This window comes from Procambarus clarkii, chromosome 10 (assembly GCF_040958095.1).
Source record: "Procambarus clarkii isolate CNS0578487 chromosome 10, FALCON_Pclarkii_2.0, whole genome shotgun sequence".
NCBI lineage: Eukaryota > Metazoa > Arthropoda > Malacostraca > Decapoda > Cambaridae > Procambarus > Procambarus clarkii.
In genome coordinates, this window is record NC_091159.1 from 53,222,912 (window position 1) to 53,325,411 (window position 102,500).

The 102,500-nt window shown below is 41.5% G+C and overlaps 2 protein-coding genes and 1 pseudogene across 3 annotated transcripts; 1 reads left to right on the plus strand and 2 right to left on the minus strand.

The window, feature by feature from the left end:
- The first annotated feature begins 24,454 nt into the window (after positions 1-24,454).
- LOC138363093 (inactive selenide, water dikinase-like protein) lies at positions 24,455-36,014 on the plus strand. 2 transcript variants are annotated; one of them, XM_069322060.1, is made up of 8 exons: positions 24,456-24,868; positions 27,691-27,795; positions 29,154-29,302; positions 29,826-29,938; positions 30,342-30,532; positions 30,943-31,133; positions 34,672-34,874; positions 35,875-36,014. In XM_069322060.1, coding segments are annotated over exons 1-8 (1,245 nt in total). In that variant the 5' UTR covers positions 24,456-24,576; the 3' UTR covers positions 35,876-36,014. The 2 variants fall into 2 exon arrangements, with proteins under 2 accessions (XP_069178160.1, XP_069178161.1); XM_069322059.1 differs by lacking the exon at positions 35,875-36,014 and having other exon boundaries at positions 24,455-24,868; positions 34,672-35,701.
- A 6,696-nt stretch (positions 36,015-42,710) lies between these two features.
- Chc (clathrin heavy chain) lies at positions 42,711-81,881 on the minus strand. The gene is made up of 26 exons (XM_045769662.2): positions 81,676-81,881; positions 71,733-71,940; positions 70,530-70,580; positions 70,238-70,336; positions 69,761-69,975; positions 69,426-69,605; positions 65,562-65,735; positions 63,670-63,819; positions 61,280-62,212; positions 60,976-61,152; positions 59,381-59,569; positions 59,057-59,182; positions 57,731-57,902; positions 57,135-57,337; positions 56,758-56,903; positions 55,353-55,536; positions 54,851-55,043; positions 54,471-54,628; positions 53,674-53,819; positions 47,383-47,509; positions 46,569-46,736; positions 46,097-46,246; positions 45,841-45,972; positions 45,360-45,641; positions 44,786-45,089; positions 42,711-44,477 (listed from the first exon to the last, which is right to left on the minus strand). Exons 1-26 carry the CDS (start codon positions 81,715-81,717, stop codon positions 44,353-44,355), a joined length of 5,034 nt encoding a protein of 1,677 aa, XP_045625618.1. The 5' UTR covers positions 81,718-81,881; the 3' UTR covers positions 42,711-44,352.
- A 17,385-nt stretch (positions 81,882-99,266) lies between these two features.
- Positions 99,267-99,986, minus strand: LOC123773627 (inosine-5'-monophosphate dehydrogenase 2 pseudogene; annotated as a pseudogene).
- Positions 99,987-102,500: the final 2,514 nt, after the last annotated feature.

Sequence of the window (102,500 nt, forward strand, 5' to 3'; positions counted from 1 at the left end):
AGGGTTAGAAGACAGGAATTACCCCCCCCCCCAGGTTAGAGGACAGGAAGTACCCCAGGGTTAGAGGACAGGAACTACCCCCCCCCCAGGGTTAGAAGACAGGAATTACCCCCCCCAGGTTAGAGGACAGGAACTACCCCCCCCCCAGGGTTAGAGGACAGGAACTACCCCCAGGGTTAAAGGACAGGAAAACCCCCAGGGTTAGAGGACAGGAACTACCCCCAGGGTTAGAGGACAGGAACTACCCCCCCCCCAGGGTTAGAGGACAGGAACTACTCCTCCCCCAGGGTTAGAGGACAGGAACTACCCCCCCCCAACTCCCAGGGTTAGAGGACGGGACGGGAACTACCCCCCCCCCTGGGTTAGAGGACAGGAACTACTCCTCCCCAGGGTTAGAGGACAGGAACTACCCCCCCCCCCCACTCCCAGGGTTAGAGGACGGGAACTACCCCCCCCCCCTGGGTTAGAGGACAGGAACTACTCCTCCCCCAGGGTTAGAGGACAGGAACTACCCCCCCCCCACTCCCAGGGTTAGAGGACGGGAACTACCCCCCCCCCCCCCCAGGGTTAGAGGACAAGAACTGACGAGAGAGTCCCGGATGAACGAAACAAAGAACAAGTACAGATAATAAGTAACAACAACAACAACACTGAAATAAAGAACCCAACACACACACACAACACACACACACACACACACACACACACACACACACACACATACACACGAAGTGAAATGAAAATGAAGGTTCGGGTCCGCCCTGAGCCGTTATCTTGCTTGCCACGACGAGACAAGGTGTCCAGGACGGACCAGCAGTCTCCTCACTTCATCCCCACACGTGTTGTTGGGTTACTGCTCTAAAGATCACGTGAGTATACTACACACGAGGCAGAGAACGGGACGAAATGAACAACACTGACTGAAACAGAAATAGACAGAGAGAGGCAGATTGGAAAGTATCCCCACAAGGGAAGACGGTTATGGGGGACGGAGCCCAGAGTTAGCATCACTATCCTGCACTTGGAAGGGATACGAGGGCTAGGAGCTGGGATACGAGGGCTAGGAGCTGGGATACGAGGGCTTGGAGCTGGGATACGAGGGCTAGGAGCTGGGATACGAGGGCTAGGAGCTGGGATACGAGGGCTTGGAGCTGGGATACGAGGGCTAGGAGCTGGGATACGAGGGCTAAGGGCTGGGATACGAGGGCTTGGAGCTGGGATACGAGGGCTAGGAGCTGGGATACGAGGGCTTGGAGCTGGGATACGAGGGCTAGGAGCTGGGATACGAGGGCTAGGAGCTGGGATACGAGGGCTAGGAGCTGGGATACGAGGGCTAGGAGCTGGGATACGAGGGCTAGGAGCTGGGATACGAGGGCTAGGAGCTGGGATACGAGGGCTAGGAGCTGGGATACGAGGGCTAGGAGCTGGGATACGAGGGCTAGGAGCTGGGATACGAGGGCTAGGAGCTGGGATACGAGGGCTAGGAGCTGGGATACGAGGGCTAGGAGCTGGGATACGAGGGCTAGGAGCTGGGATACGAGGGCTAGGAGCTGGGATACGATTGCTAGGAGCTGGGATACGAGTGCTAGGAGCTGGGATACGAGGGCTAGGAGCTGGGGTACGAGGGCTAGGAGCTGGGATACGAGGGCTAGGAGCTGGGATACGAGGGCTAGGAGCTGGGATACGAGGGCTAGGAGCTGGGATACGAGGGCTTGGAGCTGGGATACGAGGGCTAGGAGCTGGGATACGAGGGCTAGGAGCTGGGATACGAGGGCTAGGAGCTGGGATACGAGGGCTAGGAGCTGGGATACGAGGGCTAGGAGCTGGGATACGAGGGCTAGGAGCTGGGATACGAGGGCTAGGAGCTGGGATACGAGGGCTAGGAGCTGGGATACGAGGGCTAGGAGCTGGGATGCGAGGGCTAGGAGCTGGGATACGAGGGCTAGGAGCTGGGATACGAGGGCTAGGAGCTGGGATACGAGGGCTAGGAGCTGGGACACGAGGGCTAGGAGCTGGGATACGAGGGCTAGGAGCTGGGATACGATTGCTAGGAGCTGGGATACGAGTGCTAGGAGCTGGGATACGAGGGCTAGGAGCTGGGATACGAGGGCTAGGAGCTGGGGTACGAGGGCTAGGAGCTGGGATACGAGGGCTAGGAGCTGGGATACGAGGGCTAGGAGCTGGGATACGAGGGCTAGGAGCTGGGATACGAGGGCTTGGAGCTGGGATACGAGGGCTAGGAGCTGGGATACGAGGGCTAGGAGCTGGAATACGAGGGCTAGGAGCTGGGATACGAGGGCTAGGAGCTGGGATACGAGGGCTAGGAGCTGGGATACGAGGGCTAGGAGCTGGGATACGAGGGCTAGGAGCTGGGATACGAGGGCTTGGAGCTGGGATACGAGGGCTAGGAGCTGGGATACGAGGGCTAGGAGCTGGGATACGAGGGCTAGGAGTTGGGATACGAGGACTAGGAGCTGGGATACGAGTGCTAGGAGCTGGGATACGAGTGCTAGGAGCTGGGATACGAGTGCTATTAGCTGGGATACGAGGGCTAGGAGCTGGGATACGAGGGCTAGGAGCTGGGATACGAGGGCTAGGAGCTGGGATACGAGGGCTTGGAGCTGGGATACGAGGGCTAGGAGCTGGGATACGAGGGCTAGGAGCTGAAATACGAGGGCTAGGAGCTGGGATACGAGTGCTAGGAGCTGGGATACGAGTGCTAGGAGCTGGGATACGAGGGCTAGGAGCTGGGATACGAGTGCTAGGAGCTGGGATACGAGTGCTAGGAGCTGGGATACGAGGGCTTGGAGCTGGGATACGAGGGCTAGGAGCTGGGATACGAGGGCTAGGAGCTGAAATACGAGGGCTAGGAGCTGGGATACGAGGGCTAGGAGCTGGGATACGAGGGCTAGGAGCTGGGATACGAGTGCTAGGAGCTGGGATACGAGTGCTAGGAGCTGGGATACGAGGGCTAGGAGCTGGGATACGAGGGCTAGGAGCTGGGATACGAGGGCTAGGAGCTGGGATACGAGGGCTAGGAGCTGGGATACGAGGGCTAGGAGCTGGGATACGAGGGCTTGGAGCTGGGATACGAGGGCTAGGAGCTGGGATACGAGTGCTAGGAGCTGGGATACGAGTGCTAGGAGCTGGGATACGAGTGCTAGGAGCTGGGATACGAGGGCTAGGAGCTGGGATACGAGGGCTAGGAGCTGGGATACGAGGGCTAGGAGCTGGGATACGAGGGCTAGGAGCTGGGATACGAGGGCTTGGAGCTGGGATACGAGGGCTAGGAGCTGGGATACGAGGGTTAGGAGCTGAAATACGAGGGCTAGAAGCTGGGATACGAGGACTAGGAGCTGGGATACGAGGGCTAAGAGCTGGGATACGAGGGCTTGGAGCTGGGATACGAGGGCTAGGAGCTGGGATACGAGGGCTAGGAGCTGGGATACGAGGGCTAGGAGCTGGGATACGAGGGCTTGGAGCTGGGATACGAGGGCTAGGAGCTGGGATACGAGGGCTAGGAGCTGGGATACGAGGGCTAGGAGCTGGGATACGAGGGCTAGGAGCTGGGATACGAGGGCTAGGAGCTGGGATACGAGGGCTAGGAGCTGGGATACGAGGGCTAGGAGCTGGGATACGAAGGCTAGGAGCTGGGATACGAGGACGGGAGGGGGGGGAGGGTTAAGTTACGGTTCCCGGCCACTGGCACCCTCGGGGATCGAACGCCGACCTTAACAAGAAGCGAGGGCCGTCGCTGTACCAACCAATCCAACAGGAGGATGTAGTGTTATTACAAGGCAACGGCCATAAGCCAGGGGAGAGAAGGTATTTAATAAATCACCACACAAGAGAGGGATAGAACCCGAGACTCCAGCAAGGACCCGTCGACACGGCATGTCAGAACACATGTGCCACACCTGACAGTGCCACACGGAGACACGATGCCACACCTGACACAGTGCCACAAGGAGATACGATGCCACACCTGACAGTGTCACACAGGGATACGATGCCACACCTGACAGTGTCACACAGGGATACGATGCCACACCTGACAGTGTCACACAGGGATACGATGCCACACCTGACAGTGTCACACAGGGATACGATGCCACGCCTGACAGTGCCACACGGAGATACGATGCCACACCCGACAGTGCCACAAGGAGATACGATGCCACACCTGACAGTGTCACAAGGAGATACGATGCCACACCTGACAGTGCCACAAGGAGACACGATGTCACACCTGACACAGTGCCACAAGGAGACACGATGCCACACCTGACACAGTGCCACAAGGAGATACGATGCCACACCTGACACAGTGCCACAAGGAGACACGATGCCACACCTGACACTGTGCCACAAGGAGATATGATGCCACACCTGACACAGTGCCACAAGGAGACACGATACCACACCTGACATAATGCCACAAGGAGACACGATGCCACACCTGACACAGTGCCACAAGGAGATATATATCCCCAGACTAGCGTCTTTTAATGTGTCATTAGCAAATGACGAATTCCCAGCAACGTGAACTATATATCTGTTGGGCCTAAGCAAGAAATCCTTCAGACTACTCTGTTAAACGTATGTCAGACCAATCCTGGAGAATGCAGCATCAGCATGGATCTAACACTCATTAAGACAAGTACATAACCAAGGTCCAAAAATATGCCACAAGAATAAAAAATAAAACAAAGCTATGAGGAATGAATATATGAACATCTATCGATATCGAAAGAGATAGAGGCAAGAGATATGATCCCAACATGCAAAATACTGAGCAGGAATATGGAAAAAAAAGAGGCGGGTAAAATGTAAGGGAGTTCTGAGAAGTTTGGGAGGACGGGGTAGTTGTGGTGTGACGGAGAAAATGGTAGTTGTGACGTCACACAGAAGAGGGGGTAGTTGTGACGTCACACAGAAGAGGGGGTAGTTGTGACGTCACACAGAAGAGGGGGGTAGTTGTGACGTCACACAGAAGGGCAAAGTCAGATTTTCAGCACAGTAGGAGATGGTACGAGGGGGAGGTAAAAGTTGCTTGATGAGAAATGGAATTAGCGTGTGTACTCACCTATATGTGCTTGCAGGATCGAGCATTGACTCTTGGATCCCGCCTAAATGTGTGTGTGTGGTGTGTGTGTGTGTGTGTGTGTGTGTGTGTGTGTGTGTGTGTGTGTGTGTGTGTGTGTGTGTGTGTGTGTGTACTCACCTAGTTGTTGTGTTTGCGGGGGTTGAGCTCTGGCTCTTTGGTCCCGCCTCTCAACCGTCAATCAACAGGTGTACAGATTCCTGAGCCTATCGGGCTCTGTCATATCTACACTTGAAACTGTGTATGGAGTCAGCCTCCACCACATCACCCCCTAATGCATTCCATTTGTCAACCACTCTGACACTAAAAAAGTTCTTTCTAATATCTCTGTGGCTCATTTGGGCACTCAGTTTCCACCTGTGTCCCCTTGTGCGTGTTCCCCTTGTGTTAAATAGACTGTCTTTATCTACCCTATCAATCCCCTTCAGAATCTTGAATGTGGTGATCATGTCCCCCTAACTCTTCTGTCTTCCAGCGAAGTGAGGTTTAATTCCCGTAGTCTCTCCTCGTAGCTCATACCTCTCAGCTCGGGTACTAGTCTGGTGGCAAACCTTTGAACCTTTTCCAGTTTAGTCTTATCCTTGACTAGATATGGACTCCATGCTGGGGCTGCATACTCCAGGATTGGCCTGACATATGTGGTATACAAAGTTCTGAATGATTCTTTACACAAGTTCTGAATGCCGTTCGTATGTTGGCCAGCCTGGCATATGCCGCTGATGTTATCCGCTGATATGTGCCTGCAGGAGACAGGTCTGGCGTGATATCAACCCCCAAGTCTTTTTCCTTCTCTGACTCCTGAAGAATTTCCTCTCCCAGATGATACCTTGTATCTGGCCTCCTGCTCCCTACACCTATCTTCATTACATTACATTTGGTTGGGTTAAACTCTAACAACCATTTGTTCGACCATTCCTTCAGCTTGTCTAGGTCTTCTTGAAGCCTCAAACAGTCCTCTTCTGTTTTAATCCTTCTCATAATTTTGGCATCGTCCGCAAACATTGAGAGAAATGAATCGATACCCTCCGGGAGATCATTTACATATATCAGAAACAAGATAGGACCGAGTACAGAGCCCTGTGGGACTCCACTGGTGACTTCACGCCAATCGGAGGTCTCACCCCTCACCGTAACTCTCTGCTTCCTATTGCTTAGATACTCCCTTATCCACTGGAGCACCTTACAGCTACACCTGCCTGTCTCTCCAGCTTATGTACCAGCCTCTTATGCGGTACTGTGTCAAAGGCTTTCCGACAATCCAAGAAAATGCAGTCCGCCCAGCCCTCTCTTTCTTGCTTAATCTGTGTCACCTGATCGTAGAATTCTATCAAGCCTGTAAGGCAAGATTTACCCTCCCTGAATCCATGTTGGCGATTTGTCACGAAGTCCCTTCTCTCCAGATGTGTTACCAGGTTTTTTCTCACGATCTTCTCCATCACCTTGCATGGTATACAAGTCAAGGACACTGGCCTGTAGTTCAGTGCCTCTTGTCTGTCGCCCTTTTTGTATATTGGGACCACATTCGCCGTCTTCCATATTTCTGGTAGGTCTCCCGTCTCTAGTGATTTACTATACACTATGGAGAGTGGCAAGCAAAGTGCCTCTGCACACTCTTTCAGTACCCATGGTGAGATCCCATCTGGACCAACCGCCTTTCTAACATCCAGATCCAGCAGGTGTCTCTTGACCTCCTCTCTCGTAATTTCGAACTCCTCCAAGGCCGCCTGGTTTACCTCCCTTTCTCCTAGCACAGTGACCTCACCCTGTTCTATTGTGAAGACCTCCTGGAACCTCTTGTTGAGTTCCTCACACACCTCTCTGTCATTCTCTGTATACCTATCCTCGCCTGTTCTAAGTTTCAATACCTGTTCTTTCACTGTTGTTTTCCTTCTGATGTGACTGTGGAGTAGCTTTGGTTCGGTCTTGGCTTTGTTTGCTATATCATTTTCAAAAATTTTCTCTGCTTCTCTTCTCACCCTGACGTACTCATTCCTGGTTCTCTGGTATCTCTCCCTGCTTGCTGGTGTTCTGTTATTCCGGAAGTTCCTCCACGCCTTCTTGTTCAGTTTCTTCGCTTCCATACATGCCCTATTATACCATGGATTCTTTTGTTGCTTCTCGGATTTTTCCCTTTGGGCCGGGATGAACCTGTTTACTGCCTCCTGACACTTTTGGGTAACATAGTCCATCATACCCTGTACAGACTTGTCTCTGAGGTCTGTGTCCCAAGGTATTTCACTTAGGAAACTTCTCCTCTGTTCATAATTCCCCTTTCGGTATGCCAGCCTTTTGATTCCTAGTTCTTTTTGGGGGGAGATAAGTCCTAGCTCTACAGGTACTCAAAGTTCAATACACTGTGGTCACTCATTCCCAAGGGCGCTTCCATCTTAACTTCCCTTATATCCCATTCATTTAGGGTAAATATCAAATCAAGCATTGCTGGTTCATCTTCTCCTCTCATTCTTGTTGGCTCTTTGGTATGCTGGCTTAGAAAGTTTCTTGTTGCCACGTCCAGCAGCTTAGCTCTCCATGTTTCTGGTCCTCCATGCGGGTCTCTGTTCTTCCAATCTATCTTCCCATGGTTGAAGTCTCCCATAATTAGTAGTCCAGATCCATTCCTGCTAGCAACAGAAGCTGCTCTTTCTATTATGTTAATGGTGGCCATGTTGTTTCTATCATATTCCTGTCTAGGTCTTCTGTCATTTGGTGGTGGATTATATATGACTGCGACTATAATTTTTTTTCCCTCCATTTGTTACAGTACCTGCTATGTAGTCACTGAAACCTTCACAGCCCTGAATATCCATCTCCTCAAAATCCCAGCCTTTTCTTACCAGCAGAGCTACACCACCCCCACCTCTTCCTTCCCTCTCTTTCCGCATAACATAATAGTCCTGTGGAAACACTGCATTTGTTATTGTTTTCGTGATCTTTGTTTCTGTGAGGGCTATTATGTCTGGGTTTTCCTCTAGTACCAGTTCTCCAAGCTCATTTGCTTTATTTGTAATTCCATCTATGTTAGTGTACATCGCTTTGAGGCTCACTTTCTTCTGTCCCTTCTCAAATCGCCTCCTTGGTGAGTGTTCTGCTGGAGGTGGAGGCTGTTCCATGGGTGTGAGGACCTGTGAGTTGGGTAACAGGATCTCAGAGGATACTGGAATGAGGGGCGGGGGATCCAGTGAAGGGGGAGGGACAGGGAGGGTATGGGGTGAAAGGGGAGGGAGGACGGGAAGGAAAGGGGGGGAGGGAGGCCTCGGGAGGAGGGGAGGGGTAGAAGGGTGGGGATTGGGTGTGGGGGGAGGGAGATTTGGCTGAACTTTTGAGTGGGGGCAGGGAGGGTTTGGGGTAGGGGGGTTTTCTATGCAGAGGAGGGAGGCGGGGTTGTCCTCCCTTCTGGTGTTACTGGGTAGCTGGTTGTGGGTTCCCCCCTCGCCTCTGGGGGTATTGTGTTGGGAGCTGTGACTTCCTGGTTTTCCCCTCTCGCCCTGCGCCTCTTCCTTGCTTCTGCCGCCACGGCTCTCTCCTCCCTTGTCATGTCTCGCTGGAGGAATACATTTTTTAATGTGTGTGTGTGTGTGTGTGTGTGTGTGTGTGTGTGTGTGTGTGTGTGTGTGTGTGTGTGTGTGTGTGTGTGTGTGTGTGTGTGTGTCTGGGTGTTTAAAGAGTATCGATCAGCGTGTAGCCAATGGTGACATGGAAAACATGTACCGTGGTCCGCAGTTATTTCTGGCAGGTGGCGAGGCTTGGGGTCATCCCCGGAGCTGGTCAAGGTGCCAGCCAGGGGACCATCGCCGCCTCGTCGCCGCCCATTTCACACACGCGCCACACAACAGGTGACCTTGAATTATGGGTGTCTTAGCGACCATATGGATGCTTCCCAGGACCGTGCGGGGGCCCCCGAGGGCAGCACGAGGGCCTCCTAGGGCCGCGCGGGTACCGCCTAGGGCCGCTTTTCTAGTTTGAGTAGGAATCTTTCATGCGGAACCGTATCAAATCCCTTCTGACAGTCAAGGAATATGCAGTCTGCCCCATCACTTTTTCTTTTAGTTCTGCCATCTTGTTATAGAACTCCAGCAAGTTTGTCAAGGAAGATTTTCCTTTGCTAAAACTATGCTGGTGCCTTGAGATAAAATTCGTCAGTTCTACATGTTCTACTCGGCTGGTATGGATCAGTCTCTCTAGCAACTTGCAGGGGTTACTTGTTAGTGATACAGGTCTGCAATTTAACTGTTTGTGTCTTCCCCCTTTCTTGTAGGCTGGTACCCATGAGCCATTTTCCAGTTGTTAAGAAGTTCTCTCGTTTCTAGAGAGGAATTAAATATTATGTCAAGTGGGCTGCACTATGCTTCAGCTGCCTCTTTTAGTACCCATGGCGATATTTTGTCTAGTCCCACGGCTTTTGTCACATCCAGTTCCTGCAGTTGCTTCTTTACTTTTGGTGACTAACTTCAGTGATGCTTTCCAGTGGAATTTCCCGTTCAGTTTGGGCTCTAAGCACTAGTGGCAAATCAGGCTCCAGCTTGGATACGTCCTGAAAGCATTAAGTTCCTTACATACCTCCTTATCCTTTTCAGGGTGTCCTTCCTCACTTTTGTCAAGTTTGACAACCTGCCCATTCACAGTCATCTTCCTCCTGATATGACTAGAGCGTATCGGACGTTTTGGATCGGACTTAGCCTTGCCCGAAACTCTGTGCGTATTAATGGCTTTAGGCATAGTATGTACTAGCTCTATCTAGAAAACTAACATTATGTTTGTATCTCACCTTGTATGCATGTACTTTTACCTGAATAAACATTGTATTTATTTTTGTTTGGAATGTCATTCTCGTACTACTGCTCTGCCACGCTCCTAGTTTCTGTATACTAGTTTGTGGCCTCTTTGTATACACTCTGTTTTCCTTCTGCTGTGTTCTCTATACTTCTTCCATGTTCTTTGGCTTTTTCTCTTTGCTTTGATGAACCACGGGCTAATGCTGTTCTTGCTTGCATTAAATCTTAGTGGTGGTATAACTCTTTCTTTAGCTTTTTTTTTTAGCTTTTCAGTAACGTAGTCCATCATGTCCTGTGCTGCTTTTTCTCAGTTCTCTTCCCCATTGTGGCCGTCCCGGGAATTCTTTGGCCTGGTATTGTCTTCTCGTGTATGGTGGCCTTACAGTCTGCCCCTTGTTACATCTTTCTATGGACTCCATTGTCACTATATATTCAAACATTATAACATGGACCTGGTCCAATGTACCCGGGGGCCGCGCGCACGTTTCATCCCCGGGGCCGCGCGCACGTTTCACCCCCGGGGCCGCGAGCACGTTTCACCCCCGGGGCCGCGCGCATGTTTCACCCCCGGGGCCGCGCGCACGTTTCACCCCCGGGGCCGCGCGCACGTTTCACCCCCGGGGGCCGCGCGCACGTTTCACCCCCGGGGCCGCGCGCATGTTTCACCCCCGGGGCCGCGCGCACGTTTCACCCCAGGGGCCGCGCGCATGTTTCACCCCCCGGGGCCGCGCGCACGTTTCACCCCCGGGGCCGCGCGCATGTTTCACCCCCGGGGCCGAGCGCATGTTTCCATCCCCGGGGGCCGCGCGCATGTTTCACCCCCGGGGCCGCGCGCATGTTTCACCCCCGGGGGCCGCGCGCACGTTTCACCCCCGGGGGCCACGCGCATGTTTCACCCCCGGGGCCGCGCGCACGTTTCTCCCCCCCCCGACGCCGAGCGCACGTTTCACCCCCGGGGGCCGCGCGCACGTTTCACCCCCGGGGGCCGCGCGCACGTTTCACCCCCGGGGCCGCGCGCACGTTTCACCCCCGGGTCCGAGCGCACGTTTCACCCCCGGGGCCGAGCGCACGTTTCACCCCCGGGGCCGAGCGCACGTTTCACCCCCGGGGGCCGCGCGCACGTTTCACCCCCGGGGGCCGCGCGCACGTTTCACCCCCGGGGCCGCGCGCATGTTTCACCCCCGGGGCCAAGCGCACGTTTCACCCCCGGGGCCGAGCGCACGTTTCACCCCCGGGGCCGAGCGCACGTTTCACCCCCGGGGGCCGCGCGCACGTTTCACCCCCGGGGGCCGCGCGCACGTTTCACCCCCGGGGCCGCGCGCATGTTTCACCCCCGGGGGCTGCGCGCATGTTTCACCCCCGGGGCCGCGCGCATGTTTCACCCCCGGGGGCCGCGCGCATGTTTCACCCCCGGGGGCTGCGCGCATGTTTCACCCCCGGGGCCGCGCGCATGTTTCACCCCCGGGGCCGAGCGCACGTTTCACCCCCGGGGGCCACGCGCACGTTTCACCCCCGGGGCCGAGCGCATGTTTCACCCCCGGGGCCGCGCGCACGTTTCACCCCCGGGGCCGCGCGCATGTTTCACCCCCGGGGCCGCGCGCATGTTTCACCCCCGGGGCCGCGCGCATGTTTCACCCCCGGGGGCCACGCGCACGTTTCCCCCTGGGACTGTAAGTGTATCTTCAAGGAATGCCTTTACATTTCCCGTAATCACTCGTACGGAGAATTGTGGTGATGACTTGGGGGGGTTCTGGTGATGACCGGTGGGGGGGGGTTGTGGTGATGACTTGGGGTGGGGGTTGTAGTGATGACGGGAGGGGGGGGGGAGGAGTTGTGGCAGTGTTGCCCCCTAACAATGCCTCAACAAGGGCCTTGCAACCCAGACGACCCTCTCTCCCACTCTCACACTCTCTCTCACTCTCTCCCACTCCCACTCTCCTCAGATTTGGCTCAACCCGTCCTCCATACAGCACGTCGCATTTTGACCAAAACTTTACCTAAAACTGTCGTACTAGAAAAAAAATGGTCGCGGCTCGCGAAACTGACATACGACAGTCCCGTTTTCTGTACGACAGTTTCTTGACGCTGGGAACCTTGGCGAGAAGGGCCAACCATGCTAAACAGTCATGTAACCCGGGATTCGACTCAATCCTCTAGGATTCCCGAGGCATATTGCGGGCGGTGAGTCACAATAACGTGGCTGAAGATTTGACGCACATCAAATGACGAGACGTAGGTTATTCCTAGAAGGTAAGAGTACAGCGAAAAGGTAAGAATAGGATGAATGCGTGTAATAATGGGATAGCTAAGAATAAGAGGAAGGTTAAGGAAAAAGGAGACGGGGGGGGGGGGGTAGAAATACCCTAAGCTACTCTATCCCTTTGAGATGTATTTCTTTCTTATCTCAATAAACATACTTGAACTTGAATAAGGAAAAAGGAAGGTTGGGAAGGATAGGCTTAATTAAGTAAGGTCACGTTTGTTAAGAAGGTTGGAGCATTTGAGTATGTACTGTGAAAGGGAAGAGTCAACAGCAACAAAGCCAGGACTAAGGTTCATGTTGGGTCTCAGAGACGAGTCGACAAGACGGCGTCTGTGAAGAGAGGCAGGAAAGATTAATTTAGAAGAAGACCAATCATTAGGTATGATTAGACTCCCAAAAATGACAGAAGAGAGCGCTGTTTGTGTCTGCAGACTTAACATTTCTTTTGTGTTAAGTCTGTCATTTAGTGTACGACCAGTTTCCCCAAAGTATTGGAGAGGACAAGACGAACAGGAAATAGAGTAGACACCAGCAGCATGGAAGCAGGAGAAGTCTGAACCACATTACTACCAAGGGTATTAGTCAGATTTTTTTAGTTTATATATGAAGGGAAGGCAGATGAAAGATGGTGAAGTATGCCTGGCCAGGATGGAGCCAGAGCAAACTCTGGTGGAGGTCCGTAGCGATTCTGACGTTGGAAACAGGTTTGGGATGAAAGAAATTTCGTTTACCTTGAGGGAGGGAGATAGTTATCAGGGAAAAGCGCCAAGCCATTACGACTATATAGCACTTGGAAGGGGTCAAGATAAGGATTTGAGATGGGACCGGGGAGAAGGAATGGTGCCCAACCACTTGGACGGTCAGGGATTGACAGCCGACCTGCATGAAACGTGACCGTCGCTCTACCGTCCACTCCAAGCGGTTGGGTTTGTTTAGCTTGAGAATAGACACAGTTGATAAAATGTAAGGGGTAACCAAGGCGAGAGAAAGATTTGTAGATAAATGAAATTTCAGAGTCCAGAAACTGAGGGTCGCTGATGTGAAGAGCGCGGAGGAAGAGAGAGACGAGGACACTTTTCTTAACAGAAGGAGGATGGTAGGAGGAGAAGTGAATGTACATGCCACTATGCAGAGGTTTGTGGTAGACAGAGAACGAGAACCCGGACACAGAGCTGTGAACATCAAGAAAAGGAAGGAGAAAATTAGATTCACAGTCAACTTTGAAATTGATAGAAGAAGCCAGATTGTTAAGAGAGGAGAGGAAAGGCTGGAAAAGACTAAAGGTCATGAAGCCATAAAGCAAAAATGTCATCAACATAGCGAAGCCAGAGAGAGGGACGAGTATTAATAGTGTAAATAAGAACGGTTTGGAAGTATTCCCTATGGAGAGTGGCAAGAACAGGGGGGAGAGAGAGAGAGAGAGAGAGGCGTCTTCCGATACCAACTCAGGATATTAAGCACTGACTGTGGTTCTACCCTCACCGCTTCTCTTCGAATGCACAAATAAATCACATTAATGTTATATATAATAGAAATGTCATGTCAAGAGAAATATGAGAAATTGTCTTGTCAAGATACGTATAGCGCAGCAGTCTGCTCACAACCGAACGGCCCCGGGTTCGATTCCCAGGCAGAACGAGACGTTTTTGGCACGCTTCCTTACCAACCCAGTTGTTGTGGTATTTCATCCTGGCGAAAGTTTAGTAATTTGCCAGGAGTAAACGGGATGAACCTAACAGGTTTCGTGTCCCTCGACCATGGGAGACCAGTATTAGAAATAACGTACCGATGCCAGTAGAATATGACACAGTACCGCGTAAATCAAGAGTCAGAACACATTAAACAATCGGGGAAAAACTCACGTGAGACACAGGTGGAGAAGTTGTACCAGCATCCTTTCTTGCGGATGGTCTCACTGTTGTCGTACTCGTAGTTGTCGACGGCGGTGGTGGGGGCGGCCCCGACGGGCCCAGTGGGTCCGGGGGCGCCGTCTCGCCCATCAAAACCTCCCCAGGCCTGCCGGTTAGACGCGTTGGTCCCTGGCCGCTCCAGTTCGCTGGCCGGATTGCTCATCTTGGCTCACACGGAGGTGCTGCTGCTGCTTCTGTGTACGAAGAAAAGCTCGGTTCAACACAAACTAAAACTCATATAAACTAACCAAACCTTATTTGCCTTACACTACCTTAACTAAACGTTATCAAGTGTATTACCTTAGAGAATAAAACAAGAAGAATGTACGACAGAGGACACGGTCGACCGATCAAGTGTGTATACGTCAACACTGTGAAGCAATAATTACCCCGGGGCGGCCATAGCCTCGCCACCCTGCGTGCGCCTCCTGTAAATTTCATCAACAAGGTCAGCTGAGACATTCTCCGCACGACTCTGCTCAGCTGTTGAGGCTAACCTCCGCTGACACCACCCAAATAACCCCAACCCAACAGCCCCTCAACCTAACGACCCCTCCCTACACCCACCCCATCAAACCCCACCCCGCCTCGTGTGTTACCGTGGTTAAGGCACTTGGCGACACCAGAGGTTGGATACGAGTAACATTCCACACAACACTTACCATGTTGACATTATGGGAATATTAGAACATTTGGTTACTTTTTTGTATTGAAAAATGTTAAATGGAGTTCGCCGAATTGTCAGGATTTGTTAACAAATTGCAACCAACTTATTAGCGATAATTTGTTAAGACTCCTTGGGGGACTAATGGTTCACAATTTAATGAATCAACTGATTGTATTCGGACTCTTTTGGAACAGTGCTTCGCTTAAATCTTCGCTTCGCATCAAACGTTCGAATCGCATCTCTCTAAATACAGCCCGTCCTTAAAACAAAGACCAAAGTCCATTCCATGCACCCGTCAAACCCCCTGTTTAAGAATAAAAAACGGTTTACCCTCGATTCACAACTGATGACGTTCGAACACTTCCGGAACAAGTGCTTCACTGACGACTTTTGTTCGAACCACAACGCTGTAAATGTCTCACCCACGTACTACAAATACAAATAATCGCTAACGGAATCTAAACACCTAACCTAACCAATACCTAAATATGCACAGTATGCTATTATATAACAATATTAATTTATATTTGAGAAGATTCCTATTTTGAATGAAGAGCATTTTAAAAATTGACGAATGCGTTTTTTGGGGTCGACGCTGGATGGAATGGACTTGGTCTGAGGACGAGTGGTGTGACTGTTAATTGTTTTATTCGCCTATAGAGGGACCTGATCCCCGCCAAACACACGCCGAAACTACGACGTTGGTACAACGTTCGAACAAGTTTTAACACCTCCTAACCAGTTATAACAACCAATATAGCAAATTGTAACAACGTTCTAATACGTCATAAACACGTTAAGCCAAGATGTAACAACTTTATTACAAGTTGTAACAAGAGGAAAATAGAGACAGTTCCGGTTTGTGTTTCCAGGGGGGTCCGTTCTCGCCCCAATCTGCTTCGTTTTATCTTTTCTTTGTGGGATGTGACTTGATCATGTTTCTAGTGTTACGACGCCTATTTTCCCGAGACACTATTTAGATTATCTAGCTGTTATCTTATTATTTGCATTATCTAGCTGTTCTTCCCCAAGTTATTTCTTTGGTCTCGGTTAAATAGTTACCAAATCCGCCTAGAACGCTATGCATGTTAGTGGCTTCGCAAGAGCGTTAAACTTAATCCCCACCGTATGTACTATCATACCCCATTGTACCTACTTGTATATTAATATAAATGAATCTGCTTATTACTAAAATTGATTTTGCTGAATTCTCTTTGATTTGAAACTGGCAGCGCAGGTTTCATGCTTTTCTGAACTTCTATTAGTGATCCCAGTAACAGGTATATATAATCATTATTTTACGGACCAATTCAAGTTCAAGTATGTTTATTGAGATAAGCAAGAAATACATCTCAAAGGGATAGAGTAGCTTAGGCTATTTCTACCCCCCAGCGGACCAATTTATCACTGTGAAAATAGGATGTAGGGTGTTTCCTTTTACAGTTAGCTATAAGATTTGCCTTAAACCAGCAAATAGATCACACACCGTAAGAGGCTGTTCATTCAGACGGCTTCCTGGGATTCTGGCCGAAATAACGGTATCTGTAAGGCTTCCATTTTAGGCACCGTAAGTTGAAATTCGCTAAGCAAGATGATGTTCGAGGCTGAGTTTGTGAGATCTTCCAAGCAGTATTTTATTTTCATTAGTTTGTCTCTAAACTGCTGAGGCTTTGAAAAGGACAATAACCATACATAGGATTTATATTTTGATTATCAGCACCTCCACCATGCATCCTGGGGTAGGCTCAGCAATTCGACCCTGGTGGGGAGGGGGGGACCTCGATATATGCGTAACATGTATATATTCACTGGCTGCCTGTCCCGCGACATAATGAATTAATAAAGTCTCAGGACAGACCTCATTATCACACCAATAACTGTTGATACGTGTTCAGACTTCACCTTATCTATGCTTACTCTGCTGTTGATCTGCTAACTGTGCCTTAAACCTACTCAAAACGCGTAATTTATTAAATTCTGGTTTTCAGGGTGATTGTATTAATGTCTTATTAATTAATGCTTCATGACAGTTAAATAACCACACTCACTATATCTTAGTTACAGCAATAACGGGAATAAGCGACATTTATCACGGCATGTAAATATATTTTTGAACTTTAAACGCACGGAGAATGTCAGTCAGTTCAAAATAGTTAGAAAAATTAACAATGGAGAGACCTTTGACAACCCGCTGGCTTCCTCTCAACGTCGAGGCCCTCAGGTAAATTCAATTAAACCACAAATGCTTTCATTTTCTAATGTGGGTCTGTTTTTATTTCATTAGGTCCATTCGACCGTCCATCGCACCACTGACAATAGTTGGGCAGAAAAACCAATGGATTTAAGGGAGCCGTGCACGACTATAGTAATGAAGGCAGCTGTGCACGAAAAATATTCAAGGCAATTGGGAACGAAAGATAATCAAGGCCGCAGGGCACGAAAAATAATCAGGCAGCCGGGCACGAAAAGTAATCAAGGCAGACGGGCACGAAAAGTAATCAAGGCAGATGGGCACGAAAAGTAATCATGGCAGCCGGGGCACGAAAAGTAATCAAGGCAGACGGGCACGAAAAGTAATCAAGGCAGACGGGCACGAATAGTAATCAAGGCCGACGGGCACGAAAAGTAATCATGGCAGCCGGGGCACGAAAAGTAATCAAAACAGTTGGACACGAAAAGTAATCCCAACATTATTCGTTCAGTAATCACGACAAACAGGATTGGTTCAGTAATCAAGGCAGCCTGGTGGGAAAGTATGCTCGCCTATTGATTTAGCGTGTGGCTATATAGTTGCCATGGAACTTAAAAATTAAACTTGACAGTAAGGAGTAGAAACAAACATGGCGACTTGAGGGCACAATATATAATTGTATTTACAGTAGGCTTTAGTCACACACAATTTTCCACGAGGGAAAAATATTATACTCTTGCTGAAATATATCGTTGAGGGGGGTTATATGTTGCAACATTACCTCCCACGCTTTCAAACAATTAAACACATTATTATTATTATTATCTACTTACACGTTAGTTAATTATCAAAGAAAACTGCTAAGCCAGTATGACTATACAGCAAATGAACTTGTAATGGACAATTTGTGTAATAATTTTTTTTAAAAAGACCATATATATATATATATATATATATATATATGTCGTACCTAATAGCCAGAACGCACTTCTCAGCCTACTATTCACGGCCCGATTTGCCTAATAAGCCAAGTTTTCATGAATTAATGTTTTTTCGTCTACCTAACCTACCTAACCTAACCTAACCTAGCTTTTTTTGGCTACCTAACCTAACCTTACCTATAAATATAGGTTAGGTTAGGTTAGGTAGGGTTGGTTAGGTTCGGTCATATATCTACGTTAATTTTAACTCCAATAAAAAGAAATTGACCTCATACATAGAGAAAAGGGTTGCTTTATCATTTCATAAGAAAAAAATTATAGTAAATATATTAATTCAGGAAAACTTGGCTTATTAGGCAAATCGGGCCTTGAATAGTAGGCTGAGAAGTGAGTTCTGGCTACTAGGTACGACATATATATATATATATATATATATATATATATATATATATATATATATATATATATATATATATATATGTCGTACCTAGTAGCCAGAACGCACTTCTCAGCCTACTATGCAAGGCCCGATTTGCCTAATAAGCCAAGTTTTCCTGAATTAATATATTTTCTCTATTTTTTTTCTTATGAAATGATAAAGCTACCCATTCCATTATGTATGAGGTCATTTTTTTTTTATTGGAGTTAAAATTAACGTAGATATATGACCGAACCTAACCAACCCTACCTAACCTATCTGTATAGGTTAGGTTAGGTTAGGTGGCCGAAAAAGTTAGGTTAGGTAAGGTAGGTTAGGTAGTCGAAAAAACATTAATTCATGAAAACTTGGCTTATTAGGCAAATCGGGCCTTGCATAGTAGGCTGAGAAGTGCGTTCTGGCTACTAGGTACGATATATATATATATATATATATATATATATATATATATATATATATATATATATATATATATATATATATATATATATATATATATATAATCGAAAGCAAATTTAACAAACCCGCTAACATATGCCGGTGCTAGCTCAGTTACACTTGGCATTTGTCGATTAGCTTCACTACGTAGTATGTACAAGTTAATTGCTATGTTTCAATTTCAATTACCAAAATTGAAACAAAACTTAGGCTATTTACTACGACCAAACCATTAACCTCAAGTAATAAGTAATCAAGGACTGAGGCAATATTCCAGTCAGAAACCTGAAATATTCAACAAATTTGCTCCTTTGCAATAGAAAAAAAGGGAGATCTTAGGCTACACTGTTCAAACGCAATAGAAAATCACATCATTTCTGCCTACCAAGCCTAGTGCCTTCTTTTTAGAACTACAAACTTACTCCATTGAATGTTTATTCAACATATTACACATTTACAAAAGCTACAGCCAAACGGAACTTGGAACTAATCAATACCTATTCACAAAAATGTACAAACCCGACCAAACTAACCTTGCCCCCGCTGCCATAGCACCGAGGTAAACACAGGTGTCTCCTGGCCACCCCTAGCCACCTTATCTGCGTCTAGATAACAGCCACCAGTCTCTCATATCTTAAGTAGGTTAGCAAGAGCTTGAGGTTATTGATAAACATTGAAAAGTTATCGGAAGGCACGTTTTCCAACCGGTTTTGTCCTCTCCTGCTTAATATCTGTTGACGTCAGGGGGACACGGGTGGCCCGCGCCTCCCAGTCTTAGGTCCTCCCAGCTGCAATCAACTCTAAATTACGCATTCCCTATTTTTAGTATACTATGCAACCGAAAATGCCCTTTTGTTGAATTAATATTCATGAATATTATAACTGTACAACAAGTAATTTATCAAAAGAAGGCGCCAAGCCGGGGACCAATGTAGCACCAATAACTGTATTTTTCCTAGATAATTCCTAGATAATTTTATAATTCCTAGAAAAGATTAGATGTTTTGGTTCTGTTGGCAATGGTAAGCATTAGAGGGGTGCGATTCGAGTCCCTGTCCTCAGGCTAGACTCGTCCAACCGGCGGTCGACCCCAATGTCGCATTCATTAATTTTAACGTACACAGTATTCAAATATTTATTTTCTCAAATATAAGGTAATATTAGTTGAGGTAATATTACCTTATATTAAAAAACACCAGGTAATAATACCCGAGGAAGGTGTTTTTCATTTATTTAATAAGGTGTTTAGCGACTAGATTAATGAACATTTATTTGGATACAGTTTGAGGACGGGCTGACGGTAAGGAGTGGAATTCGCTCCAGCTGACAGCAAAGTCACGAGGATACAAAAATAGTTTTATCAAATATTTTGTTATCGTCATTGTTAGAATGACTTGCTCTTTCAACTGATTGTACTATAAATATCATTTAATAAGTTACTTAATAATTTGCCGATTTCGCTACTTAAGTTTGCCCATATTGGACAAATAAACATTTAATAAAGATAAAACGTAATTTATAATACTGTACACATACATTCAAGTAAAGAAATATACAATTGACTTTTTTTTGCACCTTCGTGAAACGGCAAATAAAGCACATCTCCAAGACGACACTACTGAACAAGACGATGGAGTGCTCAAATACAAACTTAAATGGTCAATACAGTGTCAGGTCACGTACCTGACCATAATATTGGATTAAAAAATAAATAGCAGATGCAAAACTAAAATCTAGACTAAGGGCGAACTGTCAGAGCTGGTATATGGAATATTTACACTAACTAAACAAACCAAAGCTGTTAATAGACTAAATCTTGAAGCATGTATGAAAAACTCCAACTATTCAGAAAAGTTGAAACATTGCTAAAAACCTAACAAATCCTAGGTAAAATAAATGGAGTTTAGTTCCTTGATTCCAATATGCATCTATACTACTTCCAATACCGTTCTCAGGACTGGTATGTGCTGAATAATAAAAGAACGTATACATCAACTAAACAAAAATAAATGCGAGAAGTGTGAGGAATACATTATCCGACATTGGCCATCATTCAGAATGGAAAAAAGCCCCCATACCATCATGTGGCGCAGTTGTCACCACAGAGGTCACAGCCACAAGATTCCAGCTTCGATTCCCACTGCAGAAAGAAACGCCAAAGCATGTTTCTTTTAACTTGATACCGATATTCTAGCAGTAAAAAGATACCTAGATGTTTGGCAGCTATTCTGAGTTGCATCCTGGGGAAGGTTAGCATGGCCTAGGGGAAACGGGGGGGGGGGGGGAAGTTTTCTAAAAGCCTAACAGGCTACCTGCTCGCGACATTGGGAAACAAACTCTTCGAACATACACACAATAAAATCACGAAAGCCACAAATACAAATAGTTGTGAATTAACAACCCTTAAAGAATGCATGGTAGCACAGTAGGCTTCGTTCTCGACTCAAAATCAGGGATCCCGGGTTTGAATCCCGGCTGGACGGAAATGGTTGTGCACGTTTCCTTTTACCTAATGCCTTTGTTCACTTAGTAGTAAATAGGTACCCTAAAGTTAGGCAACTATTATAATGTTGCATCTTGGGGAGGGTCAGTAGATCAACCTTGGGAGAGGACCTACATACGGGCCTAAAGTGTGTGTGTTGTGATATATTTTATATATATATATATATATATATATATATATATATATATATATATATATATATATATATATATATATATATATATATACATATATATATATATATATATATATATATATATATATATATATATATATATATATATATATATATACATATATATATATATATATATATATATATATATATATATATATATATATATATATATATATATATATATATATATGCCCGACAATACAAATTATATTTAATTACATTATTTACCCTGATGGACAGTAACATCCAACTATTCGATGTATATGATTATATCTCTACAACTCGGGTTGGGGGTCTGTCCATGTTAATGCTTCACCCTTCTGCCCACTTTAAGTGTTTAAGGGTTACATGGGTGGTTGGGGTGGAGGAGAGAGAGAGAAGCTGATAAGCTGGTAACAAATCTGAACGACCAGAAGCTAGTTCCTTAGAGGCACTGTGTGTAACACAGCACACAGCAAAACTGAATAAGCAACAGTAAATTATTGTATCTTAATAAGATCGAAATCATTTAGGCAATCCATGAATAGTATACCTTGCTAGAAAGTAATGCTTGTATGATATAAATGGATTTTAAAATGTTTCATTCGTTCTGTCGGAGATAGGAACCCTGTGTTTATAATATAAGTACATACATATTAGGCATATAAACATACACTTTAGGTTTATATCGAGATTTAATTACTGGCCCTCCCCAGGATGCAATACCCAATAGTTGCCTAACTTCCGGGTACCTATTCACTATTAGGTGAACAGAGGCATAAAATTAAAGAAAACGTACACAATCACTTTTGTCACAAGTGTCACATATGTTTTATTATTATGTCTAGTTACATTAAGCAGCATTATATCTAAAGCTAGTTCAAAAATTATAATATGCAAGAAAGTACATGATACAGTGGTCTTTCATGCGCCTAGTGGCCTCAACAAGGATAAGAAGCTGGCGTCTTGTCATATGTTCCACATTACATGTATTACGACTTTTACATGGACACACAGACTAATCAACTTGAGAATGGTCCAGGACGGACCGAAACGTCGTCGTCCCTTCACCTTCTAGTGTGTGGTCTGGTCAAACTACTTCACCCACGTTATTGTGACTCATCGCCTGCATACAGACTGATGACTAGGTTGCAAAGTTTATTAACATTACAGTAAGTCTGTTTATAATAGTAGATAGTTCAGCTTAATTAACATTAAATCCCATACTCATGCCGCGGACTGTGGCAAAAGTGTCACGGAATAACACAAAGGGTTCAGGCACAGTCTCCAGGTTTAAAAAGAAACCAGTTACCTTTAAGCTAAGCAATTTGCATTTGTGTTCACTATTTACATTTGATTTTTATTTGCATATGCTCCCCACGTCCCCCACACTCGTGTGTGGTGCACGGCTGGCGGTAGAAGGGTGCCAGGCACACCATGGGCAGACGTGGGAAAACTTGAGCTTGAAGCCTTTATCTACCTCAAGACTCAGGTGTGTATATGCTCTATGTAATTCAAATCAAAGCACACCAATTAAGACAATGTTTTTCATAATGCCTAGTTTCGCCACAGAAAAAGGTACTAATTAAGCTACCGTGTTGAAACAATATGCTTACTAATGACAAACAACTAATCTCATTGTTACCATAATCACCACAATGATCAGAAGTTGATTCAAGCCTAGATAAGTTTATGAATACTAATTTAAATCGCCAGGATTCATTCTCGCGCTGTGTTCTATTTCTTGCCCCTTCAATTTGGGTAATAACACTTACTAGTGAGCAAAGGAGCCCGGCGTGGGCCGTGTGTGGAGGGAGTGTGGCGCCAGCTGTGGTGGTGAAGCCCGTGTGGTAGCCGCAAGTGAGTGCTAGAGCAACAGTGCCTGTCTGCTAGTGCCAGGCAGGGTGACACTTGGGAGGGACCTGCGCCCCACACTCCCCTACGAACAACGCGCTCTTTCACCTCACAACCATAAACATTGCGTCTCGAAGTCTTAATTGATCCTGACTTCTCCTTCGTCTTTCTTTTACATAACATACTTCTTCAAGCACCATTATCAATAAAAATTAATATTTTATTAAAACACACAAGTTTTTTTAAATTTTTGTAGGGTTTAGAGATACTATAAACATTATAATTGAAATTAATAAAAGAATGTTTTTCTTCCAAGGTTGAGACAGTTTGAGATACGTAACTATGACAACGGTAACGCGGGCCAGTATGTTGTGGTGGCGCGAAATTATGAAATGTTTAAGTCTTCTCTCATCCTTAACGCAACATTAGCAGCTTTGGATTACAGTTATTTAAATGTTTCAGATTTGAAGATTCTTTGATGTCTGTAAATTAAATATGTAACAAAATTATGGAGATGTTGAAAATAACTGTTTTAATTGCATAAGATAATGAACATATTGGTATAATAAACATGGATGAGGTAAATGTTCGACAGTCTATTTTTAAAGATTAAACTTGCAAAAAGATGAAAATGATAACAAATATTTTGAGTGCTGAATATCCTTAATCACTCTGTTCGTGTAAAAAATATATATATATAGAGCAGATATGTTTATTTGTTAAATATTACGCAAATTTGACAAACCACATAATCTGTTAAATTATTTGTTTTCTGGAGGCTCTCTGTTATCTAATCTTTCCCTTTGATCTTGTATCAAGTCTCTACAGTCAGTCATGTTTAATATACTAGTAAGGGAATTGTTATCCAACATTATCCATGAAGGAAGCGATTATCATCTTGTATAACTCAAGGTTCGACATCTTATCGCACCACCACTATTGTGTCGCTATACGAGCAATAAAAAGCGAAGTTGTCTAAGTAGAACCAAAGCAGGCAAGGTTGAATACGCAGCCTTGACGGCCAGAGTGATGATTATGCATGACATTGTGTTGTTGTGAGATATATGAGGCAGAGTAAGAGGTCTGGCTTCCCCATCCCTGCAGCGGCGGCTGTCCTCCCCGCTCCCCAGCCCAACACGAGCCGCTCCCCGCCGTGACGTCACACACCCAACCCACCAATCACCGCCCGCCATTGGGGTGCGCATCATCCGGGACCTGGCGGAATCCAGTGGTCGGGGAGTCGCCATTTTGAGGGTGTCGGAGAAACTGCAGGGGTACCGGCTCGTCTCCAGGCGACAGACTCGCTCATCTGCTCAAAGCCCTACAGTGCGACAGTGATGGAAGTGTATATCGAGCCGACACAAGTGCCGCAAGACGCCCTAGCGGCGGCAGCGCAGCTCGAGTTAGGGGCCACGCCGCAAACCCTCACCATTCGACGACCGTTCAATCCTGTAGCCCACGAGTTGGACGCTAACTTCCGACTGACACGATTCGCCGACCTGAAAGGATGAGGGTGCAAGGTCCCCCAGGAGGTGCTGACGCGCCTGCTGGAGGGGCTGCAGGACGATGGGACGGGCCACGAGCACGACCACACAGCACACTTCATGCACATGCCCATCACACACATTGGTGAGTGGCCCTCCACCCCGCCCCCCGCAACACTCCCGCCACACTTCAAATCTCCCGTCTTAAACAAATGTCAAACTGCGATTTACGGCCTCCAACACTTAGGTGTCCTTAATTATCACGTAATTAGCTCTTTATCGCCTTAGAACTTTCATTAGTGGTCCCCCCGGGCCAAGATGACACGCTCCCACACCCCGACACCCCGCCTATATTGACACCTTTCACCTGCAATATCTTAATGTTAGTAGTATTCCTACTCTGTATTTAATATAATTTCATTAAATTAGCATGTGTACCGACAGATGGTGTCAGGATAGGTCACATTGTCGTTGTTAGCGGAAAAGATGTTTCAACGGGGTTGAGCAGGTCTGCCAGCGGGCCCCGCACGTGGGCCACCATGCTCGGGCTCTCCCTCGGGGCCCCCGCACGTGGGCCACCATGCTCAGGCTCTCCCTCGGGGCCCCCGCACGTGGGCCACCATGCTCAGGCTCTCCCTCGGGGCCCCCGCACGTGGGCCACCATGCTCAGGCTCTCCCTCGGGGCCCCCGCACGTGGGCCACCATGCTCAGGCTCTCCCTCGGGGCCCCCGCACGTGGGCCACCATGCTCGGGCTCTCCCTCCGGGGCCCCGCACATGGGCCACCATGCTCAGGCTCTCCCTCGGGGCCCCCGCACGTGGGCCACAGAGCACTGCTCCTTTGGGGCCTACATGTACCACCATGCATGGCCCCTCTCTTGGAGCCCACCTTGCTCTACACTGGCTTTATTTGGTCGCAAGTGCCCACTGGCATTGTCTCCTCTCTGGGGTCACACCAGTGCCCACTGGCATTGGCCTCCCCTCCCCTTTTGGGGTCACACAGGTGCCCACAGGCATTGCCTCCCCCTCTGAGGTCACACTGGTGCCCACTGGCATTGCTACCAAAACCCTTCTGGGGTCAAACAGGTGCCAACAAGCATTGCCTCCTCTCTGTGGTCACACAGGTGCCTACTGGCATTGAAACCCATAACTTGGGTTAAGGGTTCCTCCCACATGGAGAACTAAACTATTCATCTGCAGTACCATGGTGGAATAAGAATTTTTTTTTTTTTTTTTTTTAAATGTGAAACTGGTTGCTTTAACCCCCTGCACTGCGCACCTGTTTTTAGCAAAAACTTCATAGTGCAATTGATAAGGACATAATTTTGTTTTTATAAATGTTCAGGTAAAGTTAATGTCAATGTTTCTAAATTCGACTATTCTCATTTCAAAACAGTGATGAAAACCTTAAAAATCATTAAAATATAGCCTAATTAAAAAAAAAGACAACTCAAAACAGCATTTGTCATACGGCGCAGTGCAGTGGTTAAAGAGTATAGTTGTACTAATGCTATATACTGTGTGTGCGCGCATATTGTATAATATATAATTTTTTTATAAATATATTTTCTACCACAGATGTGGCCACACGTTTACAATGCTAAGCAGCATATATACAGTACATTTTCTTCTGTCCTCCATGGACAGGGTGAGAGATCTGTTAAACATATAGTTCAGGGATATATTGAATAATCAACCACAGAAGGTGATTGTAGTGTTTTTAAAATGCTAATCTAACTTACATACATAAATACAGATTTGTCTGCCCTGCATAAAGTGTTTGATGTTTTTTATAGTCATTAATGTGCATTTACAAAGGTGAAATGCAATTTTGACTAGCATCCATATATCCTGTATACACATGCATACATATACTGTATATACATATTTGTCTCTTACTCTGACAAGGTAAGATTGCTGCTGTAAAAACTAGTGTGTTATTAATTAAGCACTTAACCACCGAAGGTGATTAAGATGCTTTTACAAGCTCAGGTTTACATTACATACATTGTATAATTGATACATTATATGGTCAATCTTGGGTACAAGTCCAATATATCAAATGTTTCAGTATTCTTATAGTATTTACAGAGTTCAGCATACCTCAGCCCAGGAGAGCAAAAGTCAGTCAATATAGGACATTCTACAATATAATGTTCAAGGCAGTGCATGTTTTCATTTTCACAACGTTGACACGTTGTGTATTCGACATTTGGGTTTTGAGAGAGCTGCTAGATACGTCTATATCCCAGGTGTATTCTGGCCACTATAACATCATATTGCCGAGTTCTTGCCCTATTAGTCCCATATGTGAATGTCTCACGATATTTATTGTAATGCTACAACTTTCAGGTCTTTGTGAATTGTTAGGTCAATAAGATTTTCATTGGATATTTAAGTATTCTCTTTGTCACTGCTAATGAAACGCCCCTTATCAATTTCTACTACTGGTTTTCTACAGGCTGTCTTTGCAAGCATATAAACAGTGTCATGCTTTGAGATGCCAATATGTGATGATATCCAAAGAAGTTTACTTTCAAATCTGTTTTCTTTAGCAGCTAAAATATTCATTCGAATATCACTGACTATTTTCTGGATGTTACTACTATGCGTGTTCAGTGTCCAGAGTGCACTCTGCAAGTCACTGTATTATTGTCTTAAAAATTCAGTGGCAAGTTATATTCCAATAAGTTCGGTTTGAGTTGTACTAGCCCAATCATTGACGTGCCTCACTGCTGATTCTATTTGATGTTGGATAGGTCTAGTATGGAAGATTTAATGAAAATAGTCATAATTAATGGAAAGTAATTTTGAGTACTTTATCATGAAATTTTTCCTGCTACTTAGGTTTTTTTTTTTCCTGACTCTCAACCCCATGGAATATAAAAATATATTCTTGTAGATATAGTGCATATGATATAACTGTTGGTCATTCCTGCCTCAACATTATTATTTTTGTGTGTTTCTAGGAATTGGTATGGATGCCAGCGTAACTCCTCTTCGTCACGGTGGTCTCTCCCTTGTGCAAACCACAGATTTCTTCTATCCTTTGGTTGATGATCCTTATATGATGGGCAAGTATATATACTGGTAGTTTGTTTTATACAGTTTAAAATCTTAGTTATTTCCGGATAATAATTTCCGGATAGTTATTTCTTAGTTATACCGGATAAGCCAGATATCCAGATGAACAGAATTCTTAAAAGAGAAGTCCAAAAATTACCATATTCACAATTTTTTGTACCACAAACATCATTTCAAATTTCTACACTTTACAAATAAAAAATGTAATTTAAAAGAGAAACACTAGCTTGCCTTGTTGTAGTTTATCTTCTTGTCTGATACTGTCAATCTTGAAATGTGAAGCTCTTGAAAATTTACATAATCTAACTTCTGGTTATGCGGATTTCTGTCTGAATATGAAGTTTGGCAGAAAATGATCTGACTGCGATTTTGGCTGGGTAATCAAAATGTTCAGTTTAGAGGAATTCGGATAAGGGAGCCCATACAGTGTGTGTGTGTGTGTGTGTGTGTATATATATATATATATATATACCTGTATAATTTTTTTTTTATTGGGGCATGGCAGCAATTCTTCTAGGGTTCCTTTAGTATATTTTTGCTTTTTCTTCCTTGTTAGTTCTTCCTTCTTCGCTTCTGTCCAACTTCGAAATTCTTTGTTTCCTGCTGTTGACTGTGTGTTTACTCGGATCGTCCATGTGTTTCTTTTGATCAAGCTGCCTTCCTCCTACCCCTGCTTCCAGTTTCTCATTGGCTGGGTGTATAGAACTTTCTCTGCATCTCTCGTCAATATTCTGCTACTAAAGGCCCCAAGATGGTTAAAAGCTCTTGTAAAATTATGTAATACACATGGCTACCCTGTACGTATTTTACAATGAATATATATATATATACAGTATATATAATTTATGTATTTATTCATTCCCAAGTAGGCAGCCAGAATCCACATAGAGTAGTCAGGGTTGAATCCCATGTTCTCCCTTTGCATTAAATAGCAAATTTTACCAATTTGAATCTTGCTAAATTAAAAGAAAATTCCTCACTCAAATTCATCTAGCAAATTAAATGTTAGAATGGAAGATGAAGGTAGTATGGGAAGATGGTAATAGTGGATGTGGAAAGAAAAAAAAGTAGGTGCTACCAGGTACTCCTAGTAACAAGTCCAACATTCTGTAAATGTAGTTCAAAGATGAGAACTACGCTCATTGAGTCCCATCTTCCCAGCACTTTGTCGTGTGTGTGTGTAAAATATAATATACAGCATTACTTTCAGTATTACTATAAACTTTCTAGCACTTTTAATTAAAAAATGTAAATGAATAGTTTTATGGAGTAATAAATACTCTCAACCTTTAAGAAGCTTAGTATTTATTGTGTTTTGTTATAATATGATTTATTTGATACTTTTTAGGAAAAATTTCCTGCGCTAATGTGTTAAGTGACCTGTTTGCTATGGGAGTGACAGACTGTGACAATATGCTAATGTTGTTGGGAGTCTCAACCAAGATGACTGAAAAAGAAAGAGATGTTGTTATTCCTCTCATGATGAGAGGCTTTAAGGTAAGACTTTTACATTACATTTACATGTAGCTGACCAATACCAAAACCACATGAAAATGGTATAGGATGATTGAAAGTCTATATCTCTTCCCGTTCTTTTAGATAACATCAGCTGTTGTAAATTCACTAATAACATTGATAAAATAAAATTGAATGATGCTATTTAGATAAGATTCTGAATCTGGAAATTTTCTGGACTGTGTTGATAATAATCTGTAGACTATAAATATATAAAATGATAGGCATTAACCAGACCAGACTTTTTTGTATGATCTCCCACTTAATTGCTCTCTTTGGACTATCTGACAGTCCAATTGGGTCAGATAACCAGGAGACATTGTTTGAACATTTCAGTTTTCTAAAAATGTTGGTTACATGGATCACTATATTGCTTTACTATGCTTTTAAATAAATTTGATATAAATAGGAGTTTCTTTGAGTTTCTCTAGAGTTTATATTGTTACTGCCTCAAGAATTGAGTATTACTCGGTTTATTTAGTTAATGCACACTTTTGTTTACCAGGATGCTGCATTAGAAGCAAACACCTCTGTAACGGGTGGTCAAACTGTGATGAATCCTTGGTGTACTATAGGTGGTGTTGCTACAACCGTCTGTCAACCCAACGAATTTATTGTGTAAGTCTGTACATTGTTACAAGCTTGTTTATTATATCTGGAAGACAATACTGTACTGTATGTGATAATCATGTTATGAACTTACCCGAGCCTTTGTCTTAAACCGTTTATATTTTGAACAAAAATGTTTCTCCCACATTTAGTGTTGTCTTCGTATGATTGCTAATTTGTCAAAGGCCCTCTGAAAATTTTCTGCTATACAATTTATACACGTGCCAAGAACTTTTGAAGATAAGTTTTAATTTAACTTGATACTTGTACCAGTTTAGGGAGTAAGTAATCTCTGGAGAGCATACAGATCTCCATCCCAGGATGTAGAGTGTGTTTGTATTGTTACTATACTTTTTTTTTCTCAATGTGGCCCTTAAAGTATAGGTTTAGTACATTGTTTTTATTCTCTCAGGCCAGATTGTGCTGTAGTCGGCGATGTCCTGGTACTCACCAAACCTCTTGGAACTCAAGTTGCTGTCAATGCACACCAGTGGTTGGACCAGCCAGAGAGATGGAACCGCATCAAGTTGGTTGTGTCAGAAGAGGATGTCCGCAAAGCTTACCAAAGAGCCATGGATTCAATGGCTCGCCTTAATAGAACTGGTACAAGTGTTTTATTTATAAATGCATTGCTTAGAGTATGTTTCAGTAACAGTGAGTTTATATATTTATGGCAGTGTCGCACACAATTTCTGATGAAATATTAAGAATGTACAAGGAATGGGGAAAGGTCATGCAACCAGAAATTAACTTGATTTGTTGTAAAAATATTTCTAGCTCCACCCCAATGCATAATGCCATGATTAAAATTTTTATAATGTTCTAAAATTAATGTATTTTAGATATGTGTTGGTAAATAATAACTACATTGTATATACAATTTTGTTTAACAGCACATTACAAAAATAACCTTTCCAACAGTCTGGCTTACTGCCATTTTCTTACTTCGAATATAGGACATTAAAGTTATTGAAATAGAACACTATTTCTAACCATTACTTTCTCCATTTCAGCTGCTAGGTTAATGCACAAATACAATGCTCATGGTGCTACAGATGTAACAGGATTTGGTCTGCTGGGTCATGCACAAAACTTGGCTAAGAATCAGAAAAATGAAGTCTCGTTTGTTATCCACAATCTCCCAATCATAGCCAAGATGGCTGCTGTTGCTAAAGCATGTGGCAACATGTTTCATCTGTTGCAGGTATTGTGTAAGATATTTTTTTTGATACTTCAGTGACCAATTGATTTACTGGCTCAAGGTCTTAGGATGCATATATTGTCATGCAGTACTTTCATAGTGGTGTGGGAAACAGTCATAGAAAGGATAGTAAACTATGAAAATTAAATCGTCTTCACTTCCACTGACCATTATATTTCCACACTGCAAGATCACAGATCATCACACAACCCATCCTCTTAAAAATAGTCGCTTTTCGCTCATATGCGCGCTGTGGCTAAAAATAAATGTAATTTGAAATGAAATCGGCTCACATAAGTGATGTACTGTCCCATTTTCTGTCCGAGTCCTCCGGCTTACTCGGAAAAGTTAGGAGAGGAAAGTTTCAATTAACGGGTTGCATGACTTTTGAAACTTTAGGAGAATTTCTTGCCCTCCTAACCTACCAGAGGACCCTTAAGTTTTTCCAGTAATATTATTCAATAGTGTGTGTGTGTGTAGTGTGATATATTTATATAATAAAATGTGTGAACCATCGCGATACTCAAAATTATGGTGTGCAAATTAGTGATTCAGTTATGTTCATAAAACAACAGTTTTGCTGTTATTACACTATATACACAGGTTATATACAAGTATCTGCATGTTTTGGTCACCATAACAAAGCACTAAGTTGGTATGGTGAGCCATAAAGCAACGAGGAGTGGCCGCGACACACCAGTCAGCCAGCCACTGGCTGCCACTCCCTTCCTCACCTCGCTCGCCAACATTCTCCTCCCCACCATGCTGTTTTTGCTTTTATTCACTATATACAGACATTATATACAAGTGCCTACATGTTTTGTTCACCATACCTGTACATCTAAGCTGGTATGGTGAGTTCAGGCAATAAGACGTAGCTACACACAGTCAGCTGGTGGCTGAATCCCTCACTGGTTCAAGGCTAGATGCACTAATATTTCTCCTCCCACAATACTGTTTGTGGTGGTATTACACTATATACATACATTATTTATATATAAGTATCTACACATTTTATTCACCATAACTGTACAAATAAGATGGTATGGTGCTCAAAGACCATAGTAGCCACCAGTACACATGACATGTCATGCAGACGACGCACCTCCCTCACCAAAATGGCTTCTCCCTACTTCTATTGTTGTTATTACACTCTATATACACACGTTATATATAAGTATCTACATTTGAGTTCATAGCGAACCACTAAGCTGGTGATAAGTCCAGTCAATAAAAGGTGGCCACACAGTCAGAAGATGATGCCATCTCCCTCCCTAAACATTACTCCTCCAACCATAGAGCACAATGCTAAATATCACCACAATCCTGCTATTATCAGAATCTTCGTAATTTTTATCAGTCAGGGGTCTTCTCTAATACTATCACCACCAAATTATAGCAGGTTCATATATATTGTTACTTTTTAGGCAATGCTGTGTTCACAAGCTGAACAGCAGTGCTGTTAGCTCATGCTGTGTGTGCCAGCCTTGGTTTCTCACTCAGCACCGAGGCTCTCTCATCCGGATATGTTACCCACAATTTTTTTTCAAGATTGCATCTGTTTACTATTGGCCTTGACTGGACTATAGCTGCCCCTATCCCTCATGGGGCATTTAAAATCGTGCACTAGACCCTCAATCGTATATGTGTGTGTTACGCTGTTTAAGGGTTAAGTGATATTTAAAAAAAAAAAAAAAATTTTATTAATCATGTGCATTTCATCTAATTTCAGAACAACTGTTTTATTGCTGCTTTTTATTCGAACATGCATAATATTTTGTTACTATGTCCATTTCCTTGGTTCTGGTTGTTAAAATTATCACCTTCTTTATTAGCACAACTTTTAAATTGTGTTCTTAACACTTTCGTTGCTTAGAGACAGATGATGTCCACAAATAACTCTGCGGATGTTCCTTAGGGGAGCCGAGCGGACAGCACGCGGGACTTGTGATCCTGGGTTCGATCCCAGGCGCCGGCGAGAAACAATGGGTAGAGTTTGTCACCCTATGCCCCTGTTACCTAGCAGTTAAATAGGTACCTGGGTGTTAGTCAGCTGTCACGGGCTGCTTCCTGGGGGTGGAGGACCGGGCCGCGGGGACACTAAAAAAAAAAAAAAAAAAAAAAAAAAAAAAAAAAAAAAAAAAAAAAAAAAAAAACGAAATCATCTCAAGATAGGGACGTAGGTGATGTCCAAAATTTAAATATTTGTTAAAATTTAAGTTTTTATCCGATCTTTATGGGACTGGTTTTAAAATTTGTGCAAACGTTTTCCCATTCTATTGCAAACTGAGGTGAACATTAACGTGAGAAACGTGAAAGAGTAAATATATTTGTGAGCAGGTGTTGCGGATGTGCCAATGGGTGCTCGCTCACGGATAATGCTTGGCTGACTTTCGGCTTTGCTGCAAGTGGGGCGCGCTGGGCTTTTGGACCATATATGCATATATCTCTGTAGGGAATTCTATTGCGTACAAATTGATACCCAAATGGGTCATAGCACGAGAATTGACGTGACAAAAGTGTGTACACATTTTATTGCTCTTGCTCGCTCATGGTCAACACTCGGCCGATTTCTGAGTTTGGCGCGGGTGGCATGCCGGGCTTTTGGATCTTGTATGCATGTACTCCTGTAGGGAATTCTATTGCGAACATTTTGATATCAAAATGAATGACATACAACTAAAATTGAGGTGATAAAACTTGAGAGTATGCACATTTCAGTGTTGCCACGCTCTCGCGGGAAATGCCCGGGCTACTTTGAGGTAGTCTGGGGCGTACACTCCCTGAACGTAAGTGTTAAGGTTGTAGTAGCTAATGTCTTCACTCTTAGTACTTAAGATGTCACTACCTACCAAATCGAGATATGAACACTTTTGCGTTCTGGGCGTGTGTGCCCCATACTACTCCAAGGTGGCCCGGGTGTTTCCCGCAAGAGTGAGGCAACACTGAAATGTGTGTACTCTTTTCACTTCTGTCACCTCAATTCTCATGCTGTCTTTCATTTTGGTATCAAAATGTTCGTAATAGAATTCCCAACAGATATATGCATACAAGGTCCAAAAGCCCAGCGTGCCCCACCCACAGCAAAGTCGAAAGTTGGTCAAGCGTTACCTGTGAGTGAGCACCCATTGGCACACCCGCAACACCTGCTCACAAATGTATTTACTCTTTTTCAAGTTTCTCACTTCAATCTTCACCTCTGTTTGCAGTAGAATGGGAAGACGTTGGCGCACATTTTAAAACCAGTCCCATAAAGATCGGATAAAAACTTTAATTTTAACAAATATTTTAATTTTGGACATAATCTCTGTCCCTAAGGAACGAAAGTGTTAACATTAAAACATAAACAGTGCTCTTAATCCATCATAAACGCACATTCTAGCTACTAAAGTAATCCTGACTCGATCGAGTCACAGCCATTTTATTTCGTTAAAGGAATACTAGCTATGTAAATAAGTTACCCAAGTTGTGTATAAACTGAATGTCAATGGAGGTATTGTCTTTAAATAAATTCTGAACATTTAATTTATTTTCTAATCAGGGGCTGAGTGCTGAAACGTCTGGAGGTCTTTTGATCTGCTTGCCTCGTGAACAGGCTGCTGCATATTGTAAAGACATTGAGAAACAAGAAGGCTACCAAGCATGGATTATTGGTATTGTAGAAAAAGGAAATCGTACTGCTCGCATCATTGACAAGCCACGGGTCATTGAAGTGCCATCAAAAGAGAAAGATGGAGAGCTGTGGTAGGACAGTGTTCATCTCTTGATGTGGCTGAAACAGCAACATTTTCATAAGTTCCACTGGATTGGCAGGATTGTTTGTTTCCACATGAAGCATTCGAGTTGTGCCAAGTATTATGAGGTGTTACACCCCAGGATGGGCATGTTTCATCTCATTTGGTGATACTACTTTAATGATTTTATACATAAAAGTTTATATCTTTCAGATGTTTTTCTAATTTCTGAGGTAGTTGATGTTAAAATTTTGCTTATGTTCATAGCAATTGGAAAAAGAAAGAATATCATATTATATGGTCAATAGTTACATTTCCCTGAAAATAGTAAAGCTCATAACTACAGTACTCATATTTGTTAAAATTAAATTTTACTCACAGTTCAATTTATTATTTTTGCAAGATCTGCAGTGTTATAACCCAGTGTCCCCACTCCCTCCATTTCCGCATACGAAGATGGGTATTTTTGTTCCTGTTGTAGGATCGGTTATTCAATGTTCTTAACAACGACATTCCTTATCTTGCTACAAAGGCTCAAAAATTATGGTTGCTTTATACAAGATGGTCAGCTGCTCGGTGACAATATTACTTTGCTCAAGAAATTAAAATTTATTTAAGATAGTTGAAGGCAGCAATATTATTCAGATGTGTGTCAATTATTTGGAGTGCTGGTAAACTTGATCAAAGTAAGGCAGTGGATGGCTTAAGCAGGAGAACACATTATGAAGGTCACTTATGAAAGTTGTTAAAAACGGTGAGTGACTGGAAGCACTGAAGCTCCTCCTTGCTCCATCCATCACATGTCAACCTTGGGAATAAATAAATACAAAAATTAAACTATGGTTGGTTTCTTTGTTTTTTATATATCAAATATTACCCTATTTAACATGATTAACCACCTCTCACTCTACCCATGTGATATTTTGACAGCAGACTGGAAATCCCTTTACACACACTTCCCCTCTATTTACTACACATTTCTGTGTGTTCCTCAATTCCTTCTATTTCAGATAACCTTGCATTATGCTGCGCTCCACTGCTTCCCGTGCTATACTTCCTACTGCTTGGAACAATTGCATTCCTTGTTGGAATTCAGACTAGCCGTGCTGTTCGCCGTAGACGCCCAGCTTGGAAGAAGTTCGGATTCCAGCAAATGTTAGAATCCTTCATTTTATTTAAGCACTTCTGAACAACTCCCTGACTTAACCATTGAACATCTGTGTGATAATGAAGTCTGTGATGGTTCTGATTTTCTTTTGAGAGATCAGTAACAGCCTGCCTGTGATTGAGATTTTGTGCTCGTGTACATTTATTGTCTGACGTCGTCTCCATTACATTATTCATATTTTATGTTTTGCTGAACACATTTTGAATGTAATGAAATTTTCAAAGTACTGTGTAGTTTTTGTTCGCAGCTAGTTTCCCTGTAATTTAGTAGTCTGACACACCTTTGTCCAGGATTAATGCAAAACTTGGATATCAGTTGGTTTTTCCTTTTATTGGTGTCAATTTTACAAACTCTTTGTTTACCTGCATGCTTTCATCTGGGCTGCTGGAATGTTGATCCTTGGAACCATCACAAGGTAAGGTTCTAATAATTCACTGACCCTTTCAGCAACTACTCTTTAGACTTATATTTGCAAAAGATATCCGTTTCTCTGGGTAAGTGCTACCCGATGTACTTTATTAATTTTTCTGGTATTATGATTGAAGTATATGGCACTGATAACTGCCTTTCATAATTATAATGCAACAACTACATATGACTGGTATTAGTTACATTGCCCGAAGAAAAAAGCCCACTGCAGGACCTAATGGCATCCCGTTTTGAAAATACATGTGCAGTACTTTTAACTTAATGGTGTTAGTTGGATGTGGTGAGTGCATCTTTGGCTGCATATAGAAAGGTGGCAGGCTTCATACTGCTTATGGGTCACATGATTAAACTGTTTTAACATGTAGCCCATATGGTTAAACAGCATTTGCAACCAAATATAGGGCACGGGTAGTTGCTGAATATTAACTTTTTTTTTTTTTTTTTTGTTAACCATGTCTTTCATGTGGTTTTTGGAGCAATACTCGTTACTTCCAACTTGGTTTCCATTTGTCACACTACATTGACACTGTTTTATGGGTAAATCGTTCATGGTCATCAATTTTGATCAAATGAAAGTGTACTACTATTACCTAGAATTATAATACATTGGCCCCATTATTTTTTTTTTTTTTTTTTTTAACCAAGGCAATTATTCCTTTAAAGATTTGTCATCAGTTTGCATTATAATCATTTTCTTGCCTCTTATTGCCAATGTGAAGATGTTTACCCAGGGCAGTTTTAAGCATGTCCCTCCTTATCCTTGTCCATAATGGTTTAATCTCTGCTGCTGGTTTAGATAGATTGTATCTTAAATTGACAATCTCACTACAGTATTTGATGTATAAATTTGTATTCTTCAGCTCTGGCTGCAGTTTGTGTTCAAAAAGTATTTTGTCTTGGGCTACAAAACACAGCTTTAAGTTGCCTACTCTGAAAACTTGTTTTATGACAGTGTACTAGGAAATGCTCTTAACCCGTGCAAAATGCCATTGTGGGTACCATTCCCATAAATGTTACATTTATTTTGCTCTAATTTTTTTAATTTTTGGTGCCATAATTTGATAGAATGAGAGAGGGGGATTTATAGCTTATATATTGTGACCATCTTCTTGCCACCAAAACAATTGGTTGGAAAACATCTCCGGCTTAATAACATATTTACTTAGATTTCACGTGGCTGGTTCTTGATGATCTTCATGAGTGACGATTTCCCCGTCCTTATCACCTTTTTCTCTTTTCATCTTCCCCTCTCTTTCCCTAAGTGGCAGTTTGCTAAGGCTGACTGGAACCTTTTCGCCCTACATGCTACTCTCCCCGACCTCTCCCTTGAGCCCTCCTTTTTCATGACACCATATTTGGCGCTGCCCTCCACTCTATTGCTCGCTCTACCTCCCAGAGCATGTGGAAATGCATTCCCTGGTGAAATGCAGACTGGGCTCGGGCTGTCCGCTGTAAGCAGGCATCCAAAAAGTAACACTGACGCCGGCAGATGGCTGCCGCTTTCATTTCATTTCGGAAGGCGAGTGCAGTGGCCTTTAGGACCATCCTTACAACTAAACGTGAGAGTTGGAAATCTCGTCTCCACGATTGCGTCCAATACTCCTTTGGCCCAGATCTGGAAGAAAATCTGTAAGATAGCGGGTAAATTTGTTCCAGGTGTCTCCCCAATCCCTCACCTCTGTGGTACTATTGTGGGGGATCCAGTGGCAGTTGCCACTAAACTAAGTTCCGACTTTTCGACTGTTTCCTCCCGTTCTCGTCTCCCTCTTTCCTTAATCATAAGCCCATTCTTGAATCCTCTCCCCCTAGACTTTTGCACCCATCTCCAGTTTCCCTATAACGATCCCTTCTCTCTCCCTCTCTCTCTCTCCCAAACTTCAGTCTGCCCTGGCCCTCTGAGGTTCTACAGCAGTGGGCTTGGATGGCATTCATTGAGATGCTTCATCTCCCGCATGTGCATTTTGGTATTTACCGAATCTGTATAACCAAATCTGGGAGTCATCGCCAATTCCTGAAAACTGGTTCCAGGTGGTGGTTCTTCATATTCAGAAACCAGGGTCTCTAGGGACATGCCCTAAGGACTTCTGCCCCATTGCCCTTACAGGTTGCATTTGCAAACTCTTTGAGCTTATGGTCAATGTCTGTCTGGTGGGGTACTTGGAACACAACCACCACCACATCCATTTCTCAATTTGGCTTTCACAAATGCCGCAGCACAACTGATATCTTTGTGAACTTGGTCTATGTTCGTACTGCTTTTGCTGCAAAGGCCTCCGTTGTTACTGTCCTTTTTTGACCTGGAAAAGGCATACGACACCACCTGGAGATACTACATTCTGTCCCAACTCGTTCTTTTGGCCTTCGTGGTAATCTCCCTCTCTTCCTACAAAGTTTCCTCTCTAGTTGTTTCTTTTAGAGTGAGGCTTGGTCCTGCTCTCTCTGCCTCTTTTTGGCAATACAAAGGTGTACCCCAAAGTAGTGTTCTGAGCACTACCTTTTCCTTGTTGCCCTCAATGGTCTTCTTTCCTCCCATCCCTCTGGCATCTTCTCAGCACACTACACTACACACACACAAATCACAGTAGTGTGATGCATCAAATTAACAAATCCATAAAGGCCGTGACGAGGATTTGAACATATGTCCGAGAGCATCCCAGACAGTGCCTTAATCGACTGAGCTACGACATGGTCAAAAAGAGTTGAAACCAGAAATTCTACTGAACTTACTTGGATCCTGCAACCTCTGAGACAGACCAGGGTTTTACACAACTCCCCCATGCACTCGAGCTATGTCAATAGGCTGTTCTACCTCTTCGCCCTTGCTTCATTACACGAAGTCAACGTAGGTTCGAATCCTCGTCACGGCCCTTGAGGATTCTCAGCACTGTCGATCTTACCCTTTACTATCAGGGTGATGACTGGCCTTTCCTTCAACGACGGCTTTAACTTGCGATTGATGCTGTGTTGTCCTGGGCTACCAATCATGGCTTAAAGTTCTCTGCAACTAAAAATTGTGCCATGACTTACTCGGAAGCAGGTCATTCCTTTGCCCCTTTTTGTCACTTTATGGTCATCTTGTGTACAAAGATTCTGCTAAGCTTTTGGGGTTAATCTTTGACACTCGTTTTTCTTGGTCACCCCATATTGCTTACCTCAGAGTTGAATGCTCTAAGGTCCTTGACCTACTTCGAGGCCTTGTTACATACAGTACGTCTTGGTGAGTGGATAGGTGCATGCTCCTCTTTACATTCCTCTTGTACTGTCTAAGCTTTACTATGCTTGCCACACTTGCTTGTCTGTTTCTCTTACTCTTTGCCGTCTGGATGCTCTGCACCATACTGGGTTGCGCCTCAGCTCTGGTGCCTTTCGTTCGACTCCTACCCTAAGCCTGTATGTTGAAACTGGCATCCTGTCTATAGGATCGCCATGATTGCTGCTGTCTTTGCTACCTTGCATGGTCCTTACAACACTTTCACTCTAGCTTATATCGTACTTTGACCTTTACCCTCTTGTGGTTCCTGTAGAGTTCTCGCCTACAAGATTCTCTTTAGATTCGTGTTTCAAATATTTCTCGTGTCGTTCCATCCGTGTCCCCATGATGAGTCTCCCTTCCTACATTTTGTACAACTTTGACCCGCGTGTCTAAAGCCTTTACCCCTCCTACAGTTCTGAAATGCCTCTTCCTCAAACACTTTTCTTCACATTCCCACTCCATTTCTGTCTTCACCGATGGGTCCAAGTCTGCAGACGGGGTAGGCTACTGTTGTTTTTCCTGACCACACCTGTGTGTGTTGCCTGCCTCCAGAGACTAGCATGTTCACAGCAGAACTTATTAATACTATTTTGTATGCTCTTTGTCATCTGCTTTCTTGGTGTCAGCCCTCCTTTGTTGTTGACTCAGTGCCCTCATGGCTCTGGAGTCCTTTACTCCAGTCCATCCTGTAGTAATCAAAAGTCAACATTGGCTGTGTCTTATCTCCAGTAGATTTAAGAGAGTGGCATTTTGCTGTGTTCTCAGCCATATTGGTGTTCTTAAATGAACATGCATACGCTGCTGCTAAGGAGGCTATACGCACTTGTCCCATCTCCCGTAAAAGTATCCCCTATTCCGACTTCTACCCAGTTAGCTGTTCCTTGACCCTTGCCCGTTAGCAGGGTCATTGGTCTGTTACTGGTAACAAACTGCGTGCTCTTATCACTGTAACTGGCGGGGAGGAAACAGCTCTGGCGAGGTTATGTATTGGTCATACTCGTTTAACTAACGGACACTTAATGGAGCGCCGCCCTGCTCCTTATTGTCCAAACTGCATTGTCCCTCTTATAGTCATGCATATCCCTGTTGAATGTCCGGACTTCCAGAATGTGTCTTGCTTCCCAACCGATCCTCGATAGCATTCTTGGTGAATCTGAGACCTTCGATATCGTTCGCCTTATGTGCTTTTGTTTTCTTATTGGCATACCTAGTGATACTTGGTGCCCTACGAATATCCCGTACATTTGATGGTGCTACATAGGCTTCCTGGCTTGGTGCCTTTTGTTGATAATTACTTTTAATTTTTTCAGTTAAATCTTTGACTCGCTAGGCGTCTTGCACTCTTTGTTTATAATAAAATATTAATTCCACAACTTCCCAGCCAAATAGTGCTCTTAGTTTTAGATTTAATGTTCTCTGATAGACCTATAATCCTTGCAATTACCTATGATTGGGTTTGCCAAAATGGGATTACATTGTATGAATACAGTATTTCTTAATGTCTTCCAAAAGCACACATTAAATATGTAGTTTTAGACTAATGTAAACAGTATCTTTCATTACTTTTGGAGATTGTTTTATACAATAAATTTGCTGTCTTCAAAAAATATTCAAGGGGACCTTAGTCATTTATTATCATTAAAAAGTACAGATTATAACTTCATTTTTATGCTTTGCATACAAGACACCAGTCGACTCAAGAGTACAATTTCTTGTCATGAAAATTAACAATAGCAACCTGCTAATTCTATATGAAAATATTAAATGAATCTTTAGGACGTATACAGTATATAGAATTACATAATTGAAATAGATATTATTGAGGCTTTGTGTTGATAAAATTCATTCATAAGACCATTTTTAACAATTTTCCCCAAATATGCATCAATTGATACTAAATAATTCTAAAAATTTAATATCGCAAAGAAAAAAAAGAAAAATTAAAGCATGCAAAATGAGAAACTAATGAGGATTAGTTTGCATGTATGTAATTTAAGTTTGGTTTTCCTCTTTATTCATGATTACTGTCAACATATGTTGCTTTTCCCCACGAAAATAGTAATACTAGAAGGGGTTAGGCAACTACTTTTCCAATGATTTTGTATTTTGAAACAAACTGGCATCTGTCCAGTATTGCCAATATTTTAATAAATTACTTAAGTTTGCAGGTCTCTTAAAGTTAAACTAAAAAACCTAGGCCTTTTTGCTGTTTAGAGCAAAAATTAAATTTAATAGAATTAACAGCCTTCGATATTGGTAATCCTGTTTGATGGCACCCATTAGTTGGTAGGCAATTGTCAATATGCACCATTATAAACAAGTTAGAATTATTAAAATTCAGCCTAAATAGATGTACCTATACTTTGACATAATTCAAACAAATTGCAAATACTATTTAGTCAGCTGGGGTCAGTGCTCCATTGGAGTTAACATTCAAACTGATGCCATTCTAAAAAAAAATTAGTGCCTTGACTAGCGGAGGTTGTAAGCAACGAAATTAATGTTCAAATTCAGGAGCCATTTGAGAATAGCTTGAATGTTAATAAACTTATTTAGTTCTTATTCATAGCCAGTTTCCTTTTACACCAAAGCTCCAATTCTCAGGAAAGTAATCCAGTGCAATGAATCTACAAAGCAACCAGTTACTGGGTGACATTACTAAAGTAAAGAAATGGAAAAACTATTTATAGGGGATGTAAAATATTAAATAGTTCATTTAATTGTTTACACTTCTGAAGAAGCTGGGTAAAATGATTATGAAATAGGATCATCTGGCAACACAGATGTGGAGTACATGTAATGTTTCAAGTATAGGCCAGATAAATGTGGAGTAACTGGTCGGATATAAAAAGGAACTGCCTCACTTAGTGGAGACTATATTTATTGGTCTATTCTTAGACATGACCCTTGTATGGTCACTTATTTTGCAATTTTGAGGTCCAGGCCTAACACCACAAACATGGTAACTGACACTTGAAGGGTAAATCAGATCATAATTCATGTGGGAGGTGTTTATTTAAACTTGACATGTGGCCACAGTACATATGCTCTAAGTTTCAGGCAACCACTGTATGTTAGGAGTTAACATCTCCTGGAAGCCTAGCTGGAGTGGATTGGCTTCTTCACCACAGAAATGTACATGCAAAACAATATTCCCTATTATTAATAAATATTTTAAAACTCTCAATAGGCTCTAACTTAAAAAATACAAATACAATTCTCAATAATTAATTATCAAGATACTAAATGTAATTGAAGCCTTTAATTTAAGTCCACAGATGCTTCCTCTTGTTAGAAAAAAGAATGATAAAATTCATATTCTAGAAAAATAATAAAGAGTGGAGGTGATAGGTAAGAATGCACAGTTCATTCTCAAATAGGCGGTGATCTTTTAAATTTATACTTGGATACTGTTACCATCTCACTTCCCATACATCACCACTGTAATGTTGGTCATCACTACATTTGCTATTAAAGCTGTGATCAACAAATGACCAAATATTTTAAAACCAAGAAATGCCTCTTTAACAAATGTATCTGATAACCCCCAAAACAGTGATAAAGGTAGAACCAAGGCCTTCAATCTCAATGAGGTAGACTATTCCAAGGGTGAGCTGCTCTAGCCATACCACTTGGAAGTAACCTAAATTACTAATGAACAATCAACCACTGAACACAGACCATTGGCCTTTGGAAAGTAATACCTCATTGATAAAGAATAGTCTTTTTAAAGCCTTCCATTTGCTATTTGAAGGCACACAATGGACAAAAGCTTCAGTTATTTCACCATCAATCTCCATACAGACCGGGAGGATAAGGCATTGCACCTTGCTAATCAGATAAGTTTTAGGAATGATTTGATGTAGACAGGTGAATGCCCAATCTTTAGGCCATAAACATCACATCTATTAAGGTTGTTTACAGAATACCTTGTCTTCACCAGGAATATTATGTCTATAATCAGCCTTATAAATTTAATCTATATATACATACTCTACTCACAATGCTCATAGAGTTAACTGTAACACTCTACTGAGACACCAATCATAAATCATCATAAGAGGAACAGGCAAAACAATGCTACATCACATTCAGCACAAGTCATCATGGGATAAACTATATACAATGGGGAACAGTAGTTATATTTTTTACACCACAGCATTCAAAGGAATCCAATTAACAAAAATAATAAAAACAGTATGTGAGGCAGCATGTCTTGCCTCACACCTCCACAAATTTCTTACAAACCCCACTGGAGGACAGCTATTGAAAAACAGGACGACAATCTGCGGAACAGCCGAGCGAATGACCTGAATGCCTCTACAACACACTCATTCATCCTCAAGCTAACCACACTACTCAACAATAAGCTTTAGTTTGCTCTCACCTGCCACCACAAATTCTCCCTCATTTATACTTTAACTTGCAGCATTCTAGAGGCAGAATTTGGACAATTATATCCCTGGAGATAAGTCAACGTGGTATATTTTACAACTGGCAAACTCTTGGAATATTTTGGGAGGCTCTGTTATTAGTTACAAGCTGAAGCCCTGGTGAATCAGTGTCTACTGTTAATAACAAACCAACCTGAACAGTTTTCACACAGGTCTTAACTTTTGGAGACTCTTGAATTAATATTTACATGCTGTAACCTTGGTAGGATGGCATGCCAGCACCGTAGTTAATGTTGTTAGCGTAACCAGCGTTGGAGTAGCCTGGTCCCATCATGCCCGGGCCAGCTGTGATCATAAGCTGAGGCTCACCTGCAAGGGACACACCTTTGGAGCTTTTGCCAGACACTTGTGCAATTACAAAAAAAAAAAAAAAAAAAAAAAAAAAAAGTGAAACTAAACAAAATATATCAAATAATTTCCATGCCTCCACAAAGTGCAAAATTATGAGAATCAATGTGGAATAAGAATTTACTCAAGAAACATTAACAGTGTATACAAGAGGAAGTGAGGAAGACAGGAAGTGTTGCAAGATTCATGTAACACAAATCAAGTAGCTGATGTGTGATTCAGGCACAAAATAAAATATAATTAAAGCAATTGGTGCAGGAGCTACTCACCAATCATATTCATCATAGGCTTGCTCTCATTAGTTTCATTTTCTTCAGACCTGTGCTTCTCAATGTCTTCAAGTTTGTTAACCTTTGTGACATACTCTCGCATTACATTAATCAAATAAGGCATGGCAAAGTCCATGATATTATGCCTCCATGCCAATTCTAATATTACATCAGGATGGAGAAGATCATAACAATGGAACAGGCAAGCAGCAAAGCAATCAAAGTTGCCGTTCTCAAGGAACCACTGAAGGAGCTCTTCTGCAGTGTCAGAGTTCTTACTTTCAGCAGCATACTCCATGGCATCCTAGGTGTGGGATATATGTACATATTGTGTCAAGTCAAAATTGCATAAAATCTAAGATAAATATAACTATTATATTAATAAATATAACTTATATTTAATAAATATAACATTTAATAAATATTAACGATACATATTAACCTCGTGTATAAATTTATACACAAGGTTAATAAATAATAATAAACTAACTACAGTATTCCCAACTTTATTTAGACAAGTGGTTTAAGCTCATGTGACTTAAAAAAAGAACTTAGAAAATTTATACAGCAATACCTTAAAGAGTTTATCCTTTTTGCACAGCTCCACAGACTGTTTCCACCTGTTGTTGCCTTTGTACAAGTATGCAGCAATCCGACGGAACTCTATCAAATCGTGCTTCTCCAGAGACTGAGCCAGAGCAATGTTGTCAAAGTGGTCAAAAGCATCAATGGAAGTCCTTAAGCCTGTGTAATCTTCTTCTTCAATGAGTAAAGAGTTGAGAGCCTCATTGATAGCTTTGTTATTTAGTGACTGCACTGATCTTAAGTAACCTTTGACCAATTTTAAATGGTTTGCCTGAAAGAAAGCAATTGATAACGAGTGTTAAAATTTAACCAATATTATTAGCCTATACATTTTGGTCATGGACTTTATATAGTTTTTGTTTTTTACCAGAAACACTAGGGTAATCTTCAAACAATATCCAATTTCCAATCAATGCTGGAAAATTTAAATACTTTGACCACATGGTTAAAACAATGAGGACTACAAATACCTTTGTGAAGTAATTGACTGCTCTCGTATGGTCCATCCTAGGTGAGAGAACTAGCAGCAGGTCATTTAGAAGCATTGGTTTGTAATCCAGGTAAAACTGAATAGCTTTATAATACAACTCGATGTTTGCAACCTGAAAAGACCAAAATATTAGCAGGTTATCCGCAAAATATTAGCAGGTTATCCAAACAAATTTCAAATGGAGAAATTATGCATCAAATGTTGTCCAAAGTAGAGTAAGCCTTCTGGGTGCTTACTTTTGTGATAACGTCTTTGAAGTGAGACTCTCGCCAGGCTTCTGTAGGGTGTGCCATCATGGTGAGAACAGCATTATCATACTCTTCATACTTGTCATACAGGAATACAAGCTCAGCCCATAGATGTGCTTGTTCTGCTGCACGTAACACCTGCAATAATGTTTCTTTAGTAACTAGCAGACATCTTTTACACATCAAACTTTAATATTGTACTATTAAGCTTCCCCATAGCCATTTACTCAAAATCCAGATAATATTTATGTATATTTGCAAATGTGTAACCATTTTAAGTATATGAGAGAACTACTCTAACCAACAAGTATCAGGTCTTGTATAAACTTAAAAGTTTTCAAATATAAAGTCAATATATAACAAATGTTAATTAAATTTGTGTACACAATTTATAACTAGTGATATGAAAGAATTGTACATTTTAGAATAAGCTGGGAAGAACAACATTTTGGGGTCTTACCTTTGGAATGTTGACCCTAGACCAGAAGAGCTCAAGATGTTCTCGCATCTTCTCAGGCTTGTACTTTGAGTAAAGAATGGCAAGTTCTGTGAACATACCCATGTGTGCACGTTCTAGTCCCAAAGCTGCCTCCAGCAAGTTGATTAACTCGTCAAAATACCCTCGATCCTGTGGAGACAAATTTAATGCCCACATTTAGTGCCAAAACAACCATCACTACAATTAACACACAGTTCAGAAAACATTTATGCACGGCTTGTGTTGACATTAAAAGGTAAATCTGAATTAATAATTGCAATACAATCAAATGGGAATTAAAACTAAAGTGTTTTATCATGAGAGAATGCTTGATGTGTTAAGCTTACGAGACAAAGCTTAAAGTAGTTAGAATGGAGAAAGGAATGGAGTAAAGATTGTAAGAGCAAGAGTATAACAATTACATATGGTTAGTGAGATAAAACAATGATTGAATATAAATAATTTAATACAAGTAGTACAGAAGATGACTAGCAACTTTTTTCTCAAGATGACAAATGACTAGATATGCTACCAGTATACCTATAGTCATATGATGTGATGGGATACTTCTATGGCTGTTTTGGTGTAACGTAATGATGCTAGGTACTGTGTCCGTTGCTGTTTAGTGTAGAAGACATGATCAATTACTGTACTCAAATCTTTCCTATTCTTTCCATAAGCCAATTGTTTACTTATGTTTCTCTTGGAAACACTAATAAAATAATGACAATCTAAGGCTTTATAAATTTGAGTAAATTCATATAAACTAACAGTATAAAAGCAAATTACTTCTTACCTGGTAATAGTTGATGAGATCTTCCAGTTCATCTGCATGAACAACAATATGAAGGCCACAATTCTGAGCCAAACGAAACTGTTCATTGTCCACACATGCGAAGCATACTTCTTTCCACGTTCTTGTGCTATTAATATAGGAAACAATAGGAAACAATCATTAAATAAGCAAAATATTAAACATACTTGTTTAAATCACATTTTGTAATAATTACAGCAAAAAGACAAATTAGCTTCCCCTAGACTCTGCAAAAAAAATAATTTAGATACAGTATAATTATGACACTGTTACCTCTGAACTCCATTTTTGAAATGGGGTGTCCGGATGCAGACTTGTAGACTTATGCCAGAAATAAAGAAGTTAAGCTATGAAGAAAAGGTGTACTGATGTATTGGTACCAGCCCATTTTTGCAGGCCTTCTACATTCAATAACCTTGTAATATTACCAAGGTACTGTAATTGCAGTGAATCCTTTTCTTTGAATTTACTAATTCCCAGGATATTTCGCTCGCTCTCTCTCGCGCTCGCTCGCTCTGTCTCTCTCTCTCTCTCGCTCGCTCTGTCTCTCTCTCTCTCTCGCTCGCTCTGTCTCTCTCTCTCTCTCGCTCGCTCTGTCTCTCTCTCTCTCTCGCTCGCTCTGTCTCTCTCTCTCTCTCGCTCGCTCTGTCTCTCTCTCTCTCTCGCTCGCTCTGTCTCTCTCTCTCTCTCGCTCGCTCTGTCTCGCTCGCTCTGTCTCTCTCTCTCTCTCGCTCGCTCTGTCTCTCTCTCTCTCGCTCGCTCTGTCTCTCTCTCGCTCGCTCTGTCTCTCTCTCTCTCTCTCGCTCGCTCTGTCTCTCTCTCTCTCTCTCGCTCGCTCTGTCTCTCTCTCTCTCTCTCGCTCGCTCTGTCTCTCTCTCTCTCGCTCGCTCTGTCTCTCTCTCTCTCGCTCGCTCTGTCTCTCTCTCTCTCGCTCGCTCTGTCTCTCTCTCTCTCGCTCGCTCTGTCTCTCTCTCTCTCGCGCTCGCTCTGTCTCTCTCTCTCTCGCGCTCGCTCTGTCTCTCTCTCTCTCGCGCTCGCTCTGTCTCTCTCTCTCTCGCGCTCGCTCGCTCTGTCTCTCTCTCTCGCGCTCGCTCGCTCTGTCTCTCTCTCTCGCGCTCGCTCGCTCTGTCTCTCTCTCTCGCGCTCGCTCGCTCTGTCTCTCTCTCTCGCGCTCGCTCGCTCTGTCTCTCTCTCTCGCGCTCGCTCGCTCTGTCTCTCTCTCTCGCGCTCGCTCGCTCTGTCTCTCTCTCTCGCGCTCGCTCGCTCTGTCTCTCTCTCTCGCGCTCGCTCGCTCTGTCTCTCTCTCTCGCGCTCGCTCGCTCTGTCTCTCTCTCTCGCGCTCGCTCGCTCTGTCTCTCTCTCTCGCGCTCGCTCGCTCTGTCTCTCTCTCTCGCGCTCGCTCGCTCTGTCTCTCTCTCTCGCGCTCGCTCGCTCTGTCTCTCTCTCTCGCGCTCGCTCGCTCTGTCTCTCTCTCTCGCGCTCGCTCGCTCTGTCTCTCTCTCTCGCGCTCGCTCGCTCTGTCTCTCTCTCTCGCGCTCGCTCGCTCTGTCTCTCTCTCTCGCGCTCGCTCGCTCTGTCTCTCTCTCTCGCGCTCGCTCGCTCTGTCTCTCTCTCTCGCGCTCGCTCGCTCTGTCTCTCTCTCTCGCGCTCGCTCGCTCTGTCTCTCTCTCTCGCGCTCGCTCGCTCTGTCTCTCTCTCTCGCGCTCGCTCGCTCTGTCTCTCTCTCTCGCGCTCGCTCGCTCTGTCTCTCTCTCTCGCGCTCGCTCGCTCTGTCTCTCTCTCTCGCGCTCGCTCGCTCTGTCTCTCTCTCTCGCGCTCGCTCGCTCTGTCTCTCTCTCTCGCGCTCGCTCGCTCTGTCTCTCTCTCTCGCGCTCGCTCGCTCTGTCTCTCTCTCTCGCGCTCGCTCGCTCTGTCTCTCTCTCTCGCGCTCGCTCGCTCTGTCTCTCTCTCTCGCGCTCGCTCGCTCTGTCTCTCTCTCTCGCGCTCGCTCGCTCTGTCTCTCTCTCTCGCGCTCGCTCGCTCTGTCTCTCTCTCGCGCTCGCTCGCTCTGTCTCTCGCGCTCGCTCGCTCTGTCTCTCTCTCGCGCTCGCTCGCTCTGTCTCTCTCTCGCGCTCGCTCGCTCTGTCTCTCTCTCGCGCTCGCTCGCTCTGTCTCTCTCTCGCGCTCGCTCGCTCTGTCTCTCTCTCGCGCTCGCTCGCTCTGTCTCTCTCTCGCGCTCGCTCGCTCTGTCTCTCTCTCGCGCTCGCTCGCTCTGTCTCTCTCTCGCGCTCGCTCGCTCTGTCTCTCTCTCGCGCTCGCTCGCTCTGTCTCTCTCTCGCGCTCGCTCGCTCTGTCTCTCTCTCGCGCTCGCTCGCTCTGTCTCTCTCTCGCGCTCGCTCGCTCTCTCTCTCTCTCGCGCTCGCTCGCTCTGTCTCTCTCTCGCGCTCGCTCGCTCTGTCTCTCTCTCGCGCTCGCTCGCTCTGTCTCTCTCTCGCGCTCGCTCGCTCTGTCTCTCTCTCGCGCTCGCTCGCTCTGTCTCTCTCTCGCGCTCGCTCGGTCTCTCTCTCGCGCTCGCTCGCTCTCTCTCTCTCTCGCGCTCGCTCGCTCTGTCTCTCTCTCGCGCTCGCTCGCTCTGTCTCTCTCTCGCGCTCGCTCGCTCTGTCTCTCTCTCGCGCTCGCTCGCTCTGTCTCTCTCTCGCGCTCGCTCGCTCTGTCTCTCTCTCGCGCTCGCTCGCTCTGTCTCTCTCTCTCGCTCGCTCGCTCTGTCTCTCTCTCTCGCTCGCTCGCTCTGTCTCTCTCTCGCGCTCGCTCGCTCTGTCTCTCTCTCGCGCTCGCTCGCTCTGTCTCTCTCTCGCGCTCGCTCGCTCTGTCTCTCTCGCGCTCGCTCTCGCTCTCTCTCTCGCGCTCGCTCTCTCTCTCGCGCTCGCTCTCTCTCTCGCGCTCGCTCTCTCTCTCGCGCTCGCTCTCTCTCTCGCGCTCGCTTGCTCTCTCTCACGTTTTGCAGGCATACCACTAGGACCTAGTTGTGGCTCAATGCTTGCTTGTTTAAGAATCTGTCTAAAGACACTTGTTTTCCCTACGGTTTTAATACTTGTCTGTAGCGAGAAATCACATTGTCATTAAAAAGGTTAATGCAACAGCCTGCTACAGCTTTATCTGGACGAGTTTTCTTGACAAAACTTTGCAGTTTTACCCATACAGCACACATTCTCTTAATGAGGAAGGGACATCCTCTATGGATCCTATGGCATGATATATAATAAGTTTTAGGTTCAGAAACCAAAAAAGCAGAAAACAATGAAATTCTTTACAAAGAATTCAAGCGCGGTCGTCACTAGACGGGATACACTGGTAAACTGAGCGCGCCTCGCCCCCAGCCAAAACACACACTTGTCGACCAATACAAACTCAAAATCCGAGGCAAACCTCGGATACCAAGTCAAATTTTACGAGGAAATTGACCTCTTGTACCAAATAATTCGTAATGAGGGGTATTTGTCAACCGAAGTTCCACTGTACTTAGAAAAAGCATATGAAAGTAAATAAAGGGTACTGGAGAGTAGTTGTAAAAGCTAGCATGAGGTTAACCGTGTTGGACAAATTTTTCATGGCACCTAGTACAAAAATTATCGCTCCTACCAGTGCATGATAGGAATTTATGATGTAATGAATCATGGGCTTGATATCAATGTTGGTGTATGTTAGGGTTAGGCAATGTCACCCTCTATGTGAAATAAGTGTGAATGATAAATGCTAGAAGTGATCAATTAGTTTAAATACTTCCTTTGTATGATATTCAAGATGTATTTGAGCAATCAAAGAATTAGTTGTGCCAACTATTACGAACGACTGCATGAGTACTGTGTAGTGTCAATGTGAAAAAAAAAAAAGAGATGAACAATCTGAAAAGTGTGTTGCAATAATGGACAGAATAAGGAATTTGAATATCATGAAGATAGTGCAAAAGCCAATAAACCACAAGATTGAAGTGAGTGTAGCAAGACAGTTTGAGCATGTTGTATAAACACAAAATGGTTGACTAGTGAAGACTATTTAACACTTTGGCAGCTCAGCCTCTCCACATGTTCCCGACCGTACACGTACCGGGCTCCCAGGGACCTTGCTCGGCAACACGCAAATTGTTTACAATAATTTTGCTTTCTAAGTTATTTGTTGCATTGTACCTACTGTAGAAATTTTTTGTCAAAATGTGTTCATTTGTATGAATACAAATGGATTCTCTAGACAAGATGCAAAAATAAAAATATATTTATAACATTATGCAAATCAGTAATGAATATGAATGTTTCCAATCATTTTAACATTCTTCATTTGTTATTCATCCTAAATAGTAAGTAAAAATATACAAATGTGCACATGTAATTTGTCTATACAACAGTATATATATAAAAAAAAAAGTTCCTACATATGATGCAAAAATGTTTATAATAATTCAAAATTTTGTAAAGTTATTTGTTGGGTTATAATTACAAATTTGGTGTCAAAATGTTTACAAATGAATTCTCTTGAGTATAGATGCAAAAAAACGTTTATTTATAATAGATTATGTGTAACAGCGATGAATACACAAATGTTTATGACGTAAGCGAGGCTTCATGGGCGAGCTGGAAAATCTCTGGTATGTTCACCCATGCCCTAAATATGCTCTGTACACAAAATAGCAGCAATTTTAATAATTCTTTGTTGATACACATAGAAAAGCTCGAGAGATCAAAACCAAAAATTTAGCCACCTGTATGTTTACCGTCAGAGTTAGGATAATGCACTGTAGCATCATCGGAATGCAAAAGTGTAAGTGAATTTGAAAAGGGAAAGTGAAGATAGTGGGCATACATAGTGAGCAAGTGAGAGGAAGCGTGGAGTGTATAAACAACACACAAGATATGACAACAGACAAAGCTGGGTGGAAGCTGTTTGCCAGAAAATAAATGTCCTTAGGTGGAATGACTGACAAGTCACAAGGTCATAATATGACCAACACCTGGTCATATTAAGTACTGTACAGTAATAGATTGTTGCTCTTGATTGCTGCAGTGCTAGTGTTTATCTCTGAAACTGTATGTTGTACAGTACTTGCAAATGATATAATGAATTAACATGATATTTTGAATGTTTTTTAGTATTTAAAAGCAATAATCTTTTTTTTGTACTCTATTACTCACATTTTTTCTCCGGGCTGATGCCTCCCCACCCCATGAAAGTGGGAAACGTGGTAATGACAATGTATGCACATAATTAATGTTTATCAAGTTGTTTTGTATATCATTTAATTTTGTGTAAGAGGTTAATAAATGCACACATTTATGTCCTACTTACATAAATATTTGTATATATTTTGCAAGAAAACCACATACAATTTCTAGACAAGTATGCTTATTGTTGTATATAATATTCTATGCACTGGCAACACTCTTGACCTAGTACCGAGTTACTATATTTTCATTTTCAGTTTGTTTTTTTTTTTAATTTATACAAGAGTTCTTACATTCTTGTACAACCACTAGCACGCATTTTGGGCAAGACCTTAATCCTAATTTTCACTCACACACACACACACACGCCCGCCCCAGAAGCAGCGCATAGCAGCTGTCTAACTCCCAGGTACCTAATTTACTGCTTGGTGAACAGGTGAATCAGGGTGAAAGAAACTCGGCCCATTTGTTTCCGCCTCCGCCGGGAATAGAACCCAGACCCTTAGGACTACAAACCCCGAGTGCTGTCCACTCGGGCATCAGGCCCCCAACTATCTAAAATTGTGCAACATATATGAATGGAAAAAGCACTCCTTGTTAGCAATGTGATGAAAAGATTTACAGTAGTAATGTTAATTGGTAATATTTGTGGATGCCGCATGTCTTAAGAACAGCTATGCCTCAGATTTAGTTACTTGAATCATACTAATAGAATTTTTTTTTTACATTATAATTAAATGGATTGAAACAGTCTGTTACTACTGTTAATTTACTTGTTCCAACACACACACAGTGGGAACAAAATGGTAAATATCAGTACTGATTTGCTACAGCTGAAGTTTTATACTTCTTTCACACAATTACTCTATTTCCTTTCACTTACAAGATGTTCTCATCCATCAATTGTAAACATATAGAAGAAAGAAACAAAAATGTCTAACCTAATTTCCCTTAACTATACGATATTTTATCAAATTAAAAATAATTTAAAAATTAACTTGTTAAAAATATTCTTTCATTAACTTAAAATTTCTAAACTGCCATAAACCAAATGCTGGCTATGAAAATGCTCTAAGCTTACCTGTTGGCTTTCCTGGCAGATTCCACAGCTCCCTGGAACTCCTTTAAGTGAACAAGCGTGATTGCCAGACGAGCAAAGTTACTGACATTATTGTAGAGGAGTTTTGCTGCTTCGTACATGCCATCATCAAAGCACCGGTCGCCAATCTATGAGAGAAATATATCGGAAAATAACATGGAAAACTAATTTTCAGACATCACTAATCACATTATTTCCCTTCACAAAATTTGTTTAACATACCACAACAGAAGTACAATACAGTGCTATAGGGACTACTTGTACATTAGAAATCTCTTTTGGTTACAAATTTATTATGCAAATTAAATATTAGCTTGCCAATCTCTGCTTTAACCCACAATCCGGTAACTACTGTATTTAGCCTAATTTTTACTTCGTCTACCGGGATTGTATTTGGATGGGGTTCTGGGTCAATATGTTAATTTGGGTCTACTCCCCAAACCAAGGCCAGGCTTGACTTGTCTATGCTTGGTCCAACAGGCTGTTGCTTGGAGCGGCCCACAGGCCCACACATCCAGCCCGGTTGGTCCGTCACTTCCCGAAGAAAACTATCCAGTTTTCTCTTAAAGACGTCCACTTTTGTTCCAGTAATACTTCTTATGCTAGCTGGGAGGATGTTGAAAAACTGTGGACCTGATATTTATAGTGTTCTCTGGATGTGCCTATGGCACCTCTGCTCTTCACTAGTTCTGCTATTCTAAATTTAACCAACCACAAAAAATAAATTATCTTAAAAAATAAGATACTGGTACAACAGGGCCTCACTTCCTTCCTCTTACCTTCTGAATATCAGCATGATTAGGAGCAGCAATAAATTCCTCAAGATCGGCTAGTCTGTTGGTTTTGGAATAAGCATAACACAGCTCACTCTCCACATACGATTCCCGAGCCTTTTTACGTGCCATGACCAGGTACCGAACCAAGTCTTCCCAATGACCTATAAATGAAAATTATTATAGTTCTCACTGAAGGGCAGTGTGGAGGAGTCACCTTAACAAAGGTGAATAACAGTAAGAGATTATAGATAAATATACACCTCACCCATTTCTTTAATTACTTGCATTATAGTATTACAGATAATTAATGAAATTTTTTATTCTTAGTGAATTTAAAACTAAGCTATTAAATGCTATATACAGCACCATTGTAAAGCATTAACCTGTCCTGTGTGCAGTGTCCACAACATCAATGTATGCAGTTGGGTCATCTGCCTTGATGAATGAGTCAATTGCCTCTTTCACCAATGACTGTTGCAGCTGAGCCTTGGCCAACTGACTCCACACAGCACTTTCATTGCACCGCTCGGCAAACTCGTATGCCCGGTCCAGGTTCACTATGTGCTCAATCAGAACCTACATAAATACATCAATTAAAACTTGTGTCAATATGTTAATTTGCACATTTGCAATTTGTATATCCTATTCTTAGTTTCTGAATTTCAGCCCAAATACAAGCCATTAAAAAAAAAAAAAAAAAAAATTCTGACCATTACTAAGGTGAAAATATTCCTAAGAAAAATGTATATATAACAATTTATGCAAACGTAGCACTTCATTTATTTTTCCAGAGGAAATTGACACAAAACCCTAATTTTAATATTCAAATGTACTTTATGAGAGATCAATTAACTTGTAAAATGGAAATAAAAATCAATATCATACCTGAATGGCAGAGGTGTTTACATCAAACTTCTTGAATATAGCAAAGGCCTCTTCATACAATTGGTTGCCAATGGCTATGTTGGCAATATCTGGTGCATCATAGTTATCAAGGCGAGTAATGTAGTCCATCACACGGGTGTGGTCTGCCTTTATAGCAGTTAAGATGAGAAGATTTTGAAGGTTCCTGTATAGATGAGGCATTTATATAATATATATATATATATATATATATATATATATATATATATATATATATATATATATATATATATATACATATATATATATATATATATATATATAGTATATATTTTTGTGATCATTGTTGCATATATATATATATATATATATATATATATATATATATATATATATATATATATATATATATATATATATATATATATATATATCGTACCTAGTAGCCAGAACGCACCTCTCAGCCTACTATGCAAGGCCCAATTTGCCTAATAAGCCAAGTTTTCATGAATTAATTGTTTTTCGACTACCTAACCTACCTAACCTAACCTAACTTTTTTCGGCCACCTAACCTAACCTAACCTATAAAGATAGGTTAGGTTAGGTAGGGTTGGTTAGGTTTGGTCATATATCTACGTTAATTTTAACTCCCAATAAAAAAAACTGACCTCATACATAATGAAATGGGTAGCTTTATCATTTCATGAGAAAAAAATTAGAGAAAATATATTAATTCAGGAAAACTTGGCTTATTAGGCAAATCGGGCCTTGCATAGTAGGATGAGAAGTGCGTTCTGGCTACTAGGTACGACATTATATGTATATATGTATATATGTATATGTATATATATATATATATATATATATATATATATATATATATATATATATATATATATATATATATATATATATATGTATATATTTACTGGAGCATATAAGACATCACATCATGTAACACTTTGGTGGTCCAGCCTCTCTGCACTTCCAACCGCTAATGTCCGGACCACTTAATGCTGCGACAATTGTTTACAATCATTTTACCTTTTCTAAATTATATGTTGTGTAGCTATAAATTTAGTGACAATTGATAAATTCTCCAGAAAATAGAATAAAAAAAAGTTTATTTATAAAAGATTATTCTCCTCTCCACCCATTCTTGACAAATACAGCAGGTTCAGTGGGTCCGACTCAGTGATGCTTAAAACGTTTACAATCATTCTACGTTTGCCAAGTTATTTGTTGGGATATGACTATAAATTTTAGTTCAAAATGTTTACAAAAGAATTCTCTAGATAACTGATGAAAAACAAAAGTGTAATAATAGATTATGAGACGTTTTATCGTCACTGGAATGCAGAAGTGTTAAATGTATTCTGCACGTTCCATTAAAAAATAATACCAACTGTATAATTTATAAATTTACCTGTGATCACTGAATGCAGAATTGTCAAGCACAATTTTTTCCAAGAGTTCAATAAGTTCATTGGGCAAATCAGCAGTCATGAAAGCTTTCACAGTAACAGAGATATCCTCGGGGTCTTGGGTCTCTGACAATGCTGTCTGCACAACCTGAAATAATATTGAAAATCAAAGAACATCTTCACAGAACTTACACAGAACTTGCATTCATTAATTTTTTAGATAAACATTTTCCATTCAACTAACCAATGTCACTAACAAAATGCAAAGTAATGTTTTGAAAAACAACAACAATCATCTTTGGACAAATCCTGATTTATTTTCACTATTATTTAACCAGTATTAAACTTATTACTAAACTCAATGTAACTAGCAACACACCTGGTCAATAAGTTGTCTCCTGTACTGATTGGTCTCTTGTAGAACCTCAGCCCAGAGTTCAGGGTCCCGTCGCCTCACAAGGTATCTAGCTTCAGACTTGAAGAGAGAGTTCTCGTTGCAAACATTAATCAGTTCTCTGTCACATTGACCACGTTCGTATGCAATACATGCAAGGTGCGGGTCTCGCTTTTCACAGTACTTTCCTGGAGGGGGAAAAAAAAAACCTGCTAAAACAACAAAAATCTTGCCAACCTTTGTTAACCCAAGTGAGGAAACAAATTTTTTCTATTGTAAACACTGTGTTTAGAAGCAAACCGATTGGAAGTCCAATCGGGGGTTCATGCATGGACCACATGCACTATGGGTGTGGTATATCAGTTCTACCTGCAATGCTTCTCTTCAAATACACAAAGAAATCACATTAACGTTAGATAAAAATTGATACAACACATTAATGCGATATTTTTTGTACACTATTGTGATTTCAGTGTGCATCATGTAGCCTATTTATTATAAATTTTTGTAGCAGTTTTATTACACATTTTTAAATATTAAAAGTACAGTATAGGAATAATATGGACAAAATATGAACTTACCAACAACTTTGCTGTCATAGTTTTGGTTCTCCCTTAAGAATCTCTCGGGGTTATTGTTGGAGTCTATGTAAATTTTGGCAATGGCATCATGAGTGGCCGACTCAGAGACTCCTTCATGAATACGTGACTCCAGCCAAGTTAGCAGCAGCTTCAGGCGGTTTCTTTTCTCAACCTGAATGGTTTAAACGGCAATAGGATTGTCAAATTATGTGGCATTGAAAGGATTACAAAATTTTATTAATCGGAAATAAATTCATCAATTTGGTTATAAAAAAATGCACTGAAATTTCTAATTGTGCTTCAAGGTATTCCATTTTACAGAATACAAGTAAAAAATTTACCTAGTTAAAATTCCTACCACTGGAGGCTTTGTTTGATTTACAATAAATAAGGCAATAAAAAAAATTAATTTCTTTAAAATATAATTTGGAATTTTCAAATAACTGCAGCCCACAATAAAGTATCTAAGCCATTTAAAATAAAACAAGAAACCAATTTATCGATCATCAGTTCGTTTCAAGTGTTCCAGTGTATTATTTTTAATACGAGATTAATGCTTTAACAAATGCCATCATTACCATATTTCCCAGCTTACATGGGGCTGGGGGGGGGGGGGGAGAAGGCATCAGCCCACAAAAATTACTAGTAATATAGCCCAGAGCTGATTCATATTAAACATATAAAATAAGGTATCTATTAATTTTATCATTCACAATATATATCTCCAAGGAGGGAGGGGGGGGGGGGGGAACAAGAGAGAAGATAAAAACAAAAAATTACTACCCACTCTAGCAGTCACATGCTTCAAAAGACCAGGATTACAGCATTCCTCATGAATTTTCACATCGCTTACATACAAATACATTTACTTTCTTCTTGAAAACTGTTGCCACCCAACATTGTCGCTTACCATTTCCTGTGTGATGTGCGCACACCATGTCCACCACCTGCATCCCAGCCTTCCTCTTCTATCACTCAAATTGACAAGCACACACTTTACCAGCCTATCATATTCCAAGTGTTTAAACATACTATTTTGATATGCTTTCCTCAATCACAAGGTTCATCATCATTTGCAATCTACACCTCTTCAGGACATTTTCACTCCTTATCCTATAGTATTCCAACACCACAAATGAGTCTCAGATTGTCTTTCTACTGCTCATAATGCTTCAGACCTCATCTTCATGCTGTGCCATCTCATAACCACACACAACAATTGCCACTAACACTCCTCCATTTGCCCATTTATCTTATCTGGCCAATCCCTAATCTGCACTGGAAATGGGAAATGAGAACCACGAAGGTCAACACACACAAACTTACCTCTTCCACCAACTCGTCTGTTGAGAACTGTCCACGAACAACCATAATCAATTGTTTTATTACATCCTCGGCACAATCAACGTCCAGCAGCCCTCCAACGACGACAGGTAGACGTGAAGGATTCACCTATACATACACAAAGATATCTTTGTAAAAATAAGGCCAAGCAAATATCATAGATTTAATTTCTTGTATAATACAGCCTCACTAAACTATAATAGTATACACACAAGCGCCAACACAAATAATGTTGCTACATTTTCTAAAAATTATAGACATTACTTTCACTCACTACTGGAAATGTCATGACTAAGAACAGCCAACCTTCTGAACATATATTTCTATGTATTTCTGTAGGTTATTGCGGTAGAGGTAGAGCACCAGGTCGTGGACGAAGTCAAAGCGATCACAAACGATGATGAGTGGTAACTGATCAGTTAGCTTTGCCTCCTTCAAGAAGTTCTTCACGCGTTCAGGATTATAGCAGTTGGACTCGCGGCATATTCTCTCAACCTGAGGGAAAACGTGCACTTTGATAAAAGTTTTATAATGCTAATTATGAAACTGTATTTTGTTTTTAGAAGCAACATTTTTCAAAATTAGTCAATGAGTTTCAATCATAACTAACTTAAAGCAGAGAACTCAATTTTATAGGCCAAGAATCCAAGGTTACTTATGTTCGAGTTATTTATGATTTAAATTGTTACATCTCAAGTTAAATATTTAAATTTGATTAGCTTTAAAATAACCTATCCACAATTTAACCAAGCTCTCAGTTTTCATTAACAACTACAATACAAGTGAATGCCCAATATACCCCTACACTGATGTTATTAATTCTTTATATTACTCACCTTTTTTTCTCTGGGGTGAAGCCTCTCCACCCCAATAAAGTGTGAAAAGTGGTAATGATGATATATATGAAAGAATATATGCATTTTACAAGACCATACTAATTTCATTCAACAATTTAAAACTATAAAACTTTCACCATTCCCCCTACATTTCAAGTTCAACACTGCCAAGAGCCGAGTTGAAAGCCTACAAAAGTTTTTATTAGTTCTTAGTAGCATTATCATCCTTCAATTTCCATATATCACATCATTCTAGATCTAAAGCACTTCTTATCTGAATGCCGACTTGCATGAAGTGAGACCACTGCTCTGCTGGCCAGCCCAAGTGCTTGGGCACAGCGAGAGGATGTATATCATGTGTAGGGTTTTGGTAGTGTAGATTAAATATCCAAGTTTTTTACCAGAAAGAAAAGCCTTAAGCATACATCAACTTACTGAAATGTTCCTTTTGCTTCTGCTAGTGTATAAAACTGTGAAAGCAGATTGCCTAATAAGAGAATTTTGTGAATTTTTTGCTATTGTGTTAGAGACTAGAGTTGATCAGGATGAGTCAGGACTAATTGTGCTGAAGGCAGATTTTAGAAACATTTAATACTTATTTGCATACTGATAAGTATTTTTAAGTATTGTACAATATTAAGACTGGGTTTACATTGATTTATCATAAGGGAAGCCAGTATATGAGAATTACAGTAGTTCTCTCTCATAACAGGAAAAGCATGGAAAGAATTCGTCTGTGGGGTGACTAAGGACCTGGCTGACCAAAGCACTGAATTTGCTTCACCCATAGTTCATGCCAACAAGGTCATACTAGTAGCTTTTCTATTTGATTGGTAAAACTTTAAACTGGAAGCACTTTAAAGGAATGAACATGCCAATTATGCCAATGAATATGCCAATTTTGCTTATGTATAGGTATTTTTTAACTTTACAATGTCTGTCCGTTCATTATGTGTACGTTTGTTAGATTTGTACGAGATTTTAACAATTCTTTATTAAAAAAGTTAATAAAATATCTCTACCAAAAGATCATACTAAAATTGTCTATTACAGACTAAAGCTCACCTCTTTAATTTGGCCAGTTTTACAAGCTGCCTGGATGTACTTGAAATGAACTTCAGATTCTTGTGAGAAGTTGACAATCGATCCAAGAAAATAGAAGAGGCCTTCAAATGACTTGAAAGACTCGAACAGATCAATCAGTGCATTGGTCGTTAGTTGCTCATGGTATTTGGTAGCAATCTGTAATAATAATTTACAAATTTCTAAATCACACACAATTACATTGAATACCATAAAATATGCTATTTAAATTTTTTCCATAAGACAAATATTTTGATGTAAAACAAGACAAAGCTTAATTACACACCTGAACCACGATTTGGAGATTCTGGCGGAGATTGGCTGTAAGCATCGCCTTCAAGCACTCTAAAGAATCCTCAACAGATAAAGAGCCAAAATAGTTAACAAGCCACTCTGGGTTCAGCAACTGTGTGTGCACAACTGCTCTCTTAATATCATACATGTCTGTGTAGTGTTCCAAGGCACGCTGAAGCAATCCTGCCTTCTCACACAGTTGAGCAATGTGTGCACGATCGTAATGGGTGAACATCTGGTTACCGAGAATTGCATCTGCTACTTGCGGGGCAGACATCAAGTTCATTTCCAAGAGGCGAGTCTGAAGTGGCCCTTCTGTGGGACGATTATTCTTCAGAGCATCAAGCAAGAACGCTGTACACTGCTGAATTAAATTTGATTCCAAAAAAATATCCACAATTTGGTTGACATCAGCCATGGGTTCATCATCCTGTACTAACATCTGAGCAAATGCAAGACCTTGATCCGGATTAACACGCATCACATTTCTTAACAAGAATACATAGTCTGGAGTGTATCCAACTTTCTTAGCATAAAGTACAATCTTCTGGAACTGGCCAGTCTCAGCAAAGCACTGAATCACTTTGTTTGGTACATTTGCTCTCAGGTACACAGAAAGTGCTAATGTGGGATCAGCCTGCTTCACAAGATCACCTAATTCTTCTGAACATTCTAACTTATCTTCTTTTAGCCATTTTTCAAGTAAATTCTTGCGCCCTTGGGCCAAAACTGGTCTACACAATTCTAAGGATTCAAACTTGTTCAAGTGAGACTGATCGAGGAGAATTCCGAAGTACTGAAGAAGAGGCGAAGTCTGGCCAGGCTGAGCTGGCACTTGTTGGAACCTCTGGATAGTTTGGGGGGTACGGAGGACACCTTTGGGTGCATTAGCAGCTACCTTGGCTGCTTCGCTGTATTGTCCATTCTGAAGGAAATGTTAAAGTGAAAATAAGAGCATTTGCAAATAATTTGCTTTTAACAAATCCTTTTCATAAAGAAAAGGCTGAAACCATTTTTTGCCCTAAATACCAAATTCAACAATGTGTCCCCCAACACGAAGTCAAAACTATTGAATATTTTAATACTGTAAATGTAGTTGTTAAAATTACAGTCGACTCCCAGTTTATGCAGGAAGTAGCTTGCTCAAAGAGAATAACCAACATTCTTTAAAAATGTTGTTAATGTTTTATAACCTAATTAAAACTAAGGAAATAGGGCAATATATTCACATTTAGAACACTTTCAAAACTTCCACCCAGACAGACTCGTCACCCATGAATGGCATATACAGTACACAAATTATAAAAAATCTGAACATTAAGTAACAAATTACTTGTGAAATGGTATGATTTTTATCCAATTATGGTATAATCATGTAGCAGTGTACATCAACTATTACCACTTGCGTGCTTGAGAAAGGTGACTTGGGTTTTTAGGCTATGTATACTAGCCTACAAATGTGACTCTTTACTACACTACACACAGAAATCACAATAACGTGATGCATCAAATGAACAAATCCACAAGGGCCGTGACGAGGTTTTGAACCTACGTCCGAGAGCATCCCAGACACTGCCTTAATCAACCGAGTCGATTAGGGCAGCGTCTGGGATACTCTCGGACGTAGGTTCGAATCCTCGTTACGGCCCTTGTGGATTTGTTCTCGTGACTATCTTTTTATGGGATGAACAGGAACAAGGCATTAGGCCCACAAGTAACAGGACACTGGCTTTATATATATACAGGTAATGAATATATACATATAATTTGAAACTTATCATGTTGTAATAAAAGTATCTGCAACTTCCGGCAACCAGGAGGCCTGGTCGACGACCGGGCCGCGGGGACGCTAAGCCCCGGAAGCACCTCAAGGTAACCTCAAGGTAAGGTAACTTTGATTAAATAATCAAAGTGAAGTCATATCAAGTTAATACTGGAATAGTGACTACCAAGCTCAAATAAAGCACTATTTTCAATCTTAAACTACAGATTATGATAATCATTTAAGTATTTAATAGCTTCAGCTAAACTTTTAACTATAATTATGAAGTCAAAGCTTACCTAAACTTAACATAGATGTGACCACAGTTTTTGTGTATCTATGTTATTTGTCGTTTGTAGAGATGCATAGACGCACAAATGACATTTGTATGCATAATATGTTAGTCATCTTTTAAATTAATTAAAGTACAGTACAATGTAATCTCTCCCTCCTAAAATGAACAAATTTGTACTGAACCTTCTATTGCAATCAAAGCCAAGTACATATATTACAAATGCCAAAATTACTGAAGCATTGTAAGTTCGTAGTGCATAACCGAAACCTTCAAGACATTTTGGTGCACTGTAGAGGTCATCACTTGACATTGTCTTATTACTCACCTGGAAAAGTGTGTTAAACTTGCGCACAAACAGATCTTCCGCTCCAGCAAGGTTGTTCCTTGTTGCAATTCTAAGTGCCAAGTCAGGGTTTTGAAGCACATTATTGATGTAAGGGATGATGTTCTCTTCATCAACGCTCACACTTAATACCTGCAATATACAATCCCAATAGAAAAATAAATAAAAAATCTGAAAAAGCTATTCACATAAAAATTTGTTTCCCATTCTGTTATCTTTCTTACCAAAATTGCCACTTCCACATTACACAATTCAAATCGATCCCATTCCAGAATTATTTAAGAATAGAAATTGCTTCAATGCAAAGTGTAAGAAAAGTTCATGTATGATCCTTGGAACACTAACCTACTTGGGAACGTACAACAAGGAGGATGGTAATGAATATTAAACAAATATTAAGCAAATACTGTACAGTTGTATAATAACTGATTACAAGGTTTATATTTTGAATATCCAATAAGTGGACTTATTGAAAAAAGGGCATACAAGTATGTGATCGGTTTTGCTATTGTGAGGAGAGTGCATGATAAAATACAAGAAAAATTCATGAAGATTTATTAACAACGCTGCAAAGGCCAAAATGTAGAACTGCAACTGTTATACTGTACTGGTAAAGTAAAATCAGGAATGAAAAGTTGTGAAACGATTGCCAGAAAGCACACGAGTAGTGATACTGTGACAGATGATTACCAGACCTGGAATGGTACCTAAATATAAAATTAAGTGTACATGTATCAAGTGCAATAGCCAAAAAATATTAGTCTATGACAGGTAGTAGGCAAAGTGTTAGGGCACAAATTATTACAGTACATAAATGACATTTTAGATCAGTAATACATAATGTGGGGTTTAATAGTCAATATGCCCCAGGCATTTGTATTTCACCAACTATTGTAAATGTCACGTAGGAAAGACTGTGAATGTATGTGCATGCGTGCGTGCGTGTAGTGAAAACATGTGACAATAGAAATTAATGTTTGCAAAGGAACAAGCCTGTATGGAGTTGGTAGAATGTTATTTAATGCTAAAAATTTCTTTGATTTAGGAAGCAGAACATAATTAAAGATTTAGGAAGCAGAACATAATTAAAAATAAAGTCTTGAGTTATTGGTTTGGTATTTTTGCAAAAGATGTCAGGGTCCCTGACAAAAGATGTCAGGGTAATGTCCCATTGTTGTTCAATGCATACAAGACTGTAGTCATGAACGTGGTCAAGCTATAAATACAAGAGAAGGGAGTGAATTTTATCAATGGGAATAAATGGAGAAGTGTTTACCCTTGTTAATGGTTCTGTGACTGGTGTGGTGAAACCATGAAAAAATTAAGCTAAGTGTTGAAAAGGACAAATCAAGAAGCCTTTGTGGTGGTAGAAAGATTAGAGTAAGGCATTCAAAGGTCATGAGTTGAAAAGACGTGGGGAAGAAATCAGTTATAAGAATGAGTCAAGTACTATATACTGATATTGTTTGGCAAGTCACTGAATAAGTGATTATGAGCATAGTATTCAAGTTTGAGTAAATTACATTTTTTCAATAGCTAGCAGTAAGCACTTTAAAAACTTTTTTTTATGAAGCACTGGCATTCCACTGTGAATGCACTGATGAAGTACAATGGAACTGGATCTAAATGATACTGCAATATATTATACAGTATATGACAAATGGAGGGAGTATTTTTATTCATCTTTTTCCAAAGTTCAGGCATCTGCTATGCAGGCACTGAAGTTATTTATAGGGACATTACATAAAGTAGTAATAAAAGTTAAATAATGGCAAGAAAATCTGAATGGCAAAATTTATGAAGTAAATTATATAAAATTTTGTTTGCAATGTAAATATATAGTAAAAAAAAAAAAAAAAAAAAAAACGACTCACCTGTCCCTTACGGTTGACGCCAATGATGCCACTTGAGGGTTCGTGAGGCGCCGTGACAAAGATGGTATCTCCACTGATGCGGTTCATGAAAATACATGTTCCACTCTCAATGTCATAAAGGTGCACATAACCATACTTTGTGATCAAATAGATGACATCATGCTTCGAACTAACCTGAAAATCAAGGTAAGCTGCTACTTATCATAGAAATATGAATCCAAATTACTTTACATTTTGTTAAATATGGAGAGCTTCCAGACTCTTTCATCATAAGTTGTAACCAAGACTTGATCACAGCAGTTAAGAGGGAGATAAGGTAATTATCAGGAGAAAGCACTAAGGCATTACAACAATACAGAGTTAAGAGTGATTGTTAAATATATTTGTACAAGACACCTCACAAAGCAACCTGTCCTATCACATAATATGTTGCATTTTTTATGGTGTCAACCAATCCATTAAAATGTGACTCATTAGTAAAAATTAATGCACCATAATATTGACATTTTCTATGCACCGGCTACAATAGGTTAGACGAGCGCATTGCTTGGATTCATAAGCTCCTGGTTGGCCAAAACAGTTACAGTTTTAACAGTGGCAAACCGAGAATGGGCTGCACAAAAGAGCACTATATACCTAGTCGCATTAAGCTAAAGGAAACTACAGTAAGTTAGTGCATAGTGATGCTTGATCTCTGCAGTGTGTTTTGGGTTGAGATGACCACTTAATTTGTTCTAGATTGTGATGAAATGGGAGAACAAGACCTTTTTGTGGATATGCAAGACTTTCAGCATGCCCCAATTGGATCTGTTTACATGGAACCACAAGTTATCCATGTATGCAAGTTCACTCCATAATTTAAGCACTTTAGTACTGGACAATCCATGATTTGATTCACTCCCCTATGACTAGTTAAATCTTTGTTCCTGGTCCTGCTCTACAGGACCAACCCATCTCCCTTCACTACCCTTCCCCACACAATTGCCCAACAGTATTACACAAGGCTTACTACAAATCTTTGTATAGAATCTAAGCAAATTATTTTTATCTTAACAGAGCAGGAGGGACTCGTTCAACATCTTAGTACCCCATATCATCATCAATATGAGGTAGCTGGCAGGCACTACATAGGCAGTATATACACAACACCATTGCTTCCTAAAGAGCTGTCCTGACACCACTATGACCTCTCGGCTTTATGGTGTAGATCTTTCTAGTTCCCCCTATTTTCTTCTTGAGGTTATCTTGAGATGATTTCGGGGCTTTTAACACTTTCGCGCTTTAGATTAGAGATAACTCGTCCCCGTTTTTTCTTACGATTCCGCATAACAGCCTACTTTTCTCGTCCATCGAAAAAATATTTCTATAAATTCCATTTTTTAACCGAAATGGATGGGGATACTCTCAGATTATATACGTTTTGTAGAGAATTTATTTGCGAATTTTTTGGTACCAGAATGAATATTATATCACATAAACTTCTATGAGTAAAAAAAAAAATACACAAAGTATGTTTGGGGGTGTGGCGAGCGTGTGGCAGTGGGTTCCCGTTAGCCGTTGATATATCCAACACGTGGAAAATATTTGTATGTGTTATGTATATGTCTGTGTAGGGAATTTTATTGCGATCACTGTCATACAAATTATAAAATGTTTCAACAAGTATAAACATGACAAACATCAAACGAACGAAAACAATGCGTTCTTTTCTGCTGCGAACGCATACTGAGCGACGTGGTTCTATATTTGGCGCTTCTCTTACACATGCTTTGTACAAATGTTATACATTTCATCTTATAGAAAATTTTATTGCGAACACATTGGTATAAAAAAGAAATACGTACATAGAAAAGTAGGGTCAGGAAACGTATAAACTTTCCAAGCACGATTTTCCCCCTGTGTTTTCGCCAGTGTGCTCGCGGCTAACTACTCTCCACTTCACACACTCTTGCGGGTGGGCAATTACCTATATTAAACATTCATATGCATATGTCAGTGTAGAGAATTTTATTGTGATTCCAATGATACCAAAATTAGCGATGTAGGACAACTGTAGGCTTCGCAACCATTAAGAGAGTGGAAACATTTTGTTGCTGTTTGGCGCTCTCGGCGAGTGATCTGCATAGTTTTTTATTTGGTGTTGATACTCCTTATGCTTGGGCGGCATTTTATAGGTATGCTCTTATAGACAATTTCATTGCGAACACAGTGATACCAAATTTAAATACGTGCGCCTTCAATTATTGTCAGGACAGTCAAAAGAGTGTACACTTTTTCGGTCTTACCGCATAGGCGCGCGAAGTGCCGAAAGCATCTGGGGTATTGTTTTTTTTTGAGCGCCGAGAGCGCGAAAGTGTTAAGTGTCCCCGCGGCCCGGTCCTCGACCAGGCCTCCACCCCCAGGAAGCAGCCCGTGACAGCTGACTAACACCCAGGTACCTATTTTATTGCTAGGCAACAGGGGCATAGGGTGAAAGAAACTCTGCCCATTGTTTCTCGCCGGCGCCAGGGATCAAACCCGGGACCACAGGATCACAAGTCTAGCGTGCTGTCCGCTCGGCCGACCGGCTCCCTCAAATAATTAGAAATGCATTTTTTTAGCATTTGCCATTCCATGTGCTATTAGAATTTGATTGCCCTCAAATTGATGATGTAGGTTTTATTCAAATAGATAACGGGTATCATCATTTGAAGACTATGCTCAAGGCTTTATTATTACATACATTTTTTTTTACCCTAGTGACAGGTTACTGGGTATGAGCCCACTGATTTAGTCTGGCATTCTGATTTTATTTCCTTTGGCCAAAGGAATGTTTTCTCTAAGCAAATCCCTCATTCTTAGCTAGGAATGGAGTTTTAGTGCTTACTTATCAGTGACTATGTTGGACTAAGATTCACCTTTTGTGCCCCCCCCCCCCACTCCTAGCAATTTATATCTGATACACTGATTACTTCTCAACATTAATGTTCTCACCATATTAGTGCAAGCTTAGTTTATTCAACCATCAGTCAATCTATCTAGCAGTTCTCCCAATTCCTATGGCTGTGATCAAGCTAAATCAGCAATGCCACAAGCTTATCCCCATGCTCATGATCTACAAAAGTTAGCCACTCAAAGTTCTTCTCCACTAAGTCTCTTGCTGACTTCAAGACTTTGGTTGTTTTAGATATCAACCAGTACATACACAGTATGGTTTGACATCCAGTACAGTATTCTCACTTCAAAGAAAAGTATGTTGAACAAGTACCATAAGAATTGTGCAAATGCCGATACAAAACGAATTATTATAACATTCACTATAACTTAGTGAACATAATTCGTAATAAGGAATTAAATAAATTGTATTTAAATAAAGTTTATCTGTAAATCGTGTTAATTTTGTTTATGATCTTAAGTGCATGTGTAGAAATTTGATGCAATTTTAACTATTTAATAATCATTTAAACAAATTATCCATCATTAAAAATTCCCCAAATGGTTGCAAGGGAACTATACCCAACTGAAAACAAAGCTCTGCATTTATGACTGCAAGAAATTCAAGCTTCTGGCCAATCCAAAGGTTTATAAATGTATCATTCACTAACAAAATGGTGGGTGTGTAAGGGGTTAAGTTACATAATAAGGTGAACTATTATTTAGTTCTAAATAAACTAAATAGTTCCTAATGTGAACTAAATATTCTAACCTTTTTCACAACATGAAAAATTCTAAATTGCATCAATTCTTCTCTTGCTCTATTATCCATGTGCTCTCAACAATAGATGATATGAATAAAAATTTATTTACTCATTTCACAAAAGGATATTCAGCATATAAATTTTGTATCAAAAGTCAATACATGGGACACATGCAATATGTACTGACCTGCATAGCCACAGGAAAGTCATTCTGTGCCTCAGGTGGGAAAAACACATCTACGTTCTTTTTTGTAAAAGGCTGGTTGCCAGCTGCAGGTTGCCCAACTTCAATAATGTGTAACTTGCCACCTTGAGCATTGCGCACAGCAAAGCAGAATAGGGTCGAGTGTTCCGCATTACCTTCCATCTGTTAAAAGGAGAATTATTAGCTTGCAAAATTAAATTCTACATTAAATCTAAATATTCATTATTATTAATCTATATAATGTGCTATTTGACATGTACAGCGGACTTAAGACTAAACCCAGAATAAAATACCCCCACCATTACTTTTTTGTTTACCTTAAATGATGTAAAACCTGCAGCATGACCCTCAATAGGCTGGCTAGCTTTCCTGTCTATACTATACAGCTGCATGAATCCCACTACACGATTTTGCTGTGCAGAGATACCAATAAGTAACAGCCAGTTCTGTTTAGAATCTGCACGATAGTTTATAATTTGGCAACCATTTAGACTGCTATGACGATCAAACATCTTCTGTGGCTGAGCATCTCCTGAAAAAGAATATGGCATAGTAAAACACTTGGGCGCATCATGATGCTTCAAGATAACAAAATGTCCCCACTGTAAAGTTAATGAAGACCTTAAATATTTACATAGGGCTGTATTCACACAATATGCAGGTTAATGGTAATTTCACTAATACTATTTTTTGCACACCTTAAAAAAACATGACAAAAAAATCAAGTTTACAAAAATATGCAACACCTTAATATAAAAATTCAAAATTAATAAACACCTGTTAGAATAGCTTACCATCCATACTCCAGTGGTAGACAGCTGTCTCAGTCACGAGTGCCAGCTTATTGGTGGAGATCCATTTCCAGAACTGTATTTCTGTATCCATTGTATGAGCTGCAAATATGAAACCAAGTGGTAATTGCTGATCTGAAGTTTAATAACAATACCACTAAGTAGCAAGAAAAAGTTAACTTTCTAAACTTGAAATATTATAGCACTATCAACCAAATGAGCATAAATACTGTGCTAAAAAATTCCTATTTAAGCAACAGTCAACTGTTCAACAAACATTAGGCCAGTTCATTACCTTTGATTTTGGTTTTCATTTCAATATTGAATATCTGCAGTGTCTTCTGAGCTGGAATGAAAAAAAAACATTCAATTTTAATCTATGTATAAATAGATTATAGTATCAAACTAAAGTACCCAATCCTCAACTTGTGTGATCAGCTGTAGAACTTTTCTCCAGATATTAAAAAACAATTTTATCACCTTAAAAATTTACTAAGCCCTCAAAACATTTAAAGAAATGTTCATTATCATTTGGTCATCAAAAGCCATAACATGAAAAAAATTAGCACTGGGCTTAGCAAGTGCACACAAGTTGGAACTTATAAAGGAAAAACCAGGACAATCAATTTTGTAGCAGAGTAGAGTTATCACTGGCAGAAAAGAAAGGCAAACCTCTCTATCCCTTTATCCCACAGCAATGCTTTCGTTAATACTTTTCCATGAACATTCTAATGAATAAAATGCACCATCTCATCTCAGAATTTCCGAAAATCACCACCTTAAGCATTCGATTTCTACTGTACTGTACTTTCATGACCAAACTCCTGAAATGCATAAACAGTGCTGGCAGAGGTTATCAATGCACCAAGAGGTTATCTTGGTTATCAAGAGGCCCGGAACGTTTACGGTCAGAGGCTAGGAGGCTAATGTGTCGATAACAATGGGCCATGCCATCACAATTTTATTTATTTGTTGGAATCAATACTTTGTAATGTATTTAATAATAATTTACTATTATTTAGACCCCTTTTACTGCAATCAACAGTATTGATTACTTCACAGGAAGTCATTCCATGTAGTAAGTGAATGTTGCCAAATGAAACCATAAACGTTTCAACATCCTGAAATGTTGAATCCAAACATCTTAAGCTCTTAATCCATCGGGAAAGAAAATAGCAAAAGAAAAATCCTTTAGATTCAGTGTCAATATTTTTTTATCGCATGTCTGGATGTGTCGGGACAGCTCCAGTTATTTTACAAGAGAAACACAGGTACAGTATAGTGATTTTTATCATCATTCATTCAATCATTGCGTGCTCTGGCTCTGGTCCCCGGTAGGCCTAGAACTCCGACTGACTGTTGCCACGGTCTAATATATACACATAAGCCCGGTATAGCTCCGTTGAGCCGAAGGGGTTCTCCACAGAAATAGTTTTTACACGCAATATATAAACCAAAGTTATTTGAGTCCTAAATAGCCTCAAACTGGAATACTTACCTTTAAGAGCAATAACTTTAGATGCTGGATTCATGATTGCGGAATCTCCCGAGATGGGACGTCTGATGGGGTTGGTTGGATCAGCCATGTCAATAATCACTACCTGTGCGGTTTCTCCGACTTTCTCTCTGACACAGATGAACTTGTCAGATTCCATGGTGAGGGTATTAAACCCAATGTTGGATGCTTGAATCCCCACATTGGTGAGCTGAAATAGTTAAGCTTTAATTAGAATACCAGAAAATAAAGTAAGAACCACTTAGTCACACAGTATAATATAAAATTAAGTTAAAAGCAGCTGCACAGACTCTTAGCGTACTTCTAACATTGATCTTTAACGAGTCACTTACAAAGACCAAATTGCATAGCTGCTGGGAGAAGGCAAATGTGGTACCAATTTACAGGAAAGATGAGAAAAAACTACAGTGCTTACATAATTCTTGTGCACATGTTTTACACAATCATAAAGTTGAGGAAATGGCTGCCTTTATATTAAATATGGCATCAATTATAAATTGTGTGTTATATTGATGGTTCTAGTAATGATAGTACAATACTGTAATTGTTAAGCATCAGACCCATCATACTCGGAAAACACATTGCAATTCTTTGAATGATTGTCAAGCCGGTGATCAAAATTTATATAGTACTGGACTGTATAATATTCATGAAATGTGCCCTGTGAGTTTTCTGACCTGAAACCAGCTATTGCTCCCAGTATAGTGTCACCAAGAACCGTGATTACTGCTCCATAATAAATACAGTGCTTTAAACTGAACAACTAATCAAGTATAACAACATATGATGCAAATAATAAATTAAGTCTACCATGGAAATGATACTCCACAAAAGGAAGAAATTAAATGTGATAATCAAATCCATGCATGTGATTAAATAATGTAAACAAACCTATGAACAATTAATAGTTACAGTACAGAACTAATATTTGTAGTTGCAGTTCAAAATTAATAATTACTTAGAATTTGTTTTTAAATATTCTTATTACAGTCCCAGCAAAATAAAAACAGAATAGTAAAGCAATCTCTCAAGATGGAGAATGCATATTAAAAATTTGTTTTGGTAACTTGAGGCTTTTAATGTGTGTAGTCGAGCAGTATACTGTAGTTCTAATGGTCCATGTCTTCTATTTCAGATATTTTGCCACCCTGGAGAGAGGGGGAAGGAGGATATAGAACAGTAATAGCAGTAGCTATCAATAAGTCTCAGGAGACCATGGAGTTGCGCTCTGGTTATTGGTCTGGAGTGGCCAACAACAGCAGTACAGCATTCTATGCAAAATACCACAAGTAGTCATTGGAGTGTCTAGGTTCCCTTGTTTTGACGAGTCTCAAACTTTGCCTTATTTTCCAGGCTGACATGTTCTCCAAATGTTAGATTATTATTAGCCATTATTCCTAGCTACTATACATAATTGCATACTATGAGAAGAGCTGGTTGTCTTTTAAACAGTATCCTGCCATTAAATCATTTTGCAAGTTACCAAAAATCTAGGAGTAAATTATTTGTAACCATAGGCAAATGCAGCCAAACAGGAAAACAAACTACCTGGTTGCAATAATTGAGGTTCATATTGATTAACAGTACTATAGATTGTAAAAGTACAGTATCTCCAGTTTAATAATGCAAGCCTGTTTAGTCAATTTACAAAAAGCACATGTTCCCAACTGAACATGTGCTGTACAGAATTTTAGTTCCCAAGTCCAGTACTGTACAGAATTTTAGTTCCCAAGTCCAGTACTGTACAGAATTTTAGGTTTAGTTTTTTTGTATAGTTTTATTTTCTCCTGATAGTTCCCTCCCTCCCAACTGAAGAAAAAATAAAACTAGCCAAAAAACTAAACCTAAAATTCTGTACAGTACTGGACTTTGTTTTATAACTCTCAACAAATTACTTTATCCCATGATCTATTATGGGGTTGTCTCAGCAGACATTTTACCAGGAGGGTCCATCACTACAAATATTTTACCATTTTAAGCTCTATAAACTCTCATATTATTCCACTCATTCCATCCAAAATAATGGCCACCTGCCTCTACCCCTTGACCCCCTTATTACAGCATTCATGTTAAACTGTTCTCTGGCATTCTACTGACATGTCCATACCAACTGAAGGTAATGTACATTGACCACTCCTCTACACATTTCATTCCCTCACCCATTTGACTCTGATCACATCTTATTATCTTCACTCTGTTTTTGTGAGCACATGCCCCCTTTCCATGCCTAAGTTTTACTTCCATATATCAGGGATAATCCTTCAGTTCTTTCTCTACTCATTCTATCATTTATCATCTCTACTATTCATTACTCTAATACCACCTTCCATACTATCAATTTTTCCTAGATTGTGAAATGTTCTAAATTGTGAAATTTCCTAACTATTCAAAACTTACTACCCTTTAATATGTTCCCCAGTTTTATCAAAGTTCAAACCAGTTGCAAACTGTCTTGCAACCACAAAGACCAAAATCCATGCCATACCATTCCCTTCTCTCATACTCCATAACCTTACTTTATCCTATAATGACCTTTAACTTACTAGTTCTCTTGCACATACAGTACTTAACATCTAACCTTAATGCTCAGTGGCTCCTGAGCCAACAAACATTGGGGTACCTGGTGGCAGTGTCAGGACTGCCCTAAATTTAGGTGTTCACACACCCACGGGGGTGAACACCCAAAAACCGAGAATGTTATTCTAGGTGTTACTGAAGAGTATTGAAATGGAGAATATTACATGCATGATTATAGTGGCAAAAGTCCTTTACAAATGGGAGATATGATACTCCATCTGGATACTGGTACAGTACTGTACTAGGATGTCCAGACGTGCCGTGCACTGTACTGTATCAGCGGCCACTTTCTTTCTCTGAACGTTGTCATGTAATATTACATGTATAGCATACATTCAAGTATCGCTGCATCAAAGTTTCCTATCTTGTGTCTTAAGTTTCCAAAATTTTATAATAAAATAATTTGGCTATTATGCCCAATAATAACTTAAAGTATCAAATAACCAGAGATGGTATCCTACTACAGTATACTTTATAAAGATTTTGGGACTCATTAATAAACTCTCTCCCATTAAATAGACATTTAAAAATTCTCACAGAATGCTTCATGACAAATCACAAGTTATGCTTTTTTGGCATCAAAAGGCAGCATCCAACATTTTTCCCTTTGGAATGTAAAAAAAATGAATTTAGAAATACTGTTCTAAACTTTGAAGTTTGTTCTAAACTTTCACTATAAGAAATGCGAAAGGACTGTGCAAGTATTTCAATCAAAATGCCTGAAAATTCCAAAATTCTAATACTGTACTTGTTTTCATGTCAGTAATGTTTACCATAGGTTTAACTTTTTGATTAAAGAATTACAGTATTGCACTGTACATTCAGTATACTTGTATGCAGTATCTTACTCATTTAGTATAAAATATATATTTAAGACCACAAGAATGAAGGCAACAAAGAAACTGAAGGAGGTCTAATGGGCCCATAAGAGGCAGCTCCTATTTATATCCACCCAAACTCATTTATATACAATATACTGTATCTAATCTACACTTGAAACAATCCAGCAATCCAAGTTGCACCATAAATCTACGCTACAGTACAGTATTTCCAAACAAATATTTACCCAGGTCTCCTGAATCTAATCCATTACAGTACAGTATATTCATTGTTTCATATCCTATTTGATGTTTATATATTTAAAACCTTGTTTCTATCCACTTTCTTATACCTTTTCAGCCAATAGTATACTTCAATCATATTACTTTTATTCATCTAGAAAATGTAAATTAAGTTCTTTTAACCTCTCTTAACCCTTGTGCTGCTCTGGGCCTTAATGCCTTCAACACTGCCATGTGGAAGAAATTTTTTTTTTTTGTCCAAGTGTTCATTTTTGTTCCCCGAGCATGAGAAACATAATAAAAAAAATCATAGGTGGCATATTCTGGTCACAATAGGGCGAGGAAGTCTGGAAAATAAAAAGGCATTGACAGAGCAAGCGTCTGAGGCGGCCTGCTCCACTCAAGCTGTCAGGAAGGAGTTGCCACAAAGACATTATTACCTAATTATTTCAATGTGATTATTTTCTTTGTTTATTTTGCAGTAATATTACTGTATTCAATAGCGTGTAGTGTGATATATTTATATAATAAAATGTAGACATATTTAATTAAATATGACCGAAAAAGTAAGATTAATAATTCTGACACGAATTTTCTCAATCTTTCGTACATTATGCTTCACTGTTGGAGGTAAATCAAAAATCACTTCTCCAAAATTCATTTTTATTTCTAGTCTGACGCGACACGGGCGCGTTTCGTAAAACTTATTACATTTTCAAAGACTTCACAAATACACAACTGATTAGAACTTGCGTTTCCCTGATTTTATATCTACATTTGAGTGAGGTGGGAAGGGTGATGTGGCATTACATTTGAGTAAGGTGGGAAGGATGATGTGGCATTAGAGGATATTAATAGGGTATTAAAAGTATCAACACAAGACAGAACACGAAACAATGGATATTGAATAGAAGTGTTTGTAGAAAGCCTATTGGTCCATATTTCTTGATGCATCAAGAAATATGGACCAATAGGCTTTCTACAAACACTTCTATTCAATATCCATTGTTTCGTGTTCTGTCTTGTGTTGATACTTTTAATACCCTATTAATATCCTCTAATGCCACATCATCCTTCCCACCTTACTCAAATGTAATGCCACATCACCCTTCCCACCTCACTCAAATGTAGATATAAAATCAGGGAAACGCAAGTTCTAATCAGTTGTGTATTTGTGAAGTCTTTGAAAATGTAATAAGTTTTACGAAACGCGCCCGTGTCGCGTCAGACTAGAAATAAAAATGAATTTTGGAGAAGTGATTTTTGATTTACCTCCAACAGTGAAGCATAATGTACGAAAGATTGAGAAAATTCGTGTCAGAATTATTAATCTTACTTTTTCGGTCATATTTAATAAAATATGTCTACAGGAAAGACTGCTACCAAAATATAATAAAATGTGTGAACTATCGCTATACTCAAAATTATGGTGTGCATATTAGTGATTCATTTATTATGTTCATAAAACAATAAACAAATACAGTAGTTTTGCTGTTATACTAGAGTGGCGCCTTAATTAACGAGTTTAATGCATTCCGACACCAAGCTCGTCATGTGGGAACTCATCATGCGAAACAACAACAAAACCATCATCGGTGTCCGAGAACCAGCGGGAACGCTCATTAATCGAGTGAAAGCTCGTCAGTCGAGACATTTTTTGCAAGTGGCTTGCTCGTTACTCGAAATGCTCGTAACTGGAGCCACTCGAGGTTTCACTGTATATACACACGTTATATAAAGGTATCTGCATGTTTTATTCACCATAACTGTACAACTAAGCTTGTATGGCGAGTTCAGGCAATATGAGACTTAGCTACACACACACACACACAGTCAGCTGGTGGCTGCCTCCCTCACTGGTTCAAGGCTAGATGCATTAATATTTCTCCTCCAACAACACTTTGTGGTGTTATTACACTATATACAAACATTATATATATAAGTATCTACATCTTTTATTCAACATAACTGTACAAACAAGTTGGTATGGTGCCCAAAGAGCATAATGGCCACCAGTACATAGCATGACATGCCATGCAGACGATGCCACCTCCCTCACCAAAATGGCTGCTCCTAACATACTCCTATTGCTGTCATTACACTCTTTACACACGTCATATGTAAGTATTTACATTTGTGTTTACCATAGCGAACCCCTAAGCTGGTAAAGTAAGTCCAGTCAATAAAAGGTGGCCACACAGTCAGAAGATGACACCACCTCCCTCCCTCAGCATTACTACTCCTACCATAGAGCACAGTGCTAATTATCACCACAATCCTGCTATTATCAGAATCCTGGTCATTCTTCTCCAATGTCTAATAATGTTTTATGTCAGTCTTCTCTAATACTATCACCACTAAATAGCAGGTTCATATATATATATATATATATATGTATATATATATTGTTACATATTTAGGCAATGCTGCATTCACAAGCTGAACAGCAGTGCTGTTAGCTCATGCTGTGTGTGCCAGCCTTGGTTGCTCACTCATTACCGAGGCTCTCACACCAAGGAACGTTACCCACGATTTTTTTTCCAAGATGGAGTCTGTTTACTATCGATCATGGCTGGACTGCCTATCCCTCGCGAGGCATTTAAAATCGTGCGCTAGACCCCTCAATCATATATGTATGATACGCGCCATTTCGTGACAGTTACTCCCATCGTATATGTATGTATTGCACCGTTTAATAGTTGAGGAAGGTTTTAAATTCTTGTAAATAGCTTTCACTTATGTACTTCTCTGTACATGTTCCTAGTGAATTTATGTTCATTCTATAGTAGAGACCAAAAGTGAACTACAAACTTAAATTGGGCAAAATAATGAAGTATATTAGATTTCTTAATGCTAACATTTCTAGAAATAAATTCCTGTACCCTACTGCTTTATTGCTTACGTTTATGAATGCAGGCGATGAGTCACAATAATGTGGCTGAAGTTATTGGTACAATAACGTGACTTCACCTTATCGTTTATGAATAATTTTTTTTGTACTCATGATCCTTGATACCTGCTTGATGGGGCTGTGGCAGTTCTTTTACTCCCCAAGCCTGGCTTGCAGAATAGAATCTTGGGCTAAGCCTAACTTGTGGGAGTTTGGTCCACTAGGCTGTTGCTTGGAGTGGCCCGTAAGCCCACATATCCACCATAGCCCGTTGGTCCGGCACTCCTTGGAGAAAATTTTCTAGTTTTCTCTTAAAGACGTCCATGGTTGTTCCGGGAACATTTCTTATACTTGCTGGAAGGGTGTTGAACAACTGTGGACCACTGATGTTTATAGTATTCTCTGATTGTGCCTATGGCACCCCTGCTCTTCACTGGTTCTATTTTGCACTTTCTTCCATATCTTTCACTCCAGTATGTTGTTATTTTACCATGTAGATTTGGGACCTGGGCCTCCAGTATTTTCCACATACTGTATATATTATTTGATATCTCTCTCGTCTCCTTTCTAGTGAGTACATTTGGAGAGCTTTGAGAAAATCCCAATAATTTAGGTGTTTTATAGTGTCTATGTATACCGTGTATGTTCTCTGTATTCCCTCCCTCAATAACCATGACTCAGATTATTTCCACATTCAGATTTTGCAATTTCAACATTGTCCAGCTCATATCTGATAACTTATCTAAGCTCAGAACTCTACTACTTAGCACTTAACTGCAGCTGGCAATCTCCCTTTCATTTTAAGTCTAACTAGATTGTCTTCTACCCACTTTGTCTTCTTTTGAATTTATTTCTTTTTGTGACTGCAATTTTTCAAATGTAGTAAGAGCTCACTAATTTGAACCTACATCATAATCCACTGTCATATCACCCACTTTATCACCCACCCACTTATCACCCCCACCACCAGTTTCACTGCACATCAACATAATCCCTCACGATTTTCTTAACTGAAATCTGGCATCCTAACAGTTCTCTTAACATCTTCATGATTTGTTAAATCAAATTTCTCCATGATAACTATTACCCAGTTTGTTGCTTTTTCCCATCAACATTGCCCATTTCTAGTACGGGAATTAAAAATAAAGTATAAATAATTTTCGGTTGTACGGTATTCTCACCGAGCTCAAAATTTTACTTGTGTAAAATGGTACAATGGGTCAATTAATTCCATTCACATAAAATTGTCATCCACACTTCCATGGAAATAAACATGCCATTCACCTGGGCTCTAAGAGACGAACCCCAGGCCTCACGCGTGTGAGGCTGAAGCTCTATCGACCGAGCTATTGAGTAGTCTTAATAACGAAAGATCCCAAAAGCAGCATCCTGCCAAACTGGAATTTTTTACTTTCCCCTGACTACTACTGAAGCTCAGAGGAATTAGCGAGTCATGCCCACATTATATAAACTGTCATCCACACTTCCATGGGAATAAACTCCCCATTCACCTGGGCTCTAGGACTCCAACTGCAGACCCCCATGCATGCGAGGCCGAAGCTCTATCGACCATGCTATTGAGTAGTCTTAACAAGGAAAGATTCCACAACCAGCATCCTGCTGCCAATTTAATATAGATTTGGTGATCAATTTCAATATTAACTTAAAACTACTAATACTACATGCATAAAATGTTATAGTAAATATTTTTATAAATCCACCATTCCATTACAATACCATTGTTATAAAAAAATTTACTTGAAATTGAGGATTGTTGAAAATTGGAAATAACGCCGATCTGCATGAAGTGAGAGCATCGCTCTATCTTGAGGTTATCTTGAGATGATTTCGGGGCTTAGCGTCACCGTGGCCCGGTCCTCGACCAGGGGTCCTTGTTACACATCCTCCCAGGAAGGAGCCCGTAACAGCTGTCTAACTCCCAGGTACCTATTTACTGCTAGGTAACAGGGACATCAGGGTGAAAAACATTTTGCCCACTTGTCTCCGCCTCAACTGGGGATCGAACCCGGGACTTCAAGACTATGAATCCGAAGCGCTGTCCACCCAGCTGTCAGGCCCTCTACCGTCAAGCCCAAGTGGTTGATGATATAGTTACCGAATAACCTGCCCATACAGCAGGGGATTACAGCTTTGACGCTGTATATACCCTCAGTGCCAGGCCCACCCCTCCTAGGGCAGTGCCAGGCCCACCCCTCCTAGGGCAGTGCCAGGCCCACCCCTCCTAGGGCAGTGCCAGGCCCACCCCTCCTAGGGCAGTGCCAGGCCCACCCCTCCTAGGGCAGTGCCAGGTCCACCCCTCCTAGGGCAGTGCCAGGTCCACCCCTCCTAGGGCAGTGCCAGGTCCACCCCTCCTAGGGCAGTGCCAGGTCCACCCCTCCTAGGGCAGTGCCAGGTCCACCCCTCCTAGGGCAGTGCCAGGTCCACCCCTCCTAGGGCAGTGCCAGGTCCACCCCTCCTAGGGCAGTGCCAGGTCCACCCCTCCTAGGGCAGTGCCAGGTCCACCCCTCCTAGGGCAGTGCCAGGTCCACCCCTCCTAGGGCAGTGCCAGGTCCACCCCTCCTAGGGCTGAGCCAGGCCCACCCCTCCTAGGGCTGAGCCAGGCCCACCCCTCCTAGGGCTGAGCCAGGCCCACCCCTCCTAGGTCTGAGCCAGGCCCACCCCTCCTAGGGCAGAGCCAGGCCCACCCCTCCTAGGTCTGAGCCAGGCCCACCCCTCCTAGGTCTGAGCCAGGCCCACCCCTCCTAGGTCTGAGCCAGGCCCACCCCTCCTAGGGCTGAGCCAAGCCCACCCCTCCTAGGGCTGAGCCAGGCCCACCCCTCCTAGGGCTGCGCCACACCACCCTCCCCTGCAGCAGGGGCTCGCAGCCTCACCACATCTACCCCCACCAACACCACCCCTCCTCCTGGGCCTGCGTCAGGTCAGGTCACCCTGGAGGACACAGCTGGTGTCTCTCCACCCAGGTCACGTGATGAGGTCCACCTCCCACTCGTAGCTTCACGGTGCTTCTCTCTCTCCAGTCACACCTTCAAGCAGCAACGCCCTGAGACAAAGGGCGGAGCTGGAGCCCCTGGAGGGCGGGCCGGGAGCCCCGAGGGCCGGAAGGTAAACACCTGACCACCTGGTGACCCCTCAACACTCCCCTGCCACCCCCCTGGCCTCACCTATCACGCTCTCCACCTTCCCTAGCCATTTACACTATAAGGCCAGGTCGCTGGGCACCCACACCCGCCTCCTGCGGCTGCGGGAGCCCCGGGAGGAGGGTACTTCGAGGCCAAACAGAGGTTAAAGGCCCAGCTCGCCGCCGTCTGATCATATGACGGTCGGTGGGCGTTTTGGGGGTTTCCTCTCTCTCTCCTCACACACTGTAACCACCAACCTGTAGGTGCTCTTGGAATCTTATAGGTAACATTTGCGTCATCTTTGCGGCAGGGTTGGACGTAAGGGGACGAAGAGGTGAGGAAATCCGTGAATAAAGAGGCTATATTGAGGTATGGCGAGCCATCCAGAGCGCTACACTGCAGTACCGACACTATCCAATATGTCTGCCTCGGTGACAAGTGCAGCTAGTCCGCCCACCACCTGTATTACTCCGCTCATCTCTCTCCCTCACTCCGCCCGCCTCCTCCTCCTCTCTTAATACCTGCCACACCCGTCTCCTATATTTCCCAGTCTCGATACCTAAAGAAAAGTTTGGATGTGGGCTTTATTTAGATTGGCACAAAGGATGTGATCATTTGGCGGAGGGATAAGTGCGTTGCGCGCCCTGCCAACTGAGCAGCCTCTGTCAGATGGCTCATTGATCCGCCGGGGGAGCCTCCACACTCCGCCTCGCACACTTTCACACTTTATTCCACACATACAACACTCACTCCATATACCAAGTGGCCCGAGGGCTTTGACGAATGACTGTGCTTAACTTACACTCTATAGATAAGATTCACAATTGTGGGATAGTTTAGTAAAGTCATGTCGGGAGGAGTGGGAGTGGTTTAGAGGGGCGCGAGTGACAGTGCACACCCGCACCCTCATGAATGACTCCTCGCTACTACTACACTGATTCATCTCTTTATTACGAATTAAATATATATATACATGTAATCCTGCCTCGAGAAGCAATATATCTTAAGTTGTTTGTGAAAGTATCTACTGTAAACTGCTAAAGAAAGAAGTCTGGCAAGGTGAGATAACCATCTTAGTCTGCCTCTCCAGAAGGGCATTTCCGCCAGCGTGAAACTAATTTACTTATCATAAATCTTTTGTTTCTTGAGAATTTGTCGATTACTTTAAAAAACAAGCGAACGTAAGTTAAAATTACCACTGGAAAGTGGTCCATTCATTACTTCGCGTGAATTAAAATGACAAAATGTTTCTTAAGGGCCAAGATATCTACACTAAGTTAATTGAATTTATATAATTAGTGGCTTTGATCGGGATAGGAAGCCGGCGGCTTGTCTAAGGTCTCCTACTTATTCCTGAAGATTTTTTTTTTTGCAGCTTGAATTTAAACCGGGAAATATGAACGTACAGAAGATGAACTTACCGATGTTCCAGTTGCCTGCGCATGTTTGAGTTTACTGTTTCCCTATAGTTGGCTGCATCACGTACGTGAGCCACATAGTTGGATATGCAGGTGGCAGCCAGGCTGTATACACTTGTATACACACCTAGTTGTGCTTGCGGGGGTTGAGTTTCGGCTCCTTGGTCTCGCATGTATAGTCCCACACCAGCTGGTTACTGTGGATTGATTTATGAGGTTTAAGCCACCACAAGACGAAGTACGGGCATGAATAGCCCGTAATAATTACTGCTCTTCCGGGGGAATATTATGATACTACCCAGGGGATGTGCATTACAGGCTAGTCATGCCCATGCCAACTCTTGGGTGGCTTAATCTCTATATTAATCAATCGTGACGCACAAATCTGTCAGGGTTTTGGCCAAGAAAAAAATTAGGTTCTCTTTCTGCTGGGCATTGGGTCTGAGGTAAGGCTACGCTTGATAATGGCATTGCCTTCATTACGTCTTGCATGCCAACCCTTGGAGCTTCCATAGTGCAGATCATCCGAGCCATATTGGCTGCCTTCCAAAAATGTTGCAAATAAACTGATACTCAGTGAATTGACCGCCAAGATGGAGGACCACTGCAGTATGGAGGGTCTCTGGCTCTACACACACACACGTGTTCCTGTTGCAGAGACAGGTATTGCTAAAATAAAGTCCCCTGCATGGGGGGCATCCACAGCTTTAAGTAGAGCTTTCACATAATGTGAAGATGCAGCATGGAGCAAGGCCTCAGCTTTTTTCTCCAACCACTAGATTATCAACGGAGCCTCGTAGCCTGGTGGATAGCGCGCAGGATAGCGTGGCGCGGGTTCGATTCCCGCACGAGGCAGAAACAAATGAGCAAAGTTTCTTTCACCCTGAATGCCCCTGTTACCTAGCAGTAAATAGGTACCTGGGTGTTAGTCAGCTGTCACGGGCTGGCTGCTTCCTGGGTGTGGAGGCCTGGTCAAGGACCGGGCCGCGGGGACACTAAAGCCCCGAAATCAACTCAAGATAACCTCAAGAAGATCCCAGCTGCAATATTCTATTTTTGCTGTTGTTCTGGAGTCTGGGTGTTGGGGGCTGCAAGAGCATCTGCTTGCTTGCCATAATTAATGAAGGTAGGATTGTTTATTTCTGTCGAATCACCAAAAGGTGGATCTAGTAGGATATCTTTACAAGATTGTTCGATGTAGTGCCGGAGGAGAGGAAGGCTGGCAAGGCAATGTGATAGACTGACCTTCCAGATGGAACACTGGAAATATTACCTTCATGCACGCAAACACACCCCATACATGCACGCAAACACACCTCATACATGCACGCAAACACACCCCATACATGCACGCAAACACACCCCATACATGCACGCAAACACACCCCATACATGCACGCAAACACACCCCATACATGCACGCAAACACACTCCATACATGCACGCAAACACATCCCATACATGCACGCAAACACATCCCATACATGCACGCAAACACATCCCATACATGCAAGCAAACACACCCCATACATGCACGCAAACACACCCCATACATGCACGCAAACACACCCCATACATGCACGCAAACACACCCCATACATGCACGCAAAGACATCCCATACATGCACGCAAACACACCCCATACATGCACGCAAACACACCCCATACATGCACGCAAACACACCATATACATGCATGCAAACACACCCCATACATGCACGCAAACACACCCATACATGCACGCAAACACACCATATACATGCACGCAAACACACCCCATACATGCACGCAAACACACCACATACATGCACGCAAACACACCCCATACATGCACGCAAACACACCCCATACATGCACGCAAACACACCATATACATGCACGCAAACACACCCCATACATGCACGCAAACACACCCCATACATGCACGCAAACACACCCCATACATGCACGTAAACACACCATATACATGCACGCAAACCCACACCATACATGCACGCAAACATATAGATGAACAAAAAAAATATATATATATATATATATATATATATATATATATATATATATATATATATATATATATATATACAAACAAGCCTGAATGGTCCCCAGGACTATATACAACTGAAAACTCACACCCCAGAAGTGACTCGAACCCATACTGCCAGGAGCAACGCAACTGGTATGTACAGGGACGCCTTAATCTGCTTGACCATCACGACCGGACATAAGGAAGTGATAGCCACTATTTGAACCACTTCCCCGCCGGCACTCGGATGGTAATCTTGGGCATAGCATTTTATCAAATCACCTCATTCTTTGGGGCACACGTGAGGAACACAAATGCAAACAAGCTTGAATGGTCCCCAGGACTATATACAACTGAAAACTCACACCCCAGAAGTGACTCGAACCCATACTGCCAGGAGCATATAAATATATATATATATATATATATATATATATATATATATATATATATATATATATATATATATATATATATATATATATGTCGTACCTAGTAGCCAGAACGCAATTATCGGCCTACTATGCAAGGCCCGATTTGCCTAATAAGCCAAGTTTTCCCGAATTAAGTTATTTTTTCTAATTTTTTTCTTATGAAATGATAAATCTACCCATTTCATTATGTATGTTGTCAATTAATTTTTATTGGAGTTTAAATTTAAGTAGATATATGACCAAACCTAACCAACCCTACCTAACCTAACCTAACCTATCTTTATAGGTTAGGTTAGGTTAGGTAGCCGAAAAAGTTAGGTTAGGTTAGGTTAGGTAGGTTAGGTAGTCGAAAAACAATTAATTCATGAAAACTTGGCTTATTAGGCAAATTGGGCCTTGCATAGTAGGCTGATAAGTGAGTTCTGGCTACTAGGTACGACATATATATATATATATATATATATATATATATATATATATATATATATATATATATATATATATATATATATATATATATATATATAGGTAAATATTTACTGCTAGGTGAACGAACAGATGAAAGAAACTCTGGCCATTTGTTTTCGCCTCGACCGGGAATCGAACTCGGGACCATAGGACTGCGACCCCCGAGAGCTGAGCACCCAGCCGCGAGGTCCCGAAGGTGCATCCATTTACCGAGGCGTGTCTCCTTGTGCTGAAGTACTTGTAAGAACTTTTACAACCACTTATCACATAACCAACTTTGCCTAAACAAAAAACTTATCTAGGTTCCACACACACACACACACACACACACACACACACACACACACACACACACACACACACACGCGCGCGCGTATGTCGTGTCAGCAAGGCGGACAGTCCGCCTACATTCATGATAACTAAAAACTGACCAACACTCACTTCTACATTCTCCACCTCACTCCTGGTCCTCTTCTTCTCTCGTTGGCCCCCCACCCTCCTCTCTCTCTCTCTCTCTCTCTCTCTCTCTCTCTCTCTCTCTCTCTCTCTCTCTCTCTCTCTCTCTCTCTCTCTCTCTCTCTCTCTCTCTCTCTCTCTCTCACTCTCTCACTCTCTCACTCTCTCTCTCTCTCTCTCACTCTCTCACTCTCTCACTCCCAGGTGTTCCGCCCCCTCTCACCACAGAGAGGGAAGGGGGGGGGCGTGTCGGACACTCAATACAGGGGAGTGTATATGTGTGTATGTGAGTGTATGCGCTCACCTAGATATGCTTACAGACTCGAGTGTCAGCGTCAAAAGTCCCCCCCCCCCCCCCCCCATCCACCACTTTAGAGTATTTTGTAATAATATGCAATGGCTGTTCTCTCATTTTTCATGTTATATTTACATTTTATACTTTTCTTCCTCAAACTAATTCCATATAAGATAACTCCATATAACATAAAAGTAATAATATTATATAATTTCATATAACATAAAAAAAGTCTTACTGCATTTTATTTAGAAGTAAATCGTCAAACCAAATTCACCTTCAGATAGACAAAGTTAACATTAGCATTAAGAATTATGGTATTTTCCTTGGCCTATACACAGACAAAAGACTAAACTTCAGCACCCACATGCAACACATATCCAATAAAGTCTCAAAAACTGTTGCTATAACCTCTAAAATCATATACTATGCTTCCCACTCTGCTCTCCGTTCACTATACTACCACTATAATCTCTGCCTGTCTAACATACGGTAACTATGCACGGGGTTCAACCATTGCAAATCACCTCAAGCCCATCATCACCCGGCAAAAATCTGCTAACAGAACTATAATATATTATATTATAGTTCTATATATATATATATATATATATATATATATATATATATATATATATATATATATATATATATATATATATATATATATATTGCCCGAAACGCATTGCGTAATAGTGGCTTTAGACATTGTATGTACTAGCTCTATCTATATATCAATCCATTAATGTAACATCACTTGTATGTATGTACCTTACCTGAATAAACATATTTATTTTTATTTATTTATTTATTTATAACAAACTCTGTCTTCACGCAACACACACAAAAAAAATTCAAATTCAAATTCAAATGTTTATTCAGGTAAAGTACATACATACAAAGGGAGATACAAATATTGATGAATTTATAGATAGAGCTTAGGGAGCTTTTAGGGAGCCGGTCGGCCGAGCGGACAGCACGCTGGGCTTGTGATCCTGTGGTCCTGGGTTCGATCCCAGGCGCCGGCGAGAAACAATGGGCAGAGTTTCTTTCACCCTATGCCCCTGTTACCTAGCAGTAAAATAGGTACCTGGGTGTTAGTCAGCTGTCACGGGCTGCTTCCTGGGGGTGGAGGCCTGGTCGAGGACCGGGCCGCGGGGACACTAAAGCCCCGAAATCATCTCAAGATAACCTCAAGATAACCTCAAGCTAGTACATACAAGGCACACACAGCCCCTCTCTTTAAATCCCTAAACATGTTGAACATCTCACTCCACACATTCTCTTTTGTTGTTTACATGTACAAAACTTTGTTCCTAAATGCTAATCTTGATCTGAAACTCTTCATTGACAGATGTAACAGAACCCCATGTACACCAGGGAAATAGGTCAGGAGTCATTGCATTACACAACCGATTGCTAGAAAAGCGGGGTCCAAGAGCTAGAGCCCTCGATCCTGCAGGTAAGTACACGCACACACACGCACACAGGGGCCTGTGTAAACCTAAACCTAAATAGCGACCTGACGGCTGAGTGGACAGTGGTCGGGATTCGTAGTCCTAAGGGTCCGGGTTCGATCCCCGATGGAGGCGGAAGCAAATGGACAGTTTCCTTCACCCTGATGCCCCTGTTACCTAGCTGTAAATAGGTACCTGGGGGTTAGACAGCTGCTACGGGCTGCTTCCTGTGTGTGTGTGTGTGTGTGTGTGTGTGTGTGTGTGTGTGTGTGTGTGTGTGTGTGTGTGTGTGTGTGTGTGTGTGTGTGTGTGTGTGTGTGTGTGTGTGTGGGTGGGTGTGTGTGTGTGTGTGTGTGTGTGTGTGTGTGTGTGTGTAAAAAATAGTAGTTAGTAACAGCTGATTGATTGACAGTTGACAGGCGGGCCAAAAGAGCAGAGCTCAACCCCCGCAAACACAACTAGGTGAGTACACACGAGGGCAAGAGCTACGAGGAGAGGTTAGAGGCATTAAATATGCCAAAACTAGAAGACAAGAAAAAGAGGTGATATGATCACTACATACAAAATAGTAACAGGAATTAATAAAATCGATAGGGAAGATTTCCTGAGACCTGGAACTTTAAGAACAAGAGGTCATAGATTTAAACTAGCTAAACACAGATGCCGAAGAAATATAAGAAAATTCACTTTCGCAAACAGAGTGGTAGACGGTTGGAACGAGTTAGGTGAGAAGGTGGTGGAGGCCAAGACCGTCAGTAGTTTCAAAGCGTTATATGACAAAGAGTGCTGGGAAGACGGGACACCACGAGCGTAGCTCTTATCCTGTAGCTACACTTAGGTATTTAAACACACATTAGCAACCTTTGATCTCACAACATTATCTTTTTCTTTCCCATTTCTCTTAATGCCTTGATGACATTAAAAATATATATTATTGTAAGATCAAAGATTGCTGATAATAATATATAAAGATCAGTTGTATGAATTTTGGAGTGAAACTAGAAATATAAAAATAAAAATAAGAAGTTCATGCATTTAGGGTAACGATTAGCATCATAGACGATTGATACCTCAGGACCCGTTATATACATATATAATATCTGAAAGATAAATATTGCGCACAGTACTACATACAGGACTACATAACAGTACTACATACAGGACAGATGATATTAACTCTGACCTAATTACTGTGTGGTCTGTGAGACTAGCAGAGACTAAGGAGAGTTCAAACGTTACCAAGCCTCCAGAAAGTTCACACTTGGATAAATTAATTCTTTGTACGGCTCACCTCAGCCAGATTTGAGAAATAAATTTTATTTGTTACAAAACTGACTATCCTAAATAGGCCAGGAAGGTCCCATCACTATCCTAAATAGTCCAGCTAGGTCCCATCACTATCCTAAATAGTCCAGCTAGGTCCCATCACTATCCTAAATAGTCCAGGTAGGTCTTATGACTATTCTAAATAGTCCTGGTAGGTCTTATGACTATCCTAAATAGTCCTGGTAGGTCTTATGACTATCCTAAATAGTCCTGGTAGGTCTTATGGCTATCCTAAATAGTCCTGGTAGGTCTTATGACTATCCTAAATAGTCCTGGTAGGTCTTATGACTATCCTAAATAGTCCTGGTAGGTCTTATGACTATCCTAAATAATCCTGGTAGGTCTTATGACTATCATAAATAGTCCTGGTAGGTCTTATGACTATCATAAATAGTCCTGGTAGGTCTTATGACTGTCCTAAATAGTCCTGGTAGGTCTTATGACTATCCTAAATAGTCCTGGTAGGTCTTATGACTATCCTAAATAGTCCTGGTAGGTCTTATGACTATCCTAAATAGTCCTAGTAGGTCTTATGACTATCCTAAATAATCCTGGTAGGTCTTATGACTATCATAAATAGTCCTGGTAGGTCTTATGACTATCATAAATAGTCCTGGTAGGTCTTATGACTGTCCTAAATAGTCCTGGTAGGTCTTATGACTATCCTAAATAGTCCTGGTAGGTCTTATGACTATCCTAAATAATCCTGGTAGGTCTTATGACTATCATAAATAGTCCTGGTAGGTCTTATGACTATCATAAATAGTCCTGGTAGGCCTTATGACTGTCCTAAATAGTCCTGGTAGGTCTTATGACTATCATAAATAGTCCTGGTAGGTCTTATGACTTGACTAAATAGTTAAGGAAGGTTTTATAACTTGGCTAAATTATTCAGCTAGGTCTTATTTGGCTAAATAGTCTGAACTATTATAGGGCTGAAAATTTCTACAATATTCAGAAAGACAACCAATATGGGTAAGAAAATTTCGGACTACATTAATTTATGTCTTCTAGCGTTCGTTATTTATTTTAATATAGTGGTTGCAAAGCTTTTTTGTATAACAAACAAGGGGCTAAAATCTGTAACAAGTTCACTTTGAGCGATATGTGCCAGGGTATACTGACATGGCTGAGAGTATAGCCTGCATTAGGAGTACTCCGGTGCAGCCTCGGGATAATAGACTTGTTGGGAAGTAATATAGAGCGAGTGTGATACATCAGGACACCGGCAGTGGCTAGGCTGCCGGTCTAGCCTCACCCCATATTTCACTTTCCCGATTAAAATAAACACTGCTGTCTGTGGATACTAAGTTTTGCCTTCATTTCTAACTGGATTTCTCACCTGTCCATTGTATTAATTTTGTGAATAAATATAGTGACTTCCAGGAAATATCATAGCATATTTTACCACTGATTATTTACCTGAATTTAGGTAAACATCAGAAAGCACATCAGAAAGACTGTGGTGGAAACAACAGCACGTCCTCTAACTTGACAATGGCATAGCGAAACCAGAATATTAAATAACGATTAGTTCATTAAACGATAAAATTTAAAACAAAATGGTTTTCAGTCTCGGAAAAATATTTTTGGCCGAGTGGACAAGATTGCCAGTACTGTATGACGTTTCCTGATATTGCGGCCAGCGAAGGAGGGGGAAGGAATGTCCAGTCAGGACCTACCTCATGTCTGCAGCCAGGGAGGGAGGGAGGGAGGGAGGGAGGGAAGATTGTCCAGTCAGGACCTCCATGGAGCCTGGTGGACCAAACTCCCACAAGTCAAGTCTGGACCGGGCCGGGCTTGGGGAGTAGAACTCCCAGAACCCCATCAACCAGGTATCAACCAGGTATCAACCTCGTTGATATCTAGGGTCCACTAGAGAGGAAAGTCTAGTCAGGATCTTCCTGTCAGAAAGAAAGGAAAGGAGGAATGTCTAGCCAGGCACATTTTCTCCTCTTCCTCCTTGGCCCTGTCGTCGAGGAAGCGAGAAATGTGCTGCCAACGTGTTTGCGAGGGAGGAAATTTAAAGGAAATATTTAGGAAGCGGAACCGTGCTCAATACAGCAGTTACAGTCTACAGCCAAATATCTTTCGTAAGTCCATCATTTTTACAAGGAGTATACAGTTTAATTTCCCTCGTCTCTACTCGCTCATACGCTAATGTTAGATTTACAGCAATTAATTTAAACTTTCACACCGATAATTACATACCCAAGGTTCATATTTAGGGCAAGAGTTACAGAAAGTTGAATGGCTGCCTGACAATTTAGAAGTCTATAGGTTAGTTTTGTCCTTTTTTTTTTACGTAATGTTCAAGCCGTGGCAGAACTGAAGCTTCATAGCTTCAAGCTATATATCTATCAGTGCAAAAACTGTGAAGATGTAGGATAAAACCTAGCGTATGGATTACTGCATATATGGCTTATGGCTTATATCCTTACTGCTTATAAAGTGCCATGTACTGTGCCAGTATGTGCGTAACTGTCCCTATATACTACTGGGGAGGGGGGCCGGACGGCTCAGTGGACAGCGCTCGGGATTCGTAGTCTTAGGGGTCTGGGGATCGATCCCCGGTGGAGCCGGAAACAAATGGGAAGTTTCTTTCACCCTGATGCGCTTGTTCACCTAGCAGTAAATAGATACCTGGGAGTTAGACAGCCGCTACGGGCTGCTTCCTGGGGGTGTATGTGGAATAATAATGCAAAAATCAGTTCATTGACAGTTGAGAGGCAGGCCCAAACAGCCATAGCTCAACCCCTGCAAGCACAAGTAGGTGAGTACTCATATGTACCAGAGTTACACAGTGTGTAACTGCCTCTACACTACCATGTACCAACACAGTATAGTGCCTCTACACTACCATGTACCAACAGTGTAGTGCCTCTACACTACCATGTACCAACACAGTATAGTGCCTCTACACTACCATGTACCAACAGTGTAGTGCCTCTACACTACCATGTACCAACACAGTATAGTGCCTCTACACTACCATGTACCAACAGTGTAGTGCCTCTACACTACCATGTACCAACACAGTATAGTGCCTCTACACTACCATGTACCAACACAGTATAGTGCCTCTACACTACCATGTACCAACACAGTATAGTGCCTCTACACTACCATGTACCAACACAGTGTAGTGCCTCTACACTACCATGTACCAACACAGTATAGTGCCTCTACACTACCATGTACCAACACAGTATAGTGCCTCTACACTACCATGTACCAACACAGTGTAGTGCCTCTACACTACCATGTACCAACACAGTATACTGCCTCTACACTACCATGTACCAACACAGTATAGTGCCTCTACACTACCATGTACCAACACAGTATAGTGCCTCTACACTACCATGTACCAACACAGTGTAGTGCCTCTACACTACCATGTACCAACACAGTATACTGCCTCTACACTACCATGTACCAACGCAGTATAGTGCCTCTACACTACCATGTACCAACAGTGTAGTGCCTCTACACTACCATGTACCAACAGCGTAGTGCCTCTACACTACCATGTACCAACACAGTATACTGCCTCTACACTACCATGTACCAACTGTGTAGTGCCTCTACACTACCATGTACCAACAGTGTAGTGCCTCTACACGACCATGTACCAACACAGTATACTGCCTCTACACTACCATGTACCAACGCAGTATACTGCCTCTACACTACCATGTACCAACAGTGTAGTGCCTCTACACTACCATGTACCAACAGTGTAGTGCCTCTACACTACCATGTACCAACACAGTATACTGCCTCTACACTACCATGTACCAACACAGTAAAGTGCCTCTACACTACCATGTACCAACACAGTATACTGCCTCTACACTACCATGTACCAACACAGTATAGTGCCTCTACACTACCATGTACCAACAGTGTAGTGCCTCTACACTACCATGTACCAACACAGTATAGTGCCTCTACACTACCATGTACCAACACAGTATACTGCCTCTACACTACCATGTACCAACACAGTGTAGTGCCTCTACACGACCATGTACCAACACAGTATACTGCCTCTACACTACCATGTACCAACGCAGTATAGTGCCTCTACACTACCATGTACCAACAGTGTAGTGCCTCTACACTACCATGTACCAACAGTGTAGTGCCTCTACACTACCATGTACCAACAGTGTAGTGCCTCTACACTACCATGTACCAACACAGTATAGTGCCTCTACACTACCATGTACCAACACAGTATAGTGCCTCTACACTACCATGTACCAACACAGTATAGTGCCTCTACACTACCATGTACCAACACAGTATACTGCCTCTACACTACCATGTACCAACGCAGTATAGTGCCTCTGCACTACCATGTACCAACAGTGTAGTACCTCTACACTGCCATGTACCAACACAGTATACTGCCTCTACAATACCATGTACCAACGTAGTGTATAACCGCCTCTTCACTACCAAGAATACCGCAGCTTGCTGGTACGGTAATTGTTATTCGCCGGCCAAGTGTCTAATGTCGCTGCCACAACGTTGCCAAACCCGTTTACCCTCCTCGGTTATTAAGTTTAAAGCTGACAGCAACACAATGCCAAGCCTCCCCCTGTTGATCACCAAGTAAGGGTGAAAATCCTGAAATTTTAGAACCACGTTGGGGATGTGCGCAGTAGACGGTGCGCCAAGCTCCATTTTTTACAGGTAGAAATGGGGAAGCGTTCTGAATGAATTTCATGGAAAGGTCGAATGTGAATTAAGGAGAAAGCTCGGTAATGGTGAGCCAGAGTTATGGTGGAATGAGGGGATTTGTGGGAGGTGGATCAGTGGTCATATATTTAGTGGTCGCGTCATTAGGCTTTTATTATTTTTATAGTATTATAGTTGTTGTTTCTGTCGTGTTCATTAGCATCGTATTTTTGATTGCTAATAATACGGTTCCTCCTCATGCATTGTGCTATATTATGGGTACTTACAACACGTTCATTACTGTGGCATAGTGAATAGATTTGATTGATCTTGGCGAGGCCTTGCTACTTATATGTTGTATAACATAGAATTATATTATGTATAACATTCAATGCACCACATTGAACATCACACGAACGCACAATCTCAGCTCTGTGCGTGTGTGTATTTATGCACTTAGTGACGGCAACTTTTTATTCTAATCCCTTCCATTTACTTACCTGTGATGGAAAAGGGGTTTGGTTTGGGAATTATGTATATGTATATGCGCTCTGAATTATGAATTATGTATATATGCTATGGCTGTATCCAGAATTTTTTTCAGTTACAGCCCCGCTCCTGTGCCAGGTAAGTCCACTACGGGCTCACCATAGCCCGTGCTACTTGGAACTTTTTTTCCGAGTAGCTGAATCTACAACAACAAACAACATCCAGGATTTATACTCAGGGATCACAATTAACGGAGTCCATCCATAATTATACATTTTTATTGGTAGGAACTTAATTGACAAATGATAGCTAATAGATGCTTATATGCCTTTTATACCTTATATGCCTTATATGATGTTAATTATATACCGTGCCCGAAACGCTGTGCGTATTAGTGGCTTTAGGTGTTGTATGAACTAACTCTATCTATAAACCCAACATTATGTTTGTAACTCATTTTCTATATATGTACTTTTACCTGAATAAACATTTGAATTGTAATTTGATGTCTCTCTATTACTACAGCAAATGCATAAAAACTAGAAATTGAGAAGTGCATACAGTTCACGTACCTGCCTACCATGGAAAGTACCCATACATTTCCATTACCACTTACTCCTCTTATATTGAGTAAATTCATTTCGGACATCTGACTCATTTGTGCCTCTTGTTATCATCTGCCATTTCATTCTGCTGTTCTACTGTCTACTTGGGAAATTTTCCTTGGAATTGTTGATGTCGTTATCATGTATCCAGTTTTCCTTCTTTGTACCAGTATTCAATCAATATTTTGTCGTACCTTGATTGAACACCTTAGTTCAATCTGTGCCTTAGTCCATATACCTGAGTCCTCTTAGTTCAGGAACAATCTTTGTTGCCTATCTTATTTTTTTAGTTTAGCTTTGTTTAGTTCATTTCATCCTTCTAAAACGCAAGTAACTATCTGGCCGAAAGCAATAGTATGACGTGATGAACCACCAGGTAGAATTTAAAATTTTGTATTATTGAATTTGGACAAACCAGAAAAGTTTTTATCAGCAACATACATATAGAACCTCACCTATCAATCCTAAGCCTAATACACCCTATGTAAGGCCTAATATAGCACATATATATGCTACGCTTAGGAATATTTTTTCCGAATTCTTATACACTCAATAACAAACATTTTACTATCTGTTGGTTCATCACATTATATTGGTACTTTCGACAAAATAGTTTCTATAATTACTATAATTTCAGGTTTATTTAGGTTCCTTGCCAAGACTGCCTACTCAAAAGCGAGTCTCACATTAGTTGGATATACCGTGCTATTCGCACGCGTTTTCGACTTTTAATTATTAACATACAGTACTTAAATATATAATATTTATGCAACTATCATAAACTATATGAAGGGTTACAAAGCTTAAATAAATTAACTAGCTATATGGCAGTAAGAGTCCCGTCTGGTAAGATGGTTAGTCATACAGCCATCATTAATTAATAAATTAATAATTAATTAATAATTAATCATCATTAACAGCCTCCTAAAATGATGGTACAGAGAGCGACCATGGATTATGTGTACAAGATGTACGTTCTTACCAAAAAACATTACGTTGTAATGTTTAATGTTAATAATAAAAAAAACATATAATGTTGTAATATTATTGTAAAGATAATGAGCAAGAGAAAAGCGTAAAGAAGTAAAGAAGAAAAGCGTAGAGAAATTAAGGCATTTTCCTAACGTTTCGTGCACCACGTTTAGTACAAGTATGTCTCCATTAGACTTGGGATTGTTTATATTAGACATAGGAAAGGATTATATTAGACTTAGGAAAGGATCCAGCAAGCTGAAGGAAGACACTAACATGCATTGTTAGTGTCTGCAGGCGATGAGCTGAATTGTCGATGAGTCGACGAAAAGTCGGAAATGCAAGCTGTAAGTCCTGTACTGCACAAGGTGCTTAAATCGGTAGAGTATCAGAATGCAGTGAACGTGTAGATGAATCTGCAACCCTCTTGTAAGATGCTTAGTCTTGATGTCGACTCTCTGTTCACTAATGTTCCGCTCGATGACGTTCTCTCTTTCCTTAGACAGAAGGCGTCAGAGGGTCTCCTTCCTCTCTCTCTTCCCACTGACGTTTTCCTCGATCTCATTAGACTCTGTGTTGAATCTAACTCTTTCTCTTTCAACGGTAAATATTACACTCAAACTTTCGGTGTCGCTATGGGTTCCCCTCTCTCCCCTGTTCTTGCTAATTTCTACATGGAATACTTCGAAACTGTTCTTCTTCCTTCTATTGATACTCGTCCCTCTCTCTGGCTTCGCTATGTTGATGACATTTTTGCTTTATGGCCTCATGACCTTAATCTTTTCCAGCCTTTCCTCGCCTCTCTTAACAATCTGGCTCCTTCTGTCCATTTCAAAGTTGAGTGGGAATCTAATTACCTCCTTCCTTTTCTTGATGTTCATGTTCACAGCTCTGTGTCTGGGTTCTCTTTCTCTGTCTACCGTAAACCCATGCATAGTGGCATGTACATTCACTTCTTTTCCTACCATCCTCCTTCTGTTAAGAAAAGTGTCCTCGTCTCTCTCTTCCTCCGCGCTCTACGCATCAGCGACCCTCAGTTTCTTGATTCTGAAATTGCCTTTATCTGCAAATCATTCTCTCGCCTTGGTTATTATTTGCATTTCATTAACTGTGCCCACTCTCAAGCTAAACGAAATTTATTTCATCCTAAACCTGCTTCCAACACTAGTAGCACTGTACTATGCCTTCCCTTCATATCTGAACTCAAAACTTTTACCAATACCTTTCGTCCTCTTGACATTAAACTCGCCTTTCGACAAACTAACACACTTCGTAGTAATCTAGTTCACACTGCTCCTCCTGCTTCTAATGCTGCTGGTGTCTACTCTATTTCCTGTTCATCTTGTCCTCTCCAATACTTTGGCGAAACTGGCCGTACACTGAATGACAGACTTAAAGAACACAAGAGAAGTGTTAAGTCTGCAGACACTAACAATGCTCTCTTCTGCCATGTGAGGGATTCTAATCATCCCATTGATTGGTCTTCCTCCAAAATAATCTTTCCTGCCTCTACTCTACACAGCCGCCGTCTTGTAGAATCGGCTCTTATACACAATGTACCCAACATGAACTTGAGTCCTGGCTTTGTTGCTGTGGACTCTTCCCTTTCACAGTATATACTCAAATACTCTAATCTTTCTAACAAACGTGACTTAACATAAGCTTACCCCTTCCATTTATCTTTCTTTTTCTTTTTCTCTTTCTTTCTCTCTTCTCCCTTTTTCTGTGCATTGTCTTCTCCTACGCTCCCTTGCTATCCTCTTCTTATTCCTATTACTATCTCCTTCGGTGGTTATAATGGGAGCTGCCTCGTATGGGCCAATAGGCCTTCTGCAGTTCTCATTATTACTACTATCCCCTACACCTTACTTTCCTCCTCAGCTCTCTCTTGCCTATTTATTGCCTGTCCCTACCTGTCCTCATCCACGGGAGACACCTCCTGTCACGCAGGGTGCAGTCGCACCTCCACAGATCTCCAGTATCATCTATTGATACTGGTGATGGCTCAAAAGGGCCACCACTTACGAGCTATTCATGCCCGTGCCATTCCTTTTGGGTGGCTTCATCTTCATCTTAACACATTCATAAGGGAGACATCTCCCGTCATGCAGGGTGCATTCGCACCTCCACAGATCTCCAGTATCAGCTCTTGATACTGGTAATGGGTCAAAAGGGCCACCACTTACGGGCTATTTATGGCCGTGCCTCATCTTCATCTTCATCTTAACACATTCATAAGGGAGACATCTCCCGTCACGCAGGGTGCATTCGCACCTCCACAGATCTCCAGTATCAGCTCTTGATACTGGTAATGGCTTAAAAAGGGCCACCACTTACGGGCTATTCATGCCCGTGCCACCTTTTGGGTGGCTTAATCTTCATCAATCAATCAATCTGTCCTCATCACAGGCACGGGAGACATCTCCCGTCACGCAGGGTGCAGTCGCGCCTCCACAGATTTCCAGTATCAGCTCTTGATACTGGTAATGGCTCAAAAGGGCCACCACTTACGGGCTATTCATGCCCGTGCCACCTTTTTGGGTGGCTTCATCTTCATCTTAACACATTCACAAGGGAGACATCTCCCGTCATGCAGGGTGCAGTCGCGCCTCCACAGATCTCCAGTATCAGCTCTTGATACTGGTAATGGCTCAAAAGGGCCACCACTTACGGGCTATTCATGCCCGTGCCACCTTTTTGGGTGGCTTCATCTTCATCAATCATCATCATCGTGTTTGACAGAACACCATTTGGTCCGGGAGACATCTCCCGTCACGCAGGGTGCAGTTGCGCCTCCACAGATCTCCAGTATCATCTTTTGATACTGGTAAATGGCTCGAAAGGGCCACCACTTACGGGCTATTCATGCCCGTGCCACCTCTTGGGTGGCTTAATCTTCATCAATCAATTATCATCAAATTCACAAGGGAGACATCTCCCATCATGCAGGGTGCATTCGCACCTCCACAGATCTCCAGTATCAGCTCTTGATACTGATAATGGCTTAAAATGGCCACCACTTACGGGCAATTTATGCCCGTGCCACCTTTTGGGTTGCTTCATCTTCATCAATCAATCAATCTGTCCTCATCACAATCGACTTGAGAATGGTCCAGGACGGACCGAAACGTCGTCGTCCCTTCAACTTTTAGTGTGTGGTCTGGTCAACACACTACGGCCCTTGGACACAAAATTAGGACTGCAGCAATGGCGTCATTGTGTGTGATGAGCCGCTGTTGTTGAGTGGTAGTGGCGACGCTGTTGGCCACAGAAGTTTCGAGATTTTTTAAGATCTGTGCGTGCTATCAGTGCCACCAGCTCGCCATGCTCATTAGTTATAGGTAATTTACCCTTCTTAGAGCGTTGAAGAATCTCATTTGCCTTATCAAGGCTGACTCCTGCTGGAGCAGTGACAAGATCATCGAACGGGGTCATAATTTCTGAAAGCAGTTTGTCAGAGTTTGGTTCTAGGAAGTCTATGTCGCGAGATGTAACAATGCCCAGCAATCTGGTGCCCATCTTGCCATCCTCTGTGATTGGGATGCCGCCAAACCCGTGTTTTTTTTTTACGTCAAATACATCAGATACCCTATACTGTGGCGTGAGGCAGACAGGATCTCGAATGAATCCATGTTTGTATTTCTTAACCTTCATTACTTCCTGAGCATGAAACTCTGGAGAACAGTTGTGGTGAATGAAACCTATGCCACCACAAAGAGCCATGGCTATAGCCATTTCAGACTCTGTGACAGTGTCCATTGGGGGTGCCTTCAGACTAATCTTCTTTGACAATGCTGATGTCAAGTCCACTTCCTCTGCTGTGAAGTCAATAAAGCCCGGAAGTATAATGAAGTCATGGTAGGTGAACTGTGCGCCGGTATTGCCATCCTCCGGTACATAACTGGTCCCACCGCATATCAGATAATACGCCATCTCAAAATTTGTAAGTGTGTAGCGACAGAGCTCAAGTGTTACACAATGTCACTTAATCCAAGTAGGACAGTGCTCGCCCTGCTCTCTGATCCACCCGATCTTACCGCGTGGACCTATATTCTTAGAAACTGTTTCCTTCTGCTGTTTAGCTTGAGTCTATTGATCTTGTTTGACTTCTGGTGGATGACTTGGAAGAGAAATGTGCAGCTGAAAGAACATGAAATCTTCATGTTTTCCTGCTAAAAGTTGAGCGACACTAGGTTCTGGAGCTTTTTCTCTGGCTGGTAAGCCACCCTTCACAGGCACTTTCTTATCTTCTACCTTTTGGATTTTTTTTGTCTAAAGACTCGAAAGCTTCATTGGATTCAACTGGCTCACTTTTGTTAATTGTATCCAAAGATACAATTAACACCATCATGGGATGAATGTATCGAAGATGTAGTAATTATTCCCTTTATTTTCTTTCATGGCGAGTTTTCAGTCATTGATTGATAAAGATTAAGCCATCTAAGAGGTGGCACGGGCATGAATAGCCCGTAATTTCAGTCATTGAAATTTGCCGCTTTCTAATATATCACAGAAAAAAATATCCTCTTGAACACAGACTTTAATTGTTCAATTTCATCTTGTTCAGCACTTGTACACCCACTACAATCAGAAGTAATGCTAATTGTTATCTATGCCTTCAACTTTGCTTTGTGTAAGTCAGTTCTCCTTTGCCTTTGTTTCAACATTTACCGCCACACTGGGTTGAACGCTGCCATCATAAATAGATCGTTCATTTTCCTGAGACTCTTCCATCAGTGATAAGAACATAAGAACATAAGAACAAAGGTAACTGCAGAAGGCCTATTGGCCCATACGAGGCAGCTCCTATTCTATAACCACCCAATCCCACTCATATACTTGTCCAACCCGTGCTTGAAACAATCGAGGGACCCCACCTCCACAATGTTACGCGGCAATTGGTTCCACAAATCAACAACCCTGTTACTGAACCAGTATTTACCCAAGTCTTTCCTAAATCTAAACTTATCCAATTTATATCCATTGTTTCGTGTTCTGTCCTGTGTTGATACTTTTAATACCCTATTAATATCCCCCCGGTTATGTCCATTCATCCACTTGTAAACCTCTATCATGTCACCCCTAACTCTTCGCCTTTCCAGTGAATGCAACTTAAGCTTTGTTAATCTTTCTTCATATGAAAGATTTCTAATTTGGGGAATTAACTTAGTCATCCTACGCTGGACACGTTCAAGTGAATTTATATCCATTCTATAATATGGCGACCAAAACTGAACTGCATAATCTAAATGGGGCCTAACTAGAGCAAGATATAGCTTGAGAACCACACCAGGTGTCTTGTTACTAACGCTGCGATTAATAAATCCAAGTGTCCGATTTGCCTTATTACGAACATTTATGCATTGATCCTTTTGTTTTAAATTCTTACTAATCATAACTCCCAGATCCCTTTCGCAATCCGACTTCGCAATCACAACACCATCTAGCTCGTATCTTGTAACTCTATCATCATTACCTAACCTCAGAACTTTACATTTATCAGCATTAAACTGCATCTGCCAATCCTTTGACCATTTCAAAACCCTATCTAGATCAACTTGAAGTGATAGTGAGTCCTCCTCCGAATTAATTTCCCTACCGATTTTCGTATCATCGGCAAATTTGCAAATGTTGCTACTCAAACCTGAATCTAAATCATTTATATATATTATAAACAACAGAGGTCCCAGGACAGAGCCTTGAGGCACTCCACTTACAACATTTTCCCACTCTGACTTGATTCCATTTATACTAACTCTCTGTTTCCTTTGGTATAGCCATGCCCTAATCCAGCTTAATATAGCACCCCCAATACCATGAGACTCTATTTTTTTAATCAGTCTTTCATGTGGCACTGTATCAAAAGCTTTGCTAAAGTCAAGGTATACAACATCGCAATCCTTACCACTATCAACTGCCTCAACAATGCTATTGTATCAATGATATTGATACAATATCCTCTTCCTTACTTTCTTCCTTCTTCGTTTCACTATCTTGAGGGTCGGCCGCAGCTTCGACGAGCATAGCCTTAAGATGGATTATATTGCCAAACTAACCTATGCCTAATTATACTAAAATTATACAAGGCAGACTGGAGAACAATACGTCCCACCCGGTTTAAATTAATATACTAATGAATAGGATAGCATCCGAAAGACACTCATATGGAATAACTCCAAAAATATATACCAATGATATTTTATTTAATGATAATAGGATAAAAAACCTACACATGTGTACTTGTGAAATTTATGTAAGGAATCACATCTTCAGCCACGTTATTGTGACGCAACGTCTGCATGAGGCTACATCTCTTGCTTCTTGTTTTGGTAATGGTAGACTAGAATTTATTTCTTGTCTCAATAAACATACTTGAGTTTGAACTTGAAGGCAGACTAAACAAGGTGGAGAAAGTATAAAATGAAGCCATGAGAATAATCTTAGGAT

Coding starts and splice junctions, on each gene's coding strand:
- Chc (XM_045769662.2), bottom strand. CDS start 81,717: ATGACGCAAATGTTACCTATAAGATTCCAAGAGCACCTACAG. Junction 70,581..71,732: donor TAAAGTTATTGCTCTTAAAG/GTAAGTATTCCA, acceptor TTTTCATTCCAG/CTCAGAAGACACTGCAGATA. Junction 47,510..53,673: donor TCTGCCAGGAAAGCCAACAG/GTAAGCTTAGAG, acceptor CTATATTAATAG/CACAAGAACGTGGAAAGAAG.